Source organism: Pempheris klunzingeri, chromosome 13, assembly GCF_042242105.1.
Source record: "Pempheris klunzingeri isolate RE-2024b chromosome 13, fPemKlu1.hap1, whole genome shotgun sequence".
NCBI lineage: Eukaryota > Metazoa > Chordata > Actinopteri > Acropomatiformes > Pempheridae > Pempheris > Pempheris klunzingeri.
The window spans coordinates 2,960,109-3,104,287 of record NC_092024.1 but is presented as its reverse complement, the minus strand read 5'-3'; the positions used below and the strand labels follow the sequence as shown (position 1 = coordinate 3,104,287).

The following is a 144,179-nucleotide window of genomic DNA, read 5'->3' as shown; positions in this document are numbered from 1 at the left end:
GGCAGGCTGTCCCAACAAACGTAAAATGGCAATTTCTCTTCTCTAACACCCAATTTCACCTACAGAGTGGTGAGCTGAAGGCGGCCATAGTATTTAGCTGCAGAGAGATTATAGTGGCCAGATAAGGAGAAGCCGCTGAATGTCTGAATACTTATCGTGAGCCCGCTAATGATGAAGTGCGTTATCTGCTGCGCTCAGCGCTCTTCCTCAGCTCCCCTCGCTCTCTGCCAGTCAAAGCGGTGACTGAACGATAGGTGACAGAAAGAAATTTAACAAAGTGTCAGGATCAGCGTTCCTTGTTCCTCCCAGAATGACAATACTTGAGGCCTTTGTGCACCCCAACTTTCTGCCTCCTCTTTTCTTGTTTGGAATTGGAACACAAAAGGCTGAATCATTAATGCCCAATTGAAAATGTACATCCCATCTCATATTCAATTGTGGTTATACATTCCCACACAACATCACAATAGTAGCAATGGTGCCAAATTGTCCCGCTATCTTGATGTCATTTCTTGTTCAAGCAACAATCTCCTCAATCTAAATCTTTTCAAAGCCCCCTGTTCATTTACAACAGCCACAGAAATTGACTTCAGTCCAACAATGCCCCCGTGCAAACTCTTGCCAAGTGTGGTAGATTGCATGGGCTTGCATTTACATGGTGGAATCATAAATCCAGCGCAGCCATTAAGGCTATGAATAAATCATGCTGAATGTGAAATTCTGCCACAGGAAAAGCCCTGTAAGTGTGTGTGTGTGTGTGTGTGTGTGTGTGTGTGAGACAGAAAGAGAGTAAGTCGCATCTTATGTAACAGCCAGGATTGCACTCCCAGGCAACTTGTTAGAGGAACCCTCAGAACTGTTCTTGGTTGCCGTAGCAACACGCTCTGAAGTTCCAATCCTTTGCTGTCTTTGCAGCCTCTGAGGAATTCAGGCCAAAATGAGAGATAATTTGATATTGTCATGCTGTTATTATTTGCAGGGGGTGATGTAAGTAATAAGTATATGAGGTTTTAATAGTCCAGAAAGAAGCAGGTTCATTGCTGCATCAACTATTCAGGACCCAGCTCATGTTTTGTGGCAGATGTGAAGGTCTCGACCAGCCCTCAGTCCCCAGAGACAATCCCATCACGCAACTGATTTTAAAAACACTACAGGTCTCCTGGGCCCTGCAGGCATCCATCCACACTCAGCCTGAAGAAGACAATTGAAATCCTTTCCCCTCTAATGTAATTTTCCTCTCTGCAGACCACAGCAGCCCGGAGAGTGCAGGAAGGGGGCCGGCCATAATGACTTTTTGGAGATGGAAGTGATACCGATAGTCCAGTTCAGATCCTTGTCTCTTGTTTGCCTTTTTCTTCAAAGTCAGCCGGAACATTAGAGGCACAAAGTCAGTGTTGGGTGATTTGCTGTGATGTTAATCTGGACACTTTTAGAGCAGAAAATAAAGCGCATTGACAACATTTGAGGGTGGAAACAAGTACTACCAACTCCTTCTGATTAGTGTAAGGATCACATGGACTGTATGTGATAGGAAGAATTCAAATACCGTCACAAGCTAAACAAACACTCACATTCATGTGCTCACGAACACGTCTTGAGTTAGATGGAGAAAGGTTTCCTGATGCTCTGGGGAGCGGAGGTGAATCTGGACACATCTGACAGTAAAATTAGTGTAAGTGCCTGTCTCACTCTAAACACATCACACATGAACTATGCTGAAGCAACAGCAGACACAGCCACTGCACGGAGTTGTTCAGATAAACTTGTTGAGCTATGTGCCGCAAAATAGATGCTGAAGTTATCCCTGATGTGACTGTGCAGCTGGTGTTGTTATTGCTACGTTACGTCCTACTGATAATGCTAAATGCTAAATTAGTAACTTTAAAAATATCATCTTGCAGTGTGAAAATTATTTTGATGATTGATGAATTCATTGTTCGGACTTACTGCACATTTCCATTTCCAAATTTCCACAGGCTTCAACTTTACAGTTTACTGTCACAGAAGACTGATCAAACCAGGAGATGAAAAGCTGATCCAACTAAAGTCTTTGCATTATGCTTGAAAATTGCCTTGAAAGGACTTCAAACTGTCAATAGATTATCAAAATAGTTGGGAATTCATTTTTTATCAATCAACTAATCAATAAGCTGATGCCAAAAGTGACCCCCAGTAATGACAAGTCAATAACAGACTGGAGGTGGTCCAATAATGATCAGTACAAAAGGTCCCAGAACACTGAACTGTCTTACTTTTTGTACTTTACCAATTTACACAATAATTAACTTCATTCTAGAAACCTTAAATCTCCTGCGTGTAAGTCATACATGAAGGTTGTAACTGCAAAGTGTTAATTAGGTAAGAAGTTATGTCAGACGAAGGTAAAAGCAACTTATACAACAACTGTTGCACCCTTACAGTATGTCACATGATGCAGTGAAGATAGTAAAGGAGACCAGACACCACAGGCACTCATTCGGCCTCGATCGTGAGCATCTGTGCGATAGCACTCTTCAGGGGAACGACTGGCTTTCATTTGCCTCCCAAGGCAGTCACTCACACCACATGATTCTAGTAATAATTCAATGGAGTGAGAGAGCTGATTTAGCCCTCCACCCCCACCAGATCCAACACAAGTTTAGCTGTAATGGGATAAAAGGGAAATGTGGAAAACATGGATACAGGCTTCGAGAACAGTCACACTGGATTGGATTTAAGGCAGCTGTCACCTGTTGTTTGAAGCAAAAGTGTACAACAGAAACGAAGGCACACAAGGAAGTGAGAAAGCATATCAACAGCAAGCGCTGAGATTGATTGGTGACATCCCTGTTGTTATTCTCATTCCCAGGGGTCTGACTGCAGCCTCTGCCGTTGAGTCCAATCGACAAGCCGTTTTCGATCCTCTGTGAGGTGAGCATAAGTAATTCATGTCGCACAGGTTAGCATGGATGCATTTGTGTGTGGGAATCTGTGTGCTGTCAGACTGAACAAGCATGTGAAGAAAAGTGGCAGGCACAGGGGGGGAAAAAAGCAGATGAGTGACAGGTCACTATTCAGCTAACAGCACAAAGTTTTGCAGGAACACCCACTTGGTGTAGTAAATGAAGATGACATTACAAGTTGACTACGACTCTACTCTTGGGGACACTCTTTGCTGCTGAACCCAAGCAGCTTACAGCACACGGGAGTGTGATAAATAACATACAGGCAGCAATGCACAATCCTTTAGTGAAAATGAATGTGTATAGCTTTAAGTACATCATTCATTTTTACTGCGTAGAAAAGCAAGCTTCAAAATGAAAATGTATGAGCTGCAGATAAAGATGGTTGCCAATAGTTGGACTTACACCATAACTGGGAAGCTAAACAACTCAAGACTCTGCTGAAGTTCATCATCGCTCCAAAAGCAATCTCTGTAACTGTTTCTAAAGCAAGTGGAACCACAACCACAAATGCCATCCATCCATCCACCCATCCAACCACCCACCCTATCAAGACTCTGCAACAACTCTCCTCGTTAATTTCCCCCCAGCTTTGAGCTGAAGGTTGCTTAGAAACAAAGCTCGAGCACATCACAGCCAGGACCAGAGTGTTTGTCTTTGCCTGGGGCCACATACAATGCATGGGGAGATGTGACAGCCATACAGTGTAGCAGCCACTAGCTGCGTCCCACTTCAGGGCTCTGATCCTACAAAATTCAGATTTCTGGACTGAAAATGTTGTAACAGGCCAACAGTACTTATTTATTTCAAATGGAGCTGAGAAATATTGGCTTTCTTTGCCCAATTTTGGTGAAATAAATTGTGCATATTCTTTCCAGCTGTCAGAGTCTTGGTCAGTTGTGAATTGTGTAAGAGATCGTGACCAATGTGTTATCAGGAAGTCAGAAAATAGCATAGGTCAACGATTCAAGCTCAGGTGGGAATTTGTTGCTGGTAAATATACAGTTTTACATCAACAATTGCAATTAAAAAGGCACTGCAGGATGTAAATAATAGAAACCAGACCAAAGCTCCAATCTTGTTGTTAGCAGCCTGGATATGCAGTTTAGGGTGTAACAGAAACATAGTTATGCTAATTCAGTAGATATATTCACCAGTAACCTGGTGCACTATTTGCTGGTTGTGCATGATGTGTTCAAAATAAAAATACTGTAAACTTCATGAAATAAGTTAGAAACTCTGTCTCACTTTTTGACTTCATGAGCTGATAAAGAAAGTCTGAATGCTAATTAGTTGAATTGACAAACTAGCCGATTAATCGATTAGTCAATGAACAGAAATTCATTCAGCCTGAAGGCTCATTCTTGACATTGGGAACATCAAAAGCCAAGGTTATCTTTTGTAGCAATTTTTGAAGCTTTTTGGGTCTTATGTCTGAGAAGTTTCAGGGGTCAAATTCGAATGGCACAGAAAACGTGCACCAGTAAGTCATTCTCTGAGAGTTATTGGACAGCTGAAGAGAGATCAAGGAGGCCACAGAACACATTTGAACAGTGACAGGGATTACAATCCTCCCCTCAAATACACCCACCTGCTATCACCTGGCTGTGGTGCTTTGCTTTGGTTGTAGGATATGGCAAATAGATAAGTGTACCTTGAGATCAGAATTTGTTATCAGCAACGTCAAAAGCAAATTCCAGTTTCCAGCTTGTCAAATGTCAGTATATGACGGTTTTCTTTGTTCAAAATGATATCTAACTGAATATCTTTGGGTTTTGGTTGAATAAAATGAGCGATTTGAGTAGAACTTTGGGACACTGTGATGAGCATTTTTCAGCAGTTCTTTTTCTATCTTTCAGTTTTTACCATTTTCTGAAGTTTTAAGGACCAAACTATCTGTAAATTAATAATCACCAAGTTAACTGATAATTAGAATAACTGTCAATCATCGCGCCTGCCATCATGGGCCATGTCCAATTTTGAGGCTGTCACATTGTTGGAATATGACAAAATACATCTTCAGACTTGTGTTTAATTGACATGTATTTGTGCTGGTAAGTGCATGAATAATAAACAATAGTTGTAGCTCTGAACACAACATTGGATAAGAGTCTTCAGACAAACGAGGCAGAACAAAAACACTGGGTGGTATGCTTTGTGTCATGAGCGACAACAACTCATCTAATATGCACCCATTACATCACCGTTTAATATTAATGCTCATTGTTACTGTCATTTGTAACCATTTAGTACAACACAACAAAATGTGCTGTTGATAGGGATTTCCCAACATGGATTGGTATGGACAGTGAAATTGCACAACATCTGGGTGGTCTGTCCCTCGCCGTAAATCAATTACAGTGCCTGTGATATCCCTCCCACTCTCATCTCCATATCCAACGAGGCAAGCTCCCGAGGGTACCAGCCGCATGGTTGCATCACATTGCTTCCTGATTGGCCTCTAATGCTTGTCCTTGAGGCCTGAGCTTTGAAAAACTTCTATATGTGATGTGAACGCACTGTGCAAACGGATGAGCCCACAACAATTATTCACAACGAGCACTGATGATCCTAATGGAAACAAGAGCAAGACATTTTCACTAACATGGTTGGCTCTTCCCCCTTGACTTTTTTTTTTGATCTCCTGCTCCTCGTCAGAGAAATTATACAAGTCTGGGAAAACACAAATTACAAAGTGTTCAATGTTTGCAGGTGTGATTCAAAATCAACAAACTGTTGAGCTCAATGAAGTCTGCGTATGTGATCCTACTGCAAATGGGAAAAAGGGGCTGTGAAGCCTCACATTATTTTGTGGCTAAAGACGCAGACATAGAGGATAGATGAAAAGGAAGGTGAGCCAAACAGGAGGATGAATTAACACAGAGGAAGGTGAGACAAGGCGAAACATGCAACAAAGCATGCTTATGATGGATTAATGCTGTTTTGCATGAATTACCAGGGAATATATGGAACATGCTGTGAATCTGTTTCACTCAATGGTCAATTTAATACGATTTAATACCTAATTATGTTTCGCTTGTCATACTTTAATGCCGCCTGAACGTGAACAATGAGAGGTGGTGATTTAATTGATGCTGGTCCCCTCGTTCAGCACTCTGCTAATGCCATGGGTTTTGTCAATCTGATAAAGGCAATAGATAATAACTCATTAGTTTGAGTTATTAATGTCGTGTGCTCTCACTGAGCGCGGGGCATCACTCACTAATTCCTGTTGGGCTGTTTAGTGCAAAACTTGATCACAAACAGATTACAACGGATGACGGGATGCATTTGTAAACACTGGCTGTGGCTCCCTCACATTTACACGGAGGAAGAAGCAGGCCAGCTCCACAGAGCTGCAGTATATGAGGATATAAAGTTAATGGCATTGATTCTAATTAAAGCATTTGTGGGGTTTCCTATAAGCCTGAGGAGATATTTTAGGGTCATCAGATAAGTGTGGACTGAGTCAATAGCGAAGGTTAGTGTGTCTTGACCTCAACTGCACCTTATTCTCTTGATTCCCGAGTTCCCAACATGACATTTTATATAATGAAAGGTCTTTTTCAGCCTGAGAGGACGCCCCTCACTACAATTTTGTAATTAGTAATGGACCATCGGTAAGGCGGTATATGACCAGCCTGCACACGTGCATTTATGATGTACCTCATCTCCTCATTTGCAGAAACTATTCACTGGGAGGTGAAATTCAAAAAAATCCATGTTGCAGTGTGAAATATCCTCCACTTACTTACAGAATACATCTGTAGTAATGCCAGACTCATACACGCTTTTTGATTTAACGATCAGAAATGGATGACGTGTTCCACCTCAGGGGCAAATAATGTTTAGAGTCTAAACAATTAATCAATGAATTCAAATGTTTATGCTGTTGTTCCTGCACAATTGAACTCTCAAAGCACACCTGAAACACATGGTCACAGGGGGGATAGTACCATCTTCCTACCTCCTCACCTCCCACTGTTGAATAGAAATAATAATAATGATAATCATTATAAACCAGCTTCCATCAAGCTGTAGTCACAGCAGCCTCACAGCTTGTGCCATCCCACACCTACAAAACCCATGAATCAGCCTCTCTGAATCACACCGCAACGTGAAAGACAGAAAGAGAAATATAGAGAGTAATAAAGCTCTCCTTCATCCAGACAGAAGGTCTCCTTTAGTCATCAACATGTTTGTTGTGTGCTTAGTGCTCAGTTGTCTGCTGGTGTTCAGTTAGTGCGCCTCAGAAGCTGAGCAGATAAGTGGCAGTGTGAGCGAGATTTTTTACAGTTTAAGAGGTCTTCCGGGTGCCGGAAGGAAATATCACAGGTTGCATTACCTGTACAGAATTGCCTTTACAAAGGACAGTGATGGATTGTTTGGATTTGAGAATGAACGTTAAGTGGGGCTGGCTGTCAGAGTGTGAAGTGTTTTAGAGAGAACCTAAATTAAGTATCGTGTGTGCTCTTTGAAAGCACGTCTGGAGAGCTCAAAGGTAGTGACCCTGCTGCTACAAAATGGGCATATTATAAGAATGGCAGTGCTGCTTGAATCATTTTGAATTCACAAAAATGCAAAGCAGGCTTAATTCTACTACCACATGATTCATGATGCTTAACCCAAGACCTCTTGGCTACTTGTAATGTGTAAGTAAGCAACAGGGTATACTGCATTTCAACACGTCTGATGGAGGGCTATGGGCCGTGGCATGCATCCATCATCCACAGCTCCGCAGCCCGGCTTCCTGCCTCGAAGATTAACCCAAAGTGACCTCCACTGAGGCTGGGTGAGGAATTAATGTTTCCTGAGGTCCACATCGGACACAGGCATTGAGTCGTGATGAGGACCCTTTAGGGAAGTGGGGGCCTTTAGGGTGAGACACTGTAAACACTATTAACCCCTCTGATCTTGGATTATTGCCACGTCAGACTGATTCTGGTTATCACACACAGACCCGGCCAAAAGGGCCGGCTATTGTGTCCAGAGGTTAGCTTGCCACAGGAGGTGCTGTGATTGAGCACAGGAGGTGACAACAAAAGGCTGCACTCAGACGCACACAGCGAATTTCCCAGATAAATGAACCAAATTTGAAGCAATTACCACATCTACAACTCTTCACATAATCATCGGATGCTCACATTCAGTCCAAACACCAACAATCCCCCAATAGATACTGGAAGAATTTCTAAACTGTATACCCAATAAATCATTTCTAAACCAAGACTTCCAAATAACACTTCACAAAAACTTGTGTGGGAAGAGAAATCATTTGTGAGAAAATCAGCCCCACTTAAGGATGATTCAAATGTTCCTTGATGAGAAGGGAATGGTAGAGAAGGCAAGCCCAAGCTCACAGAAGTGCAGTTTTGCCATAATTGTTGCTGAAAATAATGACAGTTCCCTGCAGCAGTTCACGCTGTGAGCATTGTTCCTCTCTCCCTTGTTCATGCTCTTTGGGTGTGTGTTTCCTTTTGAAAACTAGGATGCGGGAGCATGAGATGTGTTTATTTTTAGCAATGAAAAGTGTGTCTCCAGCTCTAGGACTGCACCTCAGAGGCATGCAGGCACGTCTGTCATGAATGGAAATGAGCGGTAGCAAGATTCGTGTTTAAAGTGCTCCATGTATTTAATAAGGGGCAGCTTTTAATTAATTAAAAAGGGAAATACTGTCTGTTAGAAGTAGATGAAAGCTGGCAAGACAGCCCATCAGACACAAAGCTCCATAATAACAAGAAAATTAGAGACTGCAGTCAGATATTGGCCTGAATTATTATGTAAGATTTAATACTGCAGGATCCAGTTTTGTTAAAGTGATAATGACAATGTTGTTTCCTCAGCATCATTCAATTTTCTGCACTGAACTTTTGGTCCTCCGAGCATATGTGTGCTACCAAGTCTTAGCCCGACTGGAGGCAATGAATTCTGGGCCAGTGGGAAATCTGTCTGACTTACTCAACTCATTTTGTGTTCACCTGAGTTGCACTGAGGTTAATAGCTAATAGAGCTGCAGATAGAGTAGTCACTGAAGTAGTAAATCCCACATAGCTGATGTGCATGTACCCAAACACATCATTATTAAAAACACTGACTTTGGTACATTATGGGTGTTGTGAGTTTTGCCTACTGTCATTAGGACAAAATAGAGAACATTAGCTGGGAAAAATAAGCCTTATTTCCTGCTGGCTGACATGCTTTCAAGAAATCCACTGTCTTTTCTCAGCACTACTGAGCCAAATATCTGGCTAAATGAAGAGGCTGCAGAGCATGATAATGTAATTCCGGTGCAAGCCCTCGAACAACACGGAGTGAGAGGTAGGGTTTGGCAATGAAAACCAGCACATCCTTGAATCAAGTAAAAAATAGCCCCGATGTTCTACTGTAGGATGTGTGTTGTATTCATTATCTCCCACGTCATGGCGATTCAGTGTCACTGAAAGACTTATTGTCTGTCATAGGGCACAGAGGACTGAGTCTCCCCGTTACGTAAAGGGATTGTGCTTCTCTGTGACCTCAAGCTGTTTGAGCTTATCAAGTTGTAAACAATGCACCACAATAAACTGATGAGCACTGTGTCATCCGGCTACAACCCTGCGTGTTTTATGAGCTGCTCTGCAGGCACAATGTCAAATGTCAATGATGTCAATTGAGTTGAAATAAAAAGAGTTGACCCTTCATTCCTCACCCTGCAAAATCATACAAAAATAAAACACGGGTGAAAAGGAGACAACTGTTCTAGCAGGAAATGTTCAAGAGGTGGAACATTATGTGGAAATTCAGATGGGTGAAAATAGTAGTGTTCATGATTCACCCATGCTGCGGCCTGACAGTAGCCATCAGTCTTATACTCTCCAAATCCATTCTTCTGAGTGCTCCGAGCCTATACATAGCAACAGTGTGCTCGCGATTCAGTAGCAAGCCAGTGCATCATCCGATATCTCTGGCCCTGTCAAACGCCTGGCTAGCCAAGCGATGCATCTGCAGAGACTTCATGAATAAAAGTGCGGCAATAAACTTTGATTATAATCAAAAACTGATGCAGGGCTTAAATACGGCGAGTTTGCGGTGCTCTGTAATAACTAGCATCTCTAAGGTGCCATCATTTTGGAGGGCGATGATTAATGTCTTTGGGGATCCGTACATGTGAGGCTCTTGATCATATAGGCCAGGGCTGACTAAAGAGAAAGAGTCGGCAGAGGAATGATGTAAAATGATGACATTGGTGGTTCAGCAAGGGAATTTTATGAGTCGTATTACAGTAATTGGTTCTTGTTGCTGAAAAATCTGAAGAGTTCCTGCCTGACTGGGTGGAACAAACCGGAGGGAAATTCCCACCTTTGCCCCAGAGTGTGTGTGTTTAAAGAGGGAGGAGAGCAGAAAGGAAGAGGTGGTGAAGGAGAAAGCGAGAGGTTTGGGGTTTTAACAAGCTGCTCTGAAGAGAGAGGCAGTGCCCGGAGGAAGGAGACCTCAGCACCCATGACCACAGCGCTGTGAGGAGTAGTCACTCATATTAAGAAGAGGAGAAAGGCAGGACAGATGGAGGAGGAAGAGAGAGGAGAGCAGCTGATCTAGCTCTACACCTGTGTCTATATACTTGCTTTAAAATGCTTTTTTAAAAACTCTTTAATTCTTTTTTTAGCAGACCTACTACACTGAAAACATCAGTGGCTGTTACTGTTTACTTGGTATTCATTAGGTAGACAGTGGCGAGACATTTACCAGCAATTAGGGGATTTCTAAATAAACATCTTGAGTCATATAATGTAGTGATAAAATCAACAAACTGAGAATGAGAGAAATGAGAGGAAAGGAGTAAGACAAAGTGAAAGAACAGAAAAAAAGAGAGGAGAGACACAGAGTGTGCAAGGGATCATAATCATAAAGGACTGGTGCCCCATTAAAGATCATTTCCCTACCTGAATCTAAATGTTAACAGCCAATTAAAGTCGACACGGAATTTTGACCCTTTGCTCATTTTTTTTTTACAGTGTCTGAAGTAAATGTTTTCATATTGGTCACGGTGGGTAAATCAAAGAGTCATTCTCGTTTAAAATGATTACAGAACATCGGAGGTTTCATTCTATTCACACATTGGCAACAAACCCAAAGTGAGAACATGCCATATTTGCTCCTACCGATTGCTTATACCTATCCAAATGATCAAGTGGAGCGTTTGGTATCTAACTGCCATCATGAGACGATGTCTTCACCAGCAGCAGAGTGATGACACATTCCCCAGCCGATATACACCACAGCCCCTGGGAGCTTTCCTGGTAATGAGACTATTTGCATGCTGACGGTCACTTGCTCTTGTTATCACCCCCAGAGTCCAATAAAACCGCATGAGCCACAGTGAAGATAGTGGCAGCGACGAATTCAAAAAAATCACTCTCATTTTATTGACTGTACTTTTCATCTGAACATGATGCTTATGGGCCATAACGATACAAATATTTGGAGATATATTCATCTGTGAGTCACCTCGTTGCATTTTTTTGCCAACAAGCCCGCGCTGTGTTTTCTTAAATGAGTCATAAATGGGAGCATTCACAAAAAAGCTTTTCCAAGACATCCCCCTCTGAGTTGGTTCAAACTTTCCCCCGATGTTTCTGCTGCTCGTCAGTCTTTTGCCTGGAGTGATGTCAAGCTTTCCCCCTCGCTATCCCAGGATTCTCTGAGTAAAGCTGCTCCCTATGCGCTCCCCCTGCAGCCATTACAGCCAAACCTGGACAGCTGCTCACCTGGGAGACACACACACACACACACACACCTCACACACGCATACACAGTTGACTCTCCTATTCTCACCTTGCAGCCTGATTGGGAGTTCTGGAGTTTTTCATGCCACATTGCAGAAACAAAACACTGATGGTGTTGGACAGACAAAGACAGGAACTGCCTCTGATTTGAACTCCTGCTAAGGCTGCTGTGAGTCCCTCACTAACTCTCTCTAGTGAGGTGTCTGTATCTTTGCCTTCTCATTACTCTAGCCGCTGAATTTGCCGTTCCTGGTGACTCAGAGGTGGACAGATAGATGGCAGCAGAGTGTGAAAAAGAGAAAGTTGTTCCATTTCAATCTTCAGAACAGATACATCCCCACACATTTGTCATGCCTGCACTCAAATTGAAGCTAGAGATGGCATGTAATATCTGAGGCAGTGCCAGCTATCTGTCACAACGTTCTCCTTGTGGCCTCCTTCACTATGTAGGCCTGATAAGATTTTCTATGTCACGTACGTAACTAGCAGTGTCTCCCTGGGCCATTAAAAAATCATTTCCAATGAACTGAAGGGTAATATTAAGTGTAAAAACATCAAAGCAGGGGACTAAAGCGTCAGTAATGTGTGTGTAGAGTGACAATAAGTGGTGGACTCAAAAGAGAATGAGGGGTCGAGAAAGCTGAGAGAGCAACTTTGGTTACTTGATGATAAGCTCAAAAGATTGACTGCCTGCTGCACTTTTCCCTGCCGCCTGGTGAAGGAAAAAATTTGCTCGCTGTTTAAATAGCATGTTTTCTTAATCCCACTTCACTGGACAGCTGCAGGCAATCTTCAGATTTCCTTCTTACTCTCCCTGCTCGCTCTCTCAGATGGCTGTTAGTGACATAAAGCTGCTGCTTTGCCATCCTATCAAACACTAAGCCCCAGGAACGTTATGTGGGCATGGCACAGCAATCCAGTGTTGCACTATTGGCCGTCGGGCTCCTTGGCTACTTGACTGTGTACAGTTTGGTGTATGGAGCACAGCCAGATCTGCTGGCAAGGGCCTAAGCTGAGAGACATGACTTGTAAAGGTGAAGGCCAAAGGTCTCTGAATATGCCAAGTGGAGCATCGAAAGCAGAAACTGCAGCTTTCCGAGGTTTCAACACACTGCTCTAGGATGGATACTCAAAGCTATTGAAGTTCAGACGATTCCTCTATGTGATTACCCAATTTGCACCTGGATGTGGTAGAGTGCTGTGTTCATCCCACATTATAGAAAAGGAGGACAGCCTAGCTTGTATTACCTGTCTCTCTTCCACGGATCCAATTATGGTGATGGCAAATGACTGTCATAACTCCCAGCACTGGGTGGTCCTGCAACCTCAGCTTTTGAACAAAACTCTGTGATTCAAATCAAGATACAGGGTAACTGCAGTGGGACTAAGCAATGGCTGCCTGTATGGTTATTGGAGTTTAAGTGATGTTATGAGCTATTTTAAGTGCCTTCCCATACAGATGTTTGACCGATCAAATTACCAGTACCAACATTGAAAAATTCATTCTTGCAGAACTGCAGAACAGCGATTCAATTCTCCTGGTAATTTCAATTTTGGCCAAAAATGACACAGGTCAAAACAAGCATCAATCATACATGACTATAGTGATTTCTCAAGAAAATGTATTTGTTTGATTTTCATAAGCATTCTGTTTCATTAGACAACCAGAGACAGAGCGCATATGGAAACTGTAGGAGCACAGAGTGCATTATTATGGCTGTTGAGTCTCTGTCTTGTATAATGCACAGCATCAGTACTCCCCTCACACCTCCCAACAAGCCTCCTCTATATTGGACACTGACCTTGGCCAGCGGTCTGGCATGCATCCTATTCGTCTAGCCAACATACAATGTAAATGGGTTTCTGAAAATTAAAAATCTATGCTTCCCAATTCAATATAGGACAGTGTTTCTGGGCACAGGGGGAATATGCATTAGACCATAATGATATTACCTATAACTCCAAGATGCCCCTTACTCTGCTGAAGAAAAGACTAGAGGGGCCTTGAATACATACACAGCTTGAGTTGAGCAACACCCCAACATTACTGAGAGTAAGCAAATTACAGTGTTAAAGTGCAGTTTGTTGCACAGAATGTAAGTATAGAAGTACGGTACTGTACACTGGAGAGCTTGGTCCGTAATGGATCTCAGTATGTTATGTGTGAAAGCTTGGCTGCCAACACATTCTTTGAGCAGGGTCGGGGAGGAAAACTGTCAAATAACTGTCAAATCATTCAATCTTGCTAAGCGTCAACTCTGCATATACGTTAACAGAAATTCTATATTTGTTTAAGCAGTTTGCGAATGTCTTTGCTTCGCTATCTCTTCTTCTGACTTCTCACTGGAAGATTTTATTCTAAAGTACATCCTCCCACCCAGTCCTGTCTCCTAGAAATGACATTACAACCATAGAAATGTTTTGCCTGAAGTCCTGTGTTTTGTATGTCCAACATCAACCTAAAGCTCTATACAATTTGTGGGTGTCATAAAAACAAAAAAAATTCCTTCACTGGAATAAGTCTGTTAACATAATCCAGGCAGCGGTTATGTCTCCCATCAAAACGTAAACAGAAACATCTCTGAGAGACAGTGTCACCCACTCACCCTTCACTTTTTTCCCCACTCTCCTTAATTTGCCCTTCTTAATGAATCCCACACATCACCTCCCTCTAACCCCCTTATCGCTCAACCATTTTCTGTCTTTCCCACCCTCACTGTAAGGTTCAGGGTCTTGGTGAAGGTTCGGCTAATGATGAAATGCCGTCAGTGAGTAAACAGTCCGCGCATCAGCTGAAGGACAGCGCTCTTATTTTGACTCAAAAACAGCTGTGATTTTCTTGTCCTCACATGAGTAATGCAAAATGAGACTGGCACCACATGTCAGAACTTGACTAAACCTAACTACATTTTCATCAAAAAGCATTCTTTGGGTCTCTTTAAGGTTGGTCGGCGGGGGTGGCGAAGTCACGAAGTTCCTGTCAAGGTGACTCAGACTTATCAATAATGTTTATGTTTAAGGCTGCACTGTCTATGAACGTGTCCTCCCTGTCCTTGTTCTATAATAGCTATTATTCAGGCCTCTGCTTTTTCTCCTTCTCCTCTGCAGCAGTGAATAGTTTGCAGACACAGCTGAGTAGTGTGTTCTCATTTTTTCTCTGTGATGTATAAAAGTGTGTTATTTTATGTCACAGTGCTTCCTTTTTTTGGGTGGCCCTTTCTCTCCACTGTTTGGAGCTGTGCCTTTTTGTGTATATCATTGCAAATTTAGGGCACGGCCAATTTCACCCAACAACCCAAGGAAAGCGGTAAAGCGGTGCAGGTTTTTTTTAAAAAAATGAACAGTGAACAATACCTTTGGCTTTCCTGCACGGAGAGTTACCACAGAAAGAAAAATCATGTAAACACAAATATTCTACAAGACTCATTCAGTATGTCGACTAAGCTGCTGTGCCCCCAACAGCTCAAGCTCTTATGCAGATTCTATCCTGTATGACAAACCATGTAATATGAGTTATTGGGGTGAGGGTCCCCAACAGGACGTGATGCCCCTGGCTCAGCACTCTGCACAAAGGCAAGGAGAAAAGATGTTTGCACTTCAATCTCTATCTTTCTTCCTCACACCACACACTTTCTCTCTGTCTCTCTCGCAGGACAGCAATTACCTGCGGGCAATAAGCCTTGGTTGGCCTTGTAAATGCATTTAGAAAGAAGGGCTTGGAATTTAATGTAATTTTGGACACCAAACAGGTTGCTCATGATGACAAATCCACAAAGAATTATCCTCCAACGTTACACAGTGATTTAGCCTCTGTCAGCCATTTGTTTTGGTTTTGCATCCCGCAACTTTACTATAGCTCCCATCAGCCTTGTTTCTGGGTTCAAGAGGGCCTGTTTTCAGCAAAAGAAGATCTAATAAATCCACCTGCCCAGCACCAGGCGGCAAACTGATTAAGTTAGCTACTAGTTAGTCAATAGAGGGGAGCATGTGGTTGCTGAAATATTTCCCACAGAAGTTGGTGGAGACCAGGGCCTAGCTGAAAGGAGAGTGAATATTGGACTTCATCAGTTTCATCAGTTGGCCAGAAATGCGACTAAATGCTAACGTTGCTTCATACCTACTGGGTGTGGATATAAGCAAGTATGTACTAGCAAGTTTACCTTAAGTGTTTTATGACCGCGTCAATAATGTAAAACATCAACGTTGTGTTAACTTGCTCTGATACTCCAAAGTGGCCAATTAATACTGCTTCAACCATGGTTTCTTACTTGTTCATATCCAACACAAAATGCTGCATTTTTCAAAAGCATAGGCTTAATTTTTATTTAAGCCTAAATTTACTTGAGTCTAAACTTGGGTTTAAAACCAGGAAATGAATCCATACGCAGCCCAGCAGACACACACACACACATACTCTTTATCCTTCTTAACAGCCAATCTGAAGAGACCACACCTACCCGCACACACACACGGCTGGTTAGGGCTTGTATCCCCTCTGGAGGCTCCTAGGGACACCATGCTACTCCCTGAGAATCTGTGGCCCTGCTGCCTTGAGCAACATAGACTAACAGCATAGAGGTGCCTTGGGAGCTCGCTTTTGCCCACCTACACACACGTTTGCACACATTAAATACCGTACACCCACACCCACATGCGCACGCATCTCCTGTCCTTCTCTCAGGCCTTTCCTGCATCCTCTCTCTGCCTGTCTCAGCGGGGAAGGTCACCGGCACACAGTTATCGCGCTCGATTTGATTACGTCTTAATCCAATCAAGCAAAGCAGAGAGGGCGCCATTGATTTTTGAGACATAGAATAATGCTTATTGGGCTTAGAGGCACATGGCTGATTCCTGGACAAGGTTAAGTCCACAGGGAAATATCATATCTGTCAATGAGCCAGTGACTGAACATGTTCATGGGTATTTTCTACATTGACACTGCTAAATTCAAAACAAAAAAAGCTGCCTGCTTCAGGCGATTCCTGGTCACTATTGTTTTGTGAGAATGTCAGTAACAATGAACTCGCACATGAAACCAAACAAGACACAATAGGTGGAACACTTGAGCAATAATGATGAGCAATAGCTGAGGAGAGGGACCAAAAAGGAATGATCATCCCTCCAAATATCCCCCATGCAAAGTGACGTTTTTAGCAATGAAATGGATGAAGACCAGAGTTACAGGAATGGTTTGCACATGAGAGTCAGTTGCATGAGAAGTGCACTTCATGTCTGAAGCATGTTGTACACACACAAACGCTCAAATATGCAAATGCATGTACAGAAAGAGTAACATTCAGTGAGATGTGAAGCAGAAGCAAGTGTGTTCAGTCAGCACTCTGAAGATGTGTCCTTCAGCCTTCATGCTGTCAATCAGTCAGGTCAGTCAGGGCAAGCTGAAGTGCATAAAGATGGCACCTTCTTGGAGTTAGCCTACTTTTGTTGGCCAACCAGAGACTGCAGCACACTGTATAGCAGTCTGTACTGTTTGGGCAGTTGTTGAATACTTTACAGTGTGAGACATTACATGAAAACAAAACCAGGAGATGCCATCTTTATGGACACGGTATTTTCTCTCTACATGTAGCCTAAAACCTGGCCCGCACCGTTGCTTTGCTGAGATGGAGACTGAAGAACAGTGTGTCAGCACAGCGTCGCCCCCGCTCCACTTCCCACCCTCCCCAAACAGCAAAACAACAAGGCGGGAGATGACGATGACAAGCGCTATTGGGGAATGGCGAGGCCCACTCACCTTCTGGTTCACCACACAGTGTGCACTGTGATTCTAAACAAGGACCAAAGAGAGACAACAGGTGATTAATAGAGACAACACATATGTGAAAGTCTATGTTTGTGCTTGTGTGTATGGGAACAAATATCAGCATCACTGCCCTTTATTTAGAATGTTAATAACTGCTACACAAGACTCAGCATCTCTTTCTCTCTGTCAAAAACAAATAAAAACAGTAAAAAATGAACAAACAACGCAAAGAACAACAAAGCTTTTTCACTCCTAATGTGCTTGCAGAGCGGTACCCATGTGCAACATAATAGAAACCCAGCCACCATGCATAATATGACCATCAGCCAAATGCAGCTGCATAAAAAGACAAAATGATGTAGAGACAGGCGTCAAAGGGAAAAAACAAAACTAAATGAGAAATGATATTGCTTCAATTCATCACTGCCATGTGTGTTAGATGCTGTGTGCCAAAAATATGAACACGCAAACCTGGGTGAGACTCAAAATTTTGATTAAAGTTTAAAAAAAGCATTGATTTATGATTATGTGCTATCCATCATTTTTATTTCTCACATTAGGAACGACCCTTTAATTTAAGGGCATACCGGGCTTCACATGCATCATGCATTTTAATGTAAATATGAATACGTTTCTATTCTCCGCTGTTAATCGACACGTATTATTCCCATGCAAACATAACAGCATACTGTACTGTACTCTAAATCAATATATAGGAATTACTGTTAATGGAGTATCAATTTTTTCCCCCAGGAGCCAGCAGAGTGTAGGCAACCTCCAGGAAAGTGCTCCAAGATTATTTTAAACAAACAAGATTGCTAAATGGGTTTGTTTTTCAGAGACTGGGCATAATGAACAGAATGATGATGAAAGTGAGCGTCATGTCCTCAGGCCTTAGCTTCCACAGATGGCCCCAAAACAGCTGTGGTGTGTCAGTGTTTGTCTCTCTTCCCTGACGTAGCTATGGCCAAAAGAGGCTATGTTGTTTTGTGATGCTGAGGTTCTCCATCATCTAATCACTGCTAATTAGTGACTTGGTTAGAACAGCAGCAACCTTGGACTCATGACTTGTCCTGTTTAGGTGAAGAAAGGGCGAAACAGCCTATTTGATGGTTAACCCCCCCCCCCCTTGCATTCATGGCAGCAAAGCACGCCCATAAATGCTGAAAACATTAAAGTACTGCCATTTCTCACTCTCTTCCCCCTGATGACCTTGCTCATGGGCAGAGTGCAGCGAAGACAGCTTTGCAGAGCAGCTGATGAATGAAAGAGCACTTTTAAAGGGTCGGTGTCGCTGTCAGTCTGTGCAGGTTGCAAAGTGTCACAGCCTCGCCGTCCTCTCGTCATCAAACTGCCTGCCGTTTCATGCCTGGACACAGACGCCGCTAAAAATAACTCTTGCTAACTCCTCATTCATTCCCATTTCCTAGATGCTTTTCTTCATTTGTATTTAAATGTAGATGAAAAACCCAAGTCCTATGACTGGGTTTCTGTTGTCTATGCTATGCTGCACGCTCACACCACCGTCAAACTGAGAACACGGAGAACTCTAAAGACAATTCCACTGGGAAAATCCAGCTGTTACTGTCACTCAGAATGACTAACTGTATTGTGCTGCAACTTTATCTGGATCTCTGTTCTAAGGTGCTCTATTTAGCTGGTGGTGGCTGAGGTCTGTGCAGGTGAACCACACACAAATAGTATGGCAGACTGCGCAATGGAGGCCAGCTGAAGCCTGGAGAGAATTTACTGTTTTAATTAGTCTTTTTTACTTCCCACTCCCTACAGTATGATCCCACAGAGTCAAAGCAATTGGCTCTATTAGTTTGTCCTGCCTGTTTAAATTTAAAGCGCTCTATGTGGAGCCCATATCGATCTTGGTCAGGCTGTTTTTACAGTGTGGAAACTGTTCTTGGGTAATGCTCATTTGCTTTCCAGCTGGAGGTGTAAAGCGGCCGCCAGCCTTCCACCGTCAGCTAAAATTATTATGCGTCTGCTATTGAAGATGAGGGAGAGGAATTTGATGCTAATTTGAGTCACCGTGGAGTCAAAGAGTTACACAGTTGGTATCTTTTAATCTGTATCTGTAATCTAATGAGACTAAGACCGCAGCCATGCTAGTGGATCTGTGAGGTGGTGCTTAGCCACTAAATGCTTTCATCCCATGGCCTTGTTTGGAGGTGAAAACACAGCCAAATACAGAGGTCTATTTATGCTACCTAAGAGATACAGAAAAGGTTTCCAAGCAACTGCCTGAACTGCACAGTCATCTCATATAAGGGCAAAATAGATAGGAGGTACAGAGAAAAGCAAGCAGGAAAACAAAAAACGACTTTGGGTTTAGAATATACCAGCAGAACTGTCGTATTGAACACCGCTACTGCTTTTATCATACTTGATGATGGTGACCCACAAATGCAGATCAATACCCATCTGTGCAATGCATATTTCAGTACGACAGCCTCAGCGAGCGGTCTTCAAAAGTGGAGCTAAACTGGACGTTGACCTCTTGGTCGTGAGTAAACACAACAGATATTCACTTGGGTGTGCCGTGTCCCCTGGTATCAGCCCATCTCCAAACACACCATACACGAGAGAGAGCAAATCCTTGGCCTTGATCTGGTAATGTATTCATCCATAATTAAAGCCTTCATTTCCATATGAGCGCGGCTTGCTCACACCTTCCCTGTTGGCTGATCTCTCTTTTACCCTCACGCTTTCTCTCACCCTCTCTGTTTTTCCTCAGTTCACATGACGTGTGAGAGGTACAGGTGCTAATTAGCTAGTGCCAAGACTGTTCTTGGCTTTTTCACAAGAATGCTGCGTCTCTGAGAAAAACACACCAGGTTATATAAAGCAAGGTGAGATGAGGCATACAAATTGTGCAGCCCAGGTGCGAGAGTATAAAAACTTTATTTAGGGAGTTGGTGCATTTTTAAATGACTTGGGATTTACTGCGAGGAACTGCCCATAAGCTCTGTTTGTTTGTTCTGCGTTGGACGGCGCACAGATTGGGAAACTCAAGTCAAATAAAGACTTGTTTATTGGGACTGGGTCAATAGGTAGTCAATAAAGGGAAGCACACAGTAATGTACAGCTCACACAGATGTGCGCCGACACAGATGAACTAACACGATTGTGTGTACTCACAGGCATGACCGCACACAGATAAACTGACTCACAGTTACACTCGAACAAATCGCAAGAACACACTCCCACACCCGCAGCTTCGAGCCTGATCTATGAGGACGATCACCAATTTCAGTTTACCTTCCCCTTGACTGGCACAATCTATCTTCAGTGAGGCCCCCTGCGTATAGGCAGCGTCCCCTTGGAGCTGATCAAGCACTTCTGAGTAGAGATGCGTTGCAGAGCGCAGAGCTGGAGGAGAACTCATCAGCCTGGCGGTATAAACCCTCTTTGCCTCTTCAGGGGCTAATAACACTGCACTGTCACACACATTCACAGGGTATGCTGCATATGCACACTATACACATTGTACATGAAAAAGCTTGGTTGTACATATTAATGTACAAAAACACCGGTAATACTTTATGGGATCGATATTTATGAATAATTATTGTCTGAAGCTCAAAGGAATCATTTGGCACTTTGGGAAATAGTCTTTTTTTCTTTCTCGCCAAGTGTTGATGAGAGCATTGATACCACACTGATGTCTGAAGAGGCCAGAAAAAACTTATCTTAGCAGAATGACTGGAAGCAGGAAGAAACAGCTAGCCTGGCTCTCTCCAGTGGTAAGAAAAGTAGCCTACCAGTATATCGAAAGCTCACTAAATAACCTGTTATAGCGGGTTTGTTTATGCCGTGCAAGTACCGTTCAAAAGTACAGAGTCTGACAAGAGTAAACATGCTACAATGGCGCGGATATTTATTAGGAGAAATGTGCTGCAGAACGAAAAATACAGAACGAAAATAACAAAAAAACAACACAGAAGTGAGGGGGAAAAAGTGCTGCAGACAACCAAAACAAATATATAAATAGGCCAGGCTCCAGGCCTCAAGGTGCTACGTGGAACATCTTGATTCCCAACTGGAGAGAGAGACCAGACAAAAGACGAAAACAGTAGGTTTTCTTTTTTTTTTTTTTTTTTAGATTTGCCTGTTTTTCTTCCCACTGTGGATTTTTGTATGGATAATCAAGCAAGTTATATCGTGTTAATTTGTGAGCTTTAAAATGTTCTAGTAGGTGGATCCTGCCTTTATTTCAGGCAGAGTCAGGCTAGCTGTGTCCCCTTGTTTCCAGTGCTTATGCTAAGCTAGGCTAAGCTTCATATTTAATGCACAGACACAAGTGACAGTAATCTTCTTATCATCTCCTAGCTCTTTACAAGAAATAGAGAGAGGAAAAAATGCCAAACTGTGCCTTTAATGTAACATTTATACTGAGCACTTGAGTGGAAGAGAGTGAGATGCTTAAGCAGGAAAGACATTTCCTCTCTCAGTGACATCATATCGTCATGGTAAATATTTTATAATGTTCCAGCCTTTGGTGCTTGTAGATTTATTGCACACTTATTAAGACCAGACAGGTAGTTAGCACCTCAAAATAGTGCAATAACAAGGAGCCTGTTGTCAAAAAAATTTTCATAATATTTCCTCCTTCAAAGGGAAACAGCAGGCGTCTGACATCAAACAGCATGTGTTGGAAATCCAGGCATCACCATCAGTGTTTGTGGAAGAAGACGGTGTGAGAACACAACAAACAGCTTTACTGGTTTGGGAGCTCAAAAACGAGGTGCGTCAGAACAAATGGTTAAAAAAAAAAAAAAAAAAGCTTTTAGTCTGCTCCTGTGGCTGCGTGTAGAAGAAGCAGGGGGCGGTTCGGTGTGACGCGAGCGCAGGGATCTCAGCACGACCTTCAGTTACAGACAAACACTGTCATTCTGTGGTGAGTAAAAAGCCATCACTTGTCAAGATGCATCCCCTGTCTATTTAGGAAATCTACGTGTGTGTGTGTGTGTTTATGAGGGTGTGTGTGTGTATGTGTGGCTCCCAGACCATTGATGCTTGAGGCAAGCACATCGTACTGCAGTGGGAGATTCATAACACTGCTCTCTGGATTATTGCTGCTGCTGAGGATTTTTCTGAGTTTCCTTTGTGCTACCAAGTGAATGCAAGTGGTTAATTTCTGTGCAATGAATCTGCCACAAAAGACAGTGAGTAAAGTCTGTGTGCATCTTTCTGAGTTAATGCTACTTTCCTCTGTGGCAGTCTTAGCTGCTGTAGGGGGTCTCCAGATGATTAGGCAATGAAGACAGGGGACCAGGGTCTGCTGCTGAACTAAAGTAACCCTCCCCTGGGATAAAGAAACAAATCTCACTCTTCTAACATCCATCTCAGAGCCTTCGTCGTTTGATCATGGTAGAGTAGGCAGAACACACGCAGGTAATGGAGAGACGGAAACAGTGACAACATTTTTATTCTGACTGAACTGAGACCTTCATGGTGTGTGAACTCCACACACTAAAACAACGGATGTGGTCTGCTGACTTTTACACATCTCATCTTTCATGAGCTACTCGCTTAAAATACTCAAGGTCCTGATTCAGCACTAAAGCCTCCAGGTGACTGGATAGTGACGACTCCCCACCTTGTTCACATGAACCAGACAACAGCAAAAAGTCACACTTTGGCCTTTGGGTAATTTGAACATGAATTTATCTATAGCTAATATTATCTATCACCAACATTCATTACAACAGGTGCAAGTTACCATGTGTTCTTTCTTCTGTTCATGTCTGTTAAAAGAGAAAGGATGGATTAACCATTTGGTAAGAGAGTCACTTACTTCAAATAGCAAATGAACAATGAACAGAGTAACACCAGGTTGAAAAGCTACCTCTCTTGGCCCTCTCTGATTGGAGGTTTCAATTAAAGCTGGCAGAGGCAGTTCTCTGGAAAAGCCAGAACTCTTTCTGTCCTAAGCCCCTCCCACCAGACGAGCACGGTCCAGCGGCACGCACATTTACACGTGCATGAAAACTAAGTTAAAAGCTTCAAACGATGGTGTTTGTGATCCCACTGCTGTTATACTGTATACGGCCTTTCTATGAGAATTACCATACTGTTTTCTTTGCAAATGTGTGGACCTGTAAAGGCCCTTTGAGATGATGCACTCTAGCGTTAGCTATGTAAACATGAACTGGAATTAGCCTCAGCCCATGGCTACTGTTAGCAGGAGCCTCAACTATTAACAACACAGTCACTCATCACCTGCTTTCATGGTACATGCACATACGCAGTATAAGGATGTATTGAAACGCTTCGCCGATGTGCACTGGTGTTTCATTGTGTTTATTGTCAGCCTCTCTTTTAGGACCAATAGGAACGCTCTATCTCTCTGACAGGACCTGTGATTGGCAAAGGTCTACTGTCATGAGCTACATTTTCTAGAGCCTCAGAGCAGAGCCAAGAGGAGGTGCAGAAGGCTAGTTTTCTCTCAGACCGCTTGAATTACAACATGTCCAAAGGTTATTAAGGATTTTTTGACCAATAAGACCAAAAATAAACTGATTACTCCAGCTTCAAAGGCTGTGCTCTTTTGCACTTCTAACCACATGCACCAGTGATGTCACGGTGTAGTGCAGTACATTTCTACATCACTGCAGCAAGGCGAGAAGTAAAACCACTGGAGATCCGCAAAAACAAGCCTTTCAGGGGGTTCAAGTTCTTTAACCCTTTCATGCACAGAGGTCACTACAGTGTGCAGCTCTTCAAATGCTGTTTTCTTGTATATGCATGAGTTTTGATGGCGTAGTTGCACATCAGCCGCTACAGTGAAGCTGCTGCATCATCTCATCCACTCAGAGTGAAGCCAAGATGGCCGACAGACAGACAGAAACACCAAGTTGCTCATTTTCTTCTGTTCGAACCTTCTAGAAAAAGAAACCCTGGCAGGTAAGAAACATATGGGGACACCAAGTAACATCTAAGTATTGATTTTATATTGGGAGGAAATTATGACTAATCACATGTTCACTGAAGTGTACATCATGCATCACTGGCTATATTTCAACTACTGGACATGTAAATATATCTTTATAAAATATGGGTTGGTGCCTAAAGAGGAATAAAAACACTCCTGACTGAGGTTATCAGAATTCATGCATGAAAGGGTTAAAGTTGGTTATAATATATAACTGAGCGCATATTCGTACTTGCAACATGTGTGTATGGGTGCCTGTTAGTGTCTGCATGTAGGTGGACACACTGTTCACACTGTGGGTGTTTGTTTCCCACATTAGTCCCCACACACAACAGCCTGACTGTGATGATAAGGGGCAAAAAGAAAAACAGACAGAAGGGGTGGTGGAAAGGAGGGATTTTGGGTGGACGAATGAAAGAGAAGGTCTGTAAAAAAAAAAAAAAGAGGAGGAGGTAAGAGATCCCATCGTTTTTCCATCAACCCTAAGGGCCCTTGGTCAGATTTATAGGTGGTTTCTCTTACCTCCTGGGAGGTGAGGGGAGTTGAGAGGAAGAGGGAGATAAATATTTTAGGGAGGAGGGGAGGATTGACCATATAAGTCGGGAACTGCATTTAAGTGATTTGCTGCCTTTAAACTGTGCCGAGGTGTGGATGATGGAAGGAGAGGAGAGGCGGATGTGTGTAAAAGAGAAGGACAAGTGAGGTTGGACAGATGGAAAAGGATGGGGGGCCAAAGAGAAAGAGAGAGCTATATAGACAGAAGTAGACAGAGGGACTTGTGCAGAGAGGATATTGATGGCCTCCTTCACGCCCCAGCAGCCCTCTGTCTTACTGGAGCATCTATCAGGAGTGTTTGGCCCTGTGGACGACCATATTGACACCTGCTGAGGGAGGGTGGGGCGTAGCCGTCAATGACACGTCCCTCACTTCTCATTCCTCTACATCTGCACGTCCTCTTTGCTCTCTCTATCCTCCCATCTCACTTTCACTCATCATTTCCTCTTAACTTCATCACTCCAGATCGGAACTGTTCATCTTTGTCTGCCTATATGTGTTTAGTTTGCAAAGACAGTGGAACAACATGACCTGAGCCACTTGTTGTTAACAGGGCATCCAAGGTCAGCTGATGTCAGATTGAGGGTTTGAGGTCATAAAATTGAATTTACTTGCAGGTTCAAAGACAGTTTGAAGCCTTTCGCTTATAAAGACTTCCTAGAAGTGTAAATCATGCTAAACTGGATATGAGACACTTTGCACCTCTGTATTGACGCTTCACCGTCATCTTTGGGCTGCGATCAATTCACATTTTATTTAACCCACTAAAAAGTAGCAGGATTGGTGGCATGTAACATAAACCACAGGTAAAGTGTTTTACATTTCACTGCATGCCACTGGGTATAAATCTACAAATATTGTGTCACTTAATGACACAAAATATGGAGAAGCTGAGATAAAGAATTTTAAAGTGACAGATGGCAACTGAAAACATGTTTATTGCCTTCCTTAAATCTAAAAAGAAACATTTACAGCAGATATAAAGCTGCTCTGTTGACATATTAGAAGATAAAGCATTAGAGTCCATTTAACAGTGAAATAATGTCATAGCTGCACAGCTGTAACTGCAATGCAGTGAATCAGCACGTACGTTTTTCTGTAATTATATAATGACTGTTTTCTACAGTGTACAAAGATCACCAGAATATAAATAACAAAGGAACTTGACAAGGAATTGACTTAAATAAAGCTGAATAAATGCCAAACCTGCACAGCATCACTGTTTCTGTTTCTGTGACTCATCATTTCAAAATCCCTCCATTCATGAAAAGCACTTTTTTCTACAAATCCTACTTCCACAGACAAAAATCATTAAGGCTCGCTTTTAACTACAACTGCAATGAATTGTGGACGGAGAATCAGGAGTTGAGGTGTCATAACTGTGACTGCTCTGAACCAATAAATGCAATCACTGTCGAGCTCGATCGCAGCTCATTGCCTCCAACATGTGCGTGGCACTGTGCTCGATGACGGCGGACGAAGAAGCAGAAAAGAGGGTCTGTCAAGCATGAAAGTAATCAGCAAGGTCAGTGACTGTGGTACTGGGGCTACTGTCTATTATTCTTATTCATTCAGACGTTTTATTTTTGTAGATACAAAGCAAACAAGACACACAGAAAGGACAAAGTGGGAGAAGGGGGAAAAGCACAGAGACAGGGAAGCGCAATGTTTGGTGTTTGTGTTTGTGTGTGTGTGTGTGTGTGTGTGTGTGTATGTGTACGTGCACATGGACTTCTCTGCAGGCATGTCTTTTACACCTCTTAAAACTAGAGAAAAAATATGACTCCATTTGTTTCCTGTGGAAGTTTCCTTATTTCAGTAATTTTCAATTATGGAACAAGACAAAGTAATGCAAATCACTCCATTTGCATCAAGAAAATGAGACTTGATTGAAGTAATTTGGTTTGAATTGAAAACTCATCTCACGGCATAAGCAGAATCTTTCAACTGTTTGCAGAAAAATCAGATATTCAGGCCCAACACAACACAAAACTGTTTTTGGCAGAGCATATTTGGGCTGAGTGATGGCGACGAAATCTAATATCACAATTAGGGTTGTGTGTCATAATTTTACTGACCAAAATGTGTCTATAGCACTGAAGTTAAAGGTGCAGCGTTGTTATGGCAATCCATCCAAGACTTCTGGAGACTTCTATCAAAAAACATAAATGTCAACCTGATAATGCTGAGAGGAAAAGTCACCTCGGAAACCTCGAGTGTCTGTACCAAGTTTGGAATTTGAGATAATTCACAGTCAAAGTCAAAACTGCTGGTGGTGCCACAGGAAAAGTCAGGGGAACACCACCGACAAACTCTTTCATCCTCTCAGCACTACGAAGGCCTGAGCACATTTTCAGAGCTATCCATTGAAGAGTTGTCAAAGAATGTCACTAATAAAAACAAAAACCACCTGCAGGCCACCGGTTGGTGGGACTGGAGCAAACTGCCATGCCACAACTATCAGGTCACAAAAGCTGGTGTGACTGGGCAGAGATTTGTGAGATTCGTTTACTTGTTATTTGACCAGATAGTGTCTGATTCTGATCTTTGCCTGTTAAATGTAAAATAGGGAATATACTCCAAGAAGGGTATAAAAATACATTGATTTGTCAATGATACACAGACTGTCATATTAACATTAGCAAAATTAAGATGTTTCCCAGCCTTAATCATAATCTCTTCCTAAAAGTCCAGCCCTGTGTCCTTGCACACCACCTAGCCCCAACACCACACACACACACCACACACACACACACACACACACTTTATCATGTGCCAGGACTTGAGAGAGGGGGTGAAGTGTGTGTGCATGTTGTACGAGTGTGTGTCTCATTCAGAAGCAAAGGCACAGTGTCACCACGCTCATCAGTCTACTCGCTCTCCCTGAGGATGATGTCATTGGCACCGAGACTGGCTGGTGGCCCACTGGACTGAGGGGACCAACTCTCATTATCTCCCATCCAGATTTATAGGGCTGCCGCGTTCATATTTTACACTGAGGGACGTGGAGGGGACAGAGGGAGGGAGGAGGGGAGACGGGGGGGGGGGGGTTAGGGAGATGGAGGGACGCAGAGAGTGGGAGCGACAGAGTATTCACTGATAAATCATCCCGCCTGACTATTCACTCTTTAAAGAAAACTCTTCTGGCTATCAGCCCTCTCAGCAGCATCAGATACCAAAGTGTGTGTGTGTGTGTGTGTGTGTGTGTGTGTGTGTGTGTGTGCATGGTATTCCTCTTTACATATACCATATGCTGCTCACTACAGAAGGTAGCACAACTCGCTTTGTAAAACTTCACACTGTGGAGACATCCGAGGCAAAGACATGCTATCCAATTTCTGTTTTCTATTTCTATTCCTCTGAGAGGTTGATGCCTGTGCAGATGCATTGTGAGTCATTTCGTGTGGTTAACCAACACACACACACACACAACTCGCACACTCACTCACAAATCCGCTGTCTCGCCAATTCCATCAAGTCAAAAGAAACTCCAAACATCCAAACTCTCCATGTGTTGGATGCAGATGTAACGGATTACTTGGCAGAGCCTTCGTCACCCTCTCCCCCCCTCCACCCTCCAAACTCCCTCTGTCTCTCTCTCTCTCTCTCTCTATGTCATCATAATGTCACAACATTATTCCACGTGATTGGGTGACTGTGCGACTATGAAAGATTGGCACCCGCCATCGTCACACAGCAGATTTTAGCAGCTACACACCTGCTGCCTTTGGCGCAGTCTGCTGCGCCTTGGAATGACACACAGTACAGATGTAGCAGTGCATGTGTTTGTGTGCGTACATGTGCATGTGTTCTTTATGAGTACTGTCCAGGGTATTGCATTATGCTCCCTCTCCCGGAATGGGCCTAATGGGCTGTGAGGAGAAAGCAGACGAAGCAGGCCCAGAGGCAGCGTATGATGTGTCTAACACCTGGTCAGCCATGTCACTGGTCGGTCATATTGGATCTGTGCCGGCTCCTTCTGTCTCTTTGTTAACTTGTAAATGCATCCTGGGAATAGCCAGGGTGGCTCTGCATACAGCAGACTCTTAATCCAAACCAAGTGACTGTAGAAAGGCAAACTGTTCTGCAAGTGACAAAGTGTATTTAAAGCCTGTATGATGAGTGCTCAGAGTGTTTTCCAGAGGGAGCTGAAGATTCTTTTAAGACTTGATCTTAAATGTAAACGTTGTCAAATGTCCAACAGGATTTTCTTGTAAATATACTAAAGATACTAAAGCTTGCTGCTCAGTTTCACAGGCTGTTTTCTTTCTTTTGCATATAAAATATTGTGGTTTTCATGTGGCGCGGTGGAACGTAAGGGTGTGTGGGTGGTAGATGGGCCAAATCCCGGTGAATGGAGCTGACATCCTGTCACAGTCCAACTGTTAATGTTTTCTTTATTTACCATTATTTATTTGTCATAACCACAATCTTCCACAATCTCCTTCTCCACTGAAATTGTTTTCAATATACAGGATTAAACAAAATATCAACATTTGGTAAATTGATTCACCACAAAATGTGGAGAAATAAAGCCCAAAAAAGCCCAACAGCTGAAGTGGGGAAAAAAGGTATGACTCAAAGCCAACATTGGGGAAAAAAATACAATACGAACAATACAAAAACATACAAAAACACGACACTACAGTCTAGACGACAAATCTAATTGGAGCACAGACAATATATGCATGTAAGGTGCACAACATCACCAATTTGCCAGTGACCTCTGGAAGGTAAGGAAGAGGAAAAAGGGATGCACCCCTGAGAGGCTGGAATCCTCACACTCTCACATATAAATCATGCTTGATGGTCCAGATAGAGGTGTTTGCTTTAACCATATTGAATGGGTAAGGATGTGTTTCCATGCGCTGCCGCCCGGTGAATGAATGTAAACACCATCACACTGCTCACTGGGCTTTCCCTGCAGTGTGATGTTAGCTCCACTGACCTGCTATCATCACACTGCTTGTAACCACCTCCCTCCTTCTGTCCCGCATCGTCAGTGGAGCTTGAATGTGTGTCACGGCAGCTTGATGGAAAGACAATATAACCACCGATCTCCGCAGGATATACCCATTAGATACAGCAGGTGTGGCTTACAGGGGGCAAATGGTTACAGTGCAAATGCCAAAGGGTTGCAAGAAAGCGGACGCGGGCTTGGCCTCATTCATCTGGATCCACTTAAAAATGAGAAGCAGGTGTGTAATACCGGGCGCAGCAGTAGGCTACAACGTCACAGCACAAGAGTTTCTGCTTTTCTAAATAAGTATTACATAGTAATAGACTTCAAAAGCTCCTTAATGCTAAAGGCCATACAATGTGATAGTTCATAATAGAGGAATTCTTCAGAGATGCTCCTTGTCCCCCTGTATCCTAGCAACCACAATACAGCTCTTTTTTGTTCTGCGGCGTGTACGTTACAGGGAAAGCAACGCTGCCAATGCTGTCGAATGAGAACAGATCAGAAAAAAACAAAAGCGTGGCTAAGGAATGAGCAAAAGCGTGTGAGAAGAGGGAAAAAAAACAAACAAGAGAGCGCATGCATGCCATACATGTCACAGAAAAGTGACACAAAAGAAGCGTCAGGCTGAAAGAGGGGAGAGAAAGAGAAGGATTGGAGGGACTCAGGACGGAAACAGAAGGCAATCTCCAGCCTCAAAACACAAATCTTTGGAGACTTTCCTTCACACAGGCCTACATCACACACATACTGAAAAACCCAATGCAGTTATGGGAATACAGACACACACACCGTAGCCCTCCCATATTTGCAGACATCCGGTTGCCATGACAATGGGTAAGGAGGAGGAGGAGGAGGAGGAGGGAAAATGAGGTGTTTGCCTCCTTCCTGTGTGCAAAGTGTTTTCCCTAACACTCTCTTACTTAGAGCATGTATCAGCACAAAGCTAATCCGCCATCTCCACCAAGACTGATTTAATGTGGCCCACTTCTATTCCAGATAGAAAGACGCCTATGGAGGGAGCCTAATGCTCTTTACTCACTATTCAACCCATGGCCTTCTCTAGGATCAGCTGAATATGCTTGAAGTCAAGGCTTGAAGCACGGGTAAGGGTTTATCTCTGACACAAAGATGAATATTGCATGATGAGAGGTCATCCTAAATAGCTGTGCTTATGAGTCATGGAATGGTAGCAGGACTGTATTTGCAAATGCGATAAATATTACATTGATGGCCTCTTTTATGTCCTCTTTACGACTTCATAGCCCTGGCCATCTATCAGAGCGTGTTATTTCATTGGTACTCCGATGGCGCGAGAACTGCAGAGATTAAATCATTCACTTATTCATGCAGCCATTTATTTAGTTTAATCTCCGCGATTTGAACAAAGAGTGGGCTCACGTGGAGGAGTAGCAGGTGAGTGATAAATGTGGGAATGTCTGCCCCATAAAAAAAAATCCCACTGCTTGCTCAGATCTTCTCTAAGCATTGATCAGTAGGCCCTGTGGACAGATGGGTAGTGGTGTGCAACCAGGCGTGGATTCCCTGATGATTCCCCAACCACACAATAACATCAGCACTAACACACGTTTACTACCATATATTAGCATGTGTCCTCCCACATACCACAGTGGACCTACGTGTTACTATGTGCAAGCATGTAAACATTCATTCCCAAACACCTGTGAGTACATGTGAGTGACATGCCCTCCATACAGATTTATTTGACACATATATTTGAATACTGACAGTTCATTGTTTCAGCTCTGCTCCCTAATAGACTGAGAGCACTCTGAAATGACTTGTGGAGTATATTAGCCCTGACCTTGTATTCAGAGTGCCCTGGTTAGCAAGCTCTAACTAGCAGGCCGACAGCACAGGAGTCCATCAGAGCTGTCTTTAAGTAGCCATGACTAAGTGGTAGCTGGCTCCGGATGGGGCCAGGTTTTTGGGGGAGTCTCTACTCTACAGAGTCGGAGAACTGCTGACAAGCAGTGTATAAAGCACAGGCGTGTCATGATCTGTCTTTGATAAATTATATACATGAATTGGAATCCGAAAGAGTGGGTGCTTGTATTAAAAATAGAATGTGTTCCTCTGGTGCTTGTGTTAAATTATCATGGCTTGTTCCGGTTGTATCATTTATGCAAGAGTGTACTCCTGTAAATTAACAAAAAGTGTTCCTGCCGTGCAACAAACAGTAAGCTATCATGCTGCACTTGTATTCACCAATTCAGCTAACACAACTGGCCTGCTCCGGCTTTTAGAGGTGGATAAGCGGGCAGCTGCGACCACCTGAGGGTGTGTTCACACTATTCGGCTTTATTTTAAAATGCCACTGCCATGTTTTCACTTTTAAGTCAACAGGGGGTGGCTGTAGGGTGACTGGACAGAAACTGGCTTTAAACAGGAGATGTGCCTTATTTTTAAAGCACAGAGGAGCACATGCTAAATTTGACAGTGACGCATATGAACAAGTGGGTCAGTTAAGCAAAGGGGCGGCTGATGAGTTTGACCAGCAGGTGACCCAACAACCTGTTGCTTCACTCATCAGTCTGATAGTTACTCAACTTGTGTTTGCAACAGCTGGCTAGACAATCAAACAACCTTTGATTCATCAAATTAAACGTATAATAGTATGAGCACATCCTTATTGCTGCCTCACTGTAGATAAAGGAAAAGTCGAACTTACCAGAGCTGACCGCTTGCTGGTGTCAGTATTTTTCAAACATGAAAGGATATCATTGTAACACTGCAGTAAGTAACTAGATAAAAAACCTGTCTGTTACTTCGCTTTTAAATGAAGTCATACAAAAGAGAAAGTGAGGTTGGGTTCTGAGCTGTGGTTACTGAGGAGAGATACATCTGAGTGGCACGATGAGAAGTTTAAAAATGAGCACATAAAAGGATAGAAACAGATGAAAATGTCAGAAACATTTTCTTCTTTGTCCTTGATACAGGAGAGAATCAGAGAGGGAAAAGGAACACCGATAGACTCACATACTTACATACTTGGCTACTGTACATAATTTAGAACCCTCAGTAACAGGTGGAGAATCTGGTAAAAAAAAAAAAAAATTGGGATGGATGAGCGTTTCACAAACGGTTAGCTTTTGGGTTCATGTTTCGTGGCTCAGGCATCAATTTCGCTGCGAGAAAGAGATAAAAAAAAAAAATCTTGAGTCTCATCTCCATTAGTCAGTCGGCCCTTTTGAGACAACAGAAAGAGATTGATGGCCTGGCGAGGATCAACAGCTGGAATTTATGGGAGCGGTCTGTCTGTGTCAGGACCAGCCCTGAACTCCCAAGGATAAAAGTAGAGTCACGACTCAGCTGGTTAAGGCCAAAAACATGTAGTGATACATGAGTCTATCATCTAATTTACAAAGCGACCATGGGACAGAATCTTTACTTCAGACAACTGGGCAGGGCAATGGCAAATAACAGCATTGATGTGGGAATCTGCTTGGGGTTTAAACCAAAGAGCCCAAAGTCATTAAATACAGACCTGTAAATATTGTTCTGTGTCTGCAGTACAGGGACGTGGAGTCTTAATCATAGTGACAGAGCTGTATGGAATAACTCCATCAAATCAAAGAACACTCAGGGGACAAGCACACTTCGCTTAGGCGTCATTTGCATTTTTCCCACAATGCTGATGATTTACGCTCCTCAGATAAAAGCCATCATCCACTGGCGGTCTCAGGCCCAGGGTGATTTAATTAATGGCAAGCACATCAACTACCATATGTGGAACATGCCTGGGAGTTCGTTTGTCGATCAGCATCTGCCGCCCCTGCAACAAAATATGATTCCAATCAATGCTGTAATGGCTTAGAGGCCCTGGACCTAATCAGCCTGGCAGAGGCCACAACGGCAACGGCAGGAATGATGGAACATTTTGTATGTGTGTAGTCATGGGGAGTTGTTTCTGTTTTATGGGTCTGAACAAATCCAGTAATCTGATCGAGGACGTTTCTATTGTAAGAACTGAGTGGTGTTTACCAATGCATTGGACGAGGTGGCTTACGCGTAAATATTAAAAGCGTCTTCAGTGTTCGAAAAATACACACATTGGAATCAAGGGAGGAAGGAAGAGGAAGAGCTGTGTGTGTGTTTGCACTGCGGTCTGCTTTAAAATCATTCCCAGATCACCCACGCTAACACAGTGCAGGACACAAGTACAAAAAAAATGCTATATGTGATATATGTGGCCAAAGTGGTCCTGAAATAATGCACCGTCTTTAAAACCTTCTGGTAATAGCCAGCTACTTAGCAATAAAGAACAGATCACCAATGTAAAAGGACATCGTGGTGATGGGATCACAACCTCACAGAAAGCCCAAATTATTCAGACAGGCACACTGTGTAATGAAATTCAAGCCTGTCTCCCTTCTATTAATTAAGAAAAGCAGGACTGATGCCCAGTGGAAGAGCTGCCCATAAAAAATACTTGAACTCTAAAGTCTTCTCGGTAATTCTCTGCTATGTAGCAGAAAGCATTATCATTTGAATTTGTTCAGTATAGGTTCCAAAACAATGCCTGGGTTATTACAGACAAGATGTGGCAAGTCCTAAACGTTCCACTTGCCAGTCTGAATGATATTATAAATGCAAGCTTTCTAAAAGCCCGGTGGACACATTGAGAGCTCGCTTCATATGCCTGCTAATGAAAAAAAGACCAATGCCCATCTGTACGGTGCATCTGTTCCCTGAAATCATTCAAGCTGACACACAGCGATCCCCATTGTCATTCACAGAACTGGTTTACTCTTGCACTTGGCAGGCAAATCCAGAGTCATCTTCATCTCACAAGTCTTAGACGGCGCTGAGAGTTGTTTCATGTGTCCCCAGTGGATCTAGATCCGGTTCTCGTCAGTTAACGTCGAGAGAGGTTGTCTCCATGAGCTGTTGGCATGCAACACCCAAACTGGCACTCAACTGGAGCTGGAGATCTGGGGTGGGTCAGCGCTGATAGTCATCACTGCATACCTGCTAACTTCAACTCCTGAACTTCTTCTAATGATTTGGTTTCCATTCACAAAGCTTAGCCCCAGTTTGTTCCTTTTATCGGTTACTATTACACTGGAGTCTCTTCTTGGAAAACAGGTTAAAAAACATATCTTTTCATGCAGTGGACAAAATATTTTTTCATCCAGGTGATTAGAGCAGTCTTAAAGGATACTGGAGACATCTTCAGAGCAGCGGTAAGTGTTATTTAGTGACCTTCTGGGCTTTTCAGAAATCACTCGGTGTTTATTTTTTTTAGAAAAATGGATGCTTAGTTCTGTGACTTGAATGTAATGGCAAGACATGAGAGCCCCAAATTGGGGCTTGTTGAGTGTTTTTCCCCACCAGTAACCAAGCTCACTCTCTAACATGTATACAAGCCTTCACACTTACGAGCTGTATAGTGTACCTGAAAGAACAGTACTTTGCCCAATGCCACAGCAGCAAGCAGTCACAAGTCTGCCTCTCTAACGCTTTAGCTGTCACCAGCCATTTCCATTTGTGACAGTAGAGCTACTACATGGTAACGTGTGCATGATAGCAGGTTAAGTCCCCATTGTATTTTACTGGAACAATGATTAATGATCTGAGTGCACTAATCTATAGTCCAGTCTGTAGGTGTTAATGCCAGACATGTGCTTCTCAGTGGGTACCACAGCGGCACCACCTGGCCTAATGACCCTGCCTCTTACTAGTCAGCAGGTCTCTGGCTCGACCTGCTGCAAATCAGCTGTGAGGAGGAGGGAGTGGCTGTGTGTCGCCCAGGATGCCCCAACACACGGATCCGGAGATGAAGGTGTTAGATCGCCACCATTTCATCACAAAGGTGTGACATTTCTACTAAGCCAACACGGAGAAGGTGTAAATGTGAAAGCTGTGTTTGTGTGTAAATGCTCAATACCACTCTACGGGCGGCCATGTTTTTTTATTTTTTTTTATTTCTTACAAACAGCGTGATTGTGTTTATTTAATGGTTTTCATGTCTGAAGCACTGTGGTTATTCCTCATGTGAATTGTTGGGTGTATTATGTTTGGAACCACTCTCGTGCCACAGTCATTTGATTAAAACTTGGCGATGTGTCATGGACATGTCACATTGATGATTTCTCTGTGGCTATTAATAGGAACTGTGGGGGAGTGGGTGTAATTGCATTCTCGTGATGACTGACTGCGTAATGTGGTGAGCAACATAAGTAGATGGCAGTAAAGTGACTCATATATTCTACACTACTGTAGACCGTGGCAGGACATCTGGTCACTTTAAAGACACAATGATCAACAGCATTCATTCTCTTAGTTATCTGATCTAAAGAACCTTCTCTAGAGGTCTCCGAGTTAACAGTGTGGAGGGGGTCGGTCTGGAAAATTAAACACCGGAGTTGAGACTTTGATGAAGTCTATTAAGATACATCTTAATAGTACTGACATGAACTCAGCTTATTTTGAGCCCACTCAGCTGCTCCCATTGCTTTTTGTAAAGCAAGTGCTTGCACCTGCTGTACTTTCAGCTGCACCTGCCTGTACCTGCAATACTTGTAAACAGCAATCCCATCATTCCCCATCTTTGTTCCAGTTGCCATCACATTTCTAAATGAAAAACTCCATAAAAGACCCCCATTAAGTGTATGTGAGTGGGAAAACGACATCAGCTTTGATTTACCAACTGTAACCAAACAGCATTGTGCTGTGTGTGTGTGTGTGTGGCAAGCTGCAGAGTGCAAACAGGAGGCTACAGAGCCTGCTTAGTTTAGTTAATTGCACATAATATAAAAAAAGAGACAGAAAGAACTGAAAAAAGAACATTGTGCAGAAAGGATTGGAAGCCAAGAATGGCTTAAGAGGAAACCTCTATATAAATATCAACAGTCATGCTTAGAGGAAAATAAAGAGAAAAAAGCAAGGACTGCATGATTCATCAAAGCTTCAAGACTAAGCAGTAATACGAAATGAAAAGAAATAGACAATTTCCATAGTATGTCACGCTTATAAATTGAAATTCATTACAATGAAATCCATCAAGCATTTGCTAGTAAATTAGTGTTTTTGGTAGTTACATGATTAGATTAAATCATCAGGTTTTTTTTGAACAACGATAATGTAGATTGTACTGATGGAAGTAGATAGTTCAAAAGAAATGTCCCTCTGTTTTGTAATGAATATTGATTCAGGGAAGTCTGACAATATGGAAAAGGAAAGTCCTTAGAGTGTCTTGAGAAATATGAATGAAAGTCTAATGAAAATTTGAAAGACATTGGAAAGCACTTGGCAAGTCATGAATTAGGTGTTCATATTTATACTACAGTACACAAAACTCAAATATGTTTGCATTTAAAATTGATAGATTTTTGTATTTTCTGATGATGATGAGCATTTGAGCCACATCTTTAAGCAAGACATGTGGAGGCCAAAACAGGATTACAGTACATAATACTAGGATAAATTACGGTTTGAAATTTGAGAAATTAGAAATTATCAATCAATGAACCAATTCTACTCAAGATACTAATTGACTTTATAGTCTATTTATCGACAAGATCAATTATGAATTTCTATATAATTCCTACTGTGACTCCTAGAAATTGAATGCAAGGAACTTGAGTTATTTCAATGTTGCCTATAATTATTTAGTTTTTCTCTTTTCTTAACTTTTTGTTTCTTTAACTTTTGTTGCAAAATATCATTAAATTAGATTTGCTTGCATTGAGAGAGTTCCTACATCTGAAAACAATTCAGAAATAGATGGTAGCTCTTCATTCGTTTGTCATATCAGTAGGCTAAAATCTTCATGTGAAACAACAAGACGTTTCATCAGCAAATAAAAGAGGCAGTACATTTTTGCAGGCCCTTGGTGGTACATTCATGTAAATCAAAAACAGTAGTGGCCTAAGATGGAACCCTGAGGTACTCAAAGTGGGTCAGTCAAGCTGCACAAATTAACTTGACTTAGCTCTGTTTGAATTAGGCCTGATCAGAGCATCAGATACATACTGTCCTTTATATAATCAAGCAACTACTTCAGAGCAACATCACGACATGCATTTTTCTTCTAATTTTGCAGAATACTAAAAATAATGTGATCAACAGTCTAAAAATATGCAGTAAGAGATTTTTGTTGTCTAATGCTGTGGTGATTTTGTTAACATGCTGCAAAAAAAACATTTCTGTGGACATACTGTTGGCTATACAGTATACTGCCCACATCATAGGTTTGGTTAATGTTCAATATACTAGTTTCTCTGTTTTTAGAGAAACAGGGAAAACTGATTTAGGACAAAAGTAAATATGCTGGAGTCAAGTGGTGTGAACAGGAGTGACTTGAACTACTGTAAGATCACTTGGTACAAAATTTGTTTTGATGGATGGTGTTAAAACATTGGGAAGAGGCTCGAGAGAAAATTACTTTCTTTACTATTCATCATGCTCTACAGAGGAGTCTCTAATTTGCATTACACCATTTGTACTTCTTTAGAGGTAGGTGGGTTAAACATATTTATGCAAGGATGCTACTCTGTGTTATTCACAAAAAGGGATTCATCTGTATTTCCTATATTTTTTAACTGAGGAAGGACCAGTATTTACAAAATGTCATTAAAACATTTTTATATTTAAGAAGGATCAGTGGAATTTCTCACACCATCTGATAATGGAGGTGGAATGGGTGCGGAGGCCTTTTTCTAGTTCAAAAGTTCACTGATGGGTCTCCGTATGTTCAATATACTATTACAGTGACTGTGCATTACAATGTGACAGCCTGTGCCTTCAAAGAAAAAGAACAGAGCAGCAAACATGCTGCAGGACTTGTGGGACAAACTTTTGTCCCAAGCCTTTTACACAAACTTTCCTTTCCTTTATATGTCAGTGTTGGAAAAGTTAAGTGCACACTGCTATCAATTTTTCATGACATACTGCCTCCAACCACCTCCAAATTCTCCACACCCAGTACTTACGTCTTGTGCATTTAGCTAATGTGTAGAAAAATAAAAGAAAAAGAGAAGTATTGTAATTTAATACACGACCAGCCAGCCCCAGATACAGTAGTTCAGCCCCAGTGACTCTGCAGAGCTTCCATACTGACAGTAAAGCTGCAGATTTCACACAAACTCTTTAAAGCTAACAATAAGCTCATTGAAAACCTGGTGCTTCAAACTGTCCTTAGATAGTCTCCAATAAAGATTTTTATTTTTTGGGGAGGGGGTGGGGTGGTGGTGGGCGTTGAAGGAATGGGTATAGAGACACCAGCAAGACTTGTGAGAGAATATATTAATACCATTGACGGAATCTGGATGGTTTGTTTGTATGATTCGGTTTCTGGTGCTGTCAAAACTGCACGCTTGCAGTACATGGAATCGACTCTGTGCAGAAATCAGACAGCGACAGAGTGAGAGGGAGATGTTCAGAGAGAATTTACAGCAGTAAATCCACACTGGATTCTTTCAAGATGTCCAGAGCAATATTAAACTTTGCCTGTGCTTATACTGCAGAAAAAACACACCAAGTAAACAAGGGAAAGAGAAAATGTGTGCATACCTTTATGGGTGTGGGTGGATAAGAGAGAGATGGGCCGTGAGCACAGAGTAAATTGGGAGGGGAAAAAAGCTTTCTAGCGAGGAGGAATAGAAAAGGTCTTCCTGCCAGCCTCTTGGCCATAATATAGCCCAAAGGGTCATGATAGCATTGTGTTACACAGTAGTTTGGATACTGGCCTTAGTTAGTCATATACTCATATACTCAGAACCTTAAACTGCAAAGGACCTTGTTGGAGCCAATACTCACTTAAAAATTCAAGCAAAATATGATAAAAGACTCTGGTTAGGAATCAGCTGCTTGATTTTGGTTTATCATTTTGGTTTACGCAGAAAACAACGCTGTCTTATGCTCCAGGTGATTGTTCAGTGGGTTTTTAGTGGAAAATTTCAATGAAAAATGGCCATACTGTGTTGAATCCACGTTTACAAGCTTTTTTTCCAAAGGCCTAAATACCACAGAGGCACTCACACACACTCAGTTGCTCTCACGTCCTAACCTTTCTCTTCATCTCAGCAATTCTCAAAACCTAGCAGTGATGACTACATAACCATGCAGTCTCACCTTTGGCCTACCTCCCCTGGCTACTCGCCTTGTGGGAGCACAGCGTGTCCACGGCACATCAGAGGTCACCACAATCTGCCACAGATCTTGGCATCTTCGTTTCCTCTGCGATAGCAATTCATGCCTTGTAAAACACAGGCAAGAAGGCTGTTGCTCAGCAGGTAGAGCAGGTCATCCACGAGCAGTTTAATCCCCAGTTCCTCCAGTCTGCATGGCAAAGTGTCCAAAGCTATGCCTCGTGAGTGTGAGTGTGTGTGGATGACTAGACCCCTCCTGATGAGCAGGTTGGCATCTTGCAACCCCCCCCCGCCATCAGCATATGACTGTGTGTGTAAATGGGTTAATGTGAAGTGTAAAAGCTGTTTGAGTTATTGAAAGATTGGTCGCAAAATATATACAGATGCAATCCATTTACCTTTTTATTCATAGTGAGTAAGGAGATATATTGAACACTGCTACATATTTGAAAACAAAGATCCCAGAGTGAATTGTCATGCAGAGCCATGACAGAATTTTGAAGAACCCCTGGCCTAACCAAAACCTCAGACTGTTATCAGACTGTGGCAAAGACGGTTAGGGTAGAAGACACACTTCAGTCATAGTGTTTTATTCAGTGTCATTTCAGCTGGAGTGGTGTATGGGTGGAGTTTCTGAGGGGCTGATGGAGGCAGGATTGTAACATCTGGATGGTAGAACATTGCCCAGAGATGTCAGGTACACTTTTAAACAGGACAAGCCATGTTTGGTGGATTGTTTGAAAATTGTCAGCACAGCATAGGCCGCAGTGCCTTTTTCATTAGCATGCTGTTAAGGAGTGAACTGTACTATAGACGCAGAACTATACATCATCTCTAATCAAACACACTCCTATCACTAATTAACCAGATAAGACACATATGGTGGATCAAACCTGATGAGAGAAGTGCTCAAATGATGATAACGTTGGTAAAACAGTCAGTAGAATTACTGCAGTCTCATATCATGCGTGTTATAGTCCTTGTTCCTAGACAGAGATCGACCTCTTCACCCCTGCATTAAACCGTACAAGTGAAACGCATGATTAAGCCTGTCAGGTGCAGTAAAATGTAGCTGTTCCAGTAGCTCGTGAAACACAAATAGTCACTGCACAAAAGGAAAAAGCATCACTAACTTGAAATATTACTCACTCGATTTTAAAACTACTCTGCAGCACTTCCTACTCAAGACACTCACTTCATAGCAAAGTGTCCCACCTTGCTGCTAAAACCCCAAAGGTCCAGCAGTCCGTTACTAATGCGTTTACAGAATTTTTGTTAAGCATGAAAAGTGTCCAGTTGTGACATCTGCTGACCAAACGCAACAATGCAACCAATTAAAATGACATTTCCCTTCGTTCATAAATATTAACAGCATTTAGCTAAGGTTAAAGCTGTGATATCATCATTTCCTCTTCAAGCTACATGCAAACATGGTGAATCACAGTCATTTGCCTTTGCATAATTAGCAGAAATATCAGAAATGGCTGAGCGAGCACTGTATTTGTTACTATACAGAATGTCAGTCGCTGCAGGAAATCAGACTATTGGCAAATTGATTTTTTCAGTAATGTTCAGGAGCAAATAGCCACAGTGGACAAACAAAAATGAGGCTTGTCATAAACATTACGCACATGTAGGTTTTAGGGACCTTATTCCATAACCAGGTGTTACGGAATAACCAAGTTAATTTTCTATTGATGAGTGACTAAATTAGCCCCATCTTAATTATATTGCACTGTTTTCTATATCAATATATGTCTGCTCCTCTCAGAAAACTGATCAATACACTTTACAGGGATCTAAAAATCATTAGAGTCATTATCAAACTCTCATGTGTGATAATAATGAGAGTGAATCCGGATTTGGCATCATGCTGTGAGAACTGGCTTGAAGTAATGCAGTGAGAAGCCCCTGAGAGGGTTGAAGGGATCAAACCAAAGGCAAAATAAGCTGCACTGTTGCGGCATCCCTCCACCCACACACTCACCCTGCTCACTCACACGTACGTACGCTAGTCATCCCTTCTGGAGGATGTGTGTGTACCGTATACGAGTCTGTGATCAGCGTGCATCTGTTTGTGCGTTTCCCACTCATTGTCTCCATCATTCAATTCCTCTCCTTGTCATTCTTTTCCCCCCCTTCTTCCGTTCATTCTTTCAATCCCTCCCACCTTGTTTTGATCTTTTTCTGCTTTTCTCTCCCACTCGCTCTCTGTCACAAAAACATGCACATGCACCCATCTATCCACCCACACATGCAGTTGGCACGGGCGAGTCCCCGACAAGCAGCACAGTTTGGTGTGGGGTTATGCAAAGAAATACAAAAATCGGTGCGGCACCACTGCCTAATGGTGTCTCCATGGTAACTAAAGGAGCAAGACCCTGTGATGCGGTGTTAAACAAACACAGGATTTTAGACCTCAGTGAAGAAATTAACTTTGTGTGGTTGTGGTGTTGAGATGGGGTCAATTACAAAAGCAGAAATATGCTCCGTGCACGTGTTTACTACCTTCAACATACTTTTCATTCTGGGTCCTACCTTCTATCAAGGCATAACATTTACTTGAAGAAAGCAGCTCGTGCTGCACATAACAGTATTTAACAACCCGTTAACATCCAGTTTTAAGTGGCTTTAATGTTGTTAAAAGCATCTTATTCCTACCTTGGTACATTACATATATTCTGTATCATCTTTACTGAAGCTATATATTCTTTACACTGAGACATTTAACCCAAAGAATCCATACTTTTTCAAATCAAATAGAAATATTCTGTATGCTTTGCGCATCATACGAAGCTCATACAAATATTTTGCTGGCTTGAACAAAGTTTTCTGAAATGGTCGACCCATCAGTGGGGCAGTTTGGTCCAAGAGGCTGGTCTATCCTCCCAAGAACAACAGCAACAACAACAGTATCAGTCGTTTCAGTAGATTCCCCACAACAATTTCTACAGTGACAAAGCCCTCTTGTAATTATGACTCCTGTCCGTCAGAAGCAAATGAGGAAGAAGGGTGACGTCATTATGGAGCTGCAAAGTCCACAAAGGCAGAGGTTGGGGTGGCAGGATGGGTCAGTAGTAGTAGTAGTCATTTTGATGTTGTTGCTGCAGTTTAGTTATTATACATTTATTTACATAATATCTATTCAAATACGAATTGGTTCACAGTATCTGCGGTTCCCTTCATTTTGATGTGGGCTGTAATATTGCCCGTGTTTTAAGAAAGTGTATCTTGCCTAGACTGTCTCTACTGAAAGGTAAATATGGGAATTCCTATAAAAACTGTAAACAGTACAGAATAGTTTGTGATTACCTTGTCATGACCCTGAAAACAAAGTGATGCATCTCAAGGGATTTCTCCTTTTTGTATGCACTCTAGTACCTTTCACACACAAAATGCTCCACACACTACATGCACAAACCTACTGCAGGAAAAAATGTGTAATTTCACACACACACACACACACATCACACAACAGCACAAGGTAGGGAGGGTGGTGTGCCAGAGCACCCAACAGTTTATCATCCTGTGACTGTGTCTATCAGAGGCGTGAAGGTGTGTCAGCAAACTGCTGGTGAAGGTAAAGAGAAAAAGCATCACAGCTGGAGCAGCTTATTCAGGTGTAACTTTAAAGAAGCAGGCCCGAGCAGTGCTTTCAAGTAGCAAAGAGGTTGTTCTGTTTCAGTGCATGAGTCATTTGGCTTTAATGCTTTACCTGTGGCTCAGAGGCTGAGCTCTGGCACTGGCTCAGGTTGCAGTGCAACCTACTGACAGCCAGAGAGAGAGTGAGAGAGAGAGATAGAGAATAAAAAAAAAAAAGCAGAGAGAAAGAGGGAGAAAAGGCGGGCTAGAGAAAGTGTGTTAGTGAGTGATAGACACACAGAAAAGCCAGAGAGGGGGAGAAGGAGATGCTGATGCAAAAGAAGAGAGGGCTTTCTTCTCTTATTTTTCTTTTGGTTTCAGTCCAAGATGCCCTGCTGGGAGAGAAGCCTGCTCTGAAGAGGAGACTGTTCAGAACCTCTTTGGCATCCCGCGTGTTTGCTTGTATGTGTGTGTGTGTGTGTTGTGTGTGTGTGTTTCCCCAAAGGAGAGGGGTTGATGGAGTTAGTTGGACACTGATTGGAGTCAAAACGATTATCCCAGCAGTAAGATTGTGCGTCGACAGTTGTTCTCGCCCCACACACACACACACACACTACAAACTAGCACATCTGACACCAGCGGCAGATCATCTACAGCATGCGGGACGCCTCATCCCACTTTGGAACACCATACTGACCAGTGATTTAATGAAACAAGCCAGGCCACCATCTGTGTGTCCCGCAACAGCTCATGCATTCATCCGGAGCTGTGGGACATTATCCTCGTCCACTAAAAAATACCATGCCATAGCTTCATCAACGTCAGCTGTTGGAATGATGATCCATGACTAAATAAATTTGTCCAAATTAAGCTGTCAGCAACTCATTCTCCATTTCACACAAACACATTGCTTTGCCGTAAAGTTCCCGAGGCTGCATCACAACAGATCTGAAGTAAAGACTTTGCTTCTCTTTATCTATGTAGCCGTTTTTTCAGAGACACTTCACTCTCGTTCCAGTAGCTGGTCCCTGTTGGACTGTGTCAATACGCTTCCTTAAGCTGTGCAAATCAACATTAGTGGCCCGCTAGCCATGAAATCTGAGCTCCACAAACATGATTTGTTACCGTAGCAATGCAAACAGGCCTGAATCAACATCATCCACGTCTTCAAAAACCACTTAACTATCTGCACACCCTTACAGCCCAATAACCTTTTAAAGAACCTCTTTCCTTTACTTACTTTAAGAAGTGTAACTCCAGGCGTCTTCAAAGGCTTCAATTCAAATTGAATGAATTGCTCCTTGTCATAGTTATTATGGATTTTTCTACTATAAATGTAATTCATGTGAGATGATGGAGATTAGTATTACAATATGCTGATGGCAATATTCCATACATGGTCTCACATTCACCGTCACATGTCGAGATGCAGATGGATGAAAGGCTGTAGGATTCATTCAGTGCTGCTGCTTGTTCCCACTGATTTGTTTATGGCTGACGGCTGTTTTCATTGTTTGTGAGCTTCAGCGTTTGAGCGTCCATGACTGCTGCTGTCAAAAGCTGTGTGTCCATTGTCCCAGATACCCAATGTGAGCCGCCAAGAACACTCAGAATGCTTCTCCCATCTGTGTACCCTTTAAATCGCTGGTCCCTGTGTGTGCATGTTAATACCAATTTGTTCATTTCTCTGTCGTTATTTACCACTTCTGGGAATCACCTGTATTATTCCGTTGGCAGTGTGCACTTAACAGACAGCGAGCAAACGTGTTGCAGAGTCACAGTTCAGCTCCACATGTATCAAGGCCTCAACCAAAGCAAACATGACACACACACACACACACACACACACACACACACACACACGCCATGTTAATCAGCCTAAGGAAAACACATTATGTAAGCAAACTGTTTGTGTAGTCAAATTGATCCACCACCCAAGAATCAGTCAGCCTCCCTTGAAAGTAAATGTGACAGCATCATTTTCAGCGGGCCAACAGCTGTATCTGTCTCACTCTTGCTGCATCCTCATTCCCTGTCAGACTGCTGAAAAGGACAAGCCCAACAGAGCAGGTGTCCGACAAGACAATCTATACCCCGGCAAAGTCAGCGGGTTAATATTTACCATTGCTCAAGTTCAGTGCTTTATCACAACTGGTCAGTGCTAAGTGAAGTAAATGTACAGCAGCTTAAGAGAGTGTAAAGGATAACTGGTCATTTTAATGTCTGTGCGCATTCAGTGTGAGCAGGGTTTGAAATTAACATACACTGAACAAGTAGCCACTTGCTGTGATCATCCTAAAAGTTGGGTGCTCATGACTCTACATAGTTATTAACACTTACACTTCCTGCCTTCCATTTGAATTCATTAGGAGCTCTGCTTCATGAGTGTGGAACATGGATTGGAATTCACCACTCAGCCAGAGCTGCGGCACTACGGGTGGCCCCGCGCCTCCAGCCCCTTAATTACTTTGAACAGGGAAGCAGCAAAACAAGAATTTGCATTAAGTGGGAATGTGCACAGCTATGCGATATACTGTAGTACCCTTTGAGTTACCCCTTCTTGAGTGGTTTGGCTCAATGACACTTCAGCAGGACAGAAGATTGCCAGGAATTAAATTCAGACTTATACATACACAAAGAGTCTATAGTAGTATGATACACAATGCAGGATGCGGTTAGGGGGAGGCCTGCAATTCTAACTAATAAACACCACTTGGGAAGGACGGGTGAGCCACACGACCTGCTGGGGGTTGATTATTGGTACGTAGAAAGCCTCGATTCTTCAGCATTGTGGCACCGGTGACACAGCTGTTCAAGCGCGACAATAATAACGTCAGACACAGGCTGTAATTCCCATCAGATAGATCCACCTGCAAAAACACTACACAGACTGCTGGAAGTTACTTTGGATTACAAGCATCTGTTCAAACACCATAGGCTGATAGATGGAGAGCCTCTCTAACCAGGCCTACGCTGTCTGTGGCTGTTAGCAGCTTTGCTGGGGGAGAGTCTGTCTGCAGTGCAGCAGTGGACATGAACATCCACAGCATCTCCTCTAACTGGCTGCAGTGGCTCTGTGCTCCACCAAGCAGGCTGATTTACACCGGGGGCGAGAACCTGGGAACCCAGGTTGTAAATCGTCACCAAGTCACCACCCACAGTCGAACGCCACCCAATACCTGATGAAGAGACGGCAGTGCACTGTGCGCGAGTGTTTCCCAAAAGTGAGTGTGTGCTGCTGACGTCTGAGCTCACAACCACCGTCGAGGGATGTGAGACAGCTGATAGTGTTAAAAGGGACGGCCGATAGTGGAAACACACATGCACACACATGCACACACATGCACACACATGCACTCTTTTTCCTTGAGCACAGACTAAAAGTACTTCATTCACAAAATGCCAAACGACCCACAAGCTGCCCACTCAGGGCTCACCCCTCCATGAGAGAGTTTACATTAGACGCATACAGCCGCCCACACACCCGCATGTACGCGCTCACACATACACACACGCGCTCAGCATAGTGTGCTGCCTCAACAATGCTGTCATAGAATCTCCTTGTTATCATCTGCGCTCCACATACAGTACGTCTACAGGGTTTCCCTCAATAAAGAAAAAACAATAATGCTGCACTTTTTTTTAATACCCCAGCCCCCTCAAGACAAACCCTCAGAGAGACGCAAACACACATTAATAGAAGCTACCACCACTCCCTCACACCTAACATGGATCAGATTATGAATGACAGTGTGTGTAACATGCAAGCCATGTACAGTACAAGCGGGTAAACACAGCTAATCCTGCCTCAATATTTAAAAAGGGTAACGATTTCAAGTTGCTGCAGTAGACCAGAATTTATTGCAGAGCTCTTTGGCAAATATGATGGAAGCTCAGAGAGCACAAGTGGTCTGTTATAAAGAAGCACAGAGATTTGCACATAGGCACACACATCGATGCATGCCATACGTTAACCATACCCTCCGCTGGACCTGTTTTCACACAACTTCTGCCAAAATATGATCTCCTCCTTAGAACATGTCATGACCCCTCAGGGAGAAACAGGCACCCACGACATCAAACGCAGAATGAAAACATCAAACCAGAGAGAGAACTTACCTGGCACAGAGTCTAAAAGCTGGAGGTATCTAAGAGCACAAGCTTCTCTGTCACCCGGAGACAGCAGAACATAACACAGTCATGTGTGCAAGAGACGTTGGATTTAAGACTTCCTGAGCTCTCCCCTCCTCTCTCGTCTATCCTATGACTTTTCCCTCACATTTATCCAGACCCTCTGATGATAGGTAAGGGGGCGGCAAAAGAACGAGGGCTAAAAACGGAAGGAGGGTGGGAAAATGACAGTGAGATGCTCAGATCTCCTCCACTGAGACGAGTTGCGAGCGCACCGTGAGGACCATCCACTGCAGCAGAGCAGAGTAGCGCGCAGCAAGAGAGGGAGAGGGAGAGGAGAGAGGAGAGGCAGGCAGAACAGGCATTTGCTGCTGCTGGTTCCAACAGCATGGCTGGGGCAAAAATCCGGGACTGGAGTCTGGATCCTGGACTTCTCCTTTACTGAGCGTTAACCTGAACAGATGGAGCGTTATGGAGAGAATTGGTGAGAGACAGAGGAGTGGAGCAGAAAAAGAGATAGCAAGAGGCTTGTTTTCTTCTTTCGTGGCACCAGGCGGACTCTCCCACTATCTCAGTGCCGTTCCTCTCTTGCATGACATCTAATATTTTTTTTCCTTCCTCGCTCTCCTACTGTATGTTCACCACCAATCTCCGGCTCGTTCCGTGCCCATATCTATAGCGTCGCTGTGGATAAACTGTTCAACTGACATCACATCAAGAGCTCTTTCCGAACACGGAGAAGTCCTCCAGTATGACGCTAGTATTACCTCTGACAATGACAGTCTTATTCTTCTCATTCTATTCTCTTTCTCAATGTCTGCTTTTCTCTTTCTTTTCATGTCTAACCCAACAATTATGCGTTACACTGTGCGAACAGAGCATTGGTTTTTCACCCATATTTTTTAGAATTTTAGGTAAAACATAAAAATTTGAAAATGTATTCATATGAAAAAGGAAGAAAAAAGAGTGCACAGGCAGTGATGGTAGATTGAAGTTAAAGAACTGCTCAAATTAACCACATAAAGTGTGAAAACCAGACACACAAGTGGATATGCATATTCAGAGCGTGTTGAATTTTAAAGGGAATACACGCCAACAATGTGACACATTTAGCTACCTATCAATCTCTCTTATGGGACAATTGGGCCGCCTGGCTAAAGCGCTTCTTCCTTGCTGCAACAGGGGAGCAGGCTTTTAGTTTGAGTCCTTCGGCCCCAGCAGGGCTCAAGGTCGCTTGGCAGAGCTGCTTGCCGGCAGCCCAAATCCTTCAATGATTAACAGTGGTAGACAGGATGGAGCAGCTGTCAATCCAGATCTATGGTCTCGGCCAAGGGAGCCGGCCGGCCAACCACGGTGCACGACCTGATAGAGCGGGGATTTATGAGCCCATTGAAAAAATTCATTCCCCCTTCACCGGAAAGGTGGGTTCATGCATAATACTGATATTGTTGCTCAAGTGAAAAAATTAAAGGGAACAGAGGATGAGGCGAAGGAGGGGACTGGCTGTCTGGGTTTACTAACAGATGGGCTGATAGGATCATACCTGTTGGATTAACATTTGTACAACACTGATGCCCATTTTTATCACAGTAATATTATATTTCTTCTAAAATAGTATTGTCCTTTGAGCTTTTACTGAGGTATATATGATGTGAATTATTAGAGGTGTAAAAACTCATTGATTAAACACAAGAGGACCAATACAAGTGTCCGAAATCCTGATACACAACCACAGACCTGACCCAGATTTGGCTTTTTTTTTTTTTTAAACGTTAATAGCTGTCAAAAACCATGTGTGCTTTCACAGCTAATGTTTGCATTAGCAGTCAAAATGCGAGCTGTGTCATACAATATGCAGACGGTACCAAACGTCTCACTATAAACTACGGACAGTAAAGTCACTAACAGCGGGTGACGAGAGCACTAGCAGCCTATGCCGATTCAGGCTGGCCCATAGCTTCTCCTGGTTGAAAGCAAAACAGTTACTGAAGCCACATGCTGTTCTATTTACAGGGACATGTGGCCGTACAGCCCTGTGGAAAATAGGACACAACCTTCAAAGGTATTTATGATTTAGTGATTCAGTTAAATGGTAGAAGTTCACAGTAAAAGTAAAATATTAAATATATTAGGATCAAATTGTATCTAATTGTCCTTGAATTGCAGCATCATAGCGATACCAATGTATCTGCTGTATTGTTTTTAGTGTTGGATTATATGCTGTGTATCTAGATCTATCTATCAGAGAGAGACACAGACCCTTATAAAGTATGTATTCACCACACCTGCACCCATAACATTTACAGCATAAGATAAGATAAGAAATTTAAATGAAGCATTGGCAATTCAAGAAACAACCACATTGGAAACGTGCTGTGTGTCATAGCCGGTGCCACTTAGGGAGCTTCACACGGGAGGAACAGCTAACGAGCACCAAAGTTATGAATGTGGGTACAAAACTCAAACACTTTCAGGTAATCTTATGTAAGCTTAGTCTCTTAATAATCTTGTTCACCACAACAATCTACCTTTCATCCTACCAGTTCTTTACTTTTACTTTCCCCTCCCTCTCTTCATCTTCTTTATTATCCCGCCCTCTTCTTGATCTCTCTTCTCTTCCTCCTTTTCTTCTTTCTCAGGTATTATCATCCTCTGAGCTCTCAGCGTCCTGAACGTACAATACCTCTGCTCTCCTGTGTCGGCTGTTTCTCGGTCGGCTGGAAAAGCGGGCCTTCCTCTTTGTGTATAACAAATCTCATCTCACAAAAATATTCATTTCACGGGTCGCTGTCCCATACAAGCCAATATCCACGCAGGGAAAGGCATTAAGCATTATTCCCCTCTCTATTCAAATTGGAAACAGCGAAGAGGGGCTGTGCCAGAGATATCAGCCTCCTGCTGTACGCGGTTTGTCCTTGTAATGAGGTTGCAGCCGCTGCTAACTATTCATTCTAGTCATTCACCAGCCGGCCTTATCGCTGCTCTCGAATGACTTTGGCTAAACGACGTGCAAAGGAGACACGTCTCACCTGTGTTGTGTTGGACTGATGTGCTCTTAATAGTTATTGTTTGACGATACACATACCACAACCCATGAGGTGCACTCACTGTTGAGTGTGTCATGCACGGAGGGACAGAGCTACATAAAAAAACATTTTGTGTCGGGATCAAAACACATCAGGATCATAATAACTACAATATGTAAACTGAGCATTCAAATATTAAAGACATCTTCCTGCTTTTGATGCAATCCACATCTCAGTCTCTCTTTGACTTATCTGAATCTCTTCTGTAAATTGTCTCTGAGAATGATAAAGATTTGCTCAGATATGTTGTTGTGTTTGTTAATTAATATGAATATATTAAGTCTAATATCTTTAAGTCTTCACTTGTCCTGGTTGAAAATGCTAATAAATTAAAAAAATATCATCCTGGTCCAACGTCATCCTGGTTAGAAAAAGACATTTCACGCTCACACAAAAAAAAGTTAGAATCCTTAAGATTTTCACGAAATCAAACCCTGTTTGTGATGCACTTTGTGGTCTGACTTTTGTTAATTTACGTCCTCTAAATATCTCTCAGACATTACTCTGTAATAGTTTACATTGTTAGTGGCGGAGTCCGCCATTCCCATGTTTAATTGAAATTACTCCCTACACGAGGGATTAACAGGAAACGATGCGTGCATGTAATATATTGTTACTCTTTGTAATTTTATGTCAGTGATATTAACCTTGCTGGATATTTGTTGACTTTTTTCACAATTATGCACAAATTCATCGCTGAGCTTAGCACCGTTCATCAAAAATGCCTCCACAAACCAGGACATGGTCGTTGCCACTTTTGTTGATCAGTTTTAAATATTTCAGGGAGTCATAAAACGAGAAGCTGCCACAGTGAGCTGGTTGGTGAGCAGTTTCAGGCGACACACCTCCAACCTTCTGGCGAGGTAACCAACTTATGTTGTTGTTATCTAGACAACCACTGTGCACAGCATGAAATTAAATCATGGTTGCTTATAGCGTGAGGGAAAAAATTACTTTCTTGTCTATTAAAACTGGGAATTTGTTTGGCTGCACTGTAAACAGACATATATCTGTTGTACCTCTGACAAAGCAGCTGCTCAACAAGTGTTTCCTGTCGTAAACTGCACTCACAGTTACCACCAGGTTTAACCTGGATTCACCTCTTTCTGTGGATTTCCTCCATCGAGTGTGTCTTGTTCTTACATCTTAATTATGACCTGTTTAGCTCCCCTACAGCACAGGAAAAGTAATTTGCCAGCAATGCAATTTCAAATGTAGATATTATTTTGCAGCAATGTCCATCATCCAAAACTAACGAAGCCCACAGACATGCATTGCTTTGACACACTACTGTATCAGTGGTAGCTTGCATCGCCTGCACAATATCCAAACTGCTAAACCACTGTGACATTAAATGTATCCAAGAGGAAATATCTAAGTCTATCAGACAAACCAAATCCAGAGTTAATTTAATACTGTGTCTGTATTCCTGGCATATCTGGCTCTGCTTGCAGCTGGGATAATAGCTCTCCTAGTTTATCTGCTTTCTCTGATCTCATTTGCTGTTACGTTTTGTTTGTGGTTTGTGTAAATTCTGTGTGTGTGTGTGTGTGTGTGTGTGTGTTTGTGCATTATGCAACCACCATATCCATTGCTAAACATTGCTGTTGTTCAAGGTGATATCACCCACAGTATTCACAAGGATTTCTCGCACACAAACCTCACAACCCACTAATACATTACAGTGTGGTGCATCGATCCACATCTCAGCAAGTCGTACCACACTGGGGAATATAGCCGCTACAGAGTCTTTGAATCATTTACAGCAGTTTTAAACAGATACAGGAGCCTGCCGTTGGACTGACGGTGTCTGGAGGGGTTCACATCCTAAGGCTACGAGAAGGGTGAAAAGCTGAGAGTGGCGTATAGCTCATGCGTATTTCTCATGTCGTTCCCTCATTCATATCCCCGACCGCCTGTGCATTGACTGGGTCAACACAGGCCTTGATGAATGACGCCTGGTTAGGCTCTAAGAAAAACAATGTGCTGAATATGCCAAGTCGGTCCGTTTGCAGTTTAGGAAAGCACGAGAAATGACTCTGAGCAGGTGATTACTTGGCTGAATTAAGCAGTGTGATGGATTGTCCCAAAGGTAATAACACACCCAGCTAAGACAAATGTGCCGACTGCAAGTGCGTAAGAGGTAAAACATACATGCAAACACACACAGATGTACAGGTGTGATGTTTCGGGGGAAACCCTGTGGTCGAAGCTAATAGCTGAGTCATTTTTTAAACTGTTGTCGTATTACTTTCATGTTGCCTTTCAGTCTCTCCTCTCTCCTTTTACCGAGTTTCAGATTCTGTCAGCTTGGTGCTATTTTTCCCCGCCTGACAATTGACAGTTGAGACTGTTGTGTTTGGTATTGTATTGTAAAAACAGAAATGTCTGACATTTCCAATTATATTTCTTCACCTGTGGTAACCGTCTCTCTCAGTTCCTTAAAGCGACTACTTGATTTGGACATAAACTGAACTGAAGCAGAATAAAACCTCATGCTTCAGCTGTTGATTGCAACTGTGACAATGATAAGCACCTCCAATCTCATTATTCCTACTTTAAAGGTCCTTTCCTTTGTGGGATCATGTATTACAATTTCATTACACCAGATTTGGGGAATCCTTAGGAACAGAGTTTAACACTAGATTGCAGCATAATGTCCATCCCACTCCGGACTGCTTGTTCAGAGAAGGACATCCATCCTGAGGCCTGCGTCTCGTGCAGTTTGTGATGAGCTTTGTAAATGATGTGTTTGCCTATTCAAAGTCCTGACTCAGCAGGCTGCTTTGTGGCAGTGGCCCAACAGAAAGAAGACCTTCAGCAGTTTGTCTCTGATTCATCTAAATCATTAGTTCTTTAAAACACTGTGGTGGTGGGCGAATGTTTACGGCCAGGAGACATCAAAGGTGTAAATCAGGGTAGGCGCCGGCCCCTCCCCTGTGGCATCATCAAAAATATGATAAACGGTCAGCATATTCAGGAAAAGTTTCTCACTCAACAGCCATTTTACTGCTGAGGTCACACCCGTTAATCCTCTGTGTATGAAAGATGACAGGAAATGATTCAATAAATGCAAGCATGCAAGGCCTCATTATTCCAGCACTGACGTGTAGTTAAAGTTGCATTATCTGTGTTTTATCTTTCTTAACTTCATGGTTCAATGGGAAAAAAAATCTGTTTTCAACTCAGACGTGCTCAGGCTTAAGTATGACCATCTGGGCTCTGCTGTTGCCCTCTAAGCTAAAGCTTGAGATAACAATGGCAATTCACATTGATGATAGTCTGAAATAGACATTTGGCATTCTGGGTTCTGGAACAAAAATGGACAGTCTGTCAAACTGTATTTGATTTGAGTTCATTGCCTTGACATTTTCACATTATCAGTCTTTGAAAAAGACTTGACTTTTTCTTTTCGAAGTCATCTTAAATAGAAATTTGGAACTATTTTGTGAATAACAAACACTTTTCTGTTACTTGTTGGTGTCCAAGAGTACAATTCTATCAGTTCAAAGGGTTCTGAAGGTCATTACAGATAGAAAAAGCCATGACCATGTGATGTTGTGGGGTTTAAAGGACTGTCCTTGAACCACAAAATCTCAGGTTCAAGGCTGGCCAGGGTCTCTACCCTGTCATCTCACTACTGTTAACTATGCAGAGGATAAATACACCCCCAAAAAGACTTACAAGAACAAAAATCCCATAGTGAGTCCCATATTGCCCATAAAAAAATGACCGTTTTCACTTCAGTCTGAGTGCTTGTTTTTCCGCACTCATCTTTGAACTCTTTAAATCTTTAAAGAGTTTGCAAGCAGCTTTTACAGCGTACTGTGAAGTGACATTTGGCAAAAAATTGAAAGGCCTACATTGAAAATACAAAAGGTCACAAAGATTCTAAACTAAATCTACACAACAAATCAAATGGCATTGCATGAATACTGTAATCATCACATCAAGCAAATATATACCGCACACATACAGCCATGCCAAGTGCATTTGCAGCTCCTCTATACTCTCAGAGGGCCACTTTGTCATCGGCGAGTCTGAAGGCCGAAAATGTGCATTCTCAATAACACAGTGTCACCAATTACTTCTCCCTAATCTGACACAAACCTTGGGAAAGGACACCGTTAATGGTGACAAAAATTCTGTCAGCAGGTGTGTTAGTCCATTGCTGGAAAGAGTGGCAGAAACAAATACTTTCACATGGCACAAAGTGGGAAGAGGAGAGGGAAATGAGATGCATTAGAGTGGGCAATGGCAATTATTGCATTGCCTGAGACGTGGAACTGTTTGTGGAACCAAAGCTGGACTTAATGAAAAGAAGGCACCGGATGAAGAAGAATGGTGCTTACGATGAAATTCAATATCCCTTTATGTTCACAAGCTGGACTTCTGTGCGGCGCCGCATAGATAGTAATGAGTGTGAACTCCCATCTCATTCAGATAGGAAGAAGACTAGTGAGCATAATAAAGGGCAAAGCTGGGAGATTATGCACACGGGGTCTTGGTATTACAGGTCTGAATTATTCCCACACTGGTTTCAAGTCTATAATACAAAACATCCCATCTGAAATGAACTGAATGAATTAGGACGGTGATTTTTAAATGCAGAGGTCACAGTGAACAGAATTATTAATCAAATAAGACAGAAATCAGGAATTAACAGTTCGCTAAACCCCTCTATCAAAGAGTGATTGTCCAATCACAGTTTAGCAACTTTAATTAGGCATGGCAGGCCTGTCAAGATTTGGATTTCTTCATATATTAAAGGGGTGTGCATAGGACTACAGTCAGAGCAAGACTTTGGATGGTGGTTCATTTTTTTATCTTTTCAAAAGCCAACCATTCAAGGGGGAAATTACACGGAATTGATAACATGATACATACATGATAACATGTATGTAGCCATCAAATGCATATTCAATATCTTTTGATGGCAAGTCAAGCAAGTCAGATAGTAAAAGGTCATCTGGGCGTGTGTCTCTCAAGCAACTCATGGCTCAAACACTGGACAGTTTGTATTTCAGCCAACAAAACCTGTGGTTGCCGTATAATAATGAAAGGCCTTCTTTTGTCTGCCTCTTTCAGTCATTGTGGACCTATGAACTTTGAGTGGCACATTTGCCCGTTAACGTTGCAAACTGCACATGTGCGGTCTGAGGGAAGAGAAAACCTGTCACCAGTCATAGCAATATAACTACAGTAAAGGGGGCAAAGCTTAGAAAACACTTATTAGTTATTGGATATTGAGGTTATTAGGTTACAAAAGCATTGCAATAAAGTAAATGTAATATAGTAATGAAATATTAAAAGTCAATATATGGTAACGAGAAAAAGGATTGGTAACAAAAGCAATTGACTGAATTTACAGTATATGCACAATTTTATATTTTTGGATTTCTTCTTACTTCTCTGCATCCAATAATATAAAAAAATGGTCCTATTAGAGCATTAATTAGCTTCTAGTAATCAGCATGTGACTCTGTCTCATTTCACAGGCCCTCTTGCATGAAAATGCTGCCTCCACATGTTCAGGCCTGCATCTGGTGCTGCGACACAAAGACAGATTAGGGGTCATCTGTTGATGTTTGCTGAAGAAAATTAAAACAAAGTGCGCTCAAGTTAAATCAACTTGACCTACTGTGGCGGAACTGTGCACACACGTGGCTTCTATACGGTCGGCTTCCCTCAACGCAATTTGAAAGACAAAAAGACAGAAGCAACACAGCAGCTGGCCCGATGGCAGCAGAGGAATACACAAACAGACACACGTGTTCTCCCATGAGCTGAATTTCCGTTAATGTGACGTTTATCTGTGTGTTTGTGTTGTTTATAGAATTAAGCTTCCTTTCAGCGTGACGAGGGATAGAAATTCTACTGAACTGGAAAATCATCACCACACTGGTCCTATACTGGCAATAAGATTTATTTACCTCTTTGAGTGCAAAATATCACCCTCCTCCCTGCTGAACACATTTTTAAAGGATAACTCATTTCAGACCTGGTCCTTATTTTTACGTTGTTTTCTATTCAAAAGGATCGGTTGGCCCAGAAGATCACCTCAGCCTGCAGCCACTAAAAGTGATTGCTTTGTATCTCACTACTCAAACACACCAAACTCCTTTGACAAAAAAAGCTATTTTATCTTGCAGAATACCATACCTTGCAATTTTACCTTCTGAGGCCTCGATAGGTTAGTTTGTGTCTTTGTTTGCTAAGCAAATTTTGTGTTCGATCCGAACCAACACTTTTAAGCACCAAAGTCACACAAAAACACAAGCAAACTAACTGTTGAGCCGGTATGAGACCAACAGCTCGGTGTAAAATGACTGTTTTTGTCAATGGGCTTTGAACCAAGCAATATAATAGCCATTTCTGGTTAAACAAAAAAGATCTTGCAGATCTACCTCTGTAGGAATCATTTCTGTGATGTTGTCAAGCTCTCTGATTACATTACAGCCATTGCAGCTCGTTTGCCACCCATCCTCGGCTGCTGGCGGAAGCGTTATACTGGACAACTTCCAAAACTTTTTGTAATTACCAATCATTTTGAACCCAAAATATGTAAAATTGCACAGGTTTAAAAATGGAGCAGTTATTCTTTAATGACATCCATTACAGGCGGAAGTCACTGTTGGGAGCCATATTACAGGCAGTGTTGAAAAAAATCCCAAACATCCCTTGATTTTCTGGGCTGAGCTACATAATCCTGAGCTGTTACGTGCAGACAACATCCGTCCTGCTATCATCATGGTAAATCTGTGTATATTTGCCTACTTATTGGATATTACCAGCAGCACAGCACAAACTGACACAAGGATCACACTGGTTAACATGAAACAGCAGGTTATCTGATCTCACTCGCTGTGAGAGCTCAGTCTCTACAAATACACAGAAACAGAGACACAGCTCACTTTTTAGGAGCAAGAGCAGTCAAGTCGTGGTTGTACAGAACACTCAAATTATGTTCTGACTAATTCCAAAATAAAGGAGAATTAAAAAAAAAAAAAAAGGCTGAATCAAAACAGCAAGATTATTAACAGCATACAAATGGGTTCTTAATATTCCAAACTCTGAGGTCAATTCATTTTCTTCATGAGAAGCATTACAGTATCTGTGAGAATGTTCAGCTGGATACAGAATACAAACTCATATTCCAGCAGATGTGTGTGCTTTGTTTATCCTATCTGAACTACACAAGTCTACATCAGGGGGATACTCAACATTTTTATGGCTTTATTAATAACCTTAGGGGGTTTCCTATATGGCACTGTTGCCTCACAGCAAGAAGGTTCCAGGTTGGAGCCTGCCAGCTGGCTGGGGCCTTTCTCTTTGCATGTTCTCCCTGTGCTCGCATGGGTTCTCTCTGTGTGCTCCAGCTCCCACAGTCTAAAGACATGCAGGTTGGGTCTTAAGGCAACACAGAAAATAAGTCATCAAGCTCAGCCTGCATCTAGCAGATTACTACGTATTTGGAGTATATCACACAGCAATTTTAGCCAAGGGGGCCTTATTTACTGTGATTATGGGTATGACAGTGATGGAGTAGTATTGCTTCTACTTTAAAATACAATTACCCGTACATGTACACAGAGCCAAAAGTTAAATAGAGAAGAAAAGCAAGTATTCGCTCTGCTCCATGCTCGCCTGGGTAAAGTATGACATAACACAAGAGTCATTCTGCTGAGGCAAACAATACAGACATAACTACATGAACACCATACCTGAGCAGATAGAGAATAAGGCTTATGTTGAGCTAACATGACAACAGAGGTGCTCGTAGGAGTGGACTTGATGGTTGGACTTGTCACTTATTTTCCAAGGCCAAACATCTCAGGCACTCCAAGAGTCTGTTCATGCTGGAGTGGAAAAAATACTATTTTGACCAAACGTTTGGCGCCTGAAGAACATACATTCAAAACAAATGTAATCATGATTTCTCCAATAGATGTCAGTATAGCTGATTACTAAAAATTGTAAATGCAAACATCATTGGGATTTATTCTCTGGGGACAACGAATGTCAGAAATTCCCTGGCAATCCATCTATTAGTTGTTGAGATATTTCATAATAATATCATCATGATAAGACTGACATCGCCATCCATAGAGCCTTGTTGCTCACACGGCTAAAAAGAGAGTTACCTGGCAGAGACACTGAGGTCCACGTTGTGAGTGAGTTTTGAATGTTTGTGCCAGTCAATGCTGCATTAAAGAAGGAGGAGGGAGGGAGAGGTTTCCAGCTTATGAACAGGAGCACCAGTAACCGGGGCTAGATTATTGGTGTTTCTAGTTAGAATGTTGGAAAATGAATATAAATGGTATATAATAGGCATCACAAGCACAAAAACTTTTAAAATAATGCTTAAAATTCATGTAATATTATGACTTTGCAAGCATGGCTCCTGTCTGAAGTGATATTATCGTCTGTATGGAACTATTATCTTCTTTCTGACAACTAGTGCAGAGTACCTGTTTATTTCTAGGTATCCTGGAATCTCCAGAGAAGAGAAAAGAAGCCTGAATATCACTGTGTCGCTGTTCATCCAATATTCAACAGCAATCTGACAGCAATCGGAGTTTGTGACTTATCGTCTTTGAAATTCAACTGCTTTTTCAAAGCATACATTACCTTTAATATTCCCCTTTTACACAACGGGAATGAGAAATAGAGTCAAAGCGTGATGGAGCCGACACTGGAGAACGTTCGAGATAAACAACTGTGATGGGTAGATTAAGAGACAAAGATGTGTACAAAAATTAGACCATTCTCACCACAGGGTTGCAATTTTTTTTTCATACTAAAAAAACAAACAATACTCTTCATGAAAACCTCCTCAATGCTTCTACCAGTGCATTACCTTATTACCTCCAGCCTCCATTACCTCTAACCGCTCCCATTCCCAAGACTCGACTGTGAGAAAAGTCAGGCTCGGGAATGGGGGAAGCCCTGCGTAGTTTTATCAATAATGCAGAGCTTCATGGGGTTGAATAAGAACAGAGAGGAAGAGAGCAGACTGTCATCGAAGTTCCCCTGCTGCTAATTCCCTCCGCCAGCATCTGCACTTTGATGAGGAAGAAAACCTTTTATTTTGACGCGCAGGTCTCCAGCTACACTCCACCACTGCGGCTTCTGAGTCAACATGGAAGCCATTTTCCTGTGTGTGTTCAGTATATTACAAACATGTGATCTGAGGACGACGTCATGCTATACATTCTACTCCTCACTGTTTCAATGGCTTGATTATTCTGTGTCTTTAGTGCTTAAAGGTGACAGTTTTATGGTTTCTCTAATGAAAAATGCTGGTTAAACTGTCTCCACTGGGGAGGGCTAATGATACTGGCCAATTTGAGCTTTTTACAATATTGATATAAATATTATGTCAGGCACTAAGTAACAGAAAAAGACACCACATACATGCCAGAGATATGCTTTGAAAAGACAAAGACCTCTGTTAATACATAATGGATGGTAAAAGCTTTCCAGCAGCTTGCATCACAGAGATGGAAACAAAAGAGCGCCAGTAAAATAATAACAAATAAATTAATAACGAAGATCCGTTTATCAGCAGTGACAAGATAATTAATCAAATGTTAATAATGCAAGGGTGCTCACACCTCACACTGCTTCATTTAGAGTTTATTGCAGTGTGCAGTAAAGAAGCATTATAGCCTTAGTTTTCATACATTAGACCCTTCTTTTGGTTGTCTAAACTTTATTATTTTTGCATTTGCATTGTTGCACACAGTTGTTATTGATACTAATTTAAGTCACTGTGAGGTTTACTATTTAAAATGTACTGTCATTGATTACTATTATTTTGGACAGTTGTCAGTGGTCAGTTATTTTTCTATACCTTTTCATTTAATGGATCATTATCAAAAATGTTGGTTAGTTACATGTTATATCATAATTGGATTCTTCAAACTCTCATATTGCAGTATTAATACTAGTCTAGAAACCCAGGCTCAGTCTGGCTCTAATGTCATCCCGTACATTTTTTATCATAATTCTATATGTTATATGCTATGTGTATGACATATTTCACATACAGCTCAATAGTACTATTGCTAGCATTGGTAGCTTTGGGACACCTGCTGCTGGGTCTGGCGCTAGTTGAAAATCTGCATTCATCCATGTTCCTGAGTAAAATATCAAATGTGTCCCTGCATTGCTGCTCAGTCTCTGTATCAGCCTGTTCTCCCTGCTACCATCCAACACACTGGGCTGTGCCTGAGAGACCTGCCTTCCTCCACACAGTCTGTCTTTCCTGGTTCTCCTCTTCCATGCAGACTCCCACCCTCCCTCCCTCCCTCCATCCCTCTCTCTCTGTCTCTCCCTCCTCCTGTGCTCTCATGCCGATCCGCCTGTTCATCTCACAGCCCAAATGGCAACAGGCAAACCAGACAGCACGACTCCGACAATATTACGACACAACGGACCATTTTTGTCACGGTTCTGGCCGAGTCTGGTTTTAAAGTAAAGGATTCATCTCTCAGAAGATCTCAGGAACTGAGGTCAAGGGGTTCAGCTGCGATCTTTAGGGGAGAAAAATAAACCCGAGCATGAGGTGGTTTACAAGTATGGTTTTTCACATGCAATTTGTCATCACAAAAAACCTTTACCTCTGCAGTGGAGACACATCTCCCTCAGCCTCGCCAAAGACAGAGGGATGTTGAAATCCATAAAATAGCAGTGGAGAGGACAGCCACTCTGCTAGGACTTACTATAATCCTTCAATTTCATATTTTATCCGGGTGTGATAAAGGGGCCTCTATCTGCCACACACTGCTGGCACTGGCAAAAAAACAAAGACAGGCGGTCAAAAGATCACTCTCCTGCAATTAAGATTTCCCTTCAGGGGTCATATGTAATATATGTGAGCAAGTGTGTGAGTGTGTGCCATGTGTCATGCTGTGAGGCACTGGTATAGTAGTATTTTAGTGCAACGTGGCTTAGAATAAGAGATCACAGCTCCCCCATGAGGAAAGAAGAAGCATAAAACGATATGAAAGTAAAAGAAAGTTGAGAGGGACAAAGAAGGAGGCCGATACATCCAGAGGCCTCACCATGCATTATGGATGACTATTGTCAAAGTGTGACAAAAATCGTGGATCCATTTCAGATGTCTTTGCACCGAGACCCTTTCAGTTTGTATATCAAAACATAGCAGAGCTATCTAAATGGGAACAGGGACAGCTGAGTGGCAGAATGTGTGTAAATCATTCAGGGAAGGAAAAAATAAAAGGGGCTGAGGGAAAGGAAAGGGTAGATAAGATGAAGAGCAGAAGTGGTCCTGGAAAAAAGCAATGATTTGGAAATGGGTTTTGGCCCAGGCACATTACTGAGGTGTATCACGCAGTGAAACGTGTTGTTTTTTTTATCATTTCTCCCAGAGGAAATAGATCTGCACTACCTAGCCAGACAGTTCTTCTTCCTTTCCCTCCCAAAAACCCAAGCAGGCAAGCCAGCACTTTTCATCCCTTGTCCCCCCCTCTCTCTGGGCCTCTGGCCAGCATGGATGAATGGCAGCTACAGCTTGTCTCTAGCATTCTCATGTTCCCCCTGCATGGAGGCTTGTTCCATTACAAAAACTGGCCAGAGATGATGTGTGAGTGTGTGTCTGCAAACAATTTTTTCTTTAGAATAACTCTCCACACCTCAGCAATTTCCCAAATTTCTACACTGGGGGCAAACACAATACAACACCTGATTGGTATAGTGAGATAAGCCTACGGGATTAAATCAGGAAACATCCGTGTTTCTCTTATCAGTGAGAAAACAAAATGTATTTTTTGCCTCGGGTAAATCTGAAGAACGAAATCTGTAAAGGCTGCAGACACAAAGGATGCTACAAGGTGTTAGTCAGCTTGCATCCTCTAATTATCTGGAGCTCCTACACTGTTACACTCTGGCCTCTATTCTCTGCAGTGAGGAAATCCCCAGCTGCAGAGCTTAGGTGTAAGACGGCTTATTAATAATTAAAGTATTTAAATGGACTTTCATCAATATATGCTGACTCGGGTCACTACTTGGCACAGCTTGATGGTAATAAAGGATGTCCTGACGATGATTAATTGCCACAATTTTCCAAGTGGTCCAGGTACACCAACATTGAAAATTCTAATGTGGGGTCAAAACACTATGAATAATAAAAAGGGCGACAGTGAAAGTTATGTAGGAACAGATCATTATAGAATGATGTTCTGTGGACCTTATCTTCACAGGGCACCTAAGAAAAGATCATGGCCTGATAACTGATCCTAGAACGAATCACTTGTACCTAAAACCAGCCTGTCCTGAAGTAAAACCCTGCCCACCTGTCACCACTCCTGCCTTGTTTCAATCATCCATCCAAGCCCGCTTCCTATTCTGCCAGTGTTGACCTTGCAGTGTTTAGGCAAGCTGCTAAAACCTCTCCAAATAGTCATCTGTGTGCATGCAGGCTGAGGTGCCGTACTGATGCGCTGTGATGGCACACAGATTGAATGCTTCGCGGGTCCCTGGTCCGCTCCACTAGCCCATATCCCAGCGCTGTTTCCTCCCCGATGCTCTGCGCCGTGAGAAAGTGATGTAAATCTATTGCAAAGGCCTGTTCACTGCAGCTGGAGATTCATCCTCTCAGTCGTGCAGACTAAAGATAAGCTGACTCACAGAGCACGATAGGTGAATGCTAAGGCAGTATGGGTGAATCTTATTAGGGGGCTGAAGAGGAAAGAAGTGTGTAAAAGAGGTTTTTCAAAGCTGCAGCTCTCTTTGCGTCCTTGCAGAGACATTTACGTGCAGAAACTGCATCGCCAGCATCATCAGATGTACAATAGAAAACAAAAACACAAAGTTCAGACCACCAGTCGGTATTGCTGAACATGAGTTGGAGATCAGTTGTGTCATTTGCGCCATATGTTGTAGCATGATGTGTTTTTTCACCACAGAAAAGATCCCAATTTAAGCACATAGCACCATCTCATGGTCTCACTCAGAAATTCATCTCTAATCAGTGGGAATTCATCCATCCATCCATCCATCCATCCATCCATCGTCTATACCGCTTATCCTTCAGGGTCGCAGGGTGGCTGGAGCCAATCTCAGCTGACTTTGGGTGAGAGGCGGGGTACACCCTGGACTGGTTCCGTGAGGATACAGAATAGTGCAAATGAGTATTCTTACAGAGAAAATAGTGCAAAACAGAGTGCTGCGCTTCTGTAAATCATATAACATACCTGAATCAGAGCTGGACTGCTGAGGACTCTACTTAAGGCGAATGCAAGTCGAACTCTAAGAAGGCAAAATCCAGGAAAGGCTGGCTCTTGGTTTTTATACAGTAGCAATACACTTAAGAGAGTTAACATGTGCAAATGACATTCTCTCTCTCTCTCACACACACATACACACTGTGAAAGCTGTGTGAGCCTCCTGAGGCATTTGTTAATTCAGTGGCACTGTGGGTGCCATCAGTTGCAGTGCATCCTCTCCTTTTTCATCTGAATTGTAGAACAGCTAAGCAGGATTTTATCTATCGATTCCAACACTGGAACTGGGCAACATTTTTCAGGCAAGCCCATCAATATTTAACTTACTCTTATATATTCCACTACCATTCTAAATACTTTGAAGCTCTGTCAAAGCTCACTGTGCCAGGCACTGGCGTGAGACAGCTCCAGCCCCGGATACATACAGTGAAGACACAAGCTATACAACTAAATGAATAATTAACTCTACTCGGTGCCGCTTGAAGTGAAGCGAGGCTGCGAAGTTATTTAACAACAGCAAGTTCAAACCGTCTCAGAGCTGAGGATGTGGCAGGCAGTGGAATTACATAATCAGCCGCACGTACACTGAACATAGAGACCGGGAGAAGATGTCACTCTGTGATGAAAGCAGGCTTGAGTTGAACTTGTAATGGTGTAATAATATATGGGTTGGTGGTGCAGAAAATTGAATAGATGTAGATGCAGTTTCCTGACTATGGGGTAATGCATGGACTGCCAAAAAGGAATATTTGTCAAATGAAGAAAAAAAAAAAAACACACAAAACCTAATTATGAAAGTAGCTCTACACTTCACTTGCTATAGGTGACACTTTTTTTTTTTTTGGAGCGTGAGCAGGTGAATGTTAAGTGAATGCTCAGCGTGGAATCCATATTTACATTCATCCCTCAGTTCTCAATCACCTCCAACTCTCACACCGCAGCCTTTGATTATGATGACAACCATATGCCAGGCTGTCTGTTGTCTACGCAGTCCAAACGGAGCGCCATCAATCCCCCGGGCAGGATGCAATACCTGTCAAAAGTAAGCACAGCCGGCTTTCCATACAGTATGATCCATGAGCCATTTACCTGTTACCATTAGCAGGGAAGTGTTATTAGCAGCCTGTATGCAGATGCTTTCTCGAGATGTCACCACACCACTTGGGCACAAAGTGGCACGCTGATGTATAAGCTTCATCTGTCGATAATCTTAAACATATGGTCGTGTATATAGCTACTAAGTGTAATGCACTGATTAGCTATGATGCAGCGCAGCAGGCAAACAAAAGCTGTAGATCAACACTAATGGACTGTCTCTCTCTCTCAAATCCACAGCACATTTTGCTGAGGCAGGTGTGTGATGGTGAAACACCATTACCGCTGTCTTAATGAGAGCCCTGCGTTCATTTCCCCCTGTGGTGGTCCCAGCAGGGTCTTATCTGGGCCTGCGCCGTCGGACGCGCTAGATGGGTGAGATAACCTCCATCTGTCTTCATGACTATCTCGCCTTTATTGCTTTAGTAGAAGTGCTGCTTTCACAAGCTCTTCCTCTGCTCGGCCAGGAAAACAAATATTTGTTTCTGCGGCGTTCAGGCCGGCATGATTTGTAACAGGGTGACTTTACGTTTCTAGTCCCTGCAAGGTTAACACAGTGTACTCATCTTGATGAAGGGCAGGCTTTAAGAAAACATCAGCATCTGGAAACAAGTTCCTCATAAATCAAAGTTTTGGACAAACTGAAAGTTTGACCTGATGAAGGACCATGAATGTCTGTACGTCTGTGGAGCTAAAGGAAAAATCAGGGGACCACCAAAGTCATCAGAATAATCATGTGGGAACCATGACAGTGTGCACCAAATGTTGTGCCAATACTAAGTAATACATGTGGAGATATTTGACAAATTATGTGAAAACCCTGACCTGCTGTTGGCACAAGACTAAAAGTCAGAGGACTCCAAAGTCATGAGAACTGAGCCTTGGATACCCTGAATATATACAGGAAATGTCATGGCAATCACTTCAATTCAGGTCAAGACATGTCGACTTCCTGGTGGTAATAGAGGTCAAATTAGAGGAAGACAAAAGTGAGTAAGATTATTATCCTCTGGGGACCATGCACATCTGTGCAAAATGTTATTTAATATCCTGATTGCATGGCTACAAGCAAGCAAGTTACAAAAAAAGATATACAGTGGTTGTTCATTATTGGTTTACACCTCATCTCTTTTGGGTTTTGATCAGGCATCAATGTAGAAACAGTCCAGCTGAGAGATCAAAGTACAGCAAAGTCTTATTGATTAGTGCCCAGCTTCTATCTGGAGAACACACTTTCAAGCCCCCAAAAAAGATCCAAGTATTTACTTCCTTGTTACAAAAAACATTTCAAATTCAAAATCTCCTGGTGACCTTGTTTCACTGAAGTCAAAACCTTTTTCCTGGAGGACGGAGAATTAAAGCTGCTGTTTCACAGCGCCTTTAATCGTTCTTGCAAAAGACCAATTCATTATTCAGTGGTTGAAAAACAAAGTGCAAATAGAGTTGGTATACTGTCCGCAGCATTTTGGAGTTAAAAACGTAATTTGCAAGATGCATGTTATCTCATTTCTTTTTCTTTTCTCGTTTTAGTTTTAGTAATCTTGTCTATCGTCTCGTTTTAGTTTTAATAGTCTAAAACTAAACTAACGCCAAGCGCAGCATTAACAAATTACATTTATTCTTGTTACTGTAACAAAGCGTTTTGTTGTAGACTTGTAAAAATCAGCAATTTTATTTTTACTGAAGTATGTTTTATTTCAGATGAAAAAGTCACGGTAAACTGTGAAAATGAACCAAAAGGAAAATGAAAATTTCATGGACTCTCAGTGATTCCACTCTTGGCATCCTTCACAGAACACAGAACATTCAAATCAGGATCCTCCTTCCTTCTCTTATACTACCAGGTATTATTCGCGTCATGAATTATGCACATATCTGATTCAGGTATGGCTCTTGCCTCTTTTATATCTGGATGTCTGTCTCACTTTCCCGAGTCGTCATGATATCAAAACTTTTCAGTGGATGTTTTTCTTGTTCCATCCATCCACTTGTCCCAGCAGGGATCCCTCACAGTGAGTCTGGACTGAGCGAATGAAAGCCTGTTGTCAAACATCTGTCGTATCACAGCAGTAAATGAACAGACTTTGTTGTTCTATCATATTCTCCCAACAATCTCTCCCAATGCATCAATGAGCCATCAAGCCTGTGCTTTTTGTAGATTTACTACCTTATGCGGTGTGATTAAGTTCGGCGTGACCTCTGAACCACGAAGAGTTTGGAACAGAGCAACTCATGTCAGTCATCTTCTTGTCCTCAGCCACACTATAAAAAGGTAATAAATCATATTGCTGACATTTAGATTGTCGACTCTTCGCATCTACTTCGGTCTGTTGAATGTTAGATTAGAGACCAGTGACACTTATTTTGCTATGAAGTTGCTGTCGTCCATGAGCGCAAGTTAAATGCCTCGTTTTTTTTCTTCTAATTCTTTATTCTAAATAGCTTTACAGCAGGTACAACAGGGTTTTGAATGAAACAATAGTGTAGACATTGTTAATTTTTATTCCAAAAGACGTTTTAGTAATGAATTTGGGAAATGTTCTTTTCTTTCTTGCAGAGAGTTGGATGATATCAACACTTGATGTGTCTAGTTGGAGCAAAGAGATAAATAGCTTAGCTTAGCATGAAGACTGGAAACAGTGAGAAACAGTTGGCCTGGCTGTCCAAAGTTAAAAAAAAATCCACCTTCCAATACTTCTAAATCTAACTAATTAACATGGTATATATTGTTTGTTCAATCTGTACACAGAAATAAACGACTGGACGAACTTCAGGGTGAAGACGTGACTCAGGAAGTCACGGCGACCGCCATCCAATCAAGAAATAGTTAACAAACCAAATAAATAAGTGTTTCTCAGAATGTCAAACTATGCCTTTAAAATCTAATTTGACCTTTCCGATGATTGTCTGCCTCTCATAACTGTAATACTATTATTCACATCTAATTGTCTCTTGTTGATTTATTCTACCTCTTCAGTCCACTTCTCTAATATCCTGTATTCAGACAAGATTACAGAACATCAATGGAGAATGTCAACACTACTTTCTAAGCTTCACAGGATAATGCTGCTTGTCATAAAACTAAAGAGCTTTGGAACATTTCCCTTGACTAAATAAGCATGTCCAAGCTTTTTAGACAGTAGCTCAAAAAAAGATCAAAAACACAAAACACAGGACTTAATGCGTTTTTATACATTAAAGAATTGATGACTGGGATTAATCATTAATTTAGGGTTTGCCATGAGATTTGTCTGCATGGTGTTCGGGCTGTTTTAATCCTGCAATTCCTTTGGTCTCACTCTTTGCTCCACTCTTCCATTTCTCTTACACACACTAAACTTTAACCCTGAGCAGTGAATCATCTTTACAAGCTGTGGAGTGAGATTGACGCTGGTCCCCTTCTATCCTTTGCTCTGCGGCCATCACTGGGAGTCATCCTCTGTCATGTCTGAGGACTTCACCGCTTCATTTCTGATCTCCTCAAATAAACAGAGCCATTGACAGCCCACTCAGTCTGCAACCTTGATAAAAGGAGACTTGCACAAAAGAAGTAAAATTGCCAATTTGTGTGCAGCAATGAGAAAGAAAAGAGAAAACAGAAGGGGCAGCTCACTCCAGAGATAACGATCCCCCACGACAAAAAAAAAAAAGAGTAACTGATGACACATCAAGAAAAATGTGAGGAAGTCTTTGAAATATGCTCACTGTAATAAAAACCTGAGTCAGTCATAACTTCAAAGGGAGCTACAGCTGATGTCTCACTTTCTGTGTCCTTGAAAGGAAGAGCAGAGTGTCTGTCCATGCATGGCTCATACCGGTGTACTGTCACCATTGGCCAAAGGAATGTTAATAAACAGTGTGAGGGACGATTTCCATGCTGCTTTTCTGATTATTATTTCGAGGGATGAGCAGCAGACAAACGATCTGCTGCTCCCTCCAGGCATAAACACATTCAATTATATTCAACAAATGGCGTTTGGCCGGACGTGAGAGTTTTAAGAGCATGTGATTTGGCTGCCTGGTGGAGACGGGCGCCTTGGTGCACAAACCCAGAGAAAACCTTATGGTCAGAGAGATCAGGAAGGCAAAAGAAGCAACGGAGAGTGGCAAGTACAGATGGTAGAGCAGACTCTAGCAGGTCCAGACTAGTCTGAGAGGTCAATAGGAGATAGGAGTCGAACGGAAAGTTTTAGAAACATCCAAAGTAGGATAAGGATGCTTTTTGATAGGCATCGGCGACAATCACAGCAGTGTGTTTACCCTGCGTACAGCAACGCGCTGCATCCACCTGCCTATCTGAAAACAAACAACTCTTCCCCACGGGACTGAGGCTGATTACAACACTAAATTGAAGCGGTGACACCAAACACACGTCCGAAACGGACATGTCGCCTCTGCTCCTCAAAGTGCCGGCTGCTAGACACACACTCAATCAAGTGAATATGTCAACAACGGTGCTCCTCATTACAAAACATCAGTCTAAAATCTCTAAAAGGAGAAGCATGGGATTTGTAGTGGCTGAGGTGGGCTCTGCCCCGAGGGTGTTAGTGGCTTCCTTGATATGCACAGCCAATAAAAGGACCAACCCTGCCACTGTAGAATTTGCATTTGTGTAGCGACATGTATTTATTTGGGTACCGCTTTGTAATAAGACACCTCTCAGGTGTTTCAGGGTTTGAGATGTAAAGAATGGACTTATTGATGATGTGAAAATAAACTATTAGAATTACAGATCAGTTATGAGCCACTGATGATGGTTTGCCTTTGAGTGGCTGGACCACTTACTTGTACCTAAATGCATTAATGCATTAACAACACATTAACATTATCACTTAAGACTTATCCCCTTATCAATGATTTATCAACATTTAACTTCAGATCCTTTAGAAGCTGCATAACATGTGTAACTACAGCACTGTGCCCTCTGTGCTTGTGCCTGTGTGTGTACTGGAAATAGTTTCCCATCGTCTCCTTTATTTCCACTGGGACTTGGACTGCTGCTTGGAAAACATCTGAAGCTGTCAGCTTGTTATTTTCTAACATTTTATCGATGAAACAACCTATTGATTAATCTAGGAAAGAACAGGCAGAGATGACACTGAAAACAATTGTTGGTTGTGGCCCTAAATTCTTCCCCTCTTTGCTCTCCCAACAGACAACAGAGAATCAGTCATAACAGAAGCAAGTTGTTGGTATTTGCCTTGCTGCCTTGTTTTTGTTGTGGCTGTGATCCTGGACAATCAAATCACAGCTAGCTCTTCCAGACAGCCAGTCGCAGGCCCTCCGGCTATAGCCCCACCACAGATACTGTCACTTCCTCTGAAAACAAACTGATTTTGTTACCAGACATGCTCACTGTTATCTGTCACGGCAATAGCGCAAAAAAAAAAATTGCTAAATTGCTGTGGTAAATACTACAAAGACAACAACGCTGGCAGAGAAAATGCTTCTTTCAGTAACAATGTGATGGTGTGAGTTATCACCTCCCTCTGACTACCTGAACATCTGACAGTGCAGGCGGTAAGACAAATGTTTGTACTGAGATTGGCCTCTGTAAGTTTTTCATTTCACTCATATTTGTACAGCGACGGCAGTGGGCACATCTGAATGCGTGCATGTGTCAGCAAAGAGAGGCACGCAATGATAGATGTGAAGAGACGAGACAAATAAAAAGTGCTGTGCATTAAAGAAAGGTAGACGTGCAACTGTTCCCCTGCAGCATGCTCACACAAACAGGTGGAGCTCGGTTAGACTCTCCTTGTCGGAGCTCCAGGCTGCCAAATGGGTGCCATCTATTCAGCAGAGCCGCAGTGCTAATAATGAGGACTGAAATGAATGGAGTCACTTTGGTGTAATTGCTGCAATGGGAGAAACACGTTTAGAACATCGGGTACAACAACTAGATGGGCTACCGGGGAGCAGGAAGGAAAGGAGGGAGGGGTGGAAGGGAGGAAAAGTCAAGGTTTGGTTTGGGATGTAAACTCTCCATAAGGCTACACTAGGCAGCTAGTAACAAAATACACACCCAACCTATTTGATTTGATACCTTGCATGCGAATACATAGACCAAATAGAGCAAATATACCCTGCAATCAAATGTCAGAGTGGGAGAAGTAAGTAGACCACGTAAAAGCCCACGACTCAGTGACAGGTAATTTTTTACTTAACAGAAAACACTCCAACTTCTTCATTTTGACAGAAACCATGACTGACACCTACACTCGTTTTAGATAACACTACACACGGACAAACTGTGAAACAAAGTCTGCTCTGAGTTTCATCACACCGAGTCTGACACTTGAGGCCATTAGAGCATAGCAGACAGATCGCTGTTTCTCACTTTCACCTTCACGCACAAGCACAAATGCTGCCCGACTTTGTTTGGACTATCTAGCTGGTCAGCCACTATACACATTTCAGATGAGTTTTACAATCACCCTTCTCTGCCACCTCGCAAACCCAATTCTATGCAGCTATTCCATGGAGGCAACTAGTATTAACATGCAGGTAGGAGGCTGGAGCTTTCCCCTCGATTTCCTCAAGGAAGAAACATGTATACTCTCACAGCCAGTGAACCATTGTAGCATAGATAAAATATTCATTAATTCAGACAGTGATGATCAAAACCAAACGAGAGCACCGTGCGTAGTGGATTAGCAGCCTATGTTATTGTTGTATGCCAGAGCGTCAGTTTTTACATAATGTCTGCAGGTGTTGCTGCGAAAATTGAGCTAAATTACTGTATATGGCCAAAGATACAAACAATACTAAACAGACCTGGTGAAATGGTTTCGACACCAATATTTCCATTATCAGCTCTCTAAAACATTTCACAAAAAAACACATGCCCATCAAACTTATCATTATCTATTATCTATAAAATATGTTTGCTGACAAAGGTCTCTTCTTTAAATAAGTTGTAGTTGATTTCTAGCAATACAAAACAATAAAAAGCAAAGAAAACCTACTGCTACTGAAATCATTAAAGCGGTCAGTGATTATACTTGTGTCAACTGACCACCTAATTAGTAATCATTTCACTTCTACTTTATTAGTAAAGTAAACATATCTCTCGTTCAGAAGTTGATTTAGTTGCTGGACTTGAACTTGCAGTAAGATAAGCATCTTACATTCAGTAACATTATGTGTCCGTCAATAATGTTATCTGACATTACCTGCTCTTGGAAAAAAGATTTACGGCCTGAATTCATCTACAAGCCACTCAGAGTTAGAAAAAAGAGGGCAAAGTACAAAAACAGACCGGGAGCAAGGCAACATTTATAAAAAGGTAAGCTAATGTACCGTCATCAATGCTGCAGATGTAATGTTAATGTTGCTCCTAGTCGGATATCAGAAGGCCTTCTCCTCTCAAGCTTAACCTGCATAGGGAACAGTATTCTACTGAACATGTCGGTGCATCCAGCCTCTGAATGAGACTTTGGTCTAAAGGCTAGAACTAAATCAAAATCAGGCACCAAGATGAACAGTGTTCAGCATGCGAGTGAAATAGACCATCTATGTCTGCCATTAGTAGAGATGTGTAGGCTGTGAGCTGATTGTCTGCTGATGAGTGCAGCATGGAGGGTGTGTGTGTGTGTGTGTGTGTGTGTGTGTGTGTGTGTGTGTGCTGGTGAAGTAACGAGAGGAGGAGAGAGCAGGGAGTCAGGAAGAATTAAAGGGAATGTAAAGGTTTGTCAACACAGCAACAAACACGGGACCACCTCCCATTCCTTTCACTTCCTGCCACCGTCATTCATCCACTAATGAGCAGCTTGGAACGGAGTGACTCAGCGTTAAATCAAAGCTTACTCCCAGCTCGCTCATTATGTCAGGGACAGGCTGAGACAGACAGTCCAGGGAGACCAGCTGTCCTCCAGTCAGACACTATGTAGTTCAATGACAGGAGTCCCCACGGAGAGATGAAGCACATGCTCACAGGTGCGACAGGTAGGGGTGTATCACACTCACAGACACACACCTGGAGTGCAACGCTTCTGGACATTGCTACAGAATATTCTCTAAGGTTCAGTCATCAATGCATGAAGTGAAATGTGCACTTGGCCAGCACCGGGCCTAATGTTCATCACTTATTACACCTGAGATCATCAGGGCATCACACATATTTCACTACATTTCTAACTATTGCATACAAGTAAGTGCTGATGCATTCACAAGTAAACAGTGGCCAAACAATGACGGGCACCCTGACACTGAAACATACTGTCATGTTCCACTGCTCAACTACATTCAGTGTTCCCAAAATGTCTACAGGCACTGTATCATGAATATTCAGCAAAGCTGCACCTTGACCGGCGTGCCCTGTTGCAGTGATCTCCGATACAGCGTGGGAGCTCAGAGTTTCCCTCTAATCCATTATGCTTCCACGTCAGATTCGTTTATAAACTATTTGTTGCTGCGGCAGTCCGGTTGCACAGAGACAGAGGCCTGGAGGAGGAGGCCATGTTCTACCCACTCTTGTAACAGTTCAGTGGGTACGCTATGGCTTTGCTGGAGGGAGTGCAGAGGAGGAACGAGTATTGGGGGGGGGAGAGAGAGAGGGGGGGGGGTGAGAGTACGGGCTAGCAGAAAGTAGGGAAGGCTGAGGAGGAGAGATAGTGCAGGACTCATTATCAACTACAGCAGTGGAGACTTTAGCAGACATGAGGAGAGCTCCTGAGGGCCTGCAGCGCACGCACACACACATGCACACACACACACACACACACACACATGCACGCACGCACACACACACACACACACACACACACACGCCCACACACACACACATCCACTCTCTCCCACTTTACTCTGTCGGCTCTCGCTCATTCTCTCATCCCTCTGTCTTGGTTTTCACCATCATCATGCAGATTCCCCCATCTCCACCTCCATACATCTTATTTATACTTTGTATATTCCTGCTACAGTCTCTCCATTTCTCTGAATGTGTCTTATTCTTGGAGAGCGAGTATAAAGAGCAGACAGAGTTGCCATCAAGGCCTCTGAGAGCTATCAGAGTGAGACAGGCTCTCCCTGGTTGTCTCCTTTCGTTACAGATTGATATCAAGTGTGCCAGAGGACACATTGTGCATGTGGGCACTGACTGACTTAGCGTGTGCTTTTTCATAAAAAAAACCTGTGACTGACTATAATGTGTGTGTGTGTGTGTGTGTGTGTGTGTATATGCACTCATAAGAGCACGTTTGACACTCAGAGGGAAAGCGACAGCTCGCCTGTTAATTACTCAGGTTAATAGAGCAGCTGCTGATTCACTCCCGTCTCACTGAGATTCACAGCAGGACGGCGAGGCTCGGGCAGGACATGTGAAGCATTAAGTTGGGGTGTGCTGCGACTCCGGACGGAGGCTAAGTAAGGTTAAAAGATGAGCCATTAGACTGATGTAGTTCGGGGACTTCAGCTGTCTCTGGATGAGGACACAACAGAAAGTTTCCAGGCAGCGGACACAGGCTGTATTGAGGGGGTTGCTCTCAGGATTTAAAAAGTTCCCCAACATGAAATGTTACGACGCTCTTAAGTGGACTTTCACACACAAATCTCTAATATTGTGTACTGACTAAAGTCCCCTCTGTAGCGCCCGAGTCTTCCTGCCCAACTTGTTTCCATGGCAACGTGGTTCTGTTGACAGCAAGAGTGGTAAGTTAGCTAATTAAAGACAAAATTGTGGCGAGTGAAACCCAACGAGTGCTGTGCTATCACTCATGCTAACAACCTGCGTTCTAAAAACTGACCATTTAGATTTTTAGCTCATTATATGTTTGTTGACATTTATGAAAGATATTAATTATTATTCAGCTCTGTGAAATCCAAATGTCACTACGATATGATGCTAACACTCTCTTATTCTGAGAGCTGCCAGACTTAATATTACGGTTGTTTATATATCTAAACAGTCTGCAGTTTTGGCCCTTCTTGAAATGTTCCTATTGACAAAATCCAGAATCAGGATAATGACACTTTATCCTCTTTATTTTTAACACATCTAACTCCTGAACTGTCAGTATATTGAAAAGTTAACTACCAATTGTGGATTTTGGAGACCCATGCCGTATCACTGGTGTTAGGTTAATGTTGCTGCAGGTGATTTGAAATTTAAAGGTAACTTTAGGTAAAGGGGCACTCGGGGGGTGCAGACAAGGGCAATGGGCCCATCTCCAAGTGCAACCACTACATATGTCTGAATAAACTACCAGCATTCTGTCAAAGAGAATGTTGTGCTGTATGATTATTTGCACCGCTGCACGATCTGCTCCAAAATGTAATGGGTTCTTCCCTGGTCCATGCTACACCAAGTTTCAGGAAAACTGGGTCAGGAGGCACTGAAAACATAACCTCCTCGGTGGAGATAACTAGGTGAACACTGAACTGGTGTTTTAGACTAAATAAATCACATGAAAAGAATTACAGCGACTTAATGTGTGTGTCTTGTCCTGTCTTACTAAACAACCCAGTCACAAGCATTAAAATATCATGACGAACAATATTTTAACTTCTTCATTTTCACTCTCACAAAATAGGAGCAAACAACTGACGACTTGGCATGCTTCAGTAGCCATGTGAATCTTGCATGCCATTAGAATATCTACTGCTAAAAATGTTAATACTAACATTGTGGAAAATGCAGGACAAACAATAACTCTAGGAACGCTTACCTGCATACAGAGCACAACACGTGGGAATTGTAAATGGAGGAAATGGGCAATGTTAGTGTGTACTTGTGAGTGTGTGTAGAGGTGGGTTGTAAGACACAGGACAGACAAAAATCAATGAGGACATAAGGCCATGAATGCAAAACAGAAGTGTCCAAATACTGCAAAGGATGAAAGAAGGGTTTCCCAGAATGCATCAGCCAGCCTGTCTCTTTACAGCACCTTTGCATTCAGGGTGTAACCGTGGCAAAAGCAATTTGAGACACTGTAGAGCCAAACTTTAAATCTACTTGCTCTCTCAGATTTTCCCACTGAATTGTAGAAGTGGAAATTGTTTGTTTCATTTTTCCAAAATGCTCCAGCAGGAGAGTGGATATGAGCAGTGGATAGAAAGAAATGATAATAGGACGGCAGAAATTCAGCGTGGACATGAAAAATGGCAACAGAATGGTGAAATATTCACACGTTAATTAGGGTCTATAAATAGGAATAGTCTGTGAATTTGTGGCAGAGAAATGCTGAGTGCTCATCAGCACAAAGGGTTCCTCTTACAGAGTACATTAGGAGCAGAGGGACACGCTGATAACAGAGTGAGTGTGGGCTTACGATAAGCCTCATCCCTTCCAGTTTCTATACAGAAGATTTCAAATCAGAGACAGAAGCAGGGAGCACATAAAGGAAGTGTTATGGATTTGTGAGAGCTGAGGAACTGTCCAGGAGAGGGCGCCCCTCACTCAATGGAATACAGTAAAGCAGAGCACACACGCACACAATGCAGCATCTAATCATATTCACCAGCAGGAGATACCAATCTTTTCACGGCCACTGCTTTCAAAGTCTCCTCTAATCTTACATGCTCTTCATCATTCTCCAGATATTCCTCTTACTCTGCCCTCTCTTTCCTGAAGCCCTCCACTACATTTCTCAACTCCTGTCTCTCCTTAGGTGTGAGTCAACGCTACTGTACTGTACTGTACACTAATGTGCATCCTCCTCCAACGCTAGTGTTAATGCATGCCGTCTGTTTAAGCATATTCAAATCCAACAGTCATTCGTCATCCAATCAGCAGAGAGAGAAAAAAAATGGACACAATGCACTCTTTGCATCTACTGACACCATAAACTGTGTTGCCATGGAGACGGGATGCTAAGGTAGACATTACGAAATGAAGAAACTACTGGGGGCATTGAGGTTGTTTGCAACTGTGCCAACGTGCCTTGTTGAAGTTGCTCAGCAAAAGCTCTGACTTGTACGTGAGATGGAAGCGGTAGCTGAATGATGATCTATGAACTTTGGTTGCAAAAATCTGAGGTTTTGTTGATGCGCTGCTGCTGAGTATTCAAGAGGAGTCCCATACACTGTGTCTTGTTGACAGGGCAATCTATCAGAATAAAGATAGAGCAATGTTTTTCAAAATGAAATGGAATTCGTAAGCAAGTGCAGTCAAACTGATGTTGCGGTCACGTCAACATTCACGTCCATACAACGTCCTACACATTCATGTATACACACACACACACACGCACGCACATACACACACATCACAAACATCATGAACTAAGACTAAAACCAGCTCTCCATTTCAGTGTCTGCTAAAATATCTCTGTAAAAGTTTCAGAGCTTCACACATCCATATTCATAAGGTTATTATAAGGTTATTTTAATAAGTGTCCACTCTGTCAGAACACCTTGTTCTAAGACCAGTTGAGAGGTGCACCCATGGGTCCTCCATATTCATGCTGTGATTGCCAGACACCCTCAACTAAAGGCACCGCAACTGCTGGGAAAGTTAAGTCTTTGAAAATATTCCGCAAAAAAACTTGAGCTTACGTTTGTAAATCTTTTCACACACTTTTCTGTAATTGATTAGACTTTGTGTGGCATTGTTCCACAATGAGCCCCGTCCATCTGGCACCCTTTAAACAGAGAGATGAGTAGGGTGGATGGATTCAAATTTGGCCCAAGTCTGTTTTACGTAGCTTTTAAGCTCAAAATAACAGGAAAACTGTTCATTTACAGGTTTGTCAAGTTCCTTATCTGCTTAAGTGCAGGTGATCTCTCCTATATGCTCCATCAAACATTAATTTCACGCTGCAAAATGCTTCATGGTTATCAGTTATAACTCCGAGTTCTAAGCTCCAATGCCTAAAACTCAAAACAACTTTCCAAGTGTTTCTTCATCGCCAAGGTTGCTGCGCCCTTGATCTACTCTTAAGCATGTGCCTCACACCTGGGAAGGGTATGTAGTTAGTTTTCTAGTCATGTGTCTGAGAAACACAACACTCTTAGATAGATAGGTATCATTCTTGTGCTGCAAAGACAAGAGGACAGAAGTTCACTGCAGAAGGCAGCTATTACTAAGATGACAAAAATGGCTGTGAGTCAGACAAATGAGCGAGCTGCTGTGTAGCCGCTACGCGTCCGAGCAGCGCCGGTGAGGTTTTGTTAGTGGGATGGATGGATCGGGGAGCCCATGTTCATGCAGTCTCGTTGCAGTCGAGGGATTAGAGAGGCTGAGTCGCACCAAAAAGTGAACGCACAGAGGGGTAGAGGAAGTCATTATTGTGAGGACTGCGGCCAGGTACCTGAGTATATCTCCCTGCTCTTCAATTTCATCAGCAACCTCTTCACACCTGCAATGATGTGAAGAAGCCTGTCATCATCACAAGTTTGCAAACAGCTGCTCCCAAATGTTTCCCTCCCTCTGACATGTATGTGGACCACACGGAGAACCCCATATGATCTCAAATCCTTTTAAAATGTGATGCATTTGCTAGAGGTAACATTGTGTAGCCCGACTGTATAGTAAACATTTCATTGATAAAAAGGGATCCGTTTGTGGCCAAATAGTCATGACGGGCACTCCATAAGAATACATATGAAAATCATCAGGAAGTCAGGAAGAGTGCATACAGCCAGCGGATGAGGTATGAGCTCCCAGATGTTCAGAGCGCACACAAAAATAGGTAGACAGACAAATGTGACCCACCCACTGAGCATCCACCCCCCAGCATCCCCACCCACTCATCCCTCCCACTGACTGGCTCTCTCCGTCTGCCTCAGCACCGTGTGTGACTGGTGTGTTTAGTGCAGAGGGGGCATCTGTTCGGTCCTTACCTGTGTTCCTGTCTGGTAAGATACAGCAATGCTTCTGCAGTATGCCTGGCAACACCTTCCAAGAAACAACAAAGGAGAGGGAGAGGGAGAGGGAGAGAGAGAGAGAGGGGGGGGGGGGGTTAAATTGCAGCAGCTCAAAGCAGATAAATAAGGTGGAGCTCGGAGGAAAAAGCACTGGGCCATGCTGTGACCCACAATTACACAGCGGCAACAGACACCCATTCCTCACACCATTTGCATCAAAAGGAGCTGCTCCCATATTTGTCTGAGCCTTTTCTTTCCCTCAGTGATGGGCCCACAGTGGATACGTGTGTGGAGGGTTCATTTTCAACTGTGTATCTCTGAATCAATCTACAAACAGTCAAAGGTGGGTTAAATGGTGTGTGAAGGAAAATCTGACATGATAACAATCCATTGGGACGGGGCAGCGGAGCGATAGAGTTTTGTTCAGCTGAGATGGAGGAAAGGTTGGCAATGTTATCAGTCAATCTGGTGTGGCCGCGTCAACGGGCCAATTTTAGAAGCTTTCTCTGCTCCAACAGCAGCTCCGCTATGCCAGGAAGTTGTAACAGCAAATACAACAGCCAGTTATTACACTCACAAGCCTGAGGTGGTCATACTAATCAATAATGCATGCTTTCAATCTACTCTGTGTAGAGTCCTCTAAAAACTGAATCAATCCAAAGTTGCGCCTTAGCTGCTAACATCACTTGTCTTAATGGTTTTGCTAAGCTTTGCTGTGACGCTGAGTACTATTAGTGGTAAAGGAGGACATGCGGAGGTGGCATAGCAGGTGCTATCAATGTCTCTTTGTCCTGATGTCTGACTGACAGGCTCATTGTTGACCAAAATGACTTTCATAACACAGACAGACCTTTTCTCCTTTCTCTGCGCCCCATTTTTCCTCTGGATTAGTGTTAACATTCCTTTACATTTGCACTTGTTATCTCAGGCTCCTCTGTCTCTCAGTTATTTTACTCCTCTCTGGAACTGAACGAGGCTCATCAGATAAGCGTCCCTTTTAATTAACGAGGAGCATATATAAAAAGGTGCCACTTGAAAAGAGGGAGAGGACGAGGAATAAAAAATAGAAAAGAACCCTAATGCCTTGTCTCTGAGGGGCATTCAATGAGATATCAACCCACTACATCATTCATGCAGGACGAGGGCCTCAAGCAACATAGGCTTTTGTCACCCTGTCTCATTTTCTACTTTACCGGCAGCATATCAAGAGGTAATTCTGCCAGAATACGAACGCCTCATAAATTTCATTTGTCCTTAGATTTTTGCAAGAATATTTTGATATTCCTATGTTCAATCTCTCTTATTTTTTCTCTGTGCAAGCGCTCCAAGTCAGAGTCCCCAACTTATCTTTACTGGACAAACATGTCGTAAATCTCTTGTCTCAGCTCCCATAAACGCCGCCTGTTTTTCCCCCTAAAATCACCATATAAGGCTGCCTCTTCCACTCCATGGACAAGTGGGCAAGTCTCATTCACAAAAACATTACCAAGACTTAAAAAAAAAAAAAAGACTTTCACACTGCAAAGCTTTCAGTCCTGCTTTGGGGACATCAGCAGAAAAAAAGAGAACATGTTTGCAGTGTGGTATTAAACGGCCTGAAACAATAACATGAAAAAGCTTTAGACGAGGTGTCGGAGACAGACGTAAAGAAGCAGTGGTCTGTTGGCACTGAAAAACGTCTTTCTAAAGAGGCCCATTACTAATATGGAGAGTGATCAAGAGGACTTGGCGAACATGGAGATATCAGACCAAAGAACATTACAGCTTTCAGTGGGTGCAACAGACGATGACACCGGACAGAGGCCTGTATGAAGACCCTGAATCAGCTGTCGGAGTGAAAGGCACGTCTGGACCACTCGTGAATTTTCTATGAGCCTGTTAGGCCATCAGAGACACTTTTGGCCCAGCTTTATCATTCAGACTGATGGCTTAAGGATCTGTTCAAGAGTTCTGTGGCATCTATTAGAATGTAATGTCAAGGACTAATCTGCAGTCGAACGGCCGTGTGACTCATGCCATCGTTATGAGGGGTTATTGTATTCATTGTAGCCATTTACACATTATTTTACTATTTACAACAATACTTCAGTATATTAATTGTATTCTGATGTATTTTTTCACATACGTTTATATATTTTAAGGTTTTTGCAAAGAATAAGTAAATTATTTTCATATAATTTTACACTTTATATTAAATGTGTGACTCTGTACTCCACACTAGAACCAACTATATGCTGAAGATATGGACCTCGATGACAACTAAAAAGAAATTGCATGTGTTATTGCAGTGATTTCAAAGCATAAAGTACAGCACATCCTTGTGTCTCATCATTTCATCTGTTTCACAAGAGTACATTTTTTCTACGATACGGGAAAAAAGTGCTATTCAGTACACAAGTGATGGAGAAAGTCTTGTGCTGGATAAAAATAGATATCTTTGCAGAGATGGGAGATACAATAATTGGTTTGTAATGACTCAAACAGCTGCATCATGTACAGTTCTAATCGATGCTGCCTAGCTGGCTGGCTGGCTGGCAGAGATTAGTACTGGAGGAGTGTGGAAAACGAACTGTCAGGGACACTCTTCAGTGTTTCAGACACACAGAGCTGTCACTTGCCTCTCAATTACGCTTTAAAAGGATTGGAGTCTGGAGGCAAGGCGTCTAATTTCACGAGGAAATGCGTCAGGCATCCGTTTCTTTGTCTTTTTAAGCTTATCTTGGGATGAGCACAGTTGGCATTAGGATTTATGTCGCCACGTTTTGACAAGACAGCTTTACAAGACGGACCAGGACAATCCCCAATGGACACGTGAAACTGGGACAACTGGACACGCAAAAACAGTCCAGAATGTGTCCTGATATTTTAAGTACATTTACACATTTGTTTTCTCACATTGCTCATAGATTTGAATAGATGATATCACTCAAAGCACACTTTATATCTTTAAAGCTATAAAGTATGCTTTGAATCTTTAGACCAGCCATACATGAAATAAATAACCTTGATAATATCAAAACCTGATTAATTCTAACCACAGAATAAATATGTTATCTAATTTAAATGTTGTGCAGTTTTTGTCATAATTAATGGAGATTCATCAAAAGAAAAAAGAAAAACCAGATAGTGGAATACAATCCAAGGCAGTGCCCTTAGGATTTCAGGCACAATCTCATGAATTAGTTTTCAAACCTCATTACATCAAGGAGCTAATAAAAGGCTCCATTTGGCAATATTGTAGCACTTTACCATAGCACCTCCAATAGGACCGGATGCCATTCGTTTGCTGCCTGAAGCTCTATTCAGTGGAGACATCATTAAACACCCTTAACGTAGATGTTCCCAGTAGCTCTCCATGCCATCACCCTGTTACAGGTATATTATTTTGGCCATAAAGCAGGCTATAAAAGTATTTAATTCTTATTTTCTCTATTTCAAACATATTTGTTCTAGGGTGTTATGAGATTTATAGTCTAACAAGGTTCCCAAGATATGGTACAGGCCATTCAATATACAGTATATACACGGGTGGAAGAAGTACTCAGATCCTTTGCTTAAGTAAAAGTGCTAGTAAAACACTGAAAATACTCCATTACAAGTAAAAGTCCTGCATCCAAGCCTTACTTCAGTAAAAGTAGAAGTATTATCAGCAAAATGTACATGAAGTATCAAAAGTAAAAGTACTTATTGCCCAGAAAAGGTGGTTCCTATCCGTGTTTCACTGACAGGTGTTGCATTTTGCCGCTGCAGATGTTTATGGTTGTTTTCAGCTTTTTTCTCCGCCCATCAAGGAACACTTAATCCTTGGGTTTATCACAAACATTCATATTCAAAATCACCAAATGTGGATATACTGTACGTGGTTTTCACTGGACAGGAAGTAACATGAAAAGTAACAAGTAACTAAAGCTGTCTCTGAGATGTAGTGGAGGAGAAGTATAAAGTTGAGTAGATGTACTTAGTTACATTACACCACTTGGTATATAGCATATCATTCTACACTACAGTGTTGTATCACATGTATCCACTATATCTATTACCTCAGCCTCTTTTAGAGTGACTGTGGCAGCTGATAACTGAGCTTCTAGCACTATGAAATTCACTATAACCAATAATAATAATGATACTATTTGAGTTCATGAAAGTGCTGACCTGTAGAAATTAGTTTTCAGCAGCTGCTTAAACAAACCACATCCCTTTAAGGTATTCAGCAGGGTTTTTTTTTCTTCTAAGACGAAACAGAAAAACACTTTTTCCAACTTTTGGGTTGTTGGTTTAAATACAATTATTACGACATGTCATGGGCAGAGCAGGTACTGAGCTACGTGCTTCTTTTCACAGAGACATACTATACAGTATGAAGAGCTCTCACGAGAGACAAACACAAAGACTGTTGTGACAGAAGCTGAAGAGGAGAGAAATAACCAAACGCATGCTCGTTAACTGAGATGGACAATGAAATGGGCCGACTCAGGTGCATCACACGCAATTTGAGTCCATGAAGAAACTTTTCTCTCTGATATCAGCTCTCGGAAAATGACCCCAGATATAAAGGTACTGATTACTTCCCTGTTGAAAGTCCATTTGTCTGGGAGATTGTTTTATCTACTGTTTGATGGAGCCTGTCTCATGAGGCAGGAGAGTGAGGATCAGAAATAGCTTCTCTAAACGGAACTCTTTAAAGCTTTGACACCAAAAAGTTCAAGCAAATTTTGTTTTTCTTGTTGTTGAAGTTTTCTCCCAGCAGTGATGGTGAGGTGGGCGTGAACCCTGTCAGTGTCATTGTACTAGACTTTGGTGTAAATGCCTCCAAACAAGTCAGGCTCCAGTGCACCATGTTTATTTAATGGCTATGCACATGATCTGAGGCTCGGGGCAACACAGCCTAGTTTGACCACGGCGGACAGCGGTCAACAGGAACCAGCGGGGGTCCAGGATGCTCACAAAGCAAATACCTGTCTGGACGCAAACATCCATCCTCACTACCGAGCCCCGCACACTATTACCGCTGGGTACAGGCAATTATCACAAGTGGCAGTGTATAATAGGATGTCTTGGCGCCTGCTGCTGAGAAGACTAGAGAGCAACTCTTGGTGAACTAATGGAGATCCGAGAGGATGGACGGGAAGTGGAGACACTTCAATGCATTTCAGAAGCTCTTCCTGTCTGCTTTAAGCGCTGTCTGCTCCCTTCTTACCCCGGTAAGCTGTCAGACGCAGCGGTGTGCAGACAAAGAAGATAAGGTTCGCAATCTAACCAATCACCCCAGGAATAGCTAAAAGAGATACAACAAACAGAAGAGGACCAAATTAAAAACCCATTTCAATATAATTCAGTCTTACAGTACAATACCACAAACTATGGCCTCTAAAATGACCATAGAGGTCATCTGACACCTGTCTAATACTGTGTCACTGACTAATTACAACTAGATTTCACAAAGCTGTCTAAGCAGACTTGGATGCGCTTGCAGAAGGCATACAGCTGGCAGGAGGTCACAGTTTGACCTAAACCTCGAGGTTGGAGCATTAAGAGACTGTCCACAGGAACAGCCTGCGCCATGAGCACGTGTCCAAATTTGGAGGGGGGTGGTCCAAATGACCCTCAGTTAGCTCTCCAAAGTTCAAACCCACCTGGGTGGAAAAAGCAGCATACAGCATTTACGTTAAAAGGTTTGACCAAATTTAGACGATTAAAGCACTAAGCAATTTGCTGGAGCTTAATCAAATCTCTTAGACCTGCTCCAATCAAAATTTCTGCTTCCTTGATGTCCTTCACTAGAGTGGGCTATTTTATTAAGTCGATATATTCAGGTTCATTGCGCGGTTTAAAGGGTCTGGTAAAGACCCAGTTGTAAAAGGCCTGGGCCTTCCGCCAGCAGCAATGGTACTGGGACTTATACTCTACAAGGGAAACCTCGGGTACACTTGGAGTTGCAGTCTTGTGCTTGCATCAGTGTCAGATTTCATATATTGAGTTTTAACACGGTGGGCCACGATTCATAATTCCTTTTTGATCATCATATGATTTACCTTTGTCTACAGTCAGAAAGTTTCAAAGGCATACAGCTGGCAAGAGAAACGGGCAATCGTCTTCTTCCTGTGCCAACTTTCAAAGGGCAGCTGCTGCTACGATGAAAATGCAATTGTGTGACAGACATAGGCAGCCTGCTAACATCATCATAAATGATGACATTACAAACTGACTGCATTTATGCTATTGGTGAGAAGGAGGAAGAAAGGTTACGGATAGTATACCAGCTTGTTAATGGACCTTGTAATGAGTCACATCTGACTTAAGTAACACTGGGAGAACGCATGACCCCCACCTGCATGGAGGGATCTGTGCCCACCGCAGCACACAGGTGATTAACTGAGAGGTGCTGGTGCACAGGTGCACAGGTACACACACACACACACACACGCAAAGAATCACATACTGTATATACAGTACACACACACACACACACACACACACACACACACACACACTTGGCTCTCATGCATTATTAAATTCATAACGCTCTGTCCCATCCATTCCATCCATTCCCTCCTTCTACTGAAGCCAAACTATTACAGATGTAGGGGGGCATTCATCAGGGAATGAATACGGGCACAAAAAGAAAGGCAAAACAGAGCAGAGAGAGAGAGAGAGAGACAAAGTGACAAGGTGGAGAAGATGTAAGTGCTGGACTAGGGCAGGTAAAATATGCTATAAAAAGGGAGAGAGAAGAAGAATGCAGGGACATGGAGGGAGAATGCAGAAACACATCTGTCACGGGGAGTGGATGAATAAGGAAAGAGCCTGCTGAATGTTTCAGACTACTCCACATTCTGCTGCTCTCCCCCTGTAGACCAAAACGACATTACCACACGCATAAATGTAGCGTTTCAACTTTTCTGTGCATCTTCAAACAGATCATGAGAGCGTTATCGTGTCACTGCCAAGTAGGCAAAGTCCACACAAGCTTCCCATTGACGACTCTGCGACTGGCGTCTGTTTGTGTGGGCATGTACAGTATGTCTGCGAGAGCGCAAGCAATTTGACTGCAACGTTGGTAATTTCCTGAGACAAGCTACCTTCAATTCCAAAGTGCTTCGAATGGGAAATAGTGTCGGTTTCCAATTACTTTTTTTGTTGTCCTCTATTCTTTGTAAGCAAGTGGTGGCTTTTAATTAGGCTCTCTTCTTTTTAAGTAAATAAATTGCCTGGTGGGAAGAGTAAAGATTTCTCCATCTCGTATGAATCATCAGGCTTTCATTGAAAGACTGATTTCCCTTCCTGGGGTAAAGAAGAGTGGGTGATGCGGATGAGGTGAAAGGTTTGCCCCCCTAGAGCTGGTAAGTGACAAGTAATTTGTTTTTTCGTCACTTAAGGACTTATAGAGGTGACATGTATTTCTCACCTGCCACCTGGCACCTGTCCACCCACAGGTTCCCTCTCTTTTTGGTATGCACAAGCTACATCTGCATACATATTGCACGGGAACGCCCAGGCAGTGTACTGTATACACACACATATCCACACACACACACACAGATACCGCCAATTACCATACTTATTGATTAAAACTAATTACATTTGCTCCTGACTGCTTGGTGCCACAGCCACTGCTCTTCTCGCCACCTGCATAATGAATGAACCTGGGACACTTTTCAGGACCTGAAATAAAACGGACTATTTCCTATGGCACAAAATGCACTTTCCATGTATGTACCGCTGCTCGGTGCACCCTTAGTTTCAGGGGCAAGAGAGTGAAAAAGGCCATCACTTCACGCATCAAAGTTTCACCCTGATGATCACAACTGTCTAAAAATAAAGACTTTTTGTTTTATTGAGCAAGGCTTGGAGCGCAGCACCCAGGAGGAAACTTTTAGCCACGAGGGTGAACAGCAATAACTCCAATGAGATTCTAAAGCACTGCAATGAATACGGTCCCCTATTTTTAGCACCTCTGTGATTATGATGTCTGACTATGTGAATGCTGGCAGCCAGCACTTTGTCACTCACAGTGCGTGCTGAGTGCTGTGTATTTGCCGTGGCTTCGGCAGCAGTGCTGAACCAGGCATTCTATACAACTTCTCTTGTTTTTTTGTGTTGCTCGATCTATCGGAATCTGTTGGAGCTGAGACATCAATACTTGCAACTGCACTGAATCTTAAACAATGTGATGTGTCAGTGTACAAGTGACAAGCATTTTACATAAACAGGCCGCTGACAATGTCTAATCTCTTAACACCCCCAGCAACAAAAGAGACTTGATTCCTGCATCAATAATCAGCAATTCACATGAGTACATGTCGCACTGCTTGATTAATCAGAGGGCTTGTGGGAATTGTGCATATGCTGCTCAGTGCCTTTTTCTCTGCAAGGTATTATGTAACATGTTTACACAGGTCTGCGTGTTTCCTTGATTCTTACAAAACCTACAACTCATCCAATGCCTCCTTTTGTTCAGCTGTATGGAGCTCCACTCTCATTCAGAACTGCCAGCGCTGGGCTTGGGCTCTGTCAGACACACAGTCAGTGAAGCCCGTCCACCCACAGAGACTACAGTCGGCAGGATGCATACAGTATTACATGACGGTGCACAACAGAAGGAGTCTGGAGGAGAGCAAACCCGACATAACATCCATCTAAGAAGTTAACCTTGTACTGAGAAGGCTTTTTTTTTTTTTCTTCTTCCCCAAAAGCTCCTCAACCAAGCCCTCTCCTCAGGGAGACAAATGTGAGTGCAGGAGCGACATCCATGAGGTATATCAGAGGAGTGATGAACAAAATTAATGTGCATGCAAAGTGATGCAAAAAGCATACTAGATTTAGTTGATTGCGATCACTAACTATGTTTAAACAAATCTGCATTTTGGTACTTAATATAGTTCAAATTATTCTGAAAGGGTTTCACAATTTTACCATTTTTAATAAAAACAATAGTGCAAAAGTCTGATTACCTCACACAACTAACAAAACCCTGGACCCAAACTGCTTAAACACACACCCATTTTCCCCTCCCGCATACATCTTCTCATTTACTGTAAGATAATCAAATGCAGTAATTGAATTCTGCACATTCTGTCATATTTTAGGAGCTGGTGTGCTCAAAGATAAATAAAACAGAGAGGGGGATTTACCTTCTTCAGAGCTGACATTCTAGGTGGATCCTCCTCCTGCAAAGCCTGTTCACATGCTGAGGTCCCAAACCAAGTTTGGAGGGTGCGCAAATCCTAACTCAGCCTGGTGCTGATGCTGAGCCATGAGGTGCCTGCTTGGTATTCTCATCTCGCCTCCACCCCGTCCTACAGCTGGCTCGCTGTGCGCACGCCCGAGCCCGCTGTTGTTGCAGGATTCAGACACACGGGGAGCTCTAGTCTGAAGCATCGCTCTCATCACGCTTCAAGACAGAAAGCAGACAATTTAAACTGACCGCAACAAACACAAATTAGGCTTGATGACATGCATGAGACAGTATAATTCGTCTTACGTTGTGTATCACACATTCAGTTTGCCGCAGTAAAAATACAAACTTGTTTCACAGTCTTGTCCTTTTCATCAAATGCAGTTCCTCCCTCTATAAAGCTAGGATATCCTACATAAAACTCTACATGTAGTATTAAACAGGGCTGCTTTAATGCCGATTTAAACACTGGATTCGATTTATCAAATTAATAAATTGATCTGTGATGTACATGCTACATATCTTTGCTGACAACTAAGAATACATTAAATTGCTATTAGTTTGAATGGAAGTCGGTGCGACCAGACCAAGAGAGCTCTTCCCTATGCAGTTTGTCCTTCCAGCCTGTGAGCTGGTGCCTGGAGGAGAGAGTACAGCTGGACGAGTCTGGGCATTAATGCACTCTGACAAGCGAGGCAGACTTAGTTGTCACTTGTTATAGTGAGTCTAGCCATCTCTGCAGCCGTTTGAACACAAAACCTCCCGCAGCTCAATCATTTCACCGTGGCGTGAAGCTGCAGCCTGTTAGGACGCGAGCTAGTTTCAACAGCTAGCACGCCGAGGAGCTAACGCAGCTAGCTTGTTAGCATATTAGCTATAGCCGCATATTACATTTAAGTTTCCGTCCTGTTCCCCTCCATTTAAATAACCACACGTGCCGATATGGCACGTAGGAACAAAGGTGAGTCTCGACGGTGTCGTGGACAGCATTGTTAACTTTTTATAAGAGCAGTAGCACTGAGCTAGAGAGCTAACGTGGCTGGCGGGCTAAGTCTCGCGTTAGGCAGGTGTCTAGTAAACAAATGCACGTGTTCGGTGGACCCTGTTCTTCACACCGTGAATCTATGCTGGTGTCCCCTTCAGGGTAGATGTAAAGTGTCGGTATTTGTTGTATTGGTAGTTAATGAGTGGTGGGGTATTTAGACAGGCCTTGGTGAACAGTTCAGTGCTATTTTTATTATCTCAGTGCTAAACAGTAGTGTCCATAACATGCGCATGATGCATAACACAATAATCATTTTAACTTGGTTGGTCAAGCTTGTTCTTAGTTTGACTTCATCCTTTGCTCTACAATGGAAACACACCAAGGAGTTGATAACTTGATGTGCAAAGGAAGCCTCATCCATGCTTGATTGCATTGTTAAACTATTGTGTATTATATATAATTAGAGTATTGCATTTAATAAACAGATTTTAGCATTATGTGTCCTAGAATACTAAGAAGAATTCAGGCATCTGATGAACAGGTAGTGTTGTGTTTCTTTCCCTGTCTTGTGCCACAGTATTTCAATCAAAAGTACTCCAAAGGCTTTACCCTGCTGCTCCCAAATTGGAGAAGGAGCCCAGCCCACCACGCTTTGTAGAGGCCCTTGCCAAAAAACCCTATGTGAAAAGGAAAGCCCGTCAGGAGGACACAGCCACGGGTAAGATTGCATTCAGGTCATCAGTGATACTTGCTCCTCTTCCCTGTTTTCAATCTTGCCGCTCTAACCATGGGGGTTTATATCCTAGATACGTTTTTGTAAGATGGTGTTCTTTTATTTGCCATATCTGCCACAGGAGATGCAGGGAAGAGGCAGAGTGCAGCCAGTCCAGGCAGGCGGATGTACACGGTCCTACCTCCTCCTGCAGACTATAAGGCAGAGAAATCCGTCACACTCCCCCAGCTAGGAAGCATAAATAGTGCGGAGGACCCAGCTGGTAAGACGACCATAATCTTACATTTATGGACTCGTGCTGTGCACCATAAAGCTAGAAGAGATTTACTGCACGGGGTTTCTCCAGGTTGGCTCTCCGCAGTATTGAAGTCACTCTTCTTGATTGTCTCTGCCACACTAGTTAAGGCAAACAGAGAGTGATAATCAATTGTGTTTCTGAACTGAGGAGAGCTTGATTGCCGTGCAGATGGTGTTTGAGCCTTCTTTCCCCGCTATGATCTGACTAATGAATGTGCTGTTTGTCAGCGTAAACAACAACTTGTCTAGGAGATTCTGAGCTCTCGCTGATGCCGTCTTTGAGGCCGAATTGTGAGCTCATGTAAATGGAGTGATGGGACCGTTAGAGGAGTCCTGCCTCATTACAAGTGTCTCTGTACTCTTCCTTAATGCAGACCACCACCCACCTGACAGGCGTCTGCTTTACCTCACTGAAATAGAAGAGATTTGTTGGCTGAGACAGTGCTGCGTCTAAAGGTGCCCACCAGAATGAATGATGAGGTTAAGTTTGATTAATTGCGCTCGTCAGCCTAACAGCACCTTAATTGAATCACGTTTTTGATTTAGAGCCTCGATGGAAATTACAGTCCAAATCTCTGCTTAAGGTCAGCTCGGGTTGGGCTATGTAACGCTGTTGTGATAATAAAGTATAACAGTATGTAGCTGATGTGATATAGTAATGATTAATGTATTAAGAGTGAATTAGACAACCTCTACGGCAGTTTTGAATTACCTGATCAATCTCCAGGCCGTGTGTACTGTTCCAGTGCAGTCTGGACTAATAGCCTCTTCCATATTTATGTGCTGTTTTAGGGTTCAGCCAGTTCAATGATCTGAAAACGCATTCTGCTGACCACCAAAGTGTTCGCTGCTATTTCTAAAATATCATTCTAAGATATAATATTTACTCCCTATCTTTTGTATTTTTCTCAATTCTGATATCCACAGTGTGACTGACGTGGCTATTCTGCCACTAAAGGACAGCATTTTATACAAGACACCATGTAAAGACATAAATACCTAGGCACGGGAGCAGCTTTTGCATCCCCACTTTTTGATCAGACAGCTTTACTATTTTCAAACAATTGAGCTAGTTTGGATAAAAAGTTGTTCTATCAGTCGTTTCTCATATAAACTCCTGACAATTCCTGGAGAATCAGGTCCGGACATCCGGAGTCGCCCTTTCACACATGTAGCACGCAACAGGAGACTGTCTGTCGGATAGATACCACCCTCTGAAATACTCCGTTTGGTTTAGCCCACGGCTGCAGGAGGCTGGACATGATGCTAAAGTTCACCGAGGTCGTAATTCAGCGTTTTTAAGTGTTTACCAAAAACAAACCGGCTTTTATTTTCTGAGAAATCACAGGAAATCCTTTCTCCCGTTAGTGCTGCTTCACAGCAGAGCGTTCAGGTCCAGTCAGAACTAGCACCTACACCACTGTGGTCCAAACAAAACACCAGAGAACTACATAAGATGCAATAACTAACTGTGTTATTTATTTATATATATATATATATATATATATATATGGTCTCCATTTTCAGCTTTTGCTTCAGTGCTCTTATAGACAAGCCCTGGGAGTTTGTCATCACTACAGTCCATGTTAGATTAAACTGAGCAGTGGCTCCTCTGGAGTTGTTTCTCAGTGTTGGTTGCTGTTGGACTGCCTCGTGCTCGGCCGCATTATGTTCTGGCTGCCAGCCAGTTCGCTGCTCACCACTTTGAATGGGTCAGTAAGAATTCGATGGGAGCTGGTTTCTTTGGCCTCTCAGTGCCTCTTGAGTTGTTAAGGAGAGGACAGGGGGAGGTGTCACGAGGCTGCTCACAGTTGTGTATGGGCTCACAGTTAAACTGTAGTCATTCTGGGCTAATTTTAAGTGATAAGACATAACAGAAGGGAGATGCAACACTGATAAAGTACCTAGAAACAGTTCTACCTAGAAACAAATTGAGCAGCAAAAGAAATCAAATTGCAAAGCTTAATACAAACTACTGAAGCTCTAATGATGATGTCCATAAGGTAGTAGGAATGTGGTTAATTTTCTGTTTGCTTGTACGCACAATTCAAAGCTAATGCATAACCTGAGCACTGCCCCCTCCCCTTTTACTCCATCTTTCATCAGAGTGCTGGATTCAGAAGGAAATAATTGGAAGGTGTAGATTTCATTCAACGCGATCATTCTAGAAAGGAAAAAATAACACGAAAGGAGGATTTCTTCTCTACTGTTCTGTCAAGAGGCACCACACAACATCACACGTACATCATATCGATTCTGTTGTACTTAAATTAACCACCTGTGGTCTCCATTACCTCCATGTGAGGCCAAAATTAAGCAGGATTGTGTGAAGAATCTGGTATTTTCAATCCCGATTCAGACTTCCTATAGAGATGCACATGGAGACTGTAATGGGTTCATTTAGCTCAACATTGTTCTGAAACTAATGAAGAATCTTTTCGACCGTGTTGCCCACAGAGGAGAGCATTCATAACAGCAGCGACGAACTAGACCAAAACGAAGAGGAAGAAGAACGGAGAAGAAAAAGGAGGAGAAGGAAAAATAAACCAGCCCTCCACAAAGACTCTGGGAAAGATGGAGCGGCTGCGCAGAGCGAGTCCAGCGCAGGTCAGAGTCAGACTCCTGTGGATGAGGGAGGCGAGTGCATTAGCAGGAACAGGAAGAGGAAGCTGAAGAAGAAACGACACAAAGAGAAGCTGCTCTCCATGGGACTGATGCCGCGGGCCGCTGCGCTGGAGTTTACATACCAAAAAGATGGAGAGGAGGAAGAGGAGGAGGAAGAGGAAAATGAGAGGAGAGCAGCTGAGGTGTCAGACTTCCTCAGGACAACAATGGAAATCTATATGTCAGATTGTAAGTATTGAACAGAGCGGGGCAGGAATTAGCCTGTTCATCAGCTTCTTATGTTCTCTGAGCTACATTTTGTAGTCACTGCTAAAGCTTGTGCTCATTTAATAGTAATGCTTTGAACACCCTGCCAAGGAATACTTTAATTCTGACTAATTTTGGGTGCTGTGATTCACAAAGCTGGTGGCTTTCGAAGACGGAGTTTACAAACTAGTCAAATTCTGCCAAATGCAGCAAGTATGTTAATGAAAAGTGCTGAAGAGAATTCATGGCACATCTGTGCTTTTTTCAGCCATAATGTGGCAGCGCCAGAATGAACTCCATCAGATAGAAGTCCAAAACAGAGCATCAGTAAGTGGATGAAAGTGTAAAAGCTAAAATTGCAGCGCCGTTAGAATGCACTAGATGGAGAAATCTTATTTATTTATTTAACAATTATTTAAAGGAAACCAAGAGCGCCATTACTAAAGTCACAACTTTTCAGATACTCTAAAAGTTGCACACGAAATGATGTTTGAAATAGGGATTTCTTGCAGCAGGCTGACGATACGGAATGTAGTTAACAGAAAGCAATTTCACTCTTCAGTCGCTGAGTTTTTACTCATATTTTTGAGCTCGCCTAGTGTAACAGGTTCATTAAGCTGCAGGGCGTGCTGATGATTAGGCTACATTAAGCTCCTCTTTACCTGAGCTTAAGAGCTGCCTTACAAATGAGCAAGAGACATAAATAAAGGTGGAGACTGCACCGATACGACACTCATATCACATATTATGGCGTTTTAAATGAAAGTGGCAAAGTTCGTGGTGGCACACGTTCTATTCACATAAGCATCGAACTATCTAGACTAACTGTTGCCGTCCATTTGGTGTGATTTATTATGGTAACAGTTTTTGTTCGATCAGCTCTTGTTAGTGTGCACTCCTCCGGTGTTAAATTAAGATGCGTTTAATTAACAGACCACCTCTGACTCCTTCAGCCTCGTGTGCTGACAGGCTTCCTCTCCTGTCTGAGACCGTGGATGACCTCCTGAGCAGCATAGCCAGCGCGCGCAAGCCCACCGCTGTCCTGAGGCAGCTCTACAGTCTCAAGGCCTTTGTTCAGCAGAAAGAGACGGCTAAAGTGGAAAAGGCACTGGAGGAGCTCTACAGCACTTCGCCAATGACTGCAGGTCAGTGTCAAAGCAGTTAATTAGTTAGTCAGTCAGACAGTCAAAATGATGGGACCTTTGCCTGTGCTTGCTCCATGCATGCGTTCATGCCCGTCCCTGTCCGTACTGGCCTCTTCTCGCTGGGATCTGCCCCAGGCGCCTCACTGACCTGTCCCTGCAGGTTAATACATGTCTCTGTCTGTCTGTGTTTGCCTTCTATTCCATACGTTCTTACACTGATCTTTATTCCTCACCCGAGTCTACCTGCCCTTACTTGCCTTCACCAGCCTTTACCTGTACATGCTTGCCCTTAATGTGCAGTGACCTCCACCTCCACTATGAGTTAACCAACATGTTTCGACTTGTTTTTACCGTGCCTCTATCCTGTCAACAGCCAAACCATCTCATGAGTCCCCAGACACGTTTCCACCTGTGCGTGTGTGTTTGTGTTTGTGCATTTGCATGGTCGGCCGGCTGGCTGCATAATAGGATCAGCAGGGACTTTGCTGCTGTCACGCGCAAAGGCGTCCGCGTGTGAGAGAGAGAGAGCGAGAAGTAGAGACCAGCCAGGAGATTCAGGCCACCGCCAGATCGGTGGCCACAAAGTGACGCTCGTCTCTGTCTGTCCCTGTCGCCAAGACAACACCGCGTAAAAAAAAAAAAAAACCCACTTTGCCGTCTCGCGAGCGGAGCCCACAATGGAGCCTGCTTTAGTTGTGCCTGTCCTCTCTGTGCACCTGCTCCACAGCTGCCTGAAAGCTTTTCTGTCCCTCCTCCCCATCCTGCCGCGTGTAGCATGAGTCACTGGTTTTAAAGGCTGCTGCTTTTAAATTCAGGATCTACTTCACTCATCTTCAATACCATTTTAGGCAAAAGGTGCCTGCATCCTTGCTGTGTTTGACTTAGCGCGTGTGAACCGCTGCAATACGACAGTTTGATATTTTTCATCCTTCATCATCGACTTCCACCTTTTGTTATAGTAGCATCCTGTATGTCAGTGTAGCCCACAGCCACTCCCTCGCTGGAGCTAATCAATGCGCTGTGGAGAGGTGAGCTGTTGAAATACGTCAAGTGAGTTCACCAAAGCTCTCCTCACTCCATCACTTTACCTTTGCAGTGGCAATCAGTTGACTGCAGGAGCACGTCTAAAGCACATCTCCTTTGAGCATATTTTACCGCACCCTGGAGTTTCTTTCCTGAATGACACCGGCTTGACTGCTCCCTTTCATACTGTGTGCGCTTTATTTTCCGCAGAGATTCAGTTAAATTGAATTCTAACTCGGTAAGTAAGTAAAAGAAGGATTATGTCTCGGCTTGGAGACGGATGTGTTAGGGCGAATGTTTACATGCAGAGAGGCAGGAAGTAGATTTGAACACCGGCTGGATTTTTGATTTATTATGCTGAAAACACAAAAGCAAATGCGCCTCTTTGGTGAGAACACCGGCTGTTTCTCTGGTTCCGTGTTGTCAGCAGCAGTCTCAGCTGTAACTGAAATGCTGCTCTCTGTCTCTTTGTGTTTTAGAGGAAACCACTGCAGTCGTTTCACTGTTCCAATACTGGATCACAGACATTCTTCCTATGCAGGGAGACAAGAAGACAGGCCTTTCTACAATGCCCCCATGAGACTGACACTCACACTGAAACAAAGACTCTACTGAAGGATGATTTCCACTTTAGACAAGAAAGTTCCTGAAATGTTTTACTTACATATAGCATTTCTCAATGATGCCATATAAGATATTTTTATAATTAAATATTCTCCTCTGTGTGATCCTTTTTCTTGCCTCATGTTGTCCAACACGAAACAAAAAAGCCAGTTAATCCTGAGCTGGGCAAATCCTTCCACCCACCGTGAGTAAGCCTGAAGTTGTCATTATCAACCAAACTGTTCCTTGCTTCCTTGTTTTATGTAGTTGAAATGACTCGAACATTTAATTGGTATTAACAGAACACCCGTCCTTCTCATCTATCTCCCCAAGCGCCACAGAAGCAAATGTCAGCTCTGCCAGGGCTCCGGTATTGTTTGCAGGTGTGATGACATTTAAACCCTGCCGGTTAACCTAACGGCCCCTCAATTATCTACAGTGCACTCCCCGCAAATCAATATCTGACCGTGTTTGTCTTCCGCATGCCTTTTCAAACTTGCTGTTTCACTTAACTGCACTGGGTTAATTAAGAGTCTTCAGGGATGTAGTACTGATGATGGCAATGATGTCTCAGCAGACATTCATTATGATGCTGAATGATAAAGAATCATTTCTTTCCCCATTACATGATCCCTGCAACCACTTGTTGCCTTTACCTAATTGTGTGCTCAGTACAGCAGGACGGCATGCTGTTGATGGACCTTGGAAACTAGTAGCACCCAGGGAGTCAGTAGCTTAACTGTCTGCATCGCAATACCCGTCTATAGCTGAGATAATCTATTCTAATACATTTACCCATCGCTCAATGCCAGGGGATGAGTTCAGAGAAAGGACAGAATTATCTCGGCTGGACAGTGCCATTGTAATGACCTGAGTGAGAGCTGTTTGCCACGAACCAGCTCTGGAGGAGCTCTTGACGCAACAGTAGACACCAGCAGGTTATAGTGTACGGTGTTAACACACAGCCCTGAGTGTGTGTGGTGTTATAGTGGTCAGCAATTAGCATGAGGGCCACCATCTGTGGCCTCTCTTCATGGATGGATGCACCAGGTGTCTGATGGATGCTCATGGGCTCATTCTGGAAGCATTAGCCAGAGGAGACAGTAAGGGCGAAGAGCACATTGGCTGATATGCGTATATGACATCCATTAGTAAAAAGGGGATCGTTTGTAGTTTGTAGGGATGGGTCTCCCTGAAGATTCACAACTTTGGCTGAAATTTAAATATTTCTATTTGAGGAATTGCCATGAAATTTGGAATAGATATGCATTATGCCCAGAACATGAATCCTAATAACTTAAGTCGTTTCCTCTAGTGCCACCAGCAGGTAACAGTTCTCACATATCCAGTCAAGTATCTCAACTACTACTGAATTGGCATTTTGAGCACTGACTTTTCCTCCAGCACTGCCGTGAGGTCCACGTGTGTGAGGTATAAGGAAAATGTCTCAACCCAAAAGCCTCTAGATGGAGAGAGCTAAAAGAGATCACAGATCTCATCAGCAATTACTGGACATGGAAACTGTTTGTTAATGAGTTCACTGTTTGAGGTGATGATATATTAACATTATGTTCACAACTTGTTTCCGAAATGGCCAAAAAGGAATTTATGGCATGTTTAAGGCAGGTTGAACCACCACGGGGCCAAAATTTTAATTTGTACAGTACAAACAACACACACACATCTACTGAGCTGCTCTGAGCTGACGTGACCACTGAGCCCAGAGCCCCGCTGTGCCTGCTGGAAGAACGGCCTTGCAGAGCCGCTGGCACGTAGACTCTTGGTAAGGTTCTGCTTTGGCTTGCTTGTTTTATATTTTCTAGTGCTGAAGTCAGCAGTGGCTTTTATTTTTTCTCATTTCATACTTTAAATGCTCCATGGTTTCTTTTTGTACATAAAACGCAGTAGGCATCACAAGTTTTAGTGGCATCATGACTCTGCAGTATTAATGCCAGGATCTGAGATTATTCACGGATGCACGAGTTGGGAAGCAGAATCAGGCCCTATTACCAGAGATGAAGGTCATTGTTGGCTGCTCTCACTGGAGAGAATAATTCTTGTCCAGCGAGAGAGACGTTATCAGCGCAGCCACCTTATTATTAGACCTCACTGTGAGTGGAGGACCCCGAGGCCAGGACGGATATTAAAGCTTAAAGAAATTTGCTGACACGGCACTAGAGGCCATCCTCAACATCAACAGAAAACATCCAAATCAACGCTCTTGCCAGATTCAAATGTATCCTCGTGGTTCTCACTTCAAATAACCTGTGTGAAGCTAATAAAGGAACTGCTGAAGTAAGAAGTCAGTAACACTTGATGCACTGCAGGCTTCTTTACCTGAACTAGTTAACTTCTCATTCATCATTCTGCATATTGTTATGTCATAAACTCCCTCAGGCAGACAGAAGAAGCACTAAAGTATGCATCCAAAGCAGGAAAATGTTATGAACAGCATCTAGAACATTGAAAATAATAGTGTGCACACTCTTATCTGCTCCCAAAGTGTGGTTTTCCACACATATTCACCATATCCACATGTTAATACACTTTATTATAATACATATTATTATATGGGTGATTTGGCTGAAATAATTACATTATCAAGTAGAATATTGTATGTTCTTCTATGAATTGATGAATTGATGTGGCAAATGTATGCAAGATTACATAGAAAATACTGAATGTTTAACACAATCAACTTTGTCCCACTGTTACGCAACACCAGACAAAACTCTGCATATAGTTAATTTAAAAATGGCGCGTATGATTTTAATATGATTCCACCAAAAGCCTTTGCTATCTAAGAGTCACTCAGACCTACACTTCATTGAGCCCTCCCTCTGTGAAGACTGACTTCCTTGTCCCCGTGTGCCAGCTCCTGTAATCCCCTTAGACACACCACCTGCAGACTGGCTGTTATGCAAAGACAGGAAGGAGACGTTATAAGGGCAGACCAGGCTGTCCTGCATCACACAGCTGAGCACAGGCTGAAGTGTCCGAGTACAAGCACCCGGACAGGCACTCTGTCTTTGGGTTTCCCCTCCTGGGAGTCCAGGAAGAGGAGCTTCAGACAGTCAAGTGTTATCTACCCTGTAGCTCATTCCTGATTTAACAGGAAGACCGCCGTGGGACGCTGCAAAATGTTTTTCAGAGTACCAAGACTGACTCCGGGCTACATCAGGTTGCTGCAGGTGAGTGTTAGTTTAAACACTGATGAAATAAAAGGTTTGGATCTTTCAGTGCTACTTTGTTATAAAGGTGAACAGGATTTGGAGTCATGAAGATACTCTAACCACCTACACAATATTTCCATGTGCTGTGATTTTTACTCTGAGATGCATAGTGACACTAAAACTGTCTATACCACTGGCAGCAGGAACGCAAAGTGCTGATTCATTGGAAGTTGTTTGCCCATGATTTTAGGGGCAAAAAGTGGTTTGCACTTTATTGCAATTTTTCTGCATCAAGCGTCTCATTTTTATTGAAGACCTTTAAAGACAAAAAGGCCGAGAGCCCTCTCAATGTCTTGGATCTGAAGTCTAGATTACACGCTGCTTGGCATGCTCTGTCTCTGCCGGTCCTTAAGGAGCAGAAGAAAGTGGCGTATGAAATAACGTTGACAGTTCTGAGAGCAGCCGTTGGTGTAATGAAGTGTTTGCAAGGTGCCGGTTTTATGGATATGTAAAGTTTATAGACAGCAATTTGGTTTCACTAAGCCTTATGCAGCCATTTCTTCAATCGGGTGTCTCGGTAGATTGTGGAGACAAGATGATGAAATACAGCACTCATCATATTATATGCACACCATCACCACACCATATGAATTTGCTCCAGGCTTCTGCCCCGGCAACTGTAGGCTGCCATTTGTATTAGCTCACAAAACACAATCACCTTTTTCGTGGTATTTACCGCAAACAATGTAGAAAAGCGAGCCTGTGACAGTCCATTGCATTGGAGATGGAGATGGAAATGGGAGGTGGGTGAGTGAGCTGCAGGAATGGCTTCCTAACTGTCTGTGACACAGCTCCATTCGAAACTATGACGTTCCTATTATTTGCTCCTCTGTGCTCTTTATGATTGTCAAGAGTCCAGTGGGGAAATTGCCCGTGTCTCAAAAATAGACGAGCTTTTTGTTTGTCAAAAGAGAAAGACCTCGATTTGGTAAATGAGAGAAGATGAGTTTTTAATCTCTCGAGGATTGGTAGGAGGGCCGGATGGGGTGGGTGGGGGCCGAGGTGAGCATATCGTGACTCACTAATATGATGCAGACAAATGTTTGGAAAAAGGGTCGCAAGGCCTGTTGTCCTTCTGTGCTGCTGTTTAGGCCTAAAACTGATGCGCTTCCGTGCATATATGGACATTAATAGATCTATAAAATCTAAATAAATCTTGGGTCATTGTTGGCTAGGAAGTTGTGCTGTTTCTGGACTGCTTTGACAGCCCATGGTGCAGTTTATTTTGTCTTTCACACTCACACAATACCGAGGAAGCCCAACATTCTTTTGATCACGTTTCTCTCTCCACTCTTCTCCCCTTTCAGACCCAGGCTTACCACAATGTGCCTGTGACGCCCCCAGCAGAGAAGACCCTGCCTATGGCTATGCTGCTGGGGGCCGTGGGGATCGGGATGTGTGGCTACAGCTCCAGGCAGTTGGCCCTCCACCACCGGCCCTCCGCCCGTGTGCTGCAGTGGATTGGCACGCACACTGATGCTAGTCTGGTGGGCACCGCAGCCAATAGGAGCCCATTCCTGGATGCTGCTCGCCGGGCTGGTGCCTGCCAGGAGATTCCACCTCCCTCCTTTGTGGGCCAGAAGTTCCCTTGAAATAAGCTGCTATGCTAGATTGAATATAGATAGGCTAACATCACAGGTTGAGTCCCAGTATCCACTCTCAATGCACTTTGTAGATTGTAGCAATGCCGGCCCATTGTTCCAGTGCGGCCCATGTGCTCTCTGACGATGTGCAGGTGTGGATATTCAACCTCAACCTTTATGTTAGCAGGAAATTGGATGTAGTACAGTAATAATGACTTCTGTAACTAGTGGAACACGTATAAGTTTGTTATGTGTGAGTAAATAGCTGAAATGGTATTGGGTTGTATTGATTAGTTACTTATATTAGAGTCTCTAATACACTGAGAGGGCACTAAGCATAACAAATGATTGGATGAGTACGTAATGATGCTGGAACTTCCCTTTGACTGTTACTGAATGTGGCTTGAAGGAGCTAACATGTTCAATTTGGAGACATTGTGTGTCTTTTTGAGTCCTGGCGTAAAAAGGGACTGACGCTTGGCAGCGCCCCTCTGTACACAGATGGTTGGCAACCCTCTCGCTGTGCCCCCCCCACCCCCCCATCCCCCTCCCCTCCACGCAGACCTCCATGTGTAAGTGCTTTAGCAGCCCATCCTTGCCCATGACTTCAATTGATTTCCTCTGAGGAGGAGCAGGTGCCATCCATCAACGAGCCTTGGCGTTCGCTGGCACGGTCCGGCACCGGCTGTCAATCAAGTGCTGGAAGACACAGGATGGCTTTGTGGCTGAATCAGTGACTGGTGCTTCAGAAAAGTTAAACTCTGTAAAGGATTTGGCCAGGGTGGCGAAAGAATATCAGCGTGGATTAAAAAAGCACCTCCTTTAATAGGAGAAAGTTACGAACCTGAGCCATGTAAACAACATTGGCTCTAATACCCCATGCTGGATTATGAATCCTAATTTACTGGCTGAGACACTACGGGTAGTAGAAACTGTGATTCCTCCTGGATAAGCCTGTGTCCTCTGTGGGGATTAGCCCAGGTGGAAAATCATCCCTGGCACACATACTCAATCACTTAATCTGGTATTAGAGACAAGGACCCGTGAGAGGCAGACAGTCCCTGTGCATCCCATCTTTGTACCATTCCCCCTGCAGTGTCCACCATTCGTCCCACTGTCACACGTGGATTTATATATCCCATAAGGATTGGTGTTCCCATTTGTGTGCACACCAAAAAAGGTGCAGTGAAACGCGACTTGAGATGTGGCGAGACACTGAGTGTGGTTGAGAGTGCGTGCCGTGCCTTATGGATAGCACAGGCTCAGTCTGTCTTTACCTTTTACTGCCCCTTACATTGATTATGAAAATCTACTGAGTGTTTTGTTCCAGATATTGTGGTGGTGTTTTGCCACAAACAGGGGACAGGAGGAGGAGGAGGAGGAAGATGTTCCCAACTATTCTAGAAGTTGTGAAAAAAGAAGGTGATGACAAAGTTGAGCTTTTCATCACTAACAGATCAGCCAGACCTTGTAATCCAGTTTCTCATTTCGTAAGAGCCACCCCCTTGTCTGTCTGCCAAATTAGATCGGCGGCTAGTTGTGGCAGGTTGGGAGTGTTTTAGGGCCTCAAAAGCAGCCCTCCAGAGCGCTGGAGCAGTAGGTCACCTACAAAATGGTCATAATCCACTCAGCAGAGGGGGCTAATGGCCCCAACTGGCATCAGACACTGAACAGTTGGTCACCTTACTCCTGACAGAGACTGACATCCATAAACAATTTCCTAATGGGGTTGTGAACAGGATACTCTGTGTCACCGTATGTGTCTGAGGGGAAAAACGCAGGGTAAATTGGAACTTTTGAAATATTGTTTTCAGGAACAACTGATTCAGATACACACATGACACAACATGCAAGTTTGAAAGTACTGCATCTGTCATGCCGGCAAGGTGCTGCATTTTATAGTCACTTTCAAGCGCTGCACTTCCATGAATGTGAAATCAATGTGGGTGGGGGCTGGAGGTTGCGTTATGCACCTGGCTGCTTTGATGGATTCCCTCTTATACTGCAGTGGTGCACAGTGAGCACAGAGCACTGTGGAAACCTATTGATCTCAATCAGAGAGTTGGGGAGAGCTTGTCTCCTCACTGCAGCAAACTTCCCGTTTCACTCAGCCATTGTACAGTTCATGAAAGAGAACGTCCAAGACGGTAAACCGACAAAAAAAAGGTAAATCTGAAAATATGCACGTTGTTGGAGTTAAAGAAGGGCGATGTCTGGAAACGCAGTATTGATCTGTTGGCTTGTTCTGGGTGTCAGACATCTGTGCTCATCCATTTTCAGCGTGTGCAGGTCAACAAACTAGAGTTCAGCTGTGCCCATTAGAGGAGAGATTTGTTCTGTTAGCAGTGTAATTAATATTTAATGAAAAGATGTTGGAAGAGATTAATAAGATAAAAGCATGCTGCTCTACTGTTGCACTTAGTCACTTCTGTGGGTCAGATGGTTTTTGTATAGAGCTGTATCGTCTTTTTGTAGAGAGTCAATAAAGTTGTGCTTTTTGTACCAAGAAATAAATGTTTTTAGTCACATCTGTTTCTGCTGTAATTGTTCATTACGAGATTAGTCACTGATTTTTCTTTGTCACTCACTGGTGTAGATGTTAGAATTAAAACCTGCAGCATCGACCATAGATTTCATATAATGTGTCGTCTTTGTTTTTAGGGTAAATTATCTCTGTTGTACTTTCAATCTAAGCTACAGTATATTATCTAAAATGTGGAAATGATATGGAAGATGTGGTAAAGTTAAGTAGTTAAGAGAAACGTGTCTTGACCTCCAAAGCAGCAGGCTGAGGCACCCACCCTGCAAGAAGGAACGCTACCGCAGGTCATTTCTCCCATCAGCCATCAGACTCTTTAACACCAGCATCACTGGCTGATGTTAATATACTGCCTACCATCCATGCCATTCCATTCCTGTAAATATCCTATGGTGTAAATATTTATTTAATTTCATCACAATCCATATATTTATATCTATATTTATATTTATATTTATATTTATATTTGCTATTTTTTGTCTTTTCTATTGCTTTGTTTCTTTCACTGTCCCTGTTTATATTGTTGCTGCTGTAACAAGAAAATTTCCCCCTATGGGGGATAAAATAAAGAAGTCTAAAGTCTAAAGTCTAAAGTCTAAAGTCAAAATTACATTATCACCTAAAGCAAATTGTAGCAAAGTTAAATAAAAAGACACGGGTTTGTTGTCATTAGTGGAAATTCAAGATTCTGCCGGACCAGTAACCTTCCACCCTCTACCCACCCACCTGTCCGTAACTCCTTAGACCTGAGAAAGCATTAAGCAACGATTAGCTCCAATATATCAGTAAAATAAGAAGGTTTTGTTCAGAGCAGGTTTACATGAAAGAGACCATGTACTAACACATGCTGTTATTTATATGCGTGATTGGTTTTATTTGTCTCAAATATGAAACTTGCTCCAGCCAGACACAGCTGCAAAGGAGTCACAGTAAGAGGCTACACCTCAGAAAGCAGCGAGTAGGCCCACTTACCGAGTGTACAAAATGAGACAGTGTCCATGTAGGAATGAACTTTTTATAGGTGTTTGACCATACGAAAGACCAGCAACGGTATGACAGGAAAAAATCATAGATGATTCTGTGGATCTGAATCCTTAAATGTGTCGGGCCAAGAGTTTCAAAAGCAGGTGTGAAACTGCTTCTTAGAGGAAACTGAGAAACGAGAGTTTGGTGAATGTGATTGGTATTTTAGTGAATGTACTATTTGTATGATGAGTAGTGTCTAATTAAATCTGCAAGTTATGATTTTCACCTGATCTGTAATACACATTAAGCTATTTTGTGTTTTATCCTAAAGTTTTATGCTTGTGCTACATGTTATTTATAGCCTTACATTTGATTCTTCTGCTGTTCTCTTGTGAATAACTAGACATCTGTTATGTCTATGTTGTTTAATATGGGACTGGTCCCATATTCTCATGTTCAGGTTCAGACTTGTGTTTGGATTTCCTACTAAAATCTGTTTACACAGTTTAATGTTAATGCTCAGTTTTAGTCCGCATGCTTTGCTCTTGTCCTCACCATCTTCGTGTTACCAAGAGCTGGGGGACAGTGAGGTTGATGTGGGAGGGGACAGTCAGGGCAGGAGGGGGTCACATGCTCAACACTTCCCCTTATGACATCATAAAGAGAGCCAAATCTGAACAGCGTGTTTTCACACGTTTACTGAAAGATGGAGCAGGAGAAAAAAAAAAAAAGAGTTTGAGAGTCTTAGAGTCTGAGAGTATCACGGCACACCTGGGACACATTATTTATGTTAAACAGACATCAGTAGGTGCTTTTTGCATAATATATGGGGCCTTCAATCTAGGAGCATAAACACACCACCTTATCTTAAAGCACTCACAAATCTATGCGTGCGGATGTTGCCCTCAAACTGTCAGCATCTTAGAGGCCACATCACCTGTGAGCCGCAGAGGCCAAACACTTTATTAATCTGGTGAAAAGCTGGAAGAGGAGAAGTTCAGGTAGGACTTTTCGGCCTGGAGCTCTCTGGTACAGCAGGTCAGTGGGTCTGCTGCCTGCGTGAAGCCACTTCATCTTAAGTGAAGAGATAAAGGACCAAGAGCCAGCAGCAGCAGCAGCAGCACACACCCCCCACAGGCAACAGGTTCCTCTCACACGGCCTGACTGCGCCCCCCAGCGGACACATCCGGCACGTGTCGGCGCCGTCGGCCAGTCACGTCCCCTTCTTCTCCACTCTTTGTTTGTTTCCAGCACGGATTTACATCAGGTTTTATCTTCTTGTTGAGGTGTTTCCTGCGGCAGAATGCTGTTCGGATCGTAGTCTGTCTTGAGGAGCTGCAGCAGCATGTGTCCATGTGCCCCCCCCCTCCTCTCCTCCTCCCCCTCCCTCCCTCCCTCCCTGCCCTCGGTGACTCTCAGCGGGGCAGTGCGCTCTGCTGAGCAGCGCTGAGAGGCGAAGCGCGGAGGAGAAGAGTTCACCAAAGTCCGAACAAAAGGATCCGGGATTTATTTGTCAGCTTTCAAAGGTTTGTATCCGCTTTCCATCACTCTTCGAAGTGAACGTGTTGAAGTGAGAGGGCGGAAAGTTACGTTACTTTGTTAAACACGTTAGTTCCGCTTCGTGTGAGAAACTTTGGGTTGCGCGTTTGAGCGTAAAAGGCGCCGGAGGAAAGTGATAATCAGCTTCATCTCAGATGTGTTAGCCCACTCGGACTGTTCCCACGGCTCATCTGTCATCTGGTGTGCGGTTTAGTCTCTCTCAGATCATTAAAACCTGACTTTGTTTGTCACACGTGGCCAACTTCTGGCGCGTCCTGCCTCCGCAGCTGATCTCACCCCTGTGACCAAACCTCACTGTCTGAACACCCTGGTTTTACTCTGAACATCCAAAGGAGCGGCCTGACTTCCCCGGAACCTCCATCAGTGCACCTTCAAGTCTGAGGGAATTCATGTTCTGCTCGGAGCTGTAGTCACTGAATTATTTCTCAGCTGGATGACGGTGCATAAGTGCATGACTTCATCCATCACCTTACTGAGTGTGTGTGTGTGTGTGTAGGTCACCCTCTCAGTGCCGCTTTGCTCTGAGCTGAGTGAAAGAGCAACAAGCACCTGCAGGGTCCCATCAGTGGCCCAAACCCCAGAACTGCAGTATGGGCAACTTTTCCAGCAAGGACGGCCATGGACCCACAGGTAGGTCAACACACACACACACTCACAGTCACACACACCACAGCCTGCAACTCCTACTGGTCAGATCACACCCCCTGAGTCTCCTTTGGGTCTGCCTCTGCCTTGTGCCTGCACAGATACCTGGTAGTGTGTGTGTGTGTGTGTGTTGGCCTTATGTTTGTTTGTATGATAGGCTCCATGTAGTAGGAGGAGGAAAAAGAAGAGGAATACGGGAAGAGTGAGGATGCTAGAGCGTGTGTGAAAGTGGGGTGGACAAGGAGATAATCAGGAAATTGAAGGCAACAAAAGGAGAAGCAAGCGGAAAGGCTGTGTGTGTGTGTGTGTGTGTGTGTGTGTGTGTGTGTGTGTGTGTGTGTGTGTGTGTGTGTGTGTGTGTGTGTGTGTGTGTGTGTGTGTGTGTGTGTGTGTGTGTGTGTGTGTGTGTGTGTGTGTGTGTGTGTGTGTGTGTGTGTGTGTGTGTGTGTGTGTGTGCGCGCTGAGCGGCAGCAGGAATCTTGGCAGCCCTCCTGTGTGTTGCTCAGTGAGTGGTCATTCTCCTCGCGTCCCTGTGTGATTTGTTCTGGCCCCACCGGGCCAGCTGTGATGAATCGGCAGAATTCCCTGGCTCAGCACAAGGGCAGCGGATTAATCATAGGAAGCCTAATGCCATCTGACACACACACACGGGCCTCAATGGACGGACGGACACACACACACAATCACACTCTCCCTCTCATTCAGTCAATCTGCCACCCGTGCGCATGGTTGGACGAGCGCATTAAGGTTTGGAATGAAGAAATATAGAGCAGGGGTGGCATGAGAAACTTATTAGACAATCCTGTCATTCTTTCTCAGTGATTTGGCCTGACAGCAGGTGGTGCATACCTTTGCAAATGTTTGACTGCTGCTCTTACATCATTTGAGAAAAAGAAAAACACATTGGCTCTGCTAGCAGCGAGGCTTTTGTCCAAACAAGGAAAAGGAGCAAAGAAAAGGAGACACGATGCCCAGTGGTTCCCATGGCTCCTTCACTTATTATTGGTGGCAGGATGTTATGGGCGAAGAAAACTGAGCCCAACAGTAAAAAATCACTTGTGTTACTGTGTCAAGTTTGGAAATGTATTTGTGGCTCTCTGCTGAAAATGTGTTTGTGTGGGAAACATTTGTCCTGTGTGTGTGTGTGTGTGTGTGTCCCTGAATTGGGAGAATGAGTGTCTCTCAGCATTGTGGATGAGCCGTCCAAGAGGAATGTCTGTATTACAGCATTCATCTGCAGGGGCATGGCCTGGATGCTTGCTGGCTAATGAGAGTCTTGCTGGTCCAGTCACTTCCCTGAATGGTGTTTTCAGTGTCAACATGCCAGACTAGTGACCACTAAACAGTTTTCCTCCTTCACCCTGTCCACAATTCAGCTGTTCTTTCAGTCTGTTTCGTTAAGAGCTCACGTCTTTAAAGTCCTCTTTTGCTCAAAATAAGTTTTGTTGGTGAAGTATGAGACTTCTTGTGTTTCGTAGTTAAACTTTTGAAATGAGAAACGTTTTATAGTCTTAAAACATGTCTTTGCCTTTTTTTATGTCGACTGAGCTCAGTTGTCTTGTCCTCCAGGGGCCCACGGGGATAGTTTCCACACTCCTCCTGCTTCTCCACAGAGCGATGGGCCTCCTGCCATGCCCAGTGTTCCCCTACACCTTCACCCTACCTCACCTCAAACCTCCCCTGGAGTTTCATCTCCACCTCCAGTCCCAGTCCTCACATCCACAGGGAAGAAAGCGCAGTCCAGCACCGGCCCTGCCGCTTCCAGCCCCCCTCCTGAGTGGAGGCCTCATCCGCTGCTCACATCAAATAGCTCCACCATTGGCCCTGGAGTTAGCCCGGTGCACCACAAGCCAGGAAGTAGTGTGGTTAAAGGACAAGCTGCTATGGGGAGGAATGGGGGTCCTCCTACCTCCATCCCTCGGACCCCCGTCTCCCAGGGGAAGCCTGTGGCCATCAGCCCTACGAAGAGCTCCTCTTCTGTGTGCAGCGCCTCACCTGTGGTGGCCAGCTCTGCGGGGCTGAGCTGGAGAGAAGGGGACAGCGGTCAGTCCTCAATGCCCAGTCACGAAGCTGGGAGCAGGGAGGGTGAGGAGCTGGGGGAGCTGCTGGAGGACTGCAGGACCACACTGGGTATCACTGCCAGTCAGGACGGGGCCACAGACACAGCAGGCAAGAGCCACATCTGTCATAGTACTAGTGTTTTAATTTTCAACACATTTCTTCCCTAAATATACTAGATAAATAACACTCAGGCCTGCTTTTAGTTTACACTAAAACTTTTCCCTTCACTGTGGGTCTAACAGTTCCCTGTTTTGACAAGGGCAAAGCCATTTCCTTGACATTTTTTGTATTTGATATGCATGTGATGTCTTCTGACATTTCTGTATCCTTCCCTCAGAGATGCTGAAGCTTCTACTGACAGAATTGAGGAGTCTGAAGAGCACTTTGCAGGTGAGATGTGCCGACGAGGTTGTTAGTTTTTTATGTATATTTTGGATTGGAGATTGGATATATTTTTTTCTTTCCGCTGGAGACATTAAAAGTTAGCCAACAACAAACGTCAAGGATCAAATCTATTTCAATTCCAGTCACCAGCCAGTAAAACGGATGGTCGCCTGCTAAAAATGAATGAATAGCTATGATTTTTGAGAGTGGAAACATGATGGGTGATATGTGAAAGTGGAAAGTTTGGCAGACATAGGAATGGTAACCAAGAAGTGGGGGGGTTTAGCTAACGGCCAATCAGGGACGGCATCGACCAAGGTTGTGCTCCTTTCAAAGTCTCTCCCACTAAAATGTACCTTTATTGATATTTCTCTGTCACACGTTGAAAAAACCCTGTTTTTTTGCTAACACACTTAAAAGACTAAATATAGTCATGTAAACAGGAAGTCACACACACACACAGACACACACACACTCCAATTATACATGAGTTAGAATAGTGCTTGTGACCTCTCATCCAGGAGATAACACCACACACACACACACACACACACACCCCCACTATCACAATAGTCCTTGGAGTGGCCCCGCTGGGAGCTGCAGCTCCACTAATTGAGGTCTTCCTGTCCTCTGCCTCTCCTGAGAGGCCCGGAAAAGAGGGAAATGGTGGAGATCATCTTCTGTCCGTGTTTCTTGTGGCTCCTACTTGTGGAGCTGATCAGAGGGGAAGGGGAGGTGTGTGAGCAGGACACCTGTTGCCTTCATTGGTCCAGATTTTATTTTGAAAAGAAAAAAGTAAAGCTTCCTTCACACACATTTCTCACTCCTCCTTTGACCCCGGCTGAAGCTCGTCCGGTAGGGACCCACCTGCTAGTTTGGACTGACCCATCATGAGGTTCCAACAGAGCTGAATAAACCGAACACAATGGATACAAATTCTGCAAGCATTCTTCTGTCCTATTGCTCAGGCGTTCCATGCTCTTATGAGGATGGTGATATGCTGCGGTAATTTCCTGTTGGTCGCTCGTTCCAATTCCTGACCCTCCCTTATGAGGATTGTAGCCAGAGGCTCCCAGCTTCATCTAGATCTGCCACAGATTACAACAGCTGGAATATGACCTACAGTATGCAGCCCCATGTCTCTCCCCCTCCTTCCCTCCCTCTGTGACTTACCCAAAGTCGATTCCTCTCTTATTTTGCCATATATTTGACTATATTTGAGTATATATGTACTCCTGCTTTTCTACCCCACACTTCCTTTGTGTCACCTCTTTCTCCACTTGATATTCAACCCCTGCTCCCTCCCGCCTTTGCTTCCTCTCTCCTCCACTCTCCCACATCTCTGTAAGGGACCTGGAAATCTAAGCTTTCTGCAGGCCAGCTAAACCTCAGAGAGACTGTGGTGCAGCACTGAGAGGTAGCCGTGTATTAGAAGTCTGGGCAATCCAACACTGTGTTTACACGGGCCCTCGGTAGGGCAGTAGAAGTTAGCAGAGCTCGACTTTATGAACCCTGTCAGTGTGTCCGCTGTCCTGGGAGCCTTTTTGTGGAGAGCCGGAGAAGGGGAGTGAAGTGCGGAGGAGGGGGTTCACATTCGGCTGTTCGGGAGACAGAACTTGTTTTGTTTTGTTCTGTGTGGCGAGCTGGGGGGTGGGGGGAGTGTGTGGGCCGGAGCACGCAGTGGCTGACTGGCCACGTGTTTTTGTGCTGCACGTGAGACAGAAGACTCTCAAACGCGTACAGATGCGATGGAAGTCGTGGCGGGTGCGTTTGGTTTTGGCTTTGTAGGGGAAGCCTCCCTCCTCCCCCCTCCCTCCTCTCTCGCTGTGCCTCTCTGCCTTTCCTTCATTCCCTCATTCCTCCTCCATCAGAGAGCTGACCGCTCCTCCCTGAACGCAAGAACTCAAAACAATTACCCTCCAACTTTTCTTTTCTTTTTTTTCTTTTTGCAGTGCTCCTCTCTGCCTCATCCCTCCTCTCCCCACCCCTCCCCTCTCGCTTCCCCACCTCCTCGTTTGTTCTTTCACTTTTCATCAGACCCCAAGTTGCTTCAGCTTTTTTTTCTTTAGCTCTGACCTCTTGTTTTTCTGACCTTTTTTTCCATGTAATTTAAGTAGCCATTATTCTTCCAGGCACCTTCTGTCTGCTGCACTTCTCCTTCACGCCTCTTCATCTGTCTTCATCCTTTCGTTCCCATATGTCTTTTCTGTCTAACCACAGTCATAATGCATTTTCAGTGGACTTTAGTTAAACTGAATTCTGAAGACAGACACATGATTAACCAATGTGCAGCGAACTACTAAGGATATTATTCCGACGCACCATCTGTATGTGCTTATGTGCACCACCAGTCTTCAATTGTCCTAACCAACAAAAATGAAAACACTCCATTCAGAGGGAGGGGTGGGGGTGGTGGCTGGTCAGATTTGTGTTCCCTTCTGGAGACTTCTTTGGAATCAGTTCCAGGTGAATGCTGCTGGAGATTTCCAGGCCTTATCTCCAGGTTCCCTCCTTTCTCCTCGCTACGCTGCTCCAGCTACCTGGAGTCAAAAAAAAGCCCATTTCTGGAGGCCACGGAGGCTGTTCACATGTAGAGTGAAGATTTAGGGTGTTTGGGAGGCTTTGAGGAGGGGGCGTGTGTGCTGGCAGTGTCAAAATTGCGGCGCAAACTAAATGGCAGTGACCTGGAAGCCTTTTCTTTAACGTCTGTGGACATTTAGACGTGCAGCTTGGCTCGGCTCTGCCAAGCTTATTTTCACGTGCCAATTGGGGGGGGGGGGGATTTGGCCATTCTGTACGTGTGTGTGTGACTGCTGGGGAGGGAGCGAAATGTCCCTTAATAGGCGTAACGGCGTATTCAACCCCTTTTTTGAATACACACCACAGACTGTGGAAAGCTGGAGAGAGGAGCCATGATGGTGTAGGGATGCTTCCCAGAGTGGGTATTAGAAAGACTGGGTGTGGAGGTGAACTAGGGACAGATGGTTGGAACACACACACACACACACACACACACACACACACACACACAAGCTCTCTCCAAAGTGTGCTGGACCCCTTCCAGGAATTGTCAGGAACTCAGATGTGCATCAAGAGTATAGACAAGTGTGTGTTTGTGAATGCTGGATACCACATCTGGTCTTGCAGTGGGGCACTAGGTCAGCTCTTGAGGGAGCACAGCTTGTGTGTGTGTGTGTGTGTGTGTGTGTGTGTGTGTGTGTGTGTGTGTGTGTGTGTGTGTGTGTGTGTGTCTTAAGACTGACTGACAGTCCACACCCTTATCTCAGTGTGAACTGAGTAGCGCCCCTTCCTGTTTCCTCAAACAGACATGCTCCAGTTGGAGTGTCCACATCCAGATAACAAAGGCCTTGTGAAGACACATCTTTCAAGTCCAGATGGGTGTTTTCGCATTATTTTTCATGAGGACACTTATTAGAACTTTTTCACTTCTACCTCTATCCTAAGATCCTAGAGTTTGCTCCGACCGACCCAGGATGTCTTGATGTGTGTGAGAAAACGTATCGATGTGGTTAAGTGGTGAGTTTAAAGAATAAAAAAAGGTGTGTGTGGGAGAAAAGAAGGGAATATGATATGTGTATGTGTGTGTATCCAGTGTAATCAGGCCCAGCTGTGGTCTTGAGTCACTGGTCAGAGGAGGGAAGGACTTGGCTCAGATATCGCCGCCTCCTCTTTCCCCACATCTCCATCCATTCTTCATCTAATTACCAACCCTCCCAAAGCCTCCACTCCTCAGCATTCCCTCACATCCCTCTGGCTTACATTGCTCCGCACTCGGTGTTAAATCTGTGCATGATTTCAACCACTTTTATTGTCCCTCCTCCCTCCTTTTCTTTCTCCTTCATTCCCTCTCTCCTTTTTATGCTTTTATGCTGATTGCTTAACATTTTTTAGTATTGCTTATCATCCGGCTTCATCAGCGTGTCTCTTGATGTTTGTGCATGTCCAAAGCTATGATACTCTTGAAGAATGAAAGCTGGAAACTCTTTCTTCATCGCTCACCCTTTTAAAGGTATGAGTCTGCGTCAGAGGGAGATTTTCATCCAACCCTGCCGCTAACGTCTAACAAGACTCTCGTATTGAGATGTATCCACAGAGCTGGTGACACAGAGGGCAGTTTCACAATGCTCCCCAAGTGTTGCCTAAATCAGTTTTCCTCCGCTTGTGTTGTTAGGGTTTCTTTTTTTCCTCTAAACATGGAGCACATAGTCTTGTTTGGTTGATTTTAGATGACATGAGTAGAGCACTCTGAGCAAAACCTTTTGGCTCACGATTCAGTTACGCCTCATTAGAGATGACTTGCCAGCTCCACTCCTCTCTGCTTGCTGAGGCTTGCTGCTCAGTTCAGTTCAACTTGTATAGTCTCCTAATGAGGGTCGAATGGATATTTGATTGTTCATCTGACGACACGCATCATCAGCATTGTCTGCTGAGGGTTCTGCTTTGGTAGTCGTTGCCAGTTTGGGTTTGAAAATGGAAATTTGAATCTAACCTTTTTGATGCTTTGTGCTGAGTTATTGTAGAAGATGATTTGCAGTAGAATTAATGCTCGTCGAGTTATAGTCTGACAAACACAAGCACAGGATATCATCGATCTGGCCCCAGAAGTAAATTCAGATAGGAAAAAATGTCTTTCTAATAGTGTCTTTGTAATAATAATCCTTTTTAACCTTTCACGTAGCGCGATCACCAGGTCAAAAGTTTAATTTATCCAATAAATTAAAATGAAAACCAAATGACATTCCCTGACCTCGTATATGGGTAACAAAGAAAGGCCAGGAAGTGTCATTTGACTTAACAAATGGCTTCAATTAAATATTGTGCTAAGTGCTGTTTGTGGGACTTCAGGGACGCTTTGAAATGAAAGAACGTTCAGAAAGACGGATTTCTGGAAGACCACATCTGATGATGTGTCGAGGCTAACTGTGTGCTATGCCACCATCTACCTTTTCTTGAAAGAAGGACTCAGATACCAGCCTGTGGTTTATATAAAGCACCGCCAGCCAGTGTTCCTCTCATAAACACCTCTCCTGTTTCCCCTCCAGACAGAGCGTGGGGAATGGCTGCAGTTCCAGGCTGACCTCCAGGTGGCGGTGTCTGTGGCAGACCGCCTGAGAGCCGAGGCAGAGGAAGAGCTGACTGCTCTCCGAACTGCACACCGGGATGTTGAGAGGGAGCTTGCTGCTGCCCAGCAGAGACTGAAGGAGGCTGATCTGCAGCTGGTCACCATGAGAGGAGAGTTAAAGGAGAGCAGGCAGAGGCTGGCGACTCTCAGCCAGGCCCCATGTCAGGAACCAGAGAGGCCCAATGCAGAGCCAGCCATCCTCTCTGAAAGCAAAGAAGGGACCCCCAGGGGCAGGGAGAGGGGGCTGCACATGTTGGGACGAGAAGGAGTGGAAAGCAGGGGTGAATTGGCGAAAACCGTTGCAAGCAAGGAGGCCAGAACAGACTGTAAAGGTGTGACTACACGATACCTGAGAAATGTGACCAATGAGGATAGGAATGGAGATGAGGTGCGGTCCAGCGACACACAAAGGACGGTAACCACAGAGAGGTCAAGGTGAGATAAACAGTCTATACAAGAACACGTTGTATTCCTGGAACACAGTACTTAAGCATCATTTTGTGTAGGTGGTACTAAAGATATTTAAAAACACAGCCCCTCTTTTGAGTCACAGCAGTAACAAATGGATGACAATTGCCAAATGTGGTCAGGATTGGTTTGTTTGTGAATGTGTGGCACTCAGCCCACCGGCCCTCAGGGGGTCACTTGAGGACGGCCAAGTGGAAGAGCCGTCCTAGAAAAACCGCCTTCACGAACCGTTTGTGTCTGTTGTCTTAGCTATGTGTTGTAATGTTACAGAAGCCTGTCGAGATTACCTGCCTCTTCAGACTCCCCCGCCGTGCAGAACGGTACCTCCCAGTCCAGTACTGCCTCAACTCTTGGACCTACAAACAAGGTGTGATCCCTCATCTTGAGTGAGATCCTTCTTTAGAGTTTTATTGTCGGCTGGGAATGCTGCATGCACCATGGTCTGCTGTTAATGTTATGACTCTGAACTAATTTGAATGTGAATCTTTGTTTCTTTTGAAGAACTTGGGGCAAGTAAGAGGCAGAAGAAGTCTGGACTGGCAAGACAGCAGGTCTAGCACTGACACAGGTGTGTGTGTGTGTGTGTGTGTGTGTGTGTGTGTGTGTGTGTGTGTGTGTGTGTGTGTGTGTGTGTGTGTGTGTGTGTGTGTGTGTGTGTGTGTGTGTGTGTGTGTGTGTGTGTGTGTGTGTGTGTGTGTGTGTGTGTGTGTGTGTGTGTGTGTGTGTGTGTGTGTGTGTGTGTGTGTGTGTGTGTGTGTGTGTCTCTTTTAGTACAAAATGACTGTGTACAATGTGTATACACATATAATATTTCACTTTATCTTAAAACCTATTAAAGGTACCCCGTGGAGCTTTTGACCACTAGCAGTGCTGTGGAGCAATGCTTTTACAAGTGGGTGTCTGTTTAGTTTGCACTGTACATGTGTATAGTAATCATAATCACTGGAGGTAGTAACACATCACTTAGTGTGAAGAAGACTGCGAGCAATGGTAATGAATGTAAACAATGTAGGATTTGAAATACTGAAATAATCAACTATATAAATACTTATATTCATCATGTTTGTTAGACCTCAAGGATACACACAATGCATTTTGGTTTAAAAAAACCACTGTCAACAAAACTTTTGTCTGTGCACAAGAAAACTCCACAGGACACCTTTTTTAAAAGCCGCACTGATCAGCGCTCAGATCACTATGTGAGATGTGAAAAAGCGAACTTTGTAGGTAATTATCATCCAACTCTGCAGGTCCCCACAGCCCTCCAGTACATTCTAATGGCTTTCAGTGCATTGCTTTGGTTTTACAGCCCACAACTTCATTGTTGGCACCGCTCTTATACATCGTTTCCAGCAGCAGCAGCAGCTGGACGGCTGTTTTCAGCTTAAAAGCTCAGATAATCCAAAGTATATGCTACTTTCTCAGCATCAAACAGCAGACACAAACGTATGGTTGCATGTCTTTACAGGAAAACGTGAGGAGTCTCTAAACAAGTACAACTCTTCCCTCACTGAGTTGCCTCCTATCAAGTGAGTCCACACACACTCAAACACTGACAAACCGTCGTGTCCAACCTGATTACGACATCCTGTGTAAACCCAATTACTCGTTTTGACCCAAGCACGTTTGTCTGGTGAACTCATAAAGCTCAACATTGGGGCCAAAACACGTCTCTTACTTGAGTGTGTCTTCTTGTTGTCAGGTCCCAGGACAGTTTCAACCTGCTGCTGCGTCGCCATGGAGGCTCGAAGAGAAACTCGCTGCTCCGCTGGTGTCAGAGCCGAACGCAAGGCTACAAGGTGACTTGGATATGATTTAGTTTCTAAGCCTTTCTTAAAGGCGCATTAAGTGATAATGGATGTACATTTTGCTCTGCTCTTAAAAGGCTAAACCCCAAAACCCCAAAGTATAATATAATGGATGAAACTGAATAGTATTTTCCAAGCAACAGCTGATGTTGCCGATAATATTTGTCAGCCTTAACTTAGTGTCCAGTGTCCTGGATTCATCGTCCTACTAGAATAGATTTAAATGGTTTAATGTTCAAAACACTAGACTTGGCTGCTGCTGCAGTTTTCAGTCTGCACGCTCCGTTTTAGAGCCGAGTAGGCTGCATGCTTCGCTCTTGCTTTCGACATCTTCATGTTACCTGGAGCTGGTGTTAAAATGAGGTTGATACAGTAGGTTTTCAGTGGACGGGGACAGTCGACCTGCCGAAGGGGTTGGAGGAGGTCACGTGACCTTCAGATCCCCTGTAGCATCACAAAGCCAGCCTAATATATGTACATGTGTTTTCGCCCACAATTGCTGAAGATGGAGCAGGAGAAACGGAGGGAGGATGGCCTTTTGGAGGTTCTCTGGGACACTGGGGACACATTTATGCTGAAAAGAAGATTAAAAAAGTGCATTTTGCATATTATGGGACTGTTAAGGGTTCATGTAAACCACGAGAGTGTGAAGTGAGTCAGTCAGAGCAATCAGTCCCTCACTAATCTTTTCTGTGTTTTGGCAGAGTATCGACATCACCAACTTCAGCAGCAGCTGGGCCGATGGTCTCGCCTTCTGCGCTGTGTACCACACCTACCTCCCCTCGCACATCCCTTACAGCACTCTTAGCCCAGAGAGCAAGGTAGGAGCCGTGCTCGTGGCCTGTGTGTAATGCATCGCACCAAGTGATTCATGGTGTTCATCTTATCAATCCGTCCGTTTGTTTGCAGAGGGAGAATCTCAGCCTGGCATTCAAAACAGGAGAGACTGTTGGGATTACACAAACTCTGGTATGCTTTGGCGCCTTTTATGAATAACACAAATCATTTTAAAGCCATATTGACTTTATGACAGACGAAAGGTGATTTCATGGCTTATAAACTTATATGAAATCTTGGTTCCACAGACCGTAGAGGAGATGCTGCGAGCAGGCGGTCCTGACTGGCAGAGGGTCCTGAGCTACGTGGAGAGCATCTACCGTCACTTTGAGATGTGACTGCTGGAGGTACTGACAGACACTGGTGCCATAGTGGATCCTTAAGGGCTCTTCAGAGGAAACAATATAAGCTGTTTATGACGAAGGCTCCCTGATTACTACACTATACTTTGTCGGGCGTCTCGAAACTGGAGAAATTAATATTCTGCTGTTAGCAAAAAGTTCAAAGCTACAATTTGCAACTTCATCAGAGTGATCTGCTGCCTGCATTAACATGCAGGATGTCTTCGAAACAACAATGACAGAAAGCCAGAACCAAAGGATGTAATCATGCGTGAACATCGGTTTTGCATACTTGTTTCTGGCGACTTTGTAACTTCTTTGTGACTTTCCAGATGCTCAGGCAAGAAAAAGAGTGTGTTAGTTGTTAGTGCATTGCTCATACATACTACTCCTACAGTATTGACTCATAAGCACACATAAGTGTTATGCCAAAACAAAAAAAATACATTGGAAATTTTAATTTCCTGCTGTCGCTGCAAGATTAGCTTTCTGTCGTACGAAAATGTCCTTTGACCAGGTCGACGTTACAGAAGCAAAGAGGTGCCAAGTGCTTTTTTTTTTTTTTATGTATTCATATAACTTTCATATACTTAATCAGCTGACACGTTACCTACAGCTCAGCTCAGACACAGTGAGAGAAGACGGCTTGGAAAGGATTAACGACACAAAACCATTTAATACAGAAAAACATTGTAGCTTTCAAAACAAAGACGACCGTTGACCACCACAGACCTTCTGAACGTCTGGATCTTCGGTGTATGTGCAGGTAGAGTTGCTGTAAATGTCTCCACACTGATACTTCACTGGCAAAAAGTACTGTATTACACCATGTCCTTCACAAATCTGTAAGCAGTCCTTAAACTGCACCTTGTTGTATCTGCCAATATGTTTTGCCTTTTAACCTTGTCTGCGATGCTCTGCATCACTTTTTTTTGCCCTGGACCTTTTAGCACTCTGTAAATATGCACTTTTGTCAGCACTTTGTTTGTGTAAGAATGTAATAATGTACAGCGCAGTCTTCGAAGGGCTCGGCAGGCGTTCAGTGGCAAAGCTGCAGACCCGTCGGAAGATTTGTCAAGTTTAGATTTCTTTGAAAAAAACCCATTGATTGCTTGTCAGCGATCAAAATCTAAAGAGTGCCTCTATTTCATCACTAGTGTGCCAGTGGCGTTCAGGTGCTTAGGGATGTGCATCACAGGAGTGACTCGCAGCAAAAGCAAATACAAGCTCACACAAGTTTGTACATCCGGTTGCAACATGACCTCACGTCACACCTGCGTCCTCGCAGATGCACGAGCACACCGTCACGTTAGACCAGCACTGAGAAACTAAATAACCTGTTGTGTTTCAACAAGTTTAAAGCCGAGTTTACTGCCAAAGTTGTACGTGCCAATTATTCTTTTTTCTTTTTGTGTCAGTAGACCATTGTACAACATGTTAATATGTAAAATTGTACCAAAGAAATAAAATGTTAATATGAAGCAGATTATACTATGTGGGTATTGTGTAACCCAGTGACTTTAAAAACGGTACATTCAACGCTACAATGAAAAGACTGAACAGAGAGAATCCATTATTGGGGTTTTTTGCCAAGTAAAGTGTCCTCATCTCTTCCGGTTCTCCAAGGCCCTTAGATGGGTTGGCAGCAGCTCAGCTGTGGAGTGTTAGCCTGGACTCTACTCCCTCCTGCTGGTCGAGAAGAGTTCACACAGGCTTTCTCTGTCTTTGTGTCATCGTGTTCCTCAGTGAAAGTTTTAATTACTGCTCAGAGGTTCAAACACTGTCCCCCAAAGTCAGCACGTCTCCTCCCTGCTGCTGTTTTTACTGCTCTTTGTGTGCCCTATATTTTACTGTATTTGCATACAGTGCAGAGCAAACTGATGCAATATGATGATGCATCCCATTTTCAGTGACAAGCTAAGAGGAGAAGTGACCGTTTGTTTCGAGAGAAAATGGCATTTGGTCACCAAAATGCAGTTAACTGTGCAAAGCCTCACTGCCATGGGCCTGCTCTGCTGTCCAGCGTTATCACAAGATATTTGAAATGTCAAATCTGTTTAACCGCATAGCTCAGTGTGATGGTGTGAATCGGTTTTCCAACGAAGCCGTAAAGCGCATTTAAAGGTTTTACTAAAAAAATGCAAAGTTAAACCGCAGCCTCTGTTTTCAGTTAAGGCACCACTCCAAGGTGTTTGTGTGTGACATAATCCACGCCGAGGAGTGTTCCCTCTGACACTCAAGACGTGTTTTCCTCTCAGTATGGACACAGTAACACCAGGACGTCTCTCTGTGCTTTGGACAGGACTGGGAATTGTCAAACCCTGAATAGACAGATGAGATGCATCCCCCCCGGGCAAAGGTGTTAAGAGTGTGTGAACAATCCCCCTCCTCTTCATCCTTTGTGTGTGTGTCAAAGAATATATGTGTGATCATATGTGTGAGCATGTGAGTACGGCCCCGTGGGGGTGGGGGGGCGGTGTGAGGACAGCAGGAGGTGGGGTTTTGTAACATGTAGGACCCAGGTCACCTGTGCCTGTCGAAGCAGTCGCTGCCAGTTTGGCGTCTGAACCAAAAGTTGAACGCGTGGCAAAGCAGAGACCAGAAGGCATGGACGGGATCTGGACCCTGGCCGTGTGTGTGGGAGTGCTGTGCCTCGCTGTGCCTGCTTCCACTCAGGATTCATCCGGGTACGTTATTAGTGCAATCATTATCCATATTTCTTATCTAACAATCCAGCTCGTCTCACTAATAAACAACGAGACATTCCTCCTCTTCCTACCAGGACGCTGTTTCTGATCTCGGCTCCAGAGGTGCTGCACGCTGAGACTCCCACCCAGCTGGCTGTCACCGTCCTTGGCGACTCTCCCAGCAAGGTGGTGGCTGAAGTGGCACATGGCAACACTAAAGTAGCCCAAATGGAGGACTTCCAAGGAGGTGACGCTACAGTTGCATACAGGCTTAAGGTGGTTTCACATAATTACTTCTCGAGCTAAAGTATCATTCTGTTTTTAAGGTTTGACCAGGATCCTCACACTCCCTCCTGTGAGTGTGAATTTCCTCTTCTTTGCTCTTTCCGTATTCAAATTTGTACTTTCCATATGAGAAAATAGAATTTCAGCCTGATATGCATATGTTGATGAAAATTCTCATTCGATTGCTCCAGATTGTTGGACCATTAACCATGGACTCCCTCTTAAACTTGACGGTTAGCGGCTTCAGGGGGGACAGCCTCATTTTCACAAACACTACCACCCTCAGCTTCAGCCTCAGGAATGTCTGCACCTTCATTCAAACCGACAAGTCACGCTACCAACCAGGCGACACAGTCAGAGCCAGAATTGTGTCTGTTCAGTTGGATAACCTTCCATACAAAGGCAGAGTGGATATCTTTGTACAGGTCTGTCCTCTGTGTGAAAGAACAAAGCCACAGGCAGAGTTGAATAGATTTTAAAACCAGGTATTGTTTGGTCGTGGGAAGTTTGACTGACGTCCTTTTGTCATGCGCAGGATCCCGGTGGGAACGCTGTCCACAGGTGGGAGTCCACGGGGAATCTGGGGATTGTGTTGCAGGAGTTCCATTTACCGGAGACGCCTCCTCCTGGACAGTGGGCGATCACAGCCACAGTAAACGTAGGGAGGAACTATAGAACTGTCTGTGCTGTTGTTCTAAAAAAAACAAAACTGCTGTTTGAATTGAGTTGAGAAAAGTCTCTTTCCATTTTTCCTCCCCTCCCCTCCCCTCCCCTCCAGGGCGTGACGGATGAGAAGGCATTCATTGTGGAGTATTATGGTGATGGATCTATCAGTTTTAAATGATAGCATTATTACTCTTCAGCCATGCCAGCGGCTCTAAAGGATGGCCTCATCAGTGGGCTGATTGGCCAGTCCACCACTTTTGTCTGCACTGAAATGTGTCCACTAAGATGGACCGCCATGACAGTTTGGCATAGACATGCATAGTCCCCAGAGGATGACCCCTACTTACTTTGGAAATCCCCCAACTTTTCCTCTGGTGGCACCATGAGGTTGACATTGTAGGTTTTTTCTGAAATATCTCAACAGCCACTGGATGGATTTCCATTAAATTTGGCACAGAGTATACATTTTAAATACTAATTGATCCAATATTGGTTTAAATACATACAAAACTCACAATGTTACCCTCAGCTCCAGAAGTACTTTGTTGTTGGTGTTAACCCTTTGAGGGTCTTCAGCACTTTCTAGTGTGTTATGATTTTTATTTTTAGCATATTTTATCAGTTTTTCATGCATATTGCTTATAATTTTGCAAGATGGTGAATTTTCAGAGTTCTCAATTTTTTTCATGTATTTTTTGTGTATTTTAGACCATAAAATGATGCGCATCATGACAAAAACATGGCAATTTAAGGGTTAATTTTTTAAAAAACTAATTAAAATTTGATATGTATGATTAGGGCTGATGCTGGTCTAAAAAACTATTTAAAAAAAATTTAAAAAAAAGAAAGATTTTTAACATTTTTATGGCTTGTTTTTATGCATACACATTTATGTGTGTAAGGATCTTTAACGTGATTATTTCTGAGGACCTTCAAGGGGTTAATTGGCAAATCTTAGCATGCTAACACCAGCATGTTAACTCAGCATTAACATTATGAGCATGTTCCTGTTGGCATTTAGCTCACAGCACCGCTGTTAAGTGCAGCCCCACAGAGCCACTGGCATGGCTGTAGGTCCTCAGTGCTGTAATGTTTATTACTGCTCATTACTACTTTTTTGATTTGACTGACTACCATTGCAGAGCGTCCTCACTTTGAAGTGCTGTTGAAGACGGCTTCACTGGTCCTTGCTGGAGTTGACGTCTCAGGATCAGTGAGAGCAGTGTGAGTTAAACTCACTCACGCATATCACTAACATATTTACACACGTTAAGCGAGTATAAAGAGGTAATTTGTTTTTTTTCCCACCTCTAGTTACCCCAGTGGACAACCTGTGCAGGGAACACTAGCTGTCTCACTCTCTCTGGAGGCTGTTATGAACGATGAAGCCTCTCCATTCGTGCAGACACAAACTAAAGAGGTGAACTTCCATCTGTCCCTGTGGCTCATTTGAGAAAGAGCTCTATGAGTAGACGTGTACAGTTCTCTGCATGGTAAATAAGTGTCTGAAGAGTAAACGGCATTGGCTAATGTTTGACTGTTGTTTTTCAGATCTATGGATCAACACAATTTGTCTTCAGCAAAAATCTACTTCAAGCCTTTCACACTTCATCAGGCATCAGCAGCAGGGTACATGTTGCTGCCTGTGTTACCGACAACTCCACAGGTGAGAGATTGTTGGAAAGATTTTTTAGCATAGTCTCCATCACAGTTGCATCCTCGAACCATTCTGTTACACCATCCCTTTGTCCCCAAGGATTTACAGTGAACAAAACAGTCCAGGTCCACCTTATGAAGAACCCATTCCAGCTTGTGTTCCAGGATTTCCCCCCTTCTCTGAAGCCATCTTTACACTTCTTTACAAAAGTGAGTGAATTAATCACTCTTGTCATTTGACGTGTATTTTAAACTGCTATTTCCACGAGCTAACCACCTTCCCTGTTGTGTTCCACAGCTAAGGATCTCTAGATATGACAGAAAGCCTCTCAGCTCGGTGGATCTGTTGTACTCTGCTGTGATTGAAGTCACTCAGACAACATCCACGATGAGCGCCGAAACTACAACTTTAACACTTCCGGTGCCCGAGGACGGGAACGTCAACGTTGAGTTTGAATTACAGGATCAAGTAGCGATGCTTTTTGTTCGGGTGAGTATTTTGATTTACAGCATGTGGAACGCTGGCAGTGTTTGGCAGTTTCATTGTATGTAAGATAAGTAGTTTCAGCACAGTAGGATTACACATGTTCACTGTGAAACTGACCCCAGGAACTGTAAAAAAAAAAAAAAAAACTACAGTGTAAGAAAAGACCCTAAAACAGATCCAACCATTTACTTCCTGTAATGTTTAAGAAAAAAAACATCAGCACAAAGATCATATAGAAATAGATTTCACCTTTTATGTAGTTCAAATGATTATTTCAGTCCACAGGTTCATATTTTCTGTTTCTTGTGTTTATCTTCAGGCAAAATTCCATTCCAGTGAGGAGACCCTGAGGGTCTACAACAACTACTCCTCCCCTAGTGGCTCTTATATTCAGATCTCCCCAATCAACCCCTTACCTGCACAGGTAACCCTATACATGTTTTTCATGCATTTGAATATTTGTATTTTAATATTGTTACTTGTAATGTTTCTGTGTTTTTTTTACCTGCCCAGGAACTACGATGTAACTTAGCATTCTTGCTAATGCCAGCATGTTTACATCTTGTATTTTTATACTCATTAACATGCTCCGTCCCGATCGAATAAACCAAATGGATAAAGAAATTAATATTTCATACCATTGTGGTGCAACAAATATGCCTTAGTTGTGTTGTCTATTATGCAACCACTTCTTTACTACTTCACTCTTATAACTTTCAGATTGGATTGGCTGTTCCACTGGTCGTGGAGAGCACCTTTCAACCAACGGAGCTTCACTTTGTGGTTTGTTTGGTCAAGTATATAAAACTAACTATAAATATACCTGCCTACATGAAGAGCCTTACAGGAAAGGTTCTGCACTTAAGGTTGCATGAGACTGTAGAGTATCTTCACATGTGATTGTTTAATGAATCAAAGTTTCTTTTGATTCACTGTGATTTGCTCTGTCATCCATATTGATCTTAAATCTATCCACATCCAGATGTCTTGGTGTCCTTATTGTTTGCAGTGAATGTGTCCGCATTAGTGAAGAAAAGCATCCGTTTTTTTTTTTTTATCACATACTTTATATATCCCTCACTATGTCCAGCCATTCTATACCAGTTTTTGGTATTTGCTGGCAACCAGTAGAATATTAAAGACGCACAGGTCCCATCTCAACTCTGTTTCTTCCAAGACACAAGATCCTCCTGTCTTTAATAATCACATGACCTAAAATGTCCCTTTAAGTCTCCCAACATATGTTAGTGTTTTCACATGATCAGAGTGTGTGGGAATGATTAGCATTTATGCCCCCGCACAACCTCCAACACTGCTGTTTAGTATGGAGTAGATTATTTTTAATCCTTTTAATTCCTGGAATTTATGGTTGCACGTTGTGCCACCCAGACAGAGTGCCAGTCCTCCCCTGATATATCTGCAGTTGGTTCTGGTTCCCATTTTAACTTTGACATATAGAGATGTATTATCTTTATGGATCTGTAAACCCTGATGTAGTTTTGAATTTGAAGAACCAGTAAATCAATCACCGCGGAGCCAGCAGTATTTTCCAGTGTCCAGAGGCGACAGTTTCATTAGGTGTCACTATACTAGACAATTCTGCACAGAATGCAAATGTTGTCATTATTGTGAACACTTATGTTTTACTTCATAGCAATTTGTGGTTAAATGCAAAGAGCTTCCTTTTTATTGTTGTGTTTCTAGGTGAGCTCTAGAGGTCAAGTGGTGGCTGCTGGGACAGAGAATTCCTCCTCTTTTTCTCTGACCCCTACAGTGTCCTGGTCCCCCGAGGCCTGTGTCACAGTCTACTGCATCCTCTCTGACGGAGAGGTCACCAGTGACACAGTGCACATACCCATCAACCAACACAACCAGGTACTGTAATTTGCTGTTTTTTCAATGCATTCTGGCATATTATTCTAACTGGTGCATGATTCCTCCTCGACGTACCTGCGATCGTTTGTGTGTTTGTGTCCCGCAGGTATCTCTGACCTGGAGCAGTGACAAAGCCCAGCCGGGCGAGGAGGTAACGCTCACTGTGACTACCCTTGAGCCCGGGTCCCAGGTAGGAATGGCAGTAATGGGGACACAGGATGACGCTCTGCAGGCTGGCCTCGACTTAAAACTTGAGCAGGTGTGACAAACCTAAAGCTGTTTGTGTCTTCAGACAAAAGAGCAACGGATGATCTCTGAAACTTAAACTTCTGAGAAACTCCCTCAGAAAGTCATCTGTTTAGATAGTGTCAGATTAACATCATGTCATGTGTCCTTTGTCTATTTCACACTTTAATCACAAAGCACCAGTCTTCACAAACTCCTTAATCTTCCTAGAAACACTTTTTCACAATTACATACTGTATAGGTATTCAGTGTGTGACCACTGAACCGGTTAGTCTGGATGTAACCTATCTGTGTGCTTTGTTAGGAGATGACTCTGCTGTTTCTAAGAGCTGGTAACTCTAGTGTACTGAGTGTTGGGGCCTGAGGGTTATTGATGGATCCAAACTGGAGAAAACAAAGGTTCACCACAGTGAGCTGTCTTGAGATGACCTTTCCTCATCTCTAAGGCACTGCCAGCGTGCATTGTGTCTGGAACAGAATAGACCATTTTGAGAAGTAAAATCTCCTCAGGTATTCACTCTAACTTACATCACCTGCCAAGGCCTGACCTATATTCCATTGGCAGTCACACTAATGATGTGTAATCTGACAGCGGACCCCTCAAGTACAGGCTTTCATGCTGGTTTACACCTAAAAACTGTATTTTTAGCTGCTACTATAACATCATTTTTGTGTCTTTAACACCACAGGACTGTAACATTAGGATGCTGACCAATGCCAGACTGTTTGAGAAAAAGCAGCCCGAAGCACCTAAAAATGGTACGATGTGATACTTTCACAAAGTATCTACTTTCTATTTGGAGTCCCTCTTGTGGTTCATTCAGCATATTATATTGGTCCCACAATCTCAATAGTACCGGATTTAATCCTCATTCCTCAGATATTTGTAGAGTATGAGCTTCCTCCGATCTCTTCTCTCTCTTCTGTTGGGTTTTCAGAAGGAGATGTTCTAATGGTAGAGAAGTACTGGAGCCAGTGGGTGGATGCCTCTGAATCCTTGCTGTGGTTGGACACTAATGTTAGGTGAGTGCTGACAGGTGATTCAAATGAGTGATCAGTTGTCACATATATAATCTCAGGTCACTGCATGCCCATACTTAAATAAATTCATTTTTACGCTTTCATTTTTCATTTCTGTCAGTGATAAAACATGGACAAGTGGGAAGATAACCGTGCCAGATGGTGTTACCTCTCTGAGAGCCGTTGCACTTGTGATGTCAGACAACCTGGGTTTGGGCTCCACGTCTGTGCCGCAAACGGTAACTAAGTATTCACTGCGCGCCTCCATATACCTGTGGTGGGGTTTGGACTTCCCACAAATCTGGTCGTTTCTTTTTGCATCTCTTCTTTGTAACGTGACCACACGCAACACATGGAAAGTGACCCTTACATTAGATTTTTCAGTGCCTCTCCTTCGTGTTACTCTGAAAGGCTAAAGCTTGAAGCCTGCTTGTCCACTTCTCACATTCTAGAAAATCTCTGTGCCATAAAGAATCACAGCTTTTACAATGACGCTGCAATGAAGTTTGTTTTTTTTTTTTGCTGTGAACTCTGACTGAATATTTTTCCTTTTTGGCAGCATGCCAACATGTTCACAATGACACTAACAGCATCCTGTTACGCAGCCAAAATGTTTAGCATGTTCACGACTGTCATTGCCACTCTAGCTGCTAGCACAGCTAAATGAATAAAGTGGTCATTATACATCGGTGTAACAGTGCTACACAACACAGTCTAAGCTGATCTAATTTACAGAACTAAAGTGCACCCTTACAGTAGTAGGGGCGGTCTGACTATGGATGTAACCTCACTATTAGGAGCCCTGTTCCCTTTAAACATTGGCTACTATCAATGTTAGACAAATTTGTTTTTGATTCGGTTTCTGTTGCTATTCACAGTTAACCGTGTCCAAAGATTTCTCCTTGTCTCTGGATGTCCCATCACACCTCATCAGAGGAGAAGAGATCGTGCTGGAGGTGAACATCATCAACCATTTAGAGGACGACATAGAGGTATGAAGGATTACATCTGTGGAAATATTCTCCCAAAATAGGTTTGTCAAATTATCTGACGTGTTGCACAAGAAGTACTTTTCTTTTTAGATAAGAAACTACCTGATTGTTTATTAGTGTCTTCCAATCATCTGTCACTGTCATTTAGGGCACACAGAGAGTGTTGTTTTAAAAGATTGTGTTTCCAAATATTACCCTCCACAGGTCATCGTGCTGCTCGCACAGAGTGAAGCCTTTGAGTTTGTTTTGGAAGGCAGAGGGGATGTCTTGGTGGTAAACGCCCAAAGTCTAACCTTAGGGAGTCATGTGTCGGCTTCAGCGCTGTTCCCTATAAGGCCTGTGGCTCTGGGGGAGATGGACATATCTGTGGACGCAGTATCTGCGGAGGCCTCAGACAGCCTTGTTTGGAGAGTGCTCGTGAAGGTACGGCAAGATGGACACATGGGTAACATATGAAAGTCTAAGATAGTGTTGAGGATATGTATGTCTCAGTAATGAAGTATATTTAGACTTAAAGGAAACATTGCCAAATTCTATGTCCAAGGATGCCCAATCAGTAGTCAGTTGAAGAAATAAGTACCTCAGTGTGTCCTATATTGACTGAAAGTTCTCCTGCTGCAAAATCTGTTTGACATCAGCGATGTTGTTTGAGTCATTAGTGATGTGGAAGAACTACAAATTCTGTCAGCTTGGCTAATTAGCCCGTTCTGCTGCTACGAATACCAGCTTTTGTTTAGTCTTTTTGTAGTTTTTCATCCTAAGGGAGAGGAGCAGAGAGGATTTGGGGTTAGGAGTGATGCATCGTGGTAAATGTAGGCACTGCCAGCACAGAAGAATAACCCATCTTTCTTGGTCAATATAGGACACACTGAATATTTATTGATTCAATGGACGACACTCACCATTAATGTGAATGATAGGACATCCACGTAACAATGTGGCAAAGCTTCCCTTTAAAGATACAGTGTGAAATACAATGTGCCACGTCGCATATGGTTATTCCTTGGATAACAGTGAATCGCTTCCATGTTCCCAAAGCCTGAGGGAGTTGAAAAGTCCTACTCGGAGACTCTGTTCCTGGAGCTGGCACCAACCGTCAAGCACAACAATTCCAGATCCGTCTCCTTCTCCTTTCCACCAGATGTGGTAGTGGGCAGCCAAAGGGCCCATATGGCATTGGTTGGTATGTCTATCATTTGTCCTTCCTGTTGTGCCAGTGGCATTTCCATCTGAGTGCTGTTCATGTTTACTTTTAGTCAGTTAGGCATGTGTAATATGATGCATTTTCCCCTTGTGTTTAGATGATGAGCTTGGCTATATGTGTATCAAGCTCAGCTCTGTTCTGAAAAATGGAAACGATGGATGTCAAACAGGAATGTTTATGGCAGGCAGATATTGCCCAGCTGTCAGGCGCTTTGGTTGGCTTGGCTCCATTCAGGTAGAGGGATGTTGGGCATTTGTCATGGCAGTCAGTATTTTCCTCAGTTGGAGCCAAATTTGTGGTTTCTGTGCTTGTTGTGATAGTGAGCTTTATTAAATGTCAAGAAAATGTGCAGGTCATCCTGCAGTCAGCTTCTCTAGTGGTGTTCCTTCTCCATTTCTCTGTACGTTGTGGCTTAAATCACTGCTGTGAATTTATAATAAGTAATTTATAATATTCTCTTCTTTTACATACAGGTCAATAGTAGCTACACTTGATTTGCTACGGTGAAGCATATATTCTGGGGTTTTCCTCAAAGTATTTATTTAGTAAAACCACTGTTTCTAAGTACCAGAGCCCACAAATCACACCAATTTCCGATTCTGTAATAGCAGAATGTAGTTCAACAGTTCAACAGTTCAATCCTTCCCTTCTGTGTTGCTTCATACAGGTGATATCTTGGCCTTGTCCAGCAGCAACTTGGATTCGCTGGTTCAGATGCCTGTTGGTTGCGGGGAGCAGAACATGATCCACTTCGCTCCTAGTATTTATGTTCTCCAGTACCTGGACCTGTCACCCCAGGACAGCAAGGAGATCAGGAGCAGGGCTCTGGGCTCCATGATGAAAGGTAAGCAGCCTTTACACGAGTCGCCGCCTTACAGTAAATGTACTGTGTACAGTATAATCTGTGGGCTATAAGGTTATTTCATGTGCTTCTTACATTTAACTGGCCATCATTTGAGTGACGTTTTGTATTTCAACTGGCAGGATATCACAGACAGCTGTCCTTCCAGCGAGATGATGGTTCGTTCAGTGCTTTTGGAGCTAGCAGCACCTCTGGTAGCACATGGTACGTCACTAATGTAATGGCAGATGGCACCTATCTTTTTGTAAAAGCAAATGCATGTGAGAGGGCATCATGTTGTGTTACTTTAGAAGGTACAAAGTGCTTTAGTTTCTCTGCCTCTAACGGTCTTTCTGTGGTCCCAGGTTGACAGCCTTCGTGCTCAGGTGCTTCCTCCAGGCTCAGCCCTACATTCAGGTAGATTGGACCGTCCTGACCAGAGCCACCACTTGGCTCTTGAAACAGCAGCAGGCTGAGGGAGCGTTCAGTGAGGTGGGCAGGTTAATCCACACAGAGATGCAGGGAGGGCTGGATAACAGTCCGGTGGCACTCACTGCCTATGTACTGATAGCACTGCTGCAGGACGAGAGCTACGTGGTGAGTACAGAACATTTGTGTATTTCAGTAGAGAAATCATAGTCAGAGTACAACATTTATTTGATGTATATTAAGTATATGAAGAAAAGGAGCAACCTGCCAGTGATGATTTTATGTCTGATCCTCTGTGTGAAGGACATGTACCCACGCAACATGTCCCTGGCCCAGAAGTACCTGGAGGACAGAGTGTCCAGTGGAGTGGTCAGTAACTACAGCCTGTGTCTGGTGGCCTATGCTTTAGCTCTGGCTAATAGTCCAGTGGCTGACACTGCCCTGCAAGAGCTCAACAGGAGGGCTGACTACAGAGGTAATTTAGTAAAGGTACTCTGCATTGCATTACATTCTATGTAAGTGCCATCCCATGGACATTTACTGGCTAAACTTGTTCCATTTTGATTTTACAGGAGTTACAAATATTTGATCCTTATTTTAGCATTGCCTTACCAGAACTTTGGCACCCTGATGGTAAAATGGAAACAGCCATTATGTCAAGCTTGTTTTGGTCAAATATATAGCACATCTGAATACTGATTGGCCCATTCATTGTGGCAAAAAAGGATGAGGATGACTGCCAGTCAGACAGGAGCTTGCAAATGTTTTCTACCACCAATGATTAAAGACCATGTTGCTATCGCGACCCCTAAACCGGTCAACTGGTTTTGATTTTTTGTTTTTCTGAAACATGATAAATGTGTAGGATCAGGAACAGTTTATGTACAAACATATTGATTGTGTTGTCCAAAAAGATGGGGTCAAGATGTGGAGATCCTCGGCTGGCCTGGAGTCACATGACTGGCAGCCGCGCTCAGCGCAGATCGAGATGGCTTCTTATGTGCTACTGGCTCTCATTAAGCGCGGCAACTTGGTGGAGGGCATAGCAATCATGAAATGGTTAAGCAAGCAGAGAAACCATCTAGGAGGCTACAGTACGACACAGGTGACATTTTTTGCTACTTGAGAAACCATTTAATTATGCAGCTGAATACGATAAGACCTGATTGTTCCAAGTACAAAGTATACATATTCAGCCACATATTGCGGTTATCGCCAACTGTAGTACCATATTACAAAAATATCCCCCAATTCTGCACCAGATGATATATGATGCCTGTGTTTTGACCACTTTTTGTCCTCAGGACACAGTGGTTGCCCTTCAGGCTTTGGCTCACTTTGGCACCTTCAGTAGCGGCAGCAACATTGATCTCCGGCTCAGCATTTCTGCCCCAGAGTCTTCCTCTGTGTTTCACATCAACTCCACCACCTATCGGACGTATCAGAGCCAAGAGGTAATGAATCTGACTGGAATCCCTTGTTTTTTGTCTAAATCACACCGTATTTGCTGAATTGAATACTTAATATGATACTGTGCCATGTGACTATGCTTTTGTCTTTCTTTTTTCTCCTTTGTTTACTTTGTTTCTTAGATAAATGCTGACAAAGATTTAAACCTGAATATATACATGGAAGGAAAAGGATTCGCATTAATTCAGGTACATTAATACAGCGTTACAGTTTTAGTTTGTTCTGTACTGCTGTACATTCGTTCATTTGATTAACTGTAAACTACAGATTTGGTTGTTTGCAGCTTTAACATTAAATCTGCTAAAACTCTCCATGTCTAAGAAAAGACAACACCACTTCAAGCTACACCTCACAATGCAGCAATGTTTTCATACCTCCAACATTTTCAACTCAACTCGAAGAATGGTCTAAGAACTGGAGCGGGATCAGAATAAACTGAACGTAGCAGCCACTGCACGACAGCTGCACCCTGCACAATGTGCTGCGCTCTACACGTTAAGCCAAACAGCTACATGCAAATCTGGCATGATTACAGAGCAGCAATTAACATCTGGAACACATACTGAAGCTTGAAGTCCTGTCTGCCTTTAGATAAGATCACTCACAGGAAGACGTTTGGGAAAGGTTAATGTTTTCACTGTGTTCATTATTACAACCTGTTGTCCTCTGTTCCAGACCCCCCCCCTCTACTGCACATCCTGTTTTTAACCTTTTAACCTAATGTTACTGTAAGGTTGAAACAAGTCAACAAATACAGAGATTCAGTCTTCATCTCTTATTTGCTTTATGGAGAACAGCAGATACTGTTTTTGTGACCTTGAGAGATTTGAACGTAATCTTTTACATTACAGACTCATAAAATCTCTCGCTGAGCTTCTCAGGCAGTGCAGTAAATGTTAGCTCTTCGCCACTGAATCTGCGTTTTTACATTTTTAAACATCTTCATGAATCCTTCCAGATGAATGTCTTTTACAACCTGGAGAGCAAAGCATTTTCCCAGAACCCCCTGCACGCCACAGACAAGGAGGCTTTCTCATTACATGTGAATGTTACAGAGGAAAGAGACTACAATCACATGCTGTTATCTGTATGTTCGAGGTAAGCACGACAACACAGAGAGAACTTTATCCCAATGATATCATTGTTTTGTTTTCAACATGTGACGTCTTGCTTTTGTCCCGTCTAGACTGAAGGACAGTCAGGTGATATCTCAAACGGGCATGGTTATATTGGATGTGGGCATGCTCAGTGGTTTCAGTCTCTCTCCTGGAGCTGCTTCTCCGACAGATCTCATCAGGAAGGTGGAGATACTGCCTGAGAAAGTCATCCTCTACCTAGATTCAGTAAGTGTCTCGTCATGTCATGGTCAAAGCGTTTAGGTTTACGTTGTAGTTTCACCTGTATCACATTGGCCACGTTAAATCATCAATAATAACACGACTAATATTAGTAAAATGGGATTCATGGAAGCCAGAGAACTATGACCACGGAAGATACCAAGTTAGTAACGGACATTAAAGGGACATGAAGCATAAAGAAAGAAAAGAAAGGAGAGGAGCTGGAGGAGAGAGGAGCCCAGTGCATCATGGGGAGTCCCCCGGCAGTCTAAGCCTACAGCAGCATAACTAGAGCTGGTCTAAGGCCTGAGCCAGCCCTAAACTATAAGCTTTATCAAAAAGGAAAGTGTTTAGTCTACTCTTACATGTAAAGAAGGGTGTCTGCCCCCCGAACCCAAAGTGTTTCTGTTCAGTGGTTAAACCTCTGTCCTCCCAACACTAGCTTCTTAAGTATCAGAGGGAGAATCGTTTGTTCTATTAATTTAAGTATACATTCACAAGATATGAAAAACTGAGATGGGTCAGTGCTGTATTGCGTCTTACCACAAGTCATCGTTCACTTTTCTGGTCCAATTTGCAGCTGACCAAGTCAGAGGTTTGCATCAGACTCCCAGTCGTCAGAGATTACAAAGTGGCCCATGTACAGGATGCTGTGGTGCAGGTTTACGACTACTATGAACCCAGTGAGTACACTTTCAAACTGTCTGTTAATGTTGCTGTAATTTCATAGTACTGTATGCATTTATGTACTTCTTGCAAGCATCACATCACAGCTTGAACAGCACACTGTGATTCAGTTTCAGGGTTGCTAAGACTGCATTGCGCTAAATGTTGGATGTCGTGCTGATTATCGTGATCTGATTATTTTCCCTGTGTCACAGCGAGAAGGGCAACAAGAACGTACAACTCGCGTGCTCTGCACGACATGAACTCCTGCACCTTCTGTGGTGAAGACTGTGATCACTGTAGACCAGGAATGACTTTCACAGTGTCCTCCTCACTGTCATCTCACTCAATAAGCAGCATCACCTACAGCTTCATTTGCCTCTTTCTTGGAGTCACTGCTTTCTTTATTGTAGTTTAATTAGCCTGAATTATTGCAGATGTAATTGGATGAATATACTTTGACACATATACTTTTAGCATGTACACACATTGATATGCACTGGATGCAATTTGAAATGTTTTTGTAATACAAAAAATATTATTTCTTGACAAATGATTGTAATTTAGAGGCCTGTTTGCATACTGCTCTTTTGCTTTTTGCACATGCATTCTACTGTTTACAATGTTTTTAGTTTTGTATTAGTTTTGGACAGAATGTGAATGAAATATTACTGTTTTGGAAAGCTATCGATGAAATCTCAGTATAATTTTATAGTTTGTACATTAGAAAACAAATCAAATGATATCTTTACTTAGTCCATGAAATTCTCCTTTTGACTGATTGTGTCGCCTGAAATAGAAAGAATAAAGAAATCATGCATAGATGGAAGCCGAGCAAATCAAAAGGATTTATTTCTCATCCCCACATGTGTCCTGTTGTCACCATCTTGGCAGAACATGCAGCCATGTTAAGCTGCCTGAAGCAATATAAAGGCAAAAATGTGATTTATTCTACAGGCCTTCTGTACTTTCCAGCAGGGGTTTAATATGTTTTTACTCGTGTTGATGTATAACAGTCCTGCTTGAGAGAGCCAGACCTTACAGAGTCGGGGTGTAAATATGGCACCAAGGAGGATAAAAGCCCGTTAAGATCATCTGGGGTGAGATAAAGTGGACATTGCACCTCTGCCACGTCACCCAACTGAGCCACAGTAATGCAAACTGACCTGCAGTGGGAACACACACGTATACAAAGCTATAGATGTTGAATGCGTTCAAGGCTGGTTTCAGCAAACATCTGCCCCGGTGAAGTGTCTTTCAAAGTTTGTTCTCTACCTGAACCTGACTTTTGACCTTGTTGAAGGTCTGCCCAAATGTACTTTTCAAAAACATACTGTTTTAATGTTTTTAATGGCAATGCATGTCTACTTTTATTGTGCAAGATTTTTTATAAGACTCATTGGGCAAAGCAGTTTCCCTTAAGGGGCAATAAAGCTTTTTGTTCATAAACAAAAGCAGACATGGAATGAAGTCGAGAAAATTAGCTGTTACACAAAAAAACAAATACATACTCTAGACAAACTTGTGCACATATGAACCTTTAACTTTTGACTTATAACTTGCGAGAAGATCTCCCAGAATTGCTTGCCTTATTCCCTCCTTTCAAATGAAGTGAGTGTTTTAGTTCTTTACTTTATTTACCACAGTAGTATGAGTCTGAGAAAAAGCTACACGATTACAGCAATGACACTTAGAACCTCCACCTTTAGTAGATGAAGTGATCTTACTGTGGATAAGTTAGGATATCCAACATTTTGTGACCACACTGTCCTGTGCTTTTTCTCCTGGCTAGTCCCGACAGTGTTCACATATGCTGCTGTTGTAAGACATTACCTTATGTGAGCATGTTGCTCTGCTGTTGCAGCTCCACACACATAAGCACAAAAACACTCTGGATAGACAGGATACATTTGACAGCTATACCGCCACATTTACCCCAAAGCAATTCCACACAGTTTCCATAAAAATGTTTTATTTAATGGGGAATTTCCGATTGCTACCTCTCACAAAAAGCTGCAGTATCGGACTGACTGACACTAGATGGCAGGCTTGGTATCAGAATAGAGATGGTTTAAAAGCTTAGGTGTTATTTTAAGACCATATAAACTGATCACAAACAGGAAATACTTTTGGCCTGCATACTTTACATGTCAGTGATTTGATAATAACTTTTGCTGTTACAACAAAATACAAGTATTTATCTTGTAAGCAGGATGTGTGTTGTCAGGGATAACATCCACTCAATGAGTCTACCAAAGGTTTGATGTACTTCAATCTGTAAAGAATGATTAAAAATGCTCAGTTGCATCCTGCAAGCAATTAAGTCTTAGGACTTTAAATAATGGCATGTTTGATTTAACTGTGCTGTGGTCCGAATACGTATTCAGGTGGGATACCACCGCACACATTAAGGTCAAGACAAGTGACCCTTACAAACCAGAACCTTATTGTGGGTCAGGCTACAAAAACAGAAATCAATCAGGGGCATACGCTGTCCATGATGTAATGCATCTACTATGTCAGACAACTGCCCAATGCAGTGGCCTCAACTGGCAGGAGTTAAGTGAGGTGAAAATATTAAGAGTTTAAGATGAGTTGAAGGAAGCCTGCCCCAGGAAAAATGTTTACCGGCAGGAGAAAGAGATTTATGTCTTTACCGAGATCTTTCTTTCAACACTTTGTCAACTAGTTGTGAAGAGCAATGTGAAATTGAAAAGAAACAAATGAAATCACTCCTCTATTTCTGCAGAAGTTTCTGGAGCATGTGGTTGGGCCATATGATGCCCAGAGCGACACTGAGGTTTGAACCCATAAATCAGGTCCATTGAGTCTGATGGCCTTTATTAACATTCACTCCCGTCAATGCGGCTGTGAGAGGAATAATGCTGGCCACATGCCTGTCACTGAGGAGATGCAGACGGGGTAAACAAAGTGAAAGGAGATGATTATTTATGAGCTTCATCTCCTGATGGGAGCCATTAGAGAAACATGCAATATTGTTGTTGGACTCACTGTGACAGCAGGCGAGACGGAGTGTGTGTGCTTTGTTCAAATATGAAATTCACATTGACAGTCGGTTTTGGAGATTAATCTTTGAAAGGAGACATATTACATAACAGAGAAATCTGACTCTTGTTGAATCAGTTTTATCAAACACATTCATCAAGTGCGCAAGTGCCGCATATATTTAACTCCAGTTCTGTTGCTTTGAATGCTCAGCAATGACAGTGGGATATATCTTAATATTACAATGATAAATTGCATAATTAAGATGATAGTTTCTAACTGCAGTTGTTCAGTGTAAGATAATGTGGTTAGGAAATGCTTCTGGCAAGTCTGATGGTTTATTTCAGTAAAACACTTATTCCAAAAACAGAGATACTAAATTGCTCCCCGTGGCCCTGCTCCAGATGACATCAGCAGGAAAGAATCGCCATCACAACAAACAGCAGCATCATATGGAAACCCAATGCTGATGGTGTCGTGACAGAAAATCGGGGAGCTGCAGCAACAACAAAGATGAATGGAAGGGAAAAGCTTCCAACTCCCTATGCTACCTAAACGACTGCGATTGGGAGGAGGATGAGGCGTTTGTTTGGCAAGGCACGCTCCATTCACCGGGGCGAGTCATGGAAAATCCCTTTGAGCTTCCATCCCACCCAGACTGTGTGTATTTACACAACCCCCAGGCGACCCTGCACAGGCCGGCCCAGACACACGAATCCACCCCAGACTGAGGGAACTCCAGAGGAACAAAGCAAGGCTGAAGGTCCACACAGTCATCCTGAGCCCTGATCATATCTCTGTGGTACGATCCTCTCACATAGGGGTGATGCTGAACCTGAGGAGTCAAGTTGAGTCTTCATCCCCTCCAAAGATAATGTTTGGTTTATTAGTGTCTTTGTGCGTGCACAGGTGAATTCTATCTGCTTATGTGAGTCACTGTCTCGTCGTGTGTCGGCAGCTATTTTGTCTGCATCCCTGTTATTTATATGAGTCTGAGCTGCTACAAGCCCAGTGAGACACAATACCACAAAACCCGAATCAGACAGTGTACTACCCATCATGGTCCTGCGTGCCTATCTCCTGAGACCGTGCAAGCTCCAGCCATGGCAACATCAGGTTGGTCGTTCCATCACTTCGGTCCAGACTGAATTATCTCAGCAACTACTGAATGGATGGCCATGAAATCCTTAATAAGGACTTTGGTGATCATCTGAGTTTTCCTCTAGCACTACAGTGTTTGTGATCTTGACTTAAATGTCTGAGCTATTATTAGCGGATTTGTGACTAAAATGTCCGAACAAAATCAGATCGGATCAGACAATTTATTTTGTGATTTTCACCTGTAATATCCAAACTCCAGCAGATGGTCAGGCTGGACTAAAAGGTCGTATACGGTCCTTACGCAGGTCTGAATACCAAACAACTCTATGAGGCTTTTTCCAACAATCTTCATCTCTCTTCCTCACGGATTTCACGGCTTCTTCCACAGCCTACCCTGTAGGCTTCGACTCCATTCTGGCCCCATTGAAGCTGTTTTCCTTGTGGTGAAAGGGCATCACTGGGAAAGGCTTCCAGCTCTTGGAGTGTGATTGATTGATTCTGTCTGGCTCAAGATTGTTTCTTGACTCATCACCTCTGTGCTCCATTTATTCTGCCTCACGCTTGTGCTTGGCATCCTCAGTGAGTCAGCCAGGCTCTGGAGTTCTGTTAAATCTGTCTGTGTGTGTGTGTGTGTGTGTAAGGGGAGAGTGAGAAAATGAATGATTCACAGTAGAAGACAGACTAAACTTAACCGGTCACACACACACACACACACACAAGTGGAGCAAGCCCTGACTCCAAATGACGATATGACTTCTCTCACTTAGGTACTCTCCTAGTTTTCCACTAATTTTTCACCAAGGTCAATTTTTGCTACCCCAGATTCAGCTGTCACACATTTCCTCAACCTCACTGGCCAATTAGAGTAATCAGAAACAGGTGGAAAAAGGTCTCCCCTACTGCTGCTGTGTGTCTGTGTTTGTACTGTACGCCGACATAAGGCAGAGTTGGACAGACAAAAAAGATGAGAGGAAATCAAAGCACGATTGTTTATGGGTGTCAAATGCAGGGGGAGCCATATGAAAGCAGCACATGTGTGTTTGCACAGACATATCTGACTGACATGGGATTATTATGTATCCAAACCACAGACAGAGTGGGAGTTCCTGCAGTCTGATTAGGACTCAAACACCACCAGAGTCGTCTGGATTTGGGCAATCAACTGCTTTGATTACCCCGCACACAGGAAACACACAAGCTGAGCTAAACACATGTGACGTGGGGGCTCATGCAGTAGCCGGGATCAGGGGATTGATGAATGGGGGGAGCTGAGAAAATAAACTCTCCTGCTCTGTTATTCCACTGACGTATGGCTCGATGATAATGAGCACTTAAGTGGTGGACTTGAACACGGCTGGAAACACTTGAGTCACAATTGTGATGGAGTGTTCTGAATAAGATATGAGCTTCTTTGTCTTGTTGTCTGGCAGCAGTTCATCAATTACATTTTTATCATGAAACGATGCAACCCAACATTTACACTGTGTAATAAATCACTGATTTGACGTCAAAGTAATACTGTGTGAGGAGATGCCACATACTAACTGTGCACAGTATGCACTGCTGTCCGCTGTGCTATTTTTACAGTTAGTGTATAACAAATCATAAATATTGAGTTGTATCATACAAATACAGATCATACTAATATGTACAGTATCTATTTTTCATTTTTGTAAGATCATTCTACAGCAGTCTCACTACCAACTCCTCTGTGCATTGAGGTACAATAGTGTCCACCAACAGCAAATAGAATAGAATAGACAGTTTTCTTTTCAGACATATTAGATAAGAAAACCTTTTCAATTTTACAAGATGGACAAAGTTGTGATAATGTCTCATAGATAGGCCTGTTTAAAGATGAGGGCCTTTACGCCCCGGGAGCAGAAGGAACAAACTAAATGAAAATGGGTTGACAAATTTTTGCATTCAAACTTTTCACACAAAGACACAAATTTTCACTGAACTGGATTCTTCTATTCTGCAGTAAGGCTGTGATTTACCACCAGCGGAAGCCTGGCGTTGGACTGAAGGTGCTGACTGGTATGAGAGACAGCAAGCAAAAGACCACGGAGCAGAAAAAGAAAGCGTGTGTGTGTTCACACTACGATCAATGAATTAGCGTAGTGGTGGAATATCCAAAAAGTTACAGATTGTAAAGGCCTGTAACGATACATTTTAAATCTAATAAACCCTCACACTGTTGATGGACTGAACAGAGGGGATATGTTTACATACATTACAGTATAATCAAGCTCAGCAGCTGTACTTCCCCAGAGGTCCTGTTCATACTCTCATCTTTTCAGTGTTTGTCACAGAGGGCGCTGTGTTACGAGACCAAATGGACCAACCGATCGATATCCATGTGTGTTGTTCTGTGACTCTGTGGGAATTATGACATTGGCTGCTACTAAAATGAGTAAATCTATTGATTGACAAGTCATTTCATCTGTTGCCTTGTGTTACCCAGCATCCAAAATTTGCAGAAATCAAAGCAGCTGTGGAAAACAGGAAAACAGAAAGTCACACTGAGAAATACGTCAGTTTCAGTCAGAATAAATGGGTTTGAAATATCAAATTGACATGTGATTTATTCACATGAATTATTCGTGTCTGGTCTGAAAATGCCTTTAGTTGGACCATGCATACTCTAAGAAAACATCCTCACAGTTTTGTAATGGTCCAGTTCAAATATTACTATGCAACAGTCTGTTTCTCTTTTCTCTCTCTGTCCTCAGCTCTGTCTGCTCCCATCTGTCCTGTGATTTCAACAGAGCTGATCTTGTTGTCTAAATATTTCCTGTCACAGTTTAAAGAGTTTTGCAGGAGGGCAGCTGGTATAAAACTCAGAAGCATAATATTTCCATTTTGCTGCTGGGCTACGAGCCACTTTAGGCCCACTGCAATATAGTGAGTGACAGAGTTATGGGGAGGCACCCGAGGTACACACAGGGAAGATAATCAAAGCAAACTCTTCCAGGTGTAAAATGTTGCCACCCCATTACCATCAGCGAGCGTGGATGTATTTGTGTATGTTCATGTTAGTAGTGTACTCTCGGCAGTGGCATTCAGACAAGTGATATTTTGTCAGCAAGTCATAAATTCATACCATAAAGGAGATGCAGCCTTGAAAAGTCCCTTTACCAATATATTTGTACTTCATGTTCAGATGTAGTGTTTGTATGATCAGATTACTTAAACAAATTCAGCCTGTTCAATCTCCTCAAGCTGAAATTCAAGTTGTTTGCATTCACAGTCAAGGGCTCGTAAACTTTACAGCCTGGACCTGGTCGAGGTCACAGAGCACCTTTTGTCATGTCGACATCCAGCAGCAAGAGCAAGGAAAGAGGACACGTCAGGAAAACAAATTGTGTGACATCCAGTTCTCCCTTTACAACTTTAATGGAGCTTTTCATGATTTCCATAATCCTTTTTTCTCATCTCTGCTTCTGTCCGATTGCCGTTTTGTGCAAGCACATCTTGCCGTTTTCTCAAATCTTTGCAGACGATTTTAAAAACTCATACCCAGCGGTACAAACATCTTCTGGGTCCAATTCAAACTCAGACAGCACACACATACTGTCAAAACCACAGGCTACATGACTGTTACACATAGGAGGGATTAATTCAAAACACTGCTGCCAAAGTGTTTAGACGAGCTTTTTAGAGGAATAATTTCAAGCCTTGTAAAATCCAACCAGATAACCCTTCAGGAGCACCCTGGGGAGAGAAATTCACACTGGCACTGTAATACTGTAAATACCTTCTGCTGTTTATGCTGTTTTGACCAAAAAGCTCTCCTTGCACAGTAAAATACCCAATTTCTAAAAGCTTTATTTCCAAATGCAGCAAAAGAACATGTTAGCATCAGCATTACCTGTGCACAGCATCTGGCCAGCTCCTCTCACAGTACCCCCCATGTATGACACATGATGAACCAGGGTGGCACAGACTTCATCTGAGATTTGTTTTCCTCATCATCATTATTATTTCTCATCCTCTCTGTTGTATAACATCTCCAGCATTTTTATGACCCACTGTTCCAAAGCACATGGACATGTGCTTTTAGGCCCATTTTATTGACCCTGCAATTCTGATTGGTCAGCGATTTTGACTGTATATCCACCTGGGGAATTGAGTGTTAATTGGGTTCCAGCTGTGATGAGTTGCGGTAATGATATTCAGTGCTTTGTCATTGACCAGATGGTGCAGACACTGATCCACAAACAGTTAAACTAACCTGAATCACAGATGAACAGAGGGGAATAGTGTTTATAGTTTTGGAAAAAGACTCTTTGAGTGTTTTTTGTAGATGGCGTAATGGTTTGGGATGTTTCGTTAATAGGCCCAGTCATTGTGTGTAGAAAAACTGTAAAACGTATTTACTGGCAGCATAAACACTTGAACTGTTAAGGATTTTTCTGATTATGTCTCATAGCTATTGGGAGGACTATGTGTTTCCTGTTTTCTGAGAAGAATTGTTTAGGATTTGTGCAGGATAAAACCGTTTTTTCCTTTTTTTTTTGCAATAGCTGCGTGTGGTAAGTATCCCCAGATGTGCAAATGAAACACTCATACAGAAATCATTATTTTGTTCTTGTAAGGTGTGCTGCTGACTGGTGACATCCTTTATTATTTTATTTTTTTTACTAAAGCTCCAGACAGCATCTGTATGTACATGTACTGTATGAATGAGTGAACAAGCACTCCACCCTGCTGACACATGAAACACCTCAGGGAAACACACCCAATCTCCTCCTGATTTTTACAGGAAACTGTAAATCTGTAAAACCATCCCCGTCAATCTGGTGGTGTTTGGACACAAGCTGAGCTCTTACAGACAGAAGAGGAATGTCTGTAAGGACAACATATGTGACTAACTGGAAGGAAACCAAGCAGGGGACTAACAAGAAGCTCTGCTTTGTCGGTGCTAGCCTCCTACTGGAGACACAATATGCGTAGTAACATGATTTGTGTGCTGTATAAATGTCACATTGTTCATTCCATAAACAGACTGTTGCCTGCAAATGGCATGTAAAAAGAAATACAGATGACCTGTTGCTATTAAGATCTCCGCCAGACCATAACAGGCAGCCACTGTTTTCCATTCTTGTCTGTGCAATACGAAAATAATTAGTAGACTCTTGCTTTACTTGTGCAAAATGTGTCATTTTCTGTCAGTTTTAAGTTATGTTTGTGTTTTGAAAGTCTTTAAAAAGTCTGCACTGCTTCACCTCAAAATGATAATGAGTTGATATCAAACAGAAATGAAAGGAAAACCAATGGACGCATGGAACAGTGGGAAAAATATATCGGAACTTCTAAAACACAGCAGTATGTTATTTAACAAGGAACTGCTGTGATGTAAAGTACACAGCGTTTTTTGAAGAACGCTTACTTGTTTTCTTTCCCAGAGTTAAATCAAAACATGGATGCTGCTCTCCTGTCTGTCTGCAGGGACTTCCTGGAGCCCTGCTGTCACTGTGAGGGTTCCCAGGCTGAGACTCTGTGTTAAGCTAACATGTTAATTAGAGAGCTTTAAAGGTGCTGGTACTGTGTAACAGGCTTTATGTACTTTGTTAATGTTAGTGTCCATCTTTCTTGTCTTGACCTTCAGTCCTTTAGGGAGTTTTGTGTTGTGTGTCTCCCCTTTCAGAGCATGAAAGTAAAATAGGTTTCTTATAATAGGCATAGTAATAGGCATCTAGACATATTGGGATCTATACATAATGTTAACACCACATTGTCATTGAGCACTACGTGCATGTTAGCCAGTTCTATAAGAGGCTGCCAAGGCTAAAACTGAATACTTAACTGTCCACACATATTAAATTGTGGATGACTTGATGATTACGCCCGGGCCCTTGGCTCAGTCCTGTCTGCCACTCGTATCCTAATGTGGGTGTCAGGTTAAAAAAGAGCTCTGTAATTTCTAAAAACAGCTAAAAACAGGGAGAACAATGGTGAACAGAAAACATAACAAAACATAAACATATAAACAAAAGAAGACAGAAGACAATATGGTGCTGGAATAAATATGGAATTATTAATAGAACAGGTTACTACATATACATGAGAGAGTATGAGCCTGCTTAGGCTTATATTGACGATGATAATACGATGATGATATTAATACTTGACCAGTTATACAATTGAATTGAATTGAATTGAATTGAATTGAATTGAATTGAATTGAATTACTATGGTAAGTGCTTGATCATTTGTGCACTTACTGTCAATCTAACACACACTGTTATCAGTTTTATTAGCTGTAGCTTTGATAACTTGCTAACATCATACCGGTGTCAGAATGGCCTGTTTTTACCCTCCTGTCATTGTTAATCCACAAAGGCAGCAAGCTGACAGTAGTGGTCTGGTGTTAATTTACACCTCAACATTCAAAGTGATACAGTAATAAGTGTACTGAAATATAATAAATATCAGGATAACAAAAAGAGGATTTTTGATTAAGGTTACACAAAAAAAATAGCAGCTGCTTAGTTGGCAGGAGAGTCTCTGATAATGGCCTTTGGGGTTGCCAACGATATAATAATCACACGTGTACAAGTTCCCACCTGCATGAGCCTGGTATTGAATTGACGAAAGCACAGCTGATTCTGTTGGTATTGTCTGCAGGACTCTGTTTAAACAAAGCTAATGTCTTGGCGTCTGATCTCTGGAGTACACATCATTATCCAGCGACCAACTAACGACTGCTATCGTACAGATTTTACAGAATGCAGCCAGTGAAAGATACATGTCTGGTAGTTTTAGGTCTTGTGATTTACATGCTCACAGCTGCATGTACAGTATATATATACGT

General features: G+C 43.0%; 3 protein-coding genes across 3 annotated transcripts; all 3 read left to right on the top strand.

The window, feature by feature from the left end:
- The first annotated feature begins 88,999 nt into the window (after positions 1–88,999).
- erich1 (glutamate rich 1) lies at positions 89,000–95,915 on the top strand. The gene is made up of 6 exons (XM_070842228.1): positions 89,000–89,127; positions 89,729–89,869; positions 90,006–90,146; positions 92,639–93,034; positions 94,006–94,197; positions 95,700–95,915. The coding sequence occupies exons 1-6, from the start codon at positions 89,109–89,111 to the stop codon at positions 95,798–95,800; spliced, it is 990 nt and encodes a 329-aa protein (XP_070698329.1). The 5' UTR covers positions 89,000–89,108; the 3' UTR covers positions 95,801–95,915.
- A 10,365-nt stretch (positions 95,916–106,280) lies between these two features.
- Positions 106,281–117,725, top strand: LOC139211898 (cytospin-A). Its single transcript, XM_070842318.1, has 12 exons — positions 106,281–106,334; positions 107,919–108,539; positions 108,748–108,800; positions 113,858–114,372; positions 114,676–114,772; positions 114,907–114,973; positions 115,874–115,934; positions 116,108–116,204; positions 116,918–117,034; positions 117,123–117,182; positions 117,299–117,538; positions 117,609–117,725. The coding sequence occupies exons 1-11, from the start codon at positions 106,295–106,297 to the stop codon at positions 117,386–117,388; spliced, it is 1,818 nt and encodes a 605-aa protein (XP_070698419.1). The 5' UTR covers positions 106,281–106,294; the 3' UTR covers positions 117,389–117,538; positions 117,609–117,725.
- Positions 117,726–119,998: 2,273 nt separating this feature from the next.
- On the top strand, positions 119,999–133,670 carry LOC139211897 (CD109 antigen-like). Its single transcript, XM_070842317.1, has 32 exons — positions 119,999–120,078; positions 120,174–120,325; positions 120,405–120,443; positions 120,565–120,788; positions 120,899–121,021; positions 121,142–121,181; positions 122,172–122,253; positions 122,344–122,449; positions 122,581–122,695; positions 122,786–122,895; positions 122,984–123,175; positions 123,492–123,596; positions 123,893–123,955; positions 124,877–125,047; positions 125,154–125,306; positions 125,983–126,052; positions 126,232–126,316; positions 126,435–126,552; positions 127,192–127,305; positions 127,510–127,728; positions 128,344–128,488; positions 129,177–129,353; positions 129,494–129,575; positions 129,716–129,947; positions 130,083–130,254; positions 130,694–130,884; positions 131,084–131,233; positions 131,372–131,437; positions 132,208–132,347; positions 132,436–132,592; positions 133,167–133,269; positions 133,468–133,670. The coding sequence occupies exons 1-32, from the start codon at positions 119,999–120,001 to the stop codon at positions 133,668–133,670; spliced, it is 4,179 nt and encodes a 1,392-aa protein (XP_070698418.1).
- Positions 133,671–144,179: the final 10,509 nt, after the last annotated feature.

Excerpts from the sequence above, each read along its gene's own strand:
- erich1 (XM_070842228.1), top strand. Across the intron at positions 89,870-90,005 it reads TCAGGAGGACACAGCCACGG|GAGATGCAGGGAAGAGGCAG; the intron begins GTAAGATTGCAT and ends TATCTGCCACAG. Across the intron at positions 94,198-95,699 it reads CACTTCGCCAATGACTGCAG|AGGAAACCACTGCAGTCGTT; the intron begins GTCAGTGTCAAA and ends TTTGTGTTTTAG.
- LOC139211898 (XM_070842318.1), top strand. The coding sequence starts at position 106,295 with ATGGGCAACTTTTCCAGCAAGGACGGCCATGGACCCACAG. Across the intron at positions 108,801-113,857 it reads GTCTGAAGAGCACTTTGCAG|ACAGAGCGTGGGGAATGGCT; the intron begins GTGAGATGTGCC and ends TTTCCCCTCCAG. Across the intron at positions 116,205-116,917 it reads GCCGAACGCAAGGCTACAAG|AGTATCGACATCACCAACTT; the intron begins GTGACTTGGATA and ends GTGTTTTGGCAG.
- LOC139211897 (XM_070842317.1), top strand. The coding sequence starts at position 119,999 with ATGGACGGGATCTGGACCCTGGCCGTGTGTGTGGGAGTGCTGTGCCTC. Across the intron at positions 120,444-120,564 it reads ACTCCCTCCTGTGAGTGTGA|CATTAACCATGGACTCCCTC; the intron begins ATTTCCTCTTCT and ends AGATTGTTGGAC. Across the intron at positions 120,789-120,898 it reads GAGTGGATATCTTTGTACAG|GATCCCGGTGGGAACGCTGT; the intron begins GTCTGTCCTCTG and ends TGTCATGCGCAG.